Raw genomic sequence first — 120,155 nt, 5'->3', positions numbered from 1 at the left:
CGTTCGAAAAAATTCAAAGATACTGAACCCGGATGCCTATCATACCTTCCACAGCTCCCGAGACCATCTTCTAGCCCGTCATACATAAAATCTACACGAGGGTCCTGTTGTAACGCCGTGCCATATGCTGGTTTGGTCCAGAAACCACCCATACACCTTCTCTTTTGATGCTTCTTCAACCTGACGTCCGGCGGTTTCCTGGCTTAATGTACAGTTTGTTTCGTTGAAGGGTGGTGTTAAGTTGTAGTAAATTATCGCCGTTTGGTTTATTCGGGGAATTCGGGAGCTTCTTAGCCCTTGGACTTGGTGTTCAGGATAAGAGCGACAATGAGTCTACGCTGGTCAGCATCTATTCACCTGGCATCATCTATAACCATGTGACATACCCGTAAAGACCCAAGACTTCGCCGAAAATAAGAATCAGGACCATGCCGACGAAGATGCGCGATTGCTCCATGTACGAGCGCACGCCCTTGTCGCCGACGATACCAATCGTGTAACCAGCCGCAAGGCCAGTGAAGCCAACGGAGAGACCGCAGGCAAGGTGCATGAAGCCGCTATTCTCGAGTCAGCATACAGGATTTTGTTGTAATCATATGTCTTGTTGCGACTAACTTGAACAAACTGTAGTTGCTTCCAGCACCGGGAGGGACCAAATCTTGGGCGATGAGGACCGAGATAACCAAAGAGTAAACAGCAATGATACCGGACATGACGACGGGAATCAGACACTGCTGCAGTGTTAGCAGACGCTTTTCTACCGGGGTGTAATATTCTATTGGCATGCCTTCATAATGAGGTCGGGTCTGAAAGTTCCGACACCAGCAATACCGATTCCTGACTTGGCGGTACCATATGCGGCGCCGATGCCTGTCGAGGAGAGTCTGTTTAGTACATTGTCCATTTATCGTCGCGTCGGGTAAAAGCACAGATATGCTTGCAGAGTGAACGTACATCCGAAAATCATGGCAGCCGCAATGCCGGCCTAGATTGAAGACATGTCAGCACAGGCTCGAAGGTAAATGCCGTAGCTGTCCATAGCTTGCTGGAGTAACAGCTACTTGAGCAAGCAAAACGTCGGGGGGCGAGAGCTTACCATTCCGATGAACGGCGCGAACTTGGGGGCGAGGACAGAGTCTTCAGCCATGGTGGGCAAAATGGTGGTCGGACTCGATGCGGGGGATGCGTGTTGATGGCCGACGGAGGGGGGAGGGATATGCGTGTCGAGGATCCCGCGATGTTGGCTTCCTGGATCCAGGACCTTGGAGCTTGGTGACGGTGACGAGGCCCAATCAGGACTGCACTGTGGACAGGCTGAGAAACCCGTGACTCGGCGCCATACCGGCCCGACGCACCAGCCCCATTTCAATGGCATTGTGGCTGGTGTTGCATCTGAAGACTGGAAGTGTGGCTGAGCGGGGCTGGCAGGAATGGAAATCGTGCTCGAGTACGGCGCAGCGGCTGCAGCAGCGTTCTCCAGGTGGCCCGTGTCTGACGGGGGTCTGGAATCTCTGGTTTCCTCTTATCGATGCATACCTTAGCCTCATGGCGGCGCATCATCCGAGCAGCGGGTGGAATCCCTGGGCTTTTTGGCCAACTTTCACTTCCACCCCCTTCGACTGCAGGTCACAGCTCTATCTCATGTTTTTGGCGCATTTTGCGTTCTTCACTCATAGCCAAATGGGAGGGGCGGGACGTGCCTTGGCGTGATGAATACAATCAACCTTTTGTCGCGTCTCTTTAGCACTTACGGGGAAGTGACTCTTCCGGTTGGATAAAGAGGGTAGGAGAGCTTCGAGGGACGTTGTTGATTCGAAGCCACCCCGAATGCCGACCGCAAAAAAGTCAAGCTGACCTCGAAACATGGGCGCATTGCAAACAAGAGACAGGCCGGGGGGCCTCGTTGTTGGCGTGCGGTTCTTGCATGAGGAAGCTCCATTTCTTCCGGCAGTCACGCTGCCCACCTCACGCGGCGTTAAGACGGTCTCCAGTCTAGCCCCCCTGTTTCTAGCAAAGGTTCTTGAATAATGAAGAGTGCGCTATCACAAGTCAGACATTGTTATTCTTAGATTTTGACATCGCCAGACCGCATGTTAGAGGAATGCCCAGGCCAGGCGAATCGACGCCTTTTAATATTAGATGCAGAGAAGCAGGGCGCTGCGTCTAATTCACGGGCGGAAGGGAGACGGTGGATCGGGCCAAGTCTCTCCCAAGTCCCAAGTCCACCTGTGCTGGCGTCTCGGTGGATCGTCCAGATTGCACGTTTTGGCGGTCGGCCGTCCTTTTTGACATTGACTGGTTTGATTGATCTACTGTCCTAGCACATTCGCGAGTTGTTGGCGTGCACCAGGCACGCCTCTTGCTCTCTCTGCGTGTATGTATTTCATACCGGATGGATCTGGGTAGCAGCAGCAGCAGCAGCAGCAGCAGCATCAACAGCAGCGAATGGAAAGGGATGGGCGCAAGTCGATCGCACAGCAGTTGTTGCCTTTGTAAGCGTGACCTTTTGTGGCACTTTCCTGGCCAAGCAAAAGAAGGGAAAAGAGAGAAACCCGCAGGCAGGATGCATCACTGTCCAACAGGCATGCGCCGTCAGGTAGCATGACCGAAGGCAAGCAAGTAGGCAGGCAGAGAGTCAGGCCAGTAGAACCTGGAATTACCTACCTACTCCGTACCTAAGGCAAGATAGATGAAGAAAGTGAAAAAGGTACCTTACATGTGCACCTCCCGCAGGAGAAAACGGCGCATCCAAAAAAGTACTCGTCCCGACCCTGACTAAGGTAAGGCGCCCTCCACCGACGAATACTTACTGGAGAGTACGTACATAGTGAATGCTCTGGACACCAACAAGAGGTGGTTGGTCCCCTCCCAGCGGTATCCCGTCCATCTTCCATGCACCACCGTATCTATCCAGACGGTAGACCTTGGGCTGTCTGCCAGTTTTGGTGCCGTCCTATCAAACTATCCCCAGCTTTCGACGCCTGTCCCAACCAACCTGGAAGCAACCCCAGTCTCCAGTTCCCGACCCAGTTCTAGCCCAATGCCGATGACTTAGCACCAACGACGACCAGTGACCCAGCAGCACCCTCTTCCACCACTACCACCACCTCCTCCACCACGAACCACCACGGCCACCACCATCCTTCGACTTTTTGCCCGCAACATTTCCTAGCCGCCAGCAACAAGTTACTCAGCATTGCTATCGCCTGCCCGCAAGCACAACTGCGCTGCCTTACCTTACCCGACGCTCCTTTTCGCATCGTCTCGACATAAACAAAAGTTGCCAGATCTGCCGTGGCTCGGTTTCTTTTTCGTCGCCTTCCCTGTTTCCTTTCTTCTTCACCCCCCCTTCGACAATCGCCCGGGTCAGGGCCGTGTGTCAAGTCATAGGCCCATAACGTCACCCGGCCCATCCTGGAAAGGGGACGCAGAACACCTAGAACGAAGGGGAAACGAATAGCAACCACCAAAAAAATCCTCCCCCACGCTGGCCACCGCCTCTCCGCCAAAGTGACGACCGCAGCGTCGACATCTGCCTCTGTCTTCGCCAATTGTGCCCTTTGAGCGGTTTGCGTGGTCCTGTGTCTCTTCGCCATAGTCGGCGGCCGTTGAGGCCTCACGTTGTTAGTACCACTCACTACACCTCTCTTTCCATCCTCTTGTACCACATTTTTCTCCACCTTGGCACACTCGCCATCTCTCCCCTTTAACCCAACCAACGACCAAAAGCTGATAAGGGCATTGTCGCCGACTTCCAGTTTCCTCCATCGAACCCATCATGTCCGACTACCGCGGCGACCCGAGGGGTCACTCGTCCAACTACCAGCGCGAAGCCGCCTACTCTAACATTTTCGGCGCCAATCCCCCGCCGGGACGTTCGCAGACAATGACCTCTTCTTCGATGCCTCCCCAGATGATGCCACAACAGCAGGGAGGAAGGACGCAGACAATGTCATCTTCCATGTCGTCTATGCAGCGACAACCGCCCCCGAGGGTGCCTCCAGGCCAGTACATGGACCGCGACCCGGGCTCTCCGAGAGGTGCTCCTATGCAGCCAAATGGCTACCCGGCTCAACAACGCTCAGCGTCCGGCGGCTATCAAGTGCCCAACCCGCAAGCACAATACATGCAGCAACAACAGGCTCGCCGCCCTTACGGAGGACCTGCCGGGCCCATCCCTCAGCGTGATGGAAGGGGGCCGCCGCCGTCCCAAGGGCAGTACGGCCCACCAAGAACAGCAGCACAGCGATTTTACCAAGGAGCAGGAGGCGCGGCGCCAGCTATGAATAACGATTCATACCGCTCGCAGTCTCTTGCTTCCGCCCCGAGACCGAACATGTACCAGCCTTCCTCAAATGGATACGGCTCACAACCGAATCACCAGGCCCCGGCCAATGCTTTCCGCCATGCTCCGTACAATCCGAGCTCGTCTCGCACAACAGCACAAGGAAGGGTCGTTCCAGAACGCCAAGACGATCGAGCCATGTCAATGACTGGCTATCACCCGCAGGACCGCGATATGCACCAGTACCAGAATTCCCACCAGACTATGAGTGGCCGGGTCATTCCGAATAGAAGGGCGCCCGTGGAATTGCCGGCCACCAATGGAAGTTTCGGAGGAGGCTATACACCAGCGCCAGGGTCTCAGACCAGAACGATGAGCATGGCTTCTTCAATAACCGGTGACCCGAACAACCAGAGGACGATGTCGATGGCGTCTACGGTGGCACCAACGATCACGCCTTCAGAGAGCGACGCGACCCTGACGCATAGACCTTCTATGAGCAAGTCTATTGACGGTGAACGACCTCCAACTGGCAAAATTCGACCCCCCCTGGTTTATCCCGCACTGCTATCGCGAGTGGCCGACTGCTTCCGGCAAAAGATCATTACTGGCGACCGGACGAAGAACGAGCTCACGTATAAGAACGCCTTCAGTGGTGCCGAAGCTGTGGATGTCTTGTCGTACATTATTAGGACGACAGACAGGAATTTGGCGCTGCTGTTGGGACGAGCTCTGGATGCCCAAAAGTTCTTCCACGACGTCACCTACGAACATCGCTTGCGAGACTCCACGTCAGAAATGTACCAATTCCGAGAAACTCTGATGGAAGAAACGGAGGAGAGACCTGCGGTCGATGGTGTCTTTGTGCTCCTTTCCGAGTGTTACTCGCCGACTTGTACAAGAGATCAGCTCTGTTACTCCATTGCGTGCCCTCGCAGACTGGAGCAGGTATCTCGGCTGAACCTGAAGATCCAGCCTGGCCTGAAGAAGGAGTCTGAGAACGTCTCTAATGAAGATGATGTCGACCAGACCGATGAACAGAAGCTATGGATCAACTCCGTTCCGAAGGAAGTGGCCGACAGCATCGGCGACAGGGAGAAGAAGAGGCAGGAAGTCATTTCAGAAATCTGCTACACCGAGAGAGATTTCGTGAAGGACCTGGAATATCTGCGCGACTTCTGGATTCTGCCTCTGCGCTCCAAGGCTTCTCCGATTCCTGCTAACAAGAGGGAGAAGGTTGTTAAGGCCATTTTCAGCAATATTGTCGATCACCCAAGTTTGCATGCTGTGAGCGCAAAATTCGCCAAGATGTTGACAGAGCGGCAACAGAAGAACCCGGTTGTTGGTGCTATTGGCGACATTTTCCTCGAGTGTGTACCTCAGTTCGAGCCATTTATTTGGTATGGTTCCAAGCAATTGGAGGCCAAGTTCGAATTTGAGAATGAACGATCCGCCAACCCCTACTTTGCCAAGTTTGTTGATGAGATTGAACGGCGAAAAGAGTCACGCAAGCTGGAACTCAATGGTTACCTCACCAAGCCGACGACTCGTTTGGCTCGTTACCCACTTTTGCTGGAAAACGTGCTCAAGTACACAGAGGACGGTAGCTCTGACAAGGAAGACATCCCCAAGGTGCTCAAGTTGATTCGCGACCTCTTGACGAGAGTCAACGCCGAGTCAGGAAAGGCCGAGAACAGATTCAACCTGAGGCGACTCCATGAGCAACTGCGCTTCCGGCCAAACGAGAGGGTGGATCTACGATTGACGGAGGAAGGCAGAGAGTTGGTATTCAAGAGTCAGTTGAAGAAGACACCGCAAGACGCGTCTGAGATCACTGCTTTCTTGTTCGACCACGCAGTCCTTCTGGTGAGAATCAAGCAGGCTGGCAAGGGCGAAGAAATCAAGGCATACAGGCGGCCGATCCCCTTGGAGCTGCTCGCTATCCGTGAAATGGAAGAGGTCATCCCAGGTTCCGGTGCCATGAAGCGATCTTCATCAAGCTTGCTTCCCGCCCTTCGAGCCAACACAAACGACAATAAAAAGAGCGAAGGCTGGCCGATCACATTCAGGCACTTGGGCAAAGCCGGGTACGAACTGACGCTCTACGCGTCTAACCAGGCTGCACGTAAGAAGTGGCTCGAGTTTATTGATAGCGCCCAGCAACGTTTGAGAGCCCGCGCCGACTTCTTCAACACAAGTGTAATCTCCACAGGCTTCTTTGTGGGCACAAACCAAGTCAACTGCGTTACGCCGTACGATGGTGGCCGCAAGTTGCTGTACGGCACGGACAATGGCATCTACCTTTCTGATCGCAAGAGCAGAGATGCGATGCCCAAGCGTGTCATTGAGACAACGAGCGTCACCCAGCTTGATGTTCTCGAGGAATATGGCCTCCTTCTGGTTCTATCTAATAAGGCGCTTTATTCGTACCCGCTTGGAGCATTGGATCCAAACGAACCTGCTCTCTCGAAGCGACCCAAGAAAATCCAGAGTCACTGCAACTTCTTCAAGACAGGCATCTGCCTCGGCAGACATCTTGTGTGCTGCGTTAAGTCCTCAGCTCTCTCGACTACAATAAAGGTGTATGAACCCAACGATGCTATGTCGAAGGGCAAGAAGCAAAAGGGCTTCGGCAAGATGTTTGCTGGACAAGACGAGCTCAAGCCGTTCAAGGAGTTCTACATTCCCACGGAATCATCGTCGGTACACTTCCTCAAGTCCAAGTTGTGTGTGGCATGTGCCCGTGGATTTGAGGTGGTTTCACTTGAGACTCTTGAGACGCAATCATTGCTCGACCAGGCAGACACGAGTCTCGACTTCGTTGCAAGAAAGGAGAATGTCAAGCCGATTCACATTGAGCGCCTCAACGGCGAGTTCCTTCTCAACTACTCCGAATTCTCGTTCTTCGTCAATCGTAATGGATGGCGCGCGAGACCTGAATGGCGGATCGACTGGGAGGGTACACCGGGAAGCTTCGCTCTTAGCTACCCGTGGATTCTGGCGTTCGAGCAGAACTTTATCGAACTCAGGAACATTGAGAATGGTGCTGTGCATATTGTGCCGCACAAGAACATTCGGATGCTGCACAGCAGCACGCATGAGGTAATGCTTCCTATCTCCCGCTTATCACGCACCTCACTGACAAATTACAGATTATCTTTGCGTATGAAGATGAGAAGGGAGAGGACGTTGTCGAAGCCATCGATTTCTGGAAGAGCAACAGGAGATCCGAAATCCCTTGATTTCACTCCACGAGTGAGCTGTTTCTCATCCGTCTTCTGAGGGAAAACATGTTTTAAAGATCGATACCAGAGTGATTTGACTCAAGAAATTCTTTTTCAGCCGTATCCGTGGCAGCCTTTTGGCGATGGAGAGGGTTGCGCTCTCCCTGTTGGGCGCCAATCTCCGGGGCCGACGGTGTCGGGCGTGATGTTTCATGTAGAAGGGGTGAAGGCAATCCTGCTTCGCCATCGATACGTGGTTCTATTTGGCATGGTTGTTTCTACTTGGATGAGGATTCTTGTTCGACTGGGAAAGCAGTTCGTCCGCATGCAAAGGCTTGGATGTGGAAGGGCTTGCCAAGTGAGTAGGATAGGACTCGGGAGAGAAAGGATGAAGGGCGAGGACCTGAGGAGAGAAGGAGAGAGACAGGCGAGCGGCTGGCCGGAACAATTCGAAAGAAGTTGTTCCCATGCAAAAGTTGCTTATGTATCGCGTGAACGTGAGGAACGTGAGGCGACGACGATGAAGGGTAGGAATAGGGAGCCATGGCAAGGGGGATTATCTTACGCATTGTCGTTTGAGCTTTGGGTCTGCGTTGCATACGGTGGTGCGTGGGCGGTTGGCTTGATGTTCGAATCTTTGTAATTGCATGAGCGTGTTGGAGAATAAGATCCGGATGTTTACTGACATTGTATTTCTTCCTCCACTTGCGTGATGGGTAATGGTGTGTGTCCACATGCGATATCAAGTTTCGAGGAAGGAGAAGCCTCTTGTCCCGTCTGCCTTTGGAGAATCGAACATCATGCAGGAGGGATGTGATGTGAAAGTTACTCGATGGGAAGGAGAAAGGATGTATGGGCACCGCTCGACTGTTCTGAATTCTTATCTGAGGCAAGTGACAATATGGGAGGGCCTTCGAAGAGTCGGTGTATTTGGTGAGCTGCGCAGAGCCTCAGCCAAAGCTGGTTTGCAAATCATATTCTAGGGCGCTGGTATATAATGGGCGGTTGGAATCACTTGCTGAATGCTGGCAAGACGATCCAAAGGGGTCATACCGTCCGTCTTGAGGGCGGCTGATCATCCAGAGATTCGGTTTCGTCGCAAAAATCATTGCGGCAGTTGAAATATATCTAGTAAAGAAAGCTACGCCTCTTTTTATCGACCTCCTTCTTTGTCCAGTTCTCAGCTCTACTTACTGTCCGTGTATTAGGAGGAGAATAATATCGAGGTGTGAGAGGGCAGCTACTGGCCGTGATGCCTGTCATATTGGGTAGCATGGAAATGTATGCAAAGCAGAATGATATGCTACATGCACCAACCCAGAAGATACCTTCTCGGGGACGATGGGGCGAGCTACGAACGCTTCTACGACGAGACCAGCTAGATTTACCCATGGGTTGGTAGTGTCCACGGCGGTGCCTATAAAGCAGCTGCTAAGCTGATGGAGAACTACAAATTGGCCCAGCTGGCTGTGCAACGCATGTGGATCAAGCCTCATGATCCGATCAATCTAGATGCACCGATTAAGTCCCCCACCGCCGACCTTTATACACCGGCGCCGAAGACCATGACATGCAAAGAAGCCTTAGATTAGGCTTTGCGAAAGGCTGAATACAGCGGGACTTGAACCGAATGAGATAATAGTCGCTATTTGTCGCAGAAGAGCAGCGTGAACTAGTAGAGCTTCCGATGGGTAACCCAGAACTCGTCACAATGTAATAAATATGTGTACGGCATTCCTCTCGCATAGAATCTCCTTGTCTGTAGATCAAATGGAGAATGGCGAGAATTAAGAAGATCCTGCCTAGGAGTGGTGTTGTCAATCCGCAAAGCCAGACCTATTATTCATGACATGTCTGCGATCATGTAAGCCAACGGAGGTGCACTGCTTGCGATTGATATAACTTTTTCGCATTTATATATTGACAAACGTACTTTATTTCTCTAGATTCTGTTCATGATAAATAACCTGCAGTTTAACGAATCGTCAACAAAGTACCCGTCTGCAAAGCCTCCTCAATCGGGAAGTATCTGATCTCCATTCTCCCACGTTCCTTCCCTGCGAACTTCAAGAGTCGCACCTGCCTTCTCATCAGTAGCTCAGGCAACTTCAGCCCCCAGGCTTTCCTTCTCCACTTGGAAAACAATTGATCATTCCCTGCTTACTTTTCACCCTCTTCTTCTGCGGCAAAGCGTCCCCACATCTCACTCTCATTCTCATTCTCATTATGCCACTATCTCACACCTGCTTGCCACAGACCAACCTTTACTCAGAAAACCCAACCGGAAAGGCTTGCAACATGGCCGAAGAGGATCATCGATGGATGATTGAAACCGACAGGTTGTCGGATTTCAAACTCATCTGTCGGGGAGAAGTGATCAACGTTCACAAGATATTACTCGCCGGCCACTCCCGGCGCTTTGAAACTATTTTCAACGACGATTTCCAGGTTGCCCTATTCCAGTCATCTCTATATGAAGCAATCATAACTGACACGTCGGATAGCAGAACAAAGATGGCGTGATGGTTCTTGAAGACGTTGAACCGGAGCTTATGCGTCACCTCCTGGACTACTTCTACAAAGGCACCACTGAATGGAATGTCCCTAAAGCCGATTTGGAACTAAATGTCCGGCTCTGCATCCTCGCCTGTCGACTCCTGGCCAGAACAGTCATGTTCACTGTTGAGAAGCGGATTATGACTGCGCTGGAGTCCTACGAGAGCAAGGTCCGTGTTCTCGTTCTTATCGACAAGGCCTTCACGAACCCAATCTGTTCCATGTCTGCTCTGGGATACATCGCTGGCGAGGCTGCCTGGGCTCTATTCCTTGATAAGAAGCGTCCTAAAGCAGCAAACTCCGTGAGCTTGGCGTCAAGAAAATACCAAAGGCTGGCAAACATGATGCTCTGGTGGTCTTCTCAATACACCAACTTCACTCAGGACCGTGGCATAGTCCAGGTGGTCTCTACTGGCCAAGTAAGAGAAGCCATTCTCACCGGGAAACTCACACCAACGTCGAGGACTTGAGAAGCCCGATTAAGAAGAAACTCCATCTCACGGTTAGGTATCTGTTTCTCACTTTCTTCTCTTCTGATATATTTACTGACTTAGTGAAGCAACAAACCCTGAGGTGAATCATCACAGAGCTGCTCTGTTGCTCACTGGCTCATGCCAAGCACAAGATGCGCTATGATATGCTCGGAAGGAGGTTTATGGTCATTCACTAGGGAAGTTTTGGGGAAGGGAGACGAGGCAAGACGAAGAATGTGAAATGCCCATTATTTCTAGCGAGGCATACATTCTGCCTTCATCCTTCGTAATCGCAATTTGTCATCAGTTCAACAAGGCTCAGTGATAGAGGCAGGATAATGATGCGAGTAATCAATAAGAGAACAGCTTCATACAGTTTCACCGACCAGAGTGACTCGTGGTTTTTACCATGCTGTCCATGAATATCATGACATATGAACCCTAAATCGCGAAATTATACTTTTCATGTGAGTTATTAGATTCTAACGTGGTATCGAGCCAAAGTGAACACAAGCGCCGTCATGCAAACCATGAAATCATCATCCCCTGTCCCCAGTATCAAAAGAAAAGACACTGATTCCTACTTCATTTCTTGGTACCAGCCAGGTGCCACTCAAACACCTTTCTGAACCTCTCCTTTCCATCGCCTTGGATCGTATCTCCGTGGCAAGGGATGAGCGTATCAAAGTCCCACGCATCGATCCTCTGGATGCTCTCGTTGAAGCTCGGCCTGTTCTTGCTGCTCATCACGTACCACTGGAAGCGCTTCACCCACTTGACGTCGCCCTCGGTAGTCTGCAGGCCGCCAAACAGCTTGTTCCCGAAGCCGGAGGAAGTGTCGCGCTCGCCTTCGGGCGCCTTGGAGTACTGCTCCCGCGGGGGCAAGTTGAAGAGCAGATCCGCCTGGATGAGAACGCGCTCGGGCTTGAAGTAGAAGACGAGCTCCTTGTTGGCGTGGGCGTCGACGTACTCGTACTCGAAGTCGGCGTCAAACTCGGGGGTGATGGTGGTGCTGCGCTTCTCGGCACCGTCCTTGAAGACGACGAAGAACTCGTCCGACGTGTTGATCTTGGGGTCGCCCGTCTGCTTGGCGCGCTTCTGCGGCAGGCCGTCAGGGCCGATGATCTTGGCCTGCGGGTAGGCGGCCTTGTACTCGGAGATGAAGATGTGGTGCTCCATGTCGGGGGCGATGATGTAGGCGAGGTTGCCGCCCTTTTCGGCGATTTTGGCTTTTACGGCGTCGGTGAGGGCGACGGGGCTGAAGACGGCGAGGGAGCCCGAGGTGAGGCGGACTAGGGTTGCGCGGCCGCCGATTTTGAGGGTGCCGAAGCGGGAGAAGGGGACGGAGAAGGTTGTGACGTTTGGGGTCAGGTCGCGGATGACCATGACGTCTGCCGGGTTTTGGGGGATGAGTTTTGAAGACATTGTGAGGTTGTGAACTTTGTCTTTGGCGGATTTGAGGGGGTTGGTGTGGTTATCTTTGAGTTGCTGCTCTGGCGAGTCGAGGGTGTGTTGGCCCTGGGTTGGTGACTGCGAATTGGTGTTTGTGTTGTTGGTATGAGATGAGGTCCCTCCTGCGGATTCTTGCGCTTGGGAACGAGCTTGTGGGTTATGAGTTGCTGTGAATGCTCTGCGATGGATGCGTGAGGGGTTGAGGGTGCGGGCGTGGGCTGTTATAGCCGGGTATCTTGATAGTCTCTATATGAGGAACGTGATTAGAAATGCGAACGTGCGTGACGAGGTGTGAAATAGCAAATCTTGAAGCTCTTTATGAGTTGTGTGCTCAGTGAGGAGGGTGATCGACTACCTATATATGAGGTAATGGCGGGCGGCGGGCTGCTGGGATGAGGCAAGTTCACAAGCTAAAAAAGCACGTACCATTTCAAATTCGATGTATGTACCTTACGGTAAGGGTCCAAGTCCGAGGGAGACGACGTTCTAGAATTGGGGAGGTGGGAGGGCGCGGGAGTGGGGGATGCCGTCAGCAAATTGGGCTCGCCAGTTTTTTTCAAGAGGTGACCTGGGAACGGTTTGATAGGTGATTGGGATGAGTTCCGCGCAGGAGAGAGATCGTCCGGGTGTGGTCGGGAAATGGTGCTGAGTCGGGGGAGAAGACGTTTCATGGAATCCGATGGGGTGACCGGCGCATGGGAAATGAGATTCGAATGCCTTGTTCGGGTCGGCCGAGCTTTTTCTTTTCAGCTGTCCTATGAACTTCTTGGTAGGACCAGACCAAATCAGAACTCTCCTTCTATTCTTGTTTCGGCAAGCTTTGCCCTTTGTCTGCCAATCTTTGTTCCGCTTTCTGGTTGTGTCTTGCTGTATCCGTAGACCCTCAATCTCAATGTGTAATTGATGTCGACTGACGATCAGCCTCTGGCTGTAGCGAAAAGTCTTTGTACAAACAATTTGGATTGACATGCGAATGCGAATATATCAAATTGGTGTTCGATGGGTGGTCAGTTGGGTCTCCGGACCAGCCGCGGCGGGTGCTTCTGCAGGTTGCTGTCAGTCAGAACGTTGTTTCCCACCACAGCCCACTGACAGGAGCTGGGCGTGGCCCTCCCAAGTCATGACATCACTGGCCGGGTGGTGTGAGGTGGAACCGCATCAGAGTGACATCTTCCATTGCGCCCTACACTAACTAACACTGCCGCGCTGTTAGTAAGCCAGGCGCCAGCAGCCATCTGTAATAGCATAATAGTGTCTTTTGCTAACCCCAAGCTCAAATTCCAGAAAAGAGCTCGATATTACTCTGCTTGGTATCTCGCGGCCGAGGTAGAATCGGGGACGGCGGATCGTAGACGCCGTTCAAGGCCCCGAACGAATGGAGTTCGATGTGCTGGTCCGCTGATGCAGCAAGTGCCGGGCCGGGTGACGGGATCCTCCTTCCTAGTTCCTTCACTTAACTTGCTTGTCTTGGTAATCCAAAACGTTCTCCAGCTGCCAGCATGCAGGCGCGCTTGCGGTTCCGCGAAACAATTCCTCCGATTCCTTTCCTTTTTTATGGGAACCGGGGAGACGAGTCGTTCCGTTGCAGAGCAAGAGGTGCAAAACAGAACAGGTACGGGGCCGAGGCACAGACGCCGGACTAGACCGAAAGTGGGAATCTTCTGGAGAGCGGGGCGCCCGGGGCGCTAGGCCCTTTTCCGCCCCGTAAAGTGCGGCTTCTTTCCATCTTTTCTTCTCTCTTTTGCAGATAACATGGTGGCCCAGGGTCCCGGGACGGAACTGGAAATTGGACGTGAATGACACGACATGGGCCTGGTTCCCCGAATTCCAAATCATGCGTCGCAGAGCTGAGCGGAGGTCATCGTCAGTTTGTTCAATGGTCACTCACTGGTCGGTTCAGCTAGTCACGCAAAGCCCTTTCGTTCTCGTTTTCTGTCAAGACCTTGTCAAGAGCGGACACACGGATCGTCGACTGGTAAATGATGCCATGGTTCTCAAAATCTCTTTGCCTTTGCTATTTCCCAAAACAGTATTCATCCGTACAACCAGTGAACCAATACTCTCAATTCAATCATGAGGTAAGCAAATACAACAAGTCACAGAAAGTTCCCGACACCGTTGAACTCCGTGGAACCCTAAACCGACGATCCGAACAATTGCTCCATGCAGACTTCCCGGACATGCACACGCAACACCGTTTATCGTTTGCCCATCATCAGACGAAAAGCTTCTACCACACGCAACTTTGCTCACTGCCAAAAATCTCCGTCTACTGACAGATACCCCGCCAAGACGCTTCCGAGGGATACCCTCTCATCTGCCGTCCTCCGCCTCCCGCGCCTTCCACGGGCACAAACTTTCACGCATTTCTTTTCTCCTCCAAACCTCAAAGTCCCCTCCTGATGCCCGCCGCCCCATCGTCAGTAGTAACAGGCGCAGGAGGCTCTGTCGTAGAGAACCCAGAAAGCCGCATGTCGATCCCGTCGAGACCCCACCACCTGGACCGTTCCGGATGCAGAGCCCTCTCGACATAGTACGCCCTCGTGTACCCGTTGGCCATATCGTAGACCTGCTGCACGGCCCACGTCGCCATGAGCGCCTGGTACAAGTAGTAGAACCAGTATAAGGTGATCGCGTCCTTGATCGCCAGCGCCACGAGCTTGGGCGACGGAGTCGTTGGCGGACCCGGCCTCCAGCGCCTGCCGGGTAGGTAGTAGACGGCCGAGTAAAGGCTCCCGGCGACCAGCCAGTAAAGCGTCTGCTTCCACGCGACCCCGTGAATGCGTATGCAGCTCCAGAAGGCGAGGAGGAGGCGCGCGAGGTAGCTCAGGCGCGGGTTCTCGATTCGATTTCTCGTGTCGCTGTCCATGTGCAGGAGGCCGGCCAGTCGCACCAGGAGAAGGCCGTCGTCTTCGGGGACCTCCGCCGTCTCCGTTCCGGAGGCGGATTCGGCGGTCGTTTGGCTTGCGGCGCTCCTCATGTTGGCTTTACGACCACAGCAGCGTCTGTATTTGGCGTAAAACGTGACGAGGTCGTGGATGACTTCTTGTCTAGCCGCTATCGGCCTGCCTGCTGAATCGCAGGCCCCAAGGCAGGGACAGCCACACATCCTGCCGCTTCCTGTCCGCTTCTTGCCGGGTTCTCGAGGACCGCCGCTGGAACCTTCACCGTGGTTGTCATCATCATCGTCGCCGTCGTCGGGATCACCATTAGGACCACCGGGTGCGCCTGCGCGCTGTTTCCCCTTATCCTTCTTATCTTCCTCAGGCTCTTCTCCAGATGTCCCCTCTTCAGTAGCCTTCAAGTTATTCTCATCTTGGTCAATCATCAAATCCACGTTGACGCGAGCTTGCTCCTGCAGCTGCTTCTCCATCAGTGCCATCCTCTTCTTGGCATGTTGGAGCTGCATTCTCTCGGCCTCCAACTCCGTCTCGCACAACCTGAGCCGCTGCCTCTGAGAAGCCAAGATCTCTCTCAACTTGGACTGCTGAAGCTTCATAGAAGCGTCTCGTTTAGCCAGCCGGTCGTCAAAATCTCGCTTTTGCTGGCGGACTTGTCGGTCGTTGAGATCTCGCAGGTTCTTCGACTGCCTCTCGTACTCCTTCATTGCGTCAACGAACTCCTGCTCTCGCTCCGACACCGCCTCAAGTGGGAAATCTTCGATTTCTTGGTAGTCGGGGACGTCCAGATGTAGAGCGTTGGTGATGCGCTGTCGCATCCGGGCCAACTTCTGTGCGTCGGTTCCCGATGTACCCGCCGTGACGTCCAGAGCCCGTTCCATGTCGGTCGCCAACGTCCTGCCTCTGTCTACCAACTTTTCGTTGGCCCTCCGCAGCTGGCGGATTTCTTCTTGCAGGTCCTTAATGGTTTCGACGGTACCATCAAATACGGCGCTCTTCGTCGACTGCTCCTCGGCAAGCTTCTTCTCCAGCTTCGCGATATCGCGTTTCAACTTTTCAGTTTCCTTCTTTTGCTCTTCGTAGTAGTACACCGTCTCACGGATCTCCTTATCCACGCCGTCATCAATGGCCTGTTTCTTGTCTTTTTCTAGCTTGCTGATAGTCTCTTTCAGCTTTTCGTTCATATTCTCCAAAGTCGATGCGCGGGCATCTGCAGCAAACCGCTTGAGCCTCTCGTCGTTTTGTCGCTTCGCGGCTATCTGTTTAAAATCTTCGAGCTTCTCTTCCAAGCTTTTGTTCTCTTTCTTGAGTCGCTGCGCCTCTTCAGCGAGCTCATTGTCAGACCGGCCTACGAACTCGTTGACCTCCCTCGCCTTGAGGGCGGTAATTGTCGCGTTGGCCTTTTCGAGCATGATCTTGAGCTGTCGGGCTCTGCTGCGCAGGAACTCGTAGTTTTGAGAGTTGATGCCGTCGTGGATGAGGCCCTCGATGGCATAGTTGAGACGCTCAAGATTGCTTTGGACATTCTCACAACTCATGGACCAATCATTCAGGGGGTCCCAGATGCTTCTCGGAAGGTAGGAGGGTAGGATTCGATCCGTGGTGGGAAAATTGAAGAAATCACTTGATGCCTGCGAGGAAATTTCGGTTACGAGGTCGTCAAAGGCGTTGTGACTCTGGAATGCCCGCCGGGACTCGTCGTTTTGGCTGTCCGGGCTGGCTGGCTGCGCGGCAGTAGACGATGGTCCCGCCTGAGAAGATCCTGGGCCTCCTTGATCCGCGGGTGCGCTGGGGAGCGGATGTGCAGAAACGCCGGAAGGCGTCGGTCCTGGCTGGTTACGGACGGGATCATCGGCGACTTGCAGATTCAGCGTGGCCTCCATGATGGCATTTCGAGCGTACATGCAAGCACGTTGCTCCCGATATGTTTGTGTCAATATTTCTCGGATGGCATATACGCGTGCCTCCCAAGGAGTCCGCTTGGGTGACCCATACTGATCGATGTCTCCATCGACGGTGCTGTCGCCCGAACTTCCTGGATCGCCGTCGTCGGGGAATCTGTAAGCCTTCTTCTTCCCTCTCCACTTGTCCAGGTCCTCTGATGAACGATTCAATGAAGGGTCCGGGGGCAGTGGAGGTTCGGCGACGTTCGGCTGGGTGCCGGCGGCTGAGCTTGGCCCGGCGACGGTGGCCTCCGAGCCAGCCAGGTCTCTGACGGCTTGTCCCACGGCCCTCCGTTCTCGTTGGATCTGCCGGGCTGGCTCGCGCGGGTTGCCGAGATCTTGGTATAGCCGGTTGAAAATCCCTCCGTAATGAGCGATGTTCCTGCGCAATATCCTCCCCTCTTGCGCTAAGGTTGCATCGGCCTCATCCCTCATCCTCTCCAATGCGACAATGGCTTTGCGGAGTTTCTTTGGATCGTCACCGGGGTCCGGTCCGTCTATATCAAAATCATCATCGTCGCCGCTAGAAGGAGTTTCGCTACTGCTGGCAGTCACCCAGTCGCCAGCCTCGGACTGATGAGGTTGGCTGTCACCATCACTCCCGCCGGCCTTGTTTCCGCCGCTATTCTCGTTGGCTGTCGCGTTGGCTATCGTGTTGGCCGCCGTGGTGGCCGCCCTAACCTCGATCCGCTCGAGCCTCTCTTTGTACATGTGAATCTTCTGCGCGAATTCGTACAGCTCGTCCGGGTAGTTCTCAATGTTGGTCTCAAAAAAGTGCCTTTTCTGTAAGCCTAGTTCGTACATTTTAGTACGAGCTTCGTTGAAGGCGTCACGAAGCTCTACTAGGCGGTCAACCTCGTACTCGTCAGGATTTTCTGGTAGCTCTATTTTCCCAAGTGTGTCGCACAACCTCTTGAAGAAGGAATCAAGTTTGTCAGCGGTGGCCGACTGCTTTCGTATCAGGCTCTTGAATGCATCTTGGAACTGCTGGTGCATGGCTCTAAATTCAGGAGGGGGGCTTTGGGTGCCTGATGACGTCCCCAAAGTCCCCTCGATGGGCGGTTGATGATCGGGGTTCCGCGTCGAGCTCTCGACCGGCGGCGCGTAGTGAGTCTGCGTGCCCTGGTGAGAGATCATAATCCCGCTCGGCACGGCCGTGCCCGACAAGACCCGTGTCAAGCCTTCGTTCTCGCTCGTCAGAGAGAGGACTTGTCTTTCGAGTCCAGCCGACTCCCTCCGGTGGTCCTCTTCCAGATTCTGGATCTTGAGTTCGAGGGCATCCACCGTCTTCTGATGTTCATCTTTGATCTTAGCTAGATCAGCATTCTCGTCAGGCGCTTGGTTCCGACTCTCTAGATGTTGAACTCTGAGCTTGAGCTCCTCTATTGTTTTCTGTTGAGCTTCGATCTCTGTCGGATCAGCACCCTCGCCAGCAGCTGAATTGCGGCTCTCCAGGTCGCGGATCTTGGACTCGAGGCCATCCGCCACTTCCTGGTGCGTAGCTTTGGTCCTCTCCAGCTCAGTCTCGCCCACCTCGGCTCTCCTCTTCAAGGTCTGAATCTCGTTCTCCAACCTCTCGACGGTTTTGTTGTGTTCCGCCATCCACTCTTCTCGCAATTCCTTGTCTTTCTCAACTAGCTTGCCTTTGATCATGTTTTCGAGGTGGTCGACACCCTCTTGCTCCACTATGAGACGCCTCTTCAGCTCACTGTCGTATCTTTGATTTGCAAAGCTCCATTTATTCCGGAATTCGACAACCTTCTCTTCAACTGTGCGTACTTCCGCATTGAGGCGCTCGCCGTGTTCGTGGCATTCGTCGAGAGCCTTCTGCTTCGCCTTCAACTCCTCCTTTTTGTCCCTGAGCAAAAGATCATTTTCTCGTATTTTCCCATCCTTGTGTCGAATTTCTTCGTCCTTGCGTTTGATCTCCTCAATCTTCTTCCTCATCTCCTGCTCGATTTCTCGTAGTTGTTCCAGGAGCCTGAAGTTTTGCTCTGCAACTTCGTCTGCAGAATCCATGTACGTCTTGAGATCCTCCTTCAATGCGTCCCTCTGTTGGGATAGTTCCACCTTTTCTTCCTGGAGCCGATTCCTCTCAAGAGCCAGGCTGTTTCTTTCCTCCCGAAGATTCTTGGCATCCTCATGGAGGCCTGCGACCATCTGTTGGATCTCTTGCAGATCTCTGCGGCTCGCTGCCTGCTCGCTTTCCGCTTTGTCCACGCGGTCTATCAGGTCGGCCACCAGCTGGAGGTGTTCTCCCGGGTCGTCCAGTAAGCTCGCACCTGTGCTCGATCCGTCCGCTGTGGCAGCCTCTTGTGCCATCTTTTCTTGCGCCAACTTTTCTCGCGCGCAGGCGTACATAGCCTTGGCCTCAGCTTTGCCCAGTCTGTCGTGGACAGCGCTTAACTGCCCCTTGAGCTGCTCAGAGACCTGCGACATGAACTCTTCCCTCCTCTGGGACCTCTTGAGCTCCTTTGTTCGTTGCTGGAGCATAACTTCCAAGTCTTTGATATTCTCGTCGGCTTCCTTGCGATTGGTCTCGAAGTCTTGTTCGTCGCGCGCCTGGATAGCAGATGGTCTGTTGGCTTCTCCCTTCGTTCGTTCAGCATTAGATTCGTGCTCCTCGATGGTCTGCTCCAACACCCGAGCGCTTGCTTTGAGCTCCGCAATCTCATCAGCAAGCTTCTTGGCCTCATCTTTGAGGTCTTTTATCTCCTTGTCGGCTTCCTTACGATGATGCTGGCACTCATTCAATGCGACTTTGGTATTGCGTAGCTCAAGGGACACGTCCCCTTGGCCAACCTTGCTTCCCTGGGACCCCTGCGTACTGGTCAGTATCGCCTCAGGAATGGAGCTGCTTGAACTCACTGCCGAAGAAATTTTATCGAGTCTGCTGAGTTCATCCTCGATTGTCTGTAGTGTGCGATCGGGGCTACCCTGGTTCTCTTCCGGTTCCTATGAATCCAATTAGTAATTCCATCCAATCTTGCGAGGTTCGATTCAGCTTACCGCGGAGGACTGGCTGTTGAATTCTCCAAGCTCCTTCGCGAGATTAAGCCTCTCTTCAGGCTCGCTCTCGGTCTGCGATTCTTCACATTTCGAAGCCACCGCCCCAGAAGTCCGCTTGGGAGGCGAGAACAAATCATCAGAAAGTGACTGCGAAGGCTTTTCATCGGAAAGCACGACGGCATGAGGGTATCTGCGGAAGCCGTCGTTACCGCCGCACACCAAGTCCGCTAGCCTAGCTTCCCCTTCCCGCCAGTTGCTGTGCAGGTTGATGGCGGCATCGTCCATGGCGAGGCCGTAGAAACCGACAACTTCTCCGATGATGTCCCGCATATCGTCCATGGGAACGTCTTGCTTCAGTGCCTCGTCGCGTTCCGTCTCTGCCTGGGCTAGTCGCACCTCCAAGTCTGAAACCTCGCCCCTCGCATTGTCGACGAGCTTGCGATATTCGGCAAGGGGAACATTCTCGTGGTCGACGGTGAAAGTCATGTTTTCCACCTCGATTTGGGCTTGGGAGACTTTCCTGGTCTGCTCCACCAATTGTTTCCGAAGGCTCTCTACCGTGGCTAGCGCTTCCTTGACTTGCTTTTGGTGGTCCACCAACTGCTTTTCCATATAAGAAACGTCCTCTTCGTGCCGCTTCTCCTTCGCCTGCCACACGCCCTTCTCTTCTTCAAGTTTGCGCTCCGCTGTCGCCCTGGCTGACCTTTCGGCATTGAGCTGATCACGCAGCTTAGAGATGGTACTCTTAAGCTCTTCCTCGTTCACTGGAGGAGCCATTTGTTGGATGCGCAATTGAACTTCATTGAGCTCTGCTGTGCGGTGCTGGAGTGCAATCTCCTTCTCGTTGCACTCATTCTGAGCTGTCTTGAGCTGGTTTTGATTTGCTTCCAGGCTCGACTTGAGTTTGTCTCGCTCGTTGATACACTTCGTGAACTGCACCTCGAGATCTAATGCCTTTTGCTCAAGTGGGCCAAGTTCGCCAAGTTTGTCAGTTTGCGTTGCCACGATCTGTTGCAGTGCGGTCTTTTCCCCCTCAAGCTGCGCGTGTGCTTGCGTCGAGGCCTCAAGTTTTGAACTCTCGATCTGAAGCTTCTCTTGCCACGTACTGCATTCTTCGGAGACCTTTGAGGCAAAATTCTTCAAGAGTTGCTCGCATGTTATGGGCGCCGGCTCCTTGTTGACTAGATGAAAAATGCCGTGTGATTCCGCGAGGCCTCTTAAATAGTTTCTTACATCCTCGAGCCCTTTCGACTCAGTCGACTCAATTAGCTCCGCAGTTGGTGCTGGATTGCTCGATTGAGTTTCCTCGCCTTCTTGTTTGGCTAGCGGAGTCGACTCGGAGGTGGTTGGAGCCGGACTCTTCGGGCGGCTTGGCTGCCTTGCTTGCTGAACGGGAATAGTGCCCCTGGAAACGCCGGGGTTGCGACGCCTGCCCCTGGATACTGAACCATTGCGCCGGGAGACGCTTGAGCTTCCGGAAGCTGAATCTGACAGCAGTCCTTCGTCTAGACCTCGACTTACTGGAATCCCTGCTTCGCCTGCAGGACGACCAGAAGACACATCCTGTATGGCTGATACGGGCGTAGCTGGTATTGGGAGACCATCCCGCGAAGGGCTTGCCACGCTCCGCATATCCAACTTCGCTCCAGTGATACCCTTCCCAGCCAAAGCGGCCCAGGAGACTCTGGAAGGTTTTGCTGTGTTTGACGAGTCACCGCGAGGCGCTGATGATGTGGACGCCCTGCTTCCACTTCGCTGTTGCTCTCCATTTGCTGGAGGTTGTCCGGAGCCCTGGTCCGATGAAGCCCGCACATCTAGCTCATCTTTCGCAGATGTTGCTGTAGTTGGAGGTTCCTCCCGAGAAATCGTTCGACCTCGGGTCACCTCACTCTCGGGAACCTCATCGCCCATCTCCCCAGCCATCTCTCTCGGTGCCAAGTATGTCAGTTTTCAAGCAAGGTGTCCTTACAAATTCTCTCATATGATCTATGATGTAAAACAGCAAGGAAAACAAGATAGAGAAAGATAAGAAGAGGAATGAAAACAACAAAAGCTGCCCAAAGGTCTTTGATCTATGCGGGCACGCCGTACTTATGCCATAGGTTGTCTTTGGGATGGCGAACATTGAGTTGGCCTTGAGGAGTCCCGAAGTAGGAAGCATACTCGAAGTCATTCCATCGACATGATACAAGCATTCGACTTCTAGGGAGGAGCAGATTCTCCCAAATCGAGGGAGATGATAATGCGTCCGTTTGCGGATCAGACTGCCCTGGTCAGTGCAACTCCCATTCAACTCTCAACAAAGCTTACAAACCGGAATCTGGAAATAACAAGTCAAAGGCTCAATGTTGAATAAGGGAGCGTGGACCAACAATGAGTACTCTGGAGTTGGTCAAAGACTTGCGGACGTGCACATCCCTTGGAATCTTAGACTGTCTTTGTGGCCGGTTCCCCTACCTCGTCTTCGCCTCAATGACCTCTTGGTACCTTACCTTATGACATAACACAAGGTTAGCAAGCCCGTTCTGAAGTTTCGGCAAGTCGGGGACGGCCCAGAGCGTGATGCTGCGGAGGGCGTCAGCTGCCCCATTAATTCATTGCTAGGTAGGTCAAACAATTCCCCCATACTGGCGTCCTTGGGAATATTCCTCCAATCCTTCGTTCTGTAAAACCTCCCACAAAACTCCATTGCAACATTTTGACCTGGTATTCTATATCGTCCTGCACCAGTGAACGACGGAACTAAGATGCTATGCCGAAACGCCAGATACGCCGTTTTGTCTTTCTCTAATTGTACCATCCCCTGGCACCGGGACCTTGCGCTGTTGCTTCTTTCCGATGGGTGATCATCGGCTCCTTAATCTCAAATGTGTCAATGATATCTTGCCATGTTTGCATGTCCATGGAAAAGATTGCTTGCTGCTTCGCTGTCTCACGCTTGACTGTGCCGTCCTCGTTTGCGTCTCCATTGCTGATGGGATCTGAAGTCCAGTCAGTACAATCAATGTCACATGTTCAGATGATGACCGGCTTACTGAGAGAGGGGTACTCGTCGCTGTCAAACTCGATGCCAACCTTTCCATCACGAATGAGGAAACTGACGTAGAACATATTTTCCACCGTTTGGCCAAAGGACTTGGGGTTGACAACGAAACGAAGTAGGTCAACACCGCCTGTATCCCGTAGACCGTACTTCTGCATGAGTTGAATCTGCTCGGCGTCGTCCATTTCGGTGTTTTCGAATATTTCAGAGAGCTCCGTTTGAATGCTGCTTTGCACCTTGTCCAGCTGCTTCAGAATCTTACCGCAGATAGCGGTCAAATCATTCTCCTTCTTGGCAAGGTCCTCGACATTCAACACCTCGGGTCTCGTCTCTTCCAGGTTATTGGGTCTGAAGGGGGCGGTGCGCTTCGAGATCTTGCGTACTTTCTTCTCAACGGACAAGGGACCAAGGAGAAAGCCGGGCAAGGCTGGCCGACGAACATTTGGTAAGGAAGCGAAGCGTCCGAGATGGCTCCAGTTGAAGGCCTCGTCGTTCCCTTCATCCTCATCATCGCGTGTATTGTTATTGGTGCGGCGTCTCCGTCTTTGTGTACCGGATAGCTCTGGCGCCTCGTCGTCTGCGATTCCACCGGCTTGCCGCATGTAGGTGCAGCACTTGGAGACGAACTCATCCACATCGACACCCTCGGTGGAGCTTCCCTGCATCAACCTCACGGTTTTGCGGTACGACATATCGACGGCGCTGACAAGCAGGCGAGAGTCTATTGTCGCCTCCGTAGTTTGCTTCACACCCCTAGCAACGCGCTGAGCCATCATCAAGGTATCCTTCAGACCCGTTGAGCCTGGCAGCATGTACTCTTCCATGTTTTCGTTGATGCCCTTATGAAGGTCTCGGAGCTTTCGTTGGATTTCTCGACGTTCTTCCATTGGTTGGTCTGGGTCATAGATGTCCGAGTCGTATCCTTCTTCTTCTTCTTCTTCCTCTTCTTCTTCTTCTCTCTCAACGGAGCGCGTAGCTCGGCGACGTGCGGCATGACCCCCATTTTCCGTATCTGTACGTTTCCGCTTACCAATGGAGACATCGCGGCCTTTGCCTTTGTCTCTCGCGGCGAGATGACCGCGCGCAGGACGGGGCGCATCATCTTCGCTCGACTCGGGGGAGGACGAGCCTCCAACTCTCGCCGGCATTCTCGATGTTGACCGGTTTGCTTGTTGAGGAGTTGCTGTGTGTTCGGTGTTATGGTCGTCGAGGATTTTGGCTTGATATGAGGCAAGGCCTGGCGTAGAACCAAAGAGTGCGCCTTCTGCACGATGTTCGATGACGAGTTCGGGTGGTTGTGCAGGATCTCACGCGTGAATTTGCGACTGGACATGGAAGACGCGACAGGCACTTCCCAGGCGACCCTTCCACTCAACGCGCTCCAACAATCGTTATCGCACCCATACGTGCGTGGGGTGAATGTAGGTGGCTGAGGATGACGGGCTTATCGATAAGATATAGGTAGGTCTGGAGACATGTGGCTGAGGCGGGGGTCGCAGACGACAGAAATCCACAGCTTGCTAGCCCATGCTGGGATGTACTGCCTACCTAATGCACTCCACTGGAGCTTCCCACAGTCAGCTGCCGCCTACCAGTGCTTATCCAGTCTGGTGCAGTCAGTGACCTCAACCTGCGCTACCTACCCACAAACACATGCAACCGCTGTCTGTCGCATTCGCCGAACGACATTCTGCAACTTGCCTACTTCATTGCATGATGGACTCATAACCTCTTCGTACGAGCTCCTATCCTCACAATGGAGCCATTTTCATTTGCCAGCTCCGAGTCTCTAGACTATCCAGTCAGCATCCGCATGTATGCGCCCAGCTCCTGCGTCGTTCCCAACCCGGATAATGCGCGTGACTGACGCTACCGTGATAGTATTAATCTAGAGGGCGACGAAACACCATTTCTGCATTCCACTTTATTGGAAAAGGCCGAGCTGAGACATATCGGCTCTAACACAAGGTAATACCTTTCGTACGGCTGCTGGTCGCCATCGCTAACTTGCTAGCTCGCACTCCGATTTCTACGTCACCGTGCAAGTATGGGCCGGCTCGAAGCCGTTGACAGTACCTATCCAGACGGCATACAAATCGTTTCGCAATGAGAGGAGGTAAGTCGCGCCCCTTACGTCTGGTGGATGATCCTGGGAAAAGACCTCTGACGCGGAGCGCGCGTAGATGGAACGAATGGCTCACTCTGCCGATCAACTACAAAACCCTCCCTCTAAACTCCTGCTTAGCCATCACATTATGGGACTCATCACCAGCTGGTGGAAAACAAGCGAGAGGCCATGCGATCCCCTTCGGCGGCACAACGCTCCCACTGTTCGACCGAGACAATCAGGTGCAGAAGGGCCGGCAGAAATGCATGGTCCACCGACACAAGAACGCCGATGGGAATGACAATACCACTACGCCTGCGGTTCCGCGGAAGAAACGGGACGGCTCGAGGAAAGGAGCCACTCCAACGGTAGATAAGGATGCTGAAGAGCTGGAGCGCATGGAGAAGCTATTCAAGAAACACGAAATGGGCGAGATACCTAGAGTCGACTGGCTTGATCAGCTTGTCTTCCGTGGCTTTGAGAAGCGCGGACTACAATCGGCAAAAGCATCACTCAAGACTATGCAACGCCAGAGGACGACAAATGGAGATGCATCGACCGAAAAGGAGGGAACTTCAGACGACAAGGGTATCGTGAACACCGAATCCCATCCTGGGTTTTCCAAGTTCCAGCTCAACGTGGAGTTGCCGCGATTCGACTTCCCAGTTGTATTTGCGGACCTAGAATATGATCCTCCGCCGATTTCGGCGCTTCAGCATGTGTCTGCTTCTCAGTCTAACGTAATGTTGAAGCCGCCGCCCGAAGTGCAGTTTGGTCCTGGTATCGACGCGCTTGACGATTCAGCTGGGAGTCGATTGATGAAGGTTTATGACCCTGAGGTTGGTGCTCGCGACAATCCAGCCGAAAGCAAGCACAGAAGGCTTGTCAGAAGTCAGCATCGCCACGGGGTTCTCGATAAGGATCTCAAACCAAATGCCAAGGTCCGAGATGAGCTGAATCTCATCATGTCGTATTCGCCAACGCACACGTTAACCCCGGAGGAGAAGGATTTAATCTGGAAATTCCGCTATCATCTCACTCGAGACAAACGGGCTGTTACCAAGTTTGTGAAATCAGTCAACTGGCAGGATCAAAGCGAAGCCAAGCAGGCAGTGCAAGTCTTGGGACGCTGGACCGAAATCGACGTCGACGATGCTTTAGAGTTGCTTGGCCCCACCTTCGACAACCAAGCTGTTCGAGCGTATGCTGTGGAAAGACTACGTAAGGCGGATGACCATGAGCTGCTCCTTTATCTGCTGCAATTGGTGCAAGCCTTGAAATACGAGCATATCCAGGCCGACTCTTCCCAGGAGGCCATTCATGATTCGTCTCTGGCTCAATTCTTGATATCCCGAGCAGCCGGTAACTTCCTTCTTGGCAACTACTTCCATTGGTACCTGATGGTCGAATGCGACGATCACAGCCCAGAGCAGGGATTGGATAACCGCAACATCTACCGAAAGGTGGCCTACGACTTCATGACTGAACTAGTGAAGCAACCGGATGGAGTCGAATCGAGAAAAACACTCTTGAGACAGGCTGAGTTGATTGCCATCTTGTCCAAAATTTCTGGGGAAGTCAAAACGTCACACGAATCCATCGCCAAAAAGACTGACCGCGTCAAACACTTCTTGGCAGATCCAAAGAATGAAATTCTGACAATTGACCCGCCATTGCCTTTGCCGCTCGACCCTACTATGCTAGTGGTCGGGGTGGTACCTGACGAGACGACGGTCTTTAAGTCATCTCTTTGCCCAATCAAGGTCACCTTCAAAACCAGCACCGGCAAGAAGTATCCCATCATCTTCAAGACTGGTGACGACCTGCGCCAGGACCAGTTGGTCATTCAAATCATTACTCTCATGGACCAACTACTGCAGAAAGAAAACTTGGATTTGAAGCTGTCTCCCTACAAAATTCTGGCAACCAGCACAACAGCAGGCGCTTCTCAATTTGTTCCATCCGTCAGCTTCCAAAGCATTGCTTCGAAATTCAGAAACAACCCAGCACTGACCTACTTGAAATCCAACAACCCAGACGACCGGCAACCCCTAGGTCTACGTCAAGAAACTCTAGACACCTATATCAAGTCTTGCGCAGGATACTGCGTGATTACCTACATTCTAGGCGTCGGCGATCGGCATCTGGATAACCTTCTCCTCGCCCCGGACGGCCATTTCTTCCACGCCGACTTTGGATTTATTCTCGGCCGAGATCCAAAGCCATTTGCACCGGTCATGAAGCTCTCAAAGGAAATGGTCGACTGTATGGGCGGAGTCAACTCAGAGCACTTCAAACAGTTCAAGCAGTATTGCTTCCTGGCATACACTGCTTTGCGTAAATCCTCCAATCTTATTCTCAACTTGTTTAGCTTGATGGTGGACGCGAACATTCCTGACATTCGACTTGAGCCTGACAAGGCGGTGCTGAAGGTTCGTGAACGATTTCACCTGGAACTTACAGAGGAGGAGTCAATGCTATTCTTCGAGAGGATCATCGAAGACACTCTAGGAGCCATTGCTCCGGTTGTCATTGACAAGCTGCATGAGCTTGTGCAGGCTTTCCGAAACTGAGGGATGGTTGTCAGGCTTGGAGGTTCCGTATGCATTAGAGTTTGAGCTCATAATGGACAGCAACAACAACGTTGGCGAGTACCAAGAAACCACAGTAGTCTCATGGACACACCCGATTATTATCCTTTACTTTGGGGCCCAAGCCTGCTCATCGGAGATACCGGGTACCTCGCTGCTGATACCTTGACGGAGTCCTTGCCGCAATGAGCAGATTTGGAAACCCCGTGACCTTCCCACCAAGAAAAAGAAATGCTATGGAAGCCATCAGATTCCTAGCGGAATACATAGTGATGTATGTATGAGGCTCTATGCGCGATTTGCATATGTCGTATAAGGACCGTAGAGGCGCACGGCTTGATTCGCAACAGTCCAAATCTACCTCGCAACGGGTTGAGAACTATAGTGCCAGCCAAATGTACCTATCTCCGACACATATAACCATGTTGAGACCTTGAGAACTTAGAAAGATATATATAAAGGTCTTAGGCTCTCCATTACGATTCCATTCTTTCGGGCCAACATCTCAAAAGTCGACCATAGTCCCCTTCTCTTCAAAATTTCCAATTTTCTATTCTGTCTTGCCAACTCAGTTATATCAAAATGGACGCCAATAACCTTCCCACTTTTGAGGAGCGCCGTGAACGGCTTGAGGACATATTCGACTTCCTTGGAGACACCGATCCTGAGAGCGTGTCTCCTAGACTGCGTGAACCTCTCCTAGCACTGCAGCGTCGCGCTGTTGCATGCCAGGCCCCGTACGATGCAGACATCGAAGAAGAGCTCGCAGTGTGGCGGGACTTTCTCGAAGTCCAGGAGGACATCCACAGGTTCATGGGCTACCGCCGCTTCCTCTGGAGACTGAGAGAAGCGGATACAAAGAACTTTCTCACTACTTATCTCTCAGGTCGATCCTGGGCCCGAGAGTGGTTGCCGAACGGAGGTGTTCCTCACAACGCCTGCGAGCAATGCAGCTATTGGCTACCTAGTCGCCAGCAAGAATGTGAATGCCAGTTCATCTGCCAGCCTCTATGGTTGATTCTTGAGGATTACCACCATGAGCGAGATCAATTCAACGTGTGGCTTAGGAACGCCACGATAGCGATGGGTGTAGCAGATGAGCCTCAGCCTCCGTCCCCCGTCGACGACTTCTTTGCGAGGGTCGCCACCTACAGCCTGGAACACGACGCCCCTGGAGATTCATGGGGTGTCAGAAGCATTTACGAAGTCTTGTTACAGACGTATAGCCATACAAGGGGCGAGCAGGTCACTTGTCGCGACTTCCTCCAGATGGGGTTGGACTACACGCTGAACCGGATCAACTGGGACCAAATGTCCGTTCTCAATCGCGTCCGCGGCATTCTCAACGATGACGAGGCCCAAGAGCTTGTGGAGGCGATCCATTACGATGGTCTGATGTACTACGTCTCATCTTTCCATCTCGACGTCGACGGCAGATATGTCGACCAGCAGCCCCGCCAATGGGTCATCAATTACCTGGAAGAGAATCCTGTGCCGCGGGATATCTACAATGGCATCCCATTTGGTCGGATTCTGACCCCTAGTTACCTCTGGAACGAATATTTCATCGACGGCGATGGGAACGTCACGGTCTTCTGCCAATTCCAGGAGACTGGTCATGAGTGGGTCAAGTATTGGCTGGGAACTGGTAGGCCTTTTGAGCGGGAGGACGTTATCGCTCCACGAGAAGATGCTGCTATATCCCATGGACGCCATCATCATCAACCTCACCTCAATGCCGGTCATCACCAACCGCCGCTATATGATCCGGTGGGGGAGGACACCGGCCGGAATCGCGCGGGCCTCGGTTCTCTCGTCTCCGCTCTCGCTTCCGCTGCCAGCAGTGCTGCCCGTCGTGTTGCTGGGACATGGCCCTTCGTCGAAGTACACAGGCGAGTCCTCCGAGGGGCCAGTGATCTGGCTTCCGCTTTCCAGGGACCGGCGGAAGATCTTGGGGGCAGCGTGTATGAGGATCGACCGGCTGCGGAGGGTAAAGTTGAAAGTGGTAATGAGGAGGTGAAGGATGGATGGGATGCGGATGACATCTATGATGAGATGTTGGATGAACGGCCGGGGATGTGAGATGTGATGACGACGTAGCCCTTAAGGGCTAAGGGATCGGGGTGACGGACAAGATTTATGTAGTCTATTGTAATATATAGACTACATCAAGTTATTGTGTCTTTTGTGAAGTGACGTGAACGCAGGCTCCGCTTAAAACGTGAGACAGACCAGTACGACTACATGCAATAGATGCTAAATAGTAGCGGCTCTGCTTCGAGCTTGCCCGAGAGTGACGAAGTCAACAACAACCAAGTTTCATACATCAGATCTGTGAAAGCCAAGGTAATATGAGGCTGCGTGGCTCACCTAGCAGTGATACATGGGAGCTTATTGGTAGTATTCAACGTAACAGAGGCCATCCTCTCCACGAGGTAGTGTATATACATCAGGCAGCAAGAGCGTGGGTGGCTCCTTCCTCAATAGCAATGGAAACCATGACCTCGTGCCTTCCTCCAGCCTAGGTCTCGAAGGCCGCGCAAATTCAAATCTTATGAAAAATACACGGTGCGTGAGGAAATTGCCTACCACCAGATCTCCCTCTTCGGGCGCATCTCCTAGCCTTTCTTACCTTTCCTCACCTTTACACTTGCCTTCCCTCACTAACGTTTTCTCTCTCACCTTCTCACTCTCACCTTCTCACTCTCACCTTCTCACTCTCACCTTCTCACTCTTACCTTCTCACTCTCACCTTCTCACTCTTACCTTCTCACTCTCACCTTCTCACTCTCACACCTTCGACTCACATCACTACCCTCACCCCATCACTGTTTTGATCTCGCCCCGATCCCAACATCTCTGCCTTTCAATCGAATTCTTCGAATCATCGTACACAACTCTCTTGGGTCTCTTCAAGACTTCCTGACAAATTCCATCAAACGCCGGGCAGCGAGAAATCGCTCCGCGCCCTGCATGGACCCGCCATCACCACCACAGTCTCGAGAAGAGGCGGATGCTCAGCTACAGACCATCGTACACGATCGAGGCATAGAAAATGGGCAAGCTAATAAATTCACGGAGAAACAACTACGAAACGCCCTCCAGGTTCTCGCGAAAAATCTGTATTGCACGTCAACCCATTTCATCTTGGAGCTTCTTCAAAATGCCGACGACAACGATTACTCCAAAGCGATTCAACGAGACTCACGCCCAAGTTTTAGGCTGAGCATCGAGAGCTGTATTGACAACAGCGGCGAAATTGTTCACTACTTGGAAACGGGATGCAACGAAAATGGCTTTTCTCTTGAGCAAATCGACGCTCTCTGCGCGATCGGAGAGAGCACAAAGAGCTTATCGAAAGAGGTCCATTCGGGATATATTGGAGAGAAGGGCATAGGCTTCAAGTCTGTTTTCAATGTCGCAAATGTAGTCTATGTCTCAAGTGGGCTCTACAGCTTCAAACTCGACAAGACAAGGGACATGCTGGGGGTTCTCCTGCCCCTCCCCGCGGTATTTATTAAACCTCAGCGCGAGTCTGAAAATACAAGCATGGCTCTTCAACTACTTGGCAATAGCGAGTTGGAAAGGATTACCGTGGAGCTTACCAAGATCAAACCCGAAATACTGCTCTTTCTTCGCCGACTCAGACGCATCGTTGTCCAGACACCGGATGAGCAGGTTGATTACTTGGCTACATACACAGATCACGACACAGACTTCCACTGCGAAACGCGGACTATTACCATGCACACAAACAATTCGGAGCCAGCGACGGAAACTAAGTACGTCATTATCCGAAAGGCAGTGGAAGACATGCCAGAAGAATCTACAAGGAAAAACATCGGCGTCTCAGAGGTTACTCTTGCATTTCCGCTGGAGCAGGATGGTAGCCCAAAGGTTCAAGAGCAGCCAATCTTTGCATTCCTGCCAGTTGGCCACTATGGCTTCCAAGTAAGGACCAAAATCCCTCTGGTTTCTAGAAAACATCACTAATCGGACGCTCAGTTTCTTATTCAGAGCGACTTCATTCTACTCGCGGATCGGGAGCGCGTTCCCGCCGAAAACGCTTGGAACAACAAGATCAGAGAAGCAATTCCAATTGCATTCGAGGAGTCAGTCGAGAGATTCAACAAAGGTGGAGGTAAACTGCGTTACTCTTGGCCACGGTACTTGGTGCGATCTCCCTCTCACGATGACTTTTGGGACGGTCTGGAAGAATCCCTGATCAGACATCTTCAGTCTCGCCCAGTTCTTCAGAGTCGCGCGGGGATTGAGGATCTGCGAAAGCCGCAGGAACTCGTCTTCGTTTCTTCTGGATACTGTCTGGATGGAGTGCCTTTGATCGACTCACCGAAACAACGTCACCGCCATCTAGCATCCGAATACTCTCAAGAAGGAAATCTACCCAAAGGTTTCATGCGCCTGGGGGTAAGTACCATGGTTGCTGACGTGTTTGTGTCACATTTCTGTGAATGGGTTTCAGTAGAGAAACCCGACCTCACCACCAAGTCACAGAAATGGCACAGTAAAGTGGCTGCTATTCTCGTCCGCTCTGAGTCTTGGAAAGAGAGACTACGACGCTTGCCACTTGTGCCAACACTGGACGGGGATCTGCTTCCTGCGCGCACGGCAGACCTATACCTGGCGGCGAAGGCAGACATCCAAGGTGCTCCTCAAGGCCTTGGCCTCTTCTTCGTGCTCCCCGATGCGCGATCCGATGCCAAGAGAGACGCCCTCTTTGAATGGTTAGGGATCAAGAAGATCACATCGAACGATATTTGCAATCGAATTCTCCAAGACCATAACAAACGGAATCATGGTTGGGACCCCCGAGGAACCGAGCGTCTCATCGAAGACGCGTTCTACTTATTCCACAATCATCGTCCGCATTGGCTTCCAAAGATGAACCTCTGGGTTGCTACCTCCAACGGAAACGAGGTTTGCCGCGCCGATGCTGTCTACCTCATCGACCCAAAGATCCAACATAACCTCATTAGCAAGCACTCTTCTGAACCCAAGGCTTGCATGAACGTGCTGCATCCTGATTACTTCAGTCGAGGCGAGATCGCAGGTGAAGAACGTGCTGCCCAAAAAGGCGCCTTCATTGAGTGGTTGAAGAACAAACACGGAGTCGCAACATCGTTCAAGTTACTTGTCCGTGATCAGTCCTCTTCGGAAGTCGTCCTTAGTCGCGAAAGTCGATGGCTTCTCAAAAATGACTCCATGGGCTTCATACAACTCTTAAGAGACGAGTGGCTTCGAAACGGGCTGTTCTTCGAATACAGGGACTGCCTCTCAATTCTGCACCCACATGTCCAGGCCATGACAGTGCCTTGTCGAGACGGGGTCCAACGGAAACTCCAGGACACAGCGGTACCAACCAAAGCTCTGCTCCTCCACTGTCCACATCTTGCATTTGCAGATTTTCCTGACCCAGAGGACTTGATATGGCAGAAATTTGGAGCCTTTTCAGTCACTACTAAACCCAGTGTAGAGGCCTACGTCATGGAGCTCGAGATGATGAAAGGTTTGGCCATTGATGCGGATACTATGAAGGCTGCAAGTCACATTTATCTGTATCTGGCCAACAACAGCAAAGAGATCTCGGATGCTCAGCGGTAAGATTCTATTCAATTGATCCCGGGCGAGATAGCTAACCCGAGCAGTCAAGCCTTCGAGCACGCCAAGACGGTCTATCATCCAGTCCATGGTTGGCTCACCCCGAACGAATGCACTTGGAAGGCTCCTGCCTGCCTTGAGAACATCCGACCCCTTGCTGAGTTCTACCCTAAATGTGGGACTTTCTTTCAAGAGATACTCCAAATCCCGGATGCCGGTATTCCTGACGTTATCAGAGAGTTGGGGCGTTTGGGAGGCCTATCAGCGGACACTCGAAAGGCACAGTCGATAAAGACAGTGCTCCTCTTCTTGTGCAAGTATCTCTCAAGTATGAAGGATCCTGCAAAAATGCCTCAGTGCTTCGAGCAAAGAGCACTCCCATTTTTCAAGGTTTTCCCCATGCTACCTACCACGCACAACTCAGGAGGTCCAGACAGCGCAACGTTCTTGTCTCTCAATGATAGCTGGTTCATTGCCGACCGCACGGCATTACGGACCGCTTTTGAGGGGAAAGTTTCCCTCCTGGATTTCGACGTCAAAGATATTGACAAGATCATGCCATTGGTAGCATGGCGTCACCTCTCTCCTCGACTCCTCAGCAATGCGGTAGAAGAGCATATCACTTACGTGAGCGCGCCGATAGCCCATCCACTTTGGTCCGAAAACATACAGAAGAAAGCAAAGTACATTGCGCTGTAAGTCACGTTCACCTAAACGTCATTGCATCTCACTGACCTCGTATAGCCTCGGGACCAAAGCAACGCCGACGATTCCTACCTTCAAGGTTTCGCTAGCCTTGGGCATTTCAGTGCAAAGAGCAATCGGCGAAATAGTGGGCGAGTCTCGCAAAGGGCACATTTCTATCACGGAAGAGAAAGATGTCATTCATATCGTCGTCTTGCAGAACCCTTTCAAGGATACCAATCGACGGGTCGACATGGAGCTCGCTGACTTATTTAGCCGGCTATTTGCAATCCAGAACGTCGAGCGCGGCCTTCTCATCTCACACATCCTCAAAGGCAGCTTTGCCGACGTGCGAGACATGTTGGAAGGAGTCAACATTCGTGTTCTCTTCGACGACGACCTCGACGTCCCCACCGGCGTGTACAGCTCAATGACCAACTCGACGGAAGATCCCACCGTCGCTTACAGAGAGCTGACCAGTGCAGTCGGGATGGGGGATGTTGCCAGGCAGTCAACTCCCACAATGTCCTACGCTCAGGCCTATGATAGAAGTTTTGGGGACGATGATTCAGACTATGATCCCCAATCTTACAGGTTCGAGGAAGTTGGATTTGCGGCAGAAGATTTTGTATGCGACGACTCTATGGCACGAGGAAAACTCCGCTAACAAATTTGGTAGGTCAATTGCTACTTTTCCAAGGAAATACCCGACTGGGAGCCCGAGAAGCAAATGGACAAGCCATCTTCGGAAGAGATGTGGTTACTCGGACTTCCTTGGTGATGAGTCAGTCACAGCTGATTTCACGTACACGGACAAAGGAGGAGGATACATGCTCCCGCTACTTCATAACGTGGGCATCGTCGAGGAGACCTGGTTTCGCCGGACCATCACGTATCACATGGAAGTGAAGGGAACGGTTCGCGGACTCGAGGAGCCATTCTACCTCAGCCAGAAGCAGATGAATCTGGTGAGTTCTGCTTGCTCTCGTCATGGGGCCGTCCTTCCTGGGGAAACATACCAAGCTTACTAACTACTGTAGACTCAAAAGTATCGCTTGGACAAGAGCAAGATACCGACGGATGTCTTCATCATCGTGCGGGTCTACGAAATTGAGGGTGAGAAGCCAAGCTTCCGTTTCTACCTCGACCCGTGGGCCAAGATATTCAATGGAGAATTGGCCCTGACATCGGATCATGGATACTGTGTCGCGCCTTCGAGCGTTAGATGGACTTGAGACACGCGGATAAGAAGCCGAAAAGTGTTTCTGGTTGAATGGTACAAGCACGCGGGGCTGCTAAGTTGTAAGAATAGATGAAGACAATGTAGAAATAACCTTTCTCCCAGTTCACTTCGGCGCTCTTGATCTTCGATGAATGCTCGCCTCATCATCAGCTTCTTCGACCTTTGGCCGTCCAAGTGGTTATCGCATGCAGTTGAAGAATGCAAGCGCCACCCCCGGACAAAACGAACCCAATTCAACCCACCGGAGACTTTCCAGCCCCGACTTGCGGAGCGTTCACGATCGAGGGCTTCATCGAGACATGACCAGCCGGGCGGGGAGTGAGCATGGCAGCTAGATGCGACCTTAAACGGGACGAGCTTTCGCGTATGAGCAAAGAATATGAATAGTGGAGAAAGTCGGACATTGCTCAGAGTTACCGGAAGAAAAACAAAGAAACGCTTCATCGGTTGTTGATATTCGGGCCACAAGAGAATCGTTGCGGGGAGTTGCACGGCACAAACATGGGCACAATAAGACGGGGATCAGAGCTCGTGTCGAGTGGGTTTATTGCCAGCGGGGATCGGCATAGCAGCACAAGGAAGATTTCCAAGGTGTGAGTCGAGCAGCGACTAGGAGCAAGAGGTCCGAACGTTGGTACCGAAGCGAACTCCACGTTTTATTTGGTAGCCGAAGGTCGGGGAAGCTTCCAAGTCGTCGAGGAGTTGGCTTGCTGTTATTAATATCGTTCGTGTTTACTCCACGAGCTCGCTGCCGGGTTGCGTGTTGCAACACATGGCAAAGTTGGCGGTCAGGAGAAACGGCTACAGAATGTGCGTGGAGAGCGGCAGAGTGCCAGCATTCAGCAGCGCGGTATCGCGGCAGCGCCATCTTTCTTGATGAATGAACCAGCCGAGATGAGTTTGAGTGAGTAAAGAAAACCCCTCGCCTGATAAGGCAAGTCTAGAAGGTTCAATGTTTCTTTACCTTTCTAACTAACCTTTCTCTTTCCTTCTCAGTAAAATTAATCAGAAACTCTACAGTATGCATCCCAGTCTCTTCGGCCACAGAGTTACCAGAAGGCGCCTAGGCAACCTGCAGAATAGAGTAATTCATTGTTTCTTTGCTGCAAGGAACATATTGGCAGTGACAAACTCTAATGAAATTGGTCAAATCAGATGTTTACCGTGGGGCCCTTTCTCTCTTTTCCCTCCTTACCAAAGTCACCAGGACGGCAAAAACGGCCATTGGTCTCTCTGGTTTGGGTTTCCCCGTGTGGTAGGTATTCTGACTGACCCCTGGCCCCTGGTCTGCTGGTCCCGCATGTCACCTCGCACGATGTCATGCCAGCCCGGCACTCAGGTCGTAGAACCGGCCGGCCATCAACTCGCTCTTTTCGGGTGCTTTGTGCTACTACCAAGACGGCGACGCGTCAGGTTTGTCGGGCCTTGACAACTTAAGTCATCTCTGTGCGGATAGCTTGCCCGGCGGCCGATCAGCTAAAGAAAGTGAGAGCGGCAGACACACCGACTGACAGAATCTCCGAGGGGGCACCGGGGGCAAAGCAGGACTGATGGGAAGGAAAAGTACCGACGCCACAGAGCAGATAGATGATGGGCAAGTCGAGGCAGTTCGATTCAATCCGATGGTTGTCTCAGCACAGCCAGCCGGCTCAACGTGTTCTTGGTTGGGCTCAAGCCACCTGCCATCCAATCAAAACGCACAGATGCCCGTATTTCGTCCGTCTCGTAGTCGTCTTTCGGCTGTCACACTTTTCATGAGGCTGGACGCTAAGCCAAGGTCGACGGGCAATCGAGAGTCAGGACACGAGCTAGAGAGCTGAAGCGTGAGTTGGTTAGACGGACGGACGGACCGCGAGACAGCGTGGATCAGCTAGATAGCTAGACAGCAAGATAGCTGGATGGTGGACAACCTCGCGAAAGAATCCAGCTCCTTGCGCGCCAGCCCGTTGCTCGAATGAGCTCGAAAAAGGGATACCTACATCAAACAGCAATTCGCTGACGTTCCATTGGAGCCAGAAGAGTCAATTGGATGTCACCTCAATGACCGGCGCCACAAATCAGTTCACTCGCCCAGCTCGAGAATGATCACGCTGATTCCCCGTCTCTTCTGCCCCTGCCAACCCTTTTCCACCCGGAGCCAACTTGCCATTGACCAAAGAGATCATGGTTGCATGTTCCTGGCCAGAACCCGGTCCGTAGCCTAGGGTCTAGTTGTAGGTCGAATGGGTCCAGGTCCAGGATCCCAAGTCCCAGTGTGTGTTCTTCGCAGTAGCTCGACGGCCCCAAGGTTCACACCCCCTTGCTCGCCAGTCAAGGTCGCGTCGCCCCAGCAGAAAAGCGAAAAGCTAACGCCTCCCCAAGCGGAGCTAACGTAACCCTCCACCCTCCACGAGTCCACCCCAATGGATATTGGAGACGCCGCCGTCGCGCGCGCCCGCCGCTGCGTGGTGCGGATATTTGGGATAAGCTTTTTGCGAGCAGAGGGCAGAAGGGGAAAAGCTTCAGAGTCAGGGCCAGGGGTCCCTCTCACTCGCTCGCTCCTGTCTCTGTCTCCCCCGAAGGAACGTGGTGGCTTGCCGGCGCGCGTTGGACTCATATTTATGGCCCATCCCGTCTTCTCGGGTCGACGTTGATTGCCTCTTCTTGATTCCTGTCTTGCTCAACTTCACGTCCACTAATCTCAACGTCGTCCACCTCGTCACGTCCTATATCTTACCCGATATATCAACCTAATACCGTGTAATACTCAAAACAACCACACAACGTTCACAATGAAGTTCACTCTCGCCCTCGTTGCCGCCGGCCTTGTCGTCGCCCAGGACTTCTCTGGCCAGCCCTCCTGCGCTGTATGTTATAATCCTTGGGCCATCCCTATGACCCCGAGCTAACATTCCTTCCCCTCAGATTCCCTGCCTTACCGATGCCATCCCCAAGGTTGGCTGCGCCCTGACCGACACCGCCTGCCAGTGCACCAAGGAGAAGCAGGAGGCCCTCGTCCCCGTCGCCGCCTCCTGCCTGCTCGCCGCCTGCAACTCTGCCGACCTCGGCAAGGCCCAGTCTGCCGCCGCCGCCGCTTGCGCCGCCTACGCTGCCACCGCTGGCTCTGCCCAGCCCAGCGCTACCTCTGCTGCGGCTTCCGCCTCCGCCTCCGCTGCTGCTTCCTCGGCTGCCGCCTCTGTCTCTGCCTCCGTCTCCGGTGCCGTCTCCTCTGCTCTCGCTTCCGTCAGCGCCAGCGCGAGCGCCGCTCTGTCTTCCGCCTCTGCTTCCGCCTCTGCCATCGTCACCTCTGCCCGTAACGCCACTGCTTCCGTCAGCAGCGCTACTCTCTCTGTCTCCCGCACCGCTTCTACTGCTGTCACTGGCACCGGTACCGGCGCCAGCGCTACTGCCACTTCCACCGGCAACGCTGCTCCCCAGGGCGGCGTTGCCGTTGGCGGCCTTGCCCTTGCTGCCATTGCTGGTATCGTTGCTGCTCTGTAAAGGGGTTGACGTTTGACGATGGTCATGGGAAGGGACTGCCTCCTGGAAAGGGGTAGCATGTATGCGCATACTGTGTAGACGAAACTACGCCATAGGAATTGTATGTGTAGGATGAATTAAAATAACTGGACGTCTAGACTTAATGAGGATGGGCGGAAGAATTAGGAAGAAAAAGTTCATGATCATGGCCTGTTTTGTTGCTATTGGCGCAACTGTCTAGTAAGGACACAGGATAACATACTTTTTAATCAAATATACCAAATACACAAGATTAACAATCCGCTTACGCCCTCATAATTGCCTCTGTTTCGCTGCCATCGTTTCCGCTCAGCGTTCAGTACATGCTATCGGCAGCAGACAATCTAGACTTTATGACGAGAAAGGCCAATCAGATCTGAGATCGGATGGAATCAAGCGCTGCTTGAGCCACAGGCAAAAGCTTCGTTGGTGACACCATTACTGACTGACGTTATCCTTTTTGCCCCTCTCAAGAATGCTGTACGCTTTCGGTCTTCCGATCACTCTGAACAACAGCGGTAGGATGGCAAGAAAACATTTTGCCCGAGTGCGCCTCTACGAAATTGGGGGAAGAACCACACCTTTCAGCCATACGTCAGCCTTCGTGGAGATGCTCATCCCACAAATGCTCATTAGCGGCGGAGTTCTCGCAAGAGCTTTCAAACTCTCGACACGATTGTCAGAAAAAATGCACCAAATTCTCATAATTCCCTGCGCCAATCTTGTTCATCGTAGATTAGGATGGCTAGGAACTCTCTTGTTCCACCATAGCTATGCAACCGGTAAAACAACGATGATATTGGACTCCAAGTCATTTCGCTACAGCTTTATATTGAGGCCTGTTCTAGCCGCGGTTATACTATTCCGCACGCAAGCTGACCTGTTCAACTCCATGTTAGGAGAGGTAAGTCGCATACTCCACATGCCACCAGGGCAACTAACATAACTTCGATGATCAGATATTTTGGCTTTGGGTCATTCTACTCTGGGGCACCTCAAAGCTTTTCATTGCTGCCTTTCGAGCACGAGTATACAATGAATTATTGTCGGATAGCAGCCCTCAAAGCCCCCGTTGGCAGTTCGGTCAGGTGCTTCCAATGCTCCTCCTGTTGGCACCGCTTATTACTCTCTTCAGCTTGTTTTTGCGAACTCAACTTGTACGAACTGCAGGATAAACAACATGGAGATATTACAGGCTTCAACGCCTAGTACCGATCGAGGCCAGCGTACATATACACATGAGCCTTCATTGCCAATCGCGGCGGCACCAGTTACGGCAGCAAACTTTGGCAATACAATCGCCACGGACCGAAACGATAACGGGAGCCACATGAGTTTATTGCTTGCTGATTCCGAGATTGTATATCGCGAAATGCAGTGGGTGTTGCCTTATCTGACTTTAAGCCTAGGTGTGATTATGGCACATGGGTACTTTCTCTTTCGTTACGCGACCGCTACGTTCGAAGCTATATTTAGGTTGTTTAATGGTCTTGATTCGGAGCCTGAGTAGCATTGGCCATTTTGGAGTATATGTTCACGGAGACAGGCGTCGCCTATCTTGTTCCTTTGAGCTTTCCATTCGCAGGACACGCCACCATCCTGGTCGGGCTGACGGCCCTCGATTGGGCTAGTCATCCCTCTGCAGCATTCGGCTATCACTTGAGATCCGTTATGTTCTGGCTTCTGACTGCTGTGATATACGGCTTGTACACTTGGATCATCTGCTGGGACGTCATCGATTCAGACTGGAAGATCCGTGCAGTCATTCTCGTCACGGTGGTGTTGTATGGACTTTACATGATTGCGTGTCTGGTCAGTCGTCTTGAATGTTTTAGATAGAGACTGAGGGACGAAAACCAGGTCTACCGTTGAAACAGGATGAGATGACAGCTCCAGCCTGGTAAAAGGGTGTCCTATCAGCATGTGAGCCTTGCAAAGGGAATGCTACCGAGCTCGATGGGTGGATTTGAATGAGTTGCTGTAAGACAGAAACTGCTTCTGGTCAAATCTGACGAATGTTCTTGCCAGCAACCTGGACTTCTACCTGATTTAGGCCCTGGAAATTTACCAACTATCGTTGCCAAAATTCCGTGATGGTGACAAACTTCGGAAGACTTCAAGAGTCGGAGGATCCCGCCGTCAAATCAGAGGTTGCCGGACACCCCAGATTATTGACTTCAGAACCCTCCCCTCCCTTCTTCGAAATTCAGCTGGAACTCTACGGAAACTACAGAAGAAATAGTCTTGGCACACCATCTGTGAATCAGCTAAGGCTGACTTACAGGGCTTTGAGGTCAGATGTCACGGTCTGAGGGACGCCGTCAGCCCTACGCCAAGTGGGGCCGAAGGCCGGATCTGATCTTGACATCGGCGGGTGCGGTCCGTTTATTCGGCCCTACCCTGTTCTATTCGGCGCCGCTGAAGGAACTCGCAGCTAATGAAATAACTTAGTTTCTCTAGATATTTGATTCATTCGCCCGGCTGCGCTCAATATAGCCCCAACCGGATGGGGAGTCGCGCTTGCAGAACATCAGGCAGCTCACGGCATGCAGGGCGGCACATGCTGATGGTGATAGGTCAGCCTGATCTAAATCAGTGCGCTACGAGTGTCACCGAAGTGGCACAGAATGATTCCCTCAGCAATATTTCAATTCTTGACAAGCCCATGGATCATTCTAATTCGCTAGAAGGAAAGGGAAGCTGACCTCCTTGCGATTCGGGTGCACGATTATGCAGCATCATCATTAGGATTGCTACGTAATCATCGCATCCCACTATACAAGTGGCCATTTAAGAGAGATAGGAAGAACTGTTTCCGCTCATGGTTGTTCTCAGTCTCAGCAATCTCAATTAAGCATCTCCGTAGGTCGAAAACGACTACCCTGGATCCAGATTCTCGGCCGCAGAATAGTAGAGAAATGATAAACACAGTCTGAGGATGTCACAATCCGTGTGTCCAACCAGATTCAACTGCCAGTCAGCTGATGCTTGGGAGCCTAATAGCGATATAGCTGGCTTAGGTGTGAGTTTTTGATCCCGCTGTAGTTATAAGCACAAAAGTCTACAATGACCAGAATCCACGTGTAGATAACTCGCTAATAAGATCTACCTCAGGTCCTGATTGGTTTTATGGGGACAGGATATCTTGTTTTCGCCCTTCTTGTAGTTCATTACTTGGTGGCATACGAGCCAGAGCTTCCTCCACCGCGGCAGACACCGGACGACGAAAGGCCCAGCCAAGCAGCGAGTCTGGAGCACCTAAGGGCGAACCCGCCAGACGTTTCCGCTTCAAACATCGTCACTCATACGGATCCAGTTTACTGGGAGCCAAATCCTATCGACGTGAATCTCCTGTCTTGGGTCAGATCATGGACAGCAAAGCTTTTGGTCTTTCTAGGAGCATCGCTTCCGCTCGTCGGCCAGGCAACTTCTGGACATATCAGTCGTTGTTTCAACAAGGTAAGTAAAGAAACGACATTTTCCATTCATCATAAGTCGGGCTTATGGATTGATGTATTGCGTCCAGTGTATTATCGCCATGTGCGACGTTCAGATAGTCACGGGCATGAGCATTCTCATAGGCGGCTTTATGTGCTTGGGCGAAAACCTATCGGCTCTACATTGGCAGATCATCATATACCTTGCTTGGTTTTCCTGTGTCACGCACCTTTCTGGTTTGACGGTCCTGAGAAGATACTTTCAGACACACCCGTGGGAGAAGTCTCTGAGAATCACTCTCATGTTTGTCTTACTAGTGATCCTCATCGTCGCTATTGTCCCATCCGGCTTTTTCAACTGGACTTCGCCACGGGCTGACGCTTCCGAACCTCAGCCAACTGCAGCTTCAGCCAACACGTCCGCAGCATGTTTCTTTAACCTAAATTGCGCAAAGCAGCTCTACCGAGAACATCTTGCACTGAATTGCACATCAGTCTGTAGCGATTATTCACATAATTTGTATCCTTGTTCTCTCCGCCCGAACAGCAATTCTCTAGATGGATTCAGCTGCAGATGGTTGGCAGGATCATCAGCAATGCAGGAAATGATAATATCAACAGTTCTGCTCTTCTTCGGGTTTGTTTCCAGAACAATCAAGTTGTCGACTCGCGTTTCAAGCGCTTTTCATCGAAGGCTCACCCTGCCAGCGAGCAATTATACCGTTTATTGTCTTACTAAACTAGAAGACTTGGTGCCAGCCTCCGACATACATCTTACGACAAGGTGGCGAGTCCGCACACTTTCACACGAAGCATGGGGAATTTTGGTGGTGAGGCCTACGCTTGCTGTTGTGATGTTAGTGTCGACACACTTCAACCTTTTCAACTCCATGTTGGGCGAAGTAAGTCAGCGGCTCTCACTCCACAGTCACGAAAAAAAAAAACTGATTTTGAGCAGCTGAGCTGGCTGATGGCTATTCTTCTCTGGGGAACTTCAAAAGTCATGTCAGCACATTACGAAGAGAAATATTACGCGAAGAAAGATCAGGAACAACAGCCAGATAAAGGACACTCGCTAAAGTGGGAGTTCGGGCAAGTTTTACCCGTCTTGCTCCTCGCTGCTCCTCTTGTCGCAGTTATTGGAACGTTTGCCTCACCCGATGACTCTGGCGAAGCAAATCATCCGAGTCGTCGTCTAGAATCGACGGGCTTTGGCACAGTGGGAGATCGACGTCTCGGCCATCAACAATCTGATGGAAACTCTTGGGAATTGGCACGTTTCTCGGCACCAGAGACGAACTCGACGGCTCAAAGACGAGGTGGTAATGTCCCAAGCCGCGCTGAAACAGACAACGCTGAGTCCATGATCGCTCAGAACCAAAGGATCAGTGGTCGTAATGTCTTTGCGAAAGACCATTATCGTGAGACCCTGTGGATGTCACCCTACATTACCTTCAGCTTTGTGACAATCTGGGCCCATGTCTTCTTCCTCTTCTGGTTCGCGACAGATGCTTTCCTAGTTCCTGATTTTTTCAGCTCCGGACCATCGGGGAAACTTATCAATTCTTTGGACTACCTCTTCACATGGTCTAGTGGGGTATTCTACTTAGTACTTGCAGGTTATCCGGTTGCATGCCACTCAACAATCCTGTTTGGACTCACAATCGACCAAGGGACAAACGCGCGACTCACTATCACGCGCAATTCTAGCCGAAAGCCACTATTTTGGCTTTGGACACTGGGTGTCTACTCGGTCTATGCGATTTATACTTACCTTACGTTTGATGTGAAGAAGCAAGATTACGTTACGTTTGATGTGATGAAGCAAACTTTCAGCTTTCGCCTTGATAATGTAGGAAAATTCGCAATACTTGGACGTATCAGCGCTGGCTTGTACGCGCTGTATCTCTTGGGGTGCTTGGTTCAAATGGCAACGACTTGGAAAAACTTGAGAGCAAGTGAAAGACTCTGAACTGTCGTTCGATATTTTCCATTTCAGCTAGGCTCTCTTATCTTGCCATATATTGCTTAAGTAGGTAGGTACCTCACCTTAGGCTGGCTACTCGGTTACCTTCAAGTTCACTTGAGCAAGCGCAGCATGGGTTGGTACAATGATTGTTTTCTTCAAATTGCATCTGATATGGAAGAAACCCCGAAATGGACTGCAGTGACGACTATAACTTCGTTCATTAAAAGTTATCCAGCGAACCACCATTGCTGAGCAGTCTGTGACAAACTTGGGAAGGGTTCAAGAGTTGGAGAGAACCCCGCCGCCGCCGGCCCCGCGATTGCCGCCCACTGCAGTACCCCACCACCGCACCCATATAGCACGCCAACACGGGCCATGTGCAACCCAGATCCCGGGCAAGCGCTGACGGACGGGGATCAGGACCCCCCAAAAAGGACGTCTTGGCCGGCGCGCCGTCCACTGGGAGGGAAGGCGGTGGCCCGCTGGGTGGGAAAATGGTTGAAAATCGGCCGGTCCCGCCACGTTGGGCCGGTTGCGGTGCAGCTGTCGCAGTGGTTCTTGTAGGAGCCGGACCACTCAGGCGAGCGGGAGCGTCACATGAAGAAGGAAACTGGCGGGCCCTCCCACCCCCGTGGCCCCCTCAAGGCTCGTGGCGACTGCGATAGCTCCCCACTGCTGGATCCCGACCACCACCACCTTCCCTAGGGCGATAGTGCAGCTGAAGTTTTTTCTTCTTCTTTTTGGGCTATTGGTTCTATACCGACTGGGATGTTGCCGCGATAAAATTCCAACCCTCTTGTCGCATTCTTCCTCCTCATTCTCCTTCCACTTCCCTCTGTTGCGACAGCTCGAAGCAAAGTTTTGCGCCGATACCAAATCGACTACATCACGCGCTGCCTCACCAAAAGGCATCAGCAAACCGCTTCGAACCCCTCCGACGATCATCATATGTTGCGCGCCGCCTCGGCCAACTTCTTCGCATACCACTTCCCGGCGCATCGTCCATGTGCCGTGCTATCGTAAGATAGACAAAACAGCGAGCGACTTGAGTCTTTGCGCTTGCTGCCAGGGGACGAGAAAGACCAGAGCAGTTACTATCACTACAAATCCATACCAATAATCACATATCGCGAGAACGAAGCTCGACTGAGAGTTGAGATCGTTTCGCGCAGACGATACATCGTCTGAATACCCTCGTGTGCGCACCAAGGTATGTAGAATAGACCCAGCAAACAAGATGACCTTCAACCACATCAACGTGTGGCAAAGGCAACAGACGACTAACCTCGCCTCAGATCGCTGTATGCCTAGCATCGTATCCCGTCGCTTCGAGTCCATTCTGTCGCTACTGCGCCTACCCTTCACCAGGACCACAGAAACCAACACCGACCCCGGTCACGCCTACGCACCGTTGCCCACCATGGCCGCCGACGACGACACCACCAAGAACCTCAACACCGCCCCGGTGACGACAACACAAATCACCGCCGGCCACGACGAGTCCGAGCTCGTAGGCCAGGGTCTGCATGACATCGAAGCCAGGAAGGTGCACTGGTGGAGCTACTTCACCACTGTCGACTTCTGGATCGTCCTCATTATCGGCCAGATCCTCGCGCTATGCATCACCTCGACGAACACCTTCACCTCCTTCCTCGCTAATAACGGAGTCTCGATCCCGGCCTTCCAGACTGTCTTCAACTACATCTTGCTGTTCCTCATCTACTTCCCCGTCACCATCTACAAGTACGGCTTCAAGAAGTGGGGTAAGCTCCTCCTCCGCGACGGCTGGAAGTACTTCATCCTCTCTTTCCTCGATGTCGAGGGCAACTACTTCACCGTCCTGGCCTACCGCTACACCAACATCCTCTCGGCCCAGCTCCTCAACTTTTGGGCTATCGTCGTCGTCATCATCCTCTCGTTCTTCCTTCTCCGCGTTCGTTACAAGGTCTTCCAGATCGTCGGCATCATTGTCGCCATCGGCGGATGCGGCGTACTCCTGGCTAGCGATCACATTACCGGCTCCAATGGCGGTCCCGGAATCGACATGGTTAAGGGCGACCTATTCGCACTCCTCGGCGCGACCCTGTACGGTGTGACCAACGTCGCAGAGGAGTGGTTTGTCAGCCGCCGCCCTGTCTACGAGGTTCTCTCCTTCATGGGCATGTGGGGCATGTGCATCAACGGCGTCCAGGCCGCCATCTTTGACCGCGAGTCCTTCCGCGAGGCCACCTGGAACGGCCCCGCTATCGGCTACCTCCTCGGCTATACCTTTGCGCTCTGCCTCTTCTACAGCCTGGTGCCGCTGCTGCTGCGCATGGCCAGCGCCGCGTTCTACAACATTTCGCTGCTGACGGGCAACTTTTGGGGCATCATCATCGGCGTCAACGTCTTTGGCTACTCCATCCACTGGATGTACCCCATCGCCTTTGTGCTCATCATCCTCGGCCAGGTCGCGTACTTCCTCGCGGGCAGCATGCTGGGTGATTCCAAGAAGCCGTGGCTGGGTGACAACCAGGAGAACGGTGTTGCTGGTCTCGGCACGGCCAAGTTGAAGGCCATCAACGCGGCGCGCAAGAGGCAGATGGCCGCTGCTGAGCCTCCGGCGTATGCCTGAAAGGGCCGTGTAAGGTCAAGACTATTGAAAATATGCAGTTTTGGTCGAAGAGGCGGGAGGGGGGTTCATGGAAGATTCATGTTGACTTCTTGATCTGAGTGTTTAGCACAGAAGAGTCGTCCTCGTGGCTTGCTTCGCTTGTCAAAGCAAGCCCCCTTTTCTTCCCTCCTGGAAAACTCGCCATCTTTCTCTCATAAAAATATACACTAAAGTTAATATCAATACACTATTGGATACCAACACTCGTTAGTTCCCGCATAAGCTGCCGCTGCCGCGTCTCTGCCGCGTCATGATTGTGAAAACTAGTCAAACGCTGGGCTCTTGACCAGGTTTCCCCAAATGATGAGGACTTCTCTTGACGACGATGACTTGTTTGATGTCTCTCTTGGATGGAATCGGAACTTCTGGAAGCACAGGTCTGGGAGACAGAGAGAAAGGGAGAGGGAAAGAGAAGGCCGCACGGCCCCTTCACAACGACGTCAGGTCCGGTCTTACCGTCCTTATCGTCCCCGTTTACCGACGGGGCGGATGACACTGGTCGTCCGGTGGCCCTCTCAAATCATTGCGCCTCGCTTGAAGACCCAGCGGTCTGGACTCGGGAATTGTTCTCTTTCTGTGATGCGTTATGCGTGCGTGCGAAGCCGTCAAGATGCGACAAGCATTTGCCTTCGATTTGGAGGCTGGAGGGGGCTTCACACTTCCGCGGGCAAAGAGGACAAGTACTTTCTCGAACGCGGTATGGAGTTAACGTATCCCACTCCTCGCATCTGCTCGTCTGAATTCATCTCTCTTCGAGTCCCATAACCTCCAGATGCTATGTAGCATCACCGTGGGTATTTAACTTGAAGCAAGTGCCATGCTTCATGTCTACTACTACTAAGCTTGGAGACTTGAATAACTCTTGCAGCAATACGATGGCACACTCGGGATGCACAGAAAAGGAGGGGGGGGGGGGGAACCTCCCGAGAGCAGTGCGAAACCACGAACCTTCGGCTAACGAAGTATTCGTAGAAAAAAAAGCCCCAGTAGACCAACCAAGACTGCCGGCGGGAGCACGCCTCTTTCGGAGTACACGCTTGCGCGACGTCGTTCACGAAGAATCAAGGGTACGTGCGGCGCAGACAGGCGCCGCAGAAATGGAACCCAGCTACGTAGTAACCGTCGTGCGCAGGCGCCGCAGGGTGCAGTTCTGCATTTTGGCGTCGCATTCACGGCACTGCGACAGAGAGAAGAAAAAGATACCCGCGCACTTCCCGTCCCTCCCCTCCGTCCGCGTCCGCGTCCCAGGTCCAGGGCTCGAGAGTTTTTGATTCTGCGAAACTGACCCCTTACCTGGGCCCTGGGACTCCAGGAGCTTCCTTCTCCTACAAAGCCACGGCTGTCTCTTTACCTTAGCTACTGTATCGGCAATCTACCTTCGTTTGTCTCTCTTTTGCATTTTCAAGTTTTCAACTATAGTAACTTCAGCAAGGGACTGCGGCATGGAATCACATCTTCAGACAACCCCCCCCCCCCCCCCCCCCCCCCCAACACAAAAAAAAAACAAAACACCAAAACCAAAACCAACCAAAAACCAAAACTCGCCCACCACACCGCAACACGCGCACGATGCACCCACACCCACCCGCCCGACCCCCCCCCACCCCACCCGGAAAAAAAAAAACGCGCTTTTTCTCGGCACTAAACAATCGGTTCTCGGCCCGAGCAGAAAACCCCTCTATACGCGGGAGTTTTCTTATCCATCCCCCCTTACCCCCCTATCCCCGTATAGGTGTTCCAAGAAAGGGATCTCGGGCCAAAAAAAAAAAAAAAAAAAAAAAAAAAAAGAGGGTTTCTTGGCGGTCCCCCGTCTGCTTTGCCAAGATCTCTAATCTTGACGAGGCGGCCTACGGCGCTTCGTAGAAAGTTAGAAAGAGAAATAGAGCAGGAAGAGAAAGCGACAGAAGTGGCTCCCGTTTTTGATTACTGAAGTCGGGCAACATAACTAACCACCTTTGTCCCTCGTACTTTAAGTGATGGGTGTTGTGTCTACCTTAGGGTGTAAGCAGCGGTTACTCGCCTGGCAGCGGTTTTCCCATCCCGCTTGCTTCGTCGCCCGATAAGAGAAGAAACAACAACGCCAAGTAAGGGTGAAAAGCCAAGGCCAGGAGGCTCTTCTCGTTCGTGACAAAACGGGCGTACGTTTCGCTCTAAAAAAGACACGACGACCACAAAAAGTCGCGCGCCATTGGGAGACGGGGGCTAGAGAGTTGCGTCGTCGCCCTCTTGCGCCTCACTGAGTCCACGTCAAGGGTCAAAAGGCAGCCGCCCGATTGGCTGTGCCATCTTCCCAAGCTTTCGCCCGGCTCACGTATTACACGTGTATCCGTACGATTGTTACTCTAGACTCTCGATGCCTCGAGTTCATGTTCGACAACCTCGAAAGTGTTTGTGTATCCCCAAGCTCGCGCCCGTGTTGTGCTTCTGGCCCAAAATCTTACCCGCAGCCTCTCGCCATCCTTGCTTTCTCACTTGCGGCGATCAAATCTCCTTGGCCTTATCCAGAGACCTCAAATCTCTAGATGATTGGCGATATTGTCCTTCCAAAAGATGGATGCCTTGCTGAGCGGCCCTGTTGGCCCCCAGAGTAGTGGGCGTAATCAAATAACCTTTTTCTTTCCTTCTTCCGCCCACGCCGTCCACGCAAAATGTCCTAATTTACCGCCTAGTCCTGCCATCCCTACGCTGGGACGCCGAGCCTCGAAGATCATTTCAGTTCCAAAAGTTTGGTTGTCTCTGAGTTTGCTGCTCTGCTGGCAATCGCCGGGCTGTCCGGACCGCCAAGACTTTCCCGTACAATTCATACGCCAGAACCTCCCCCCTGACTTCGTCTCAGAATCGCTGCGTTGACCTTTGACGAGGGTTCTTAACTCTCTTCGTCCCGTCTCTGAGCTTTTTCTTCTCCACGATTTTTATGCTCCTGGCCTTGCCTAATCTTTTTGCCTCTTCTTCTGGACCGGGATTGGCTTGTGAGGAAAAAGAGTTGCAAAGCGGGCGATTCCATTACCGACCAAAAGAAGTGCCCGCCCTCTGCCGCCTCAGCCACCGTCCGCTGGGCTGCTCTGGCGAGAAAAGGCAGCTTACGAGTCGTCGCAACAAAACACAAAGTCTATTTTCGTTCTCGCCCAACCCACTTGTGTCCACAGATCGCAGGAGTTGTTTACTCACCCTGCCAAAAAGCAGGAGGTCTGAGCTCAACGGCCGGTTCGAGCGTCATCTGATATAGCGCGGGGTGTTCGCTCAAGTTCCTGCAGAGGGACCCAGATCGGATCCCTTCACCTGTACTCATACCGAAAGGGCCGTTGAAGGATTTTCGAAATTACACCTTTTCCCCTTCTTGTCAACTCATTTCCTTCACAACATCAACACGAGGAGCAAGCGGGAACAGCAGTAAGAGGGCGGAAACTCAACAGAAGCCATAGGACCATGGGTCCGACTCACGACCACACCATGATCGCAAACCAATCTCGATGGACAATACTGAGGAATGGCTCCTCTCGCCGGTCAAAAGTACTCGTTGGCGCCTTCTTCATCTTCTTACTGTCCGCGATCTTTGTACTGCAGCCACACTGGCACGTCGCCAGCTCCGGACTACCAGTGCCTAGCTTACACCGACCTACGCCAGAGTCTACACCCAAGGGGCCGGCCGGGAGCGATGGTGGCGATAACGGCGCTGGCTCACGTACAGCTGTTCTAACGCCGGACGCTGACGGGGTCCTCTTGTCCGCGGGAACGCCTATTTTCACATCGCCTAGCGGTCGTCACGCTCTCGTTCTGCAGGATGACGGCGACCTGGTACTCAACAGTGTTGATGATGACGGCAGCTCTCATGCCGTATGGTGGACCGCGACAGGTGATTTGCACAAGGGCGGGCGCACAGTCATTCTTGAGAATCAACAAGGCCACGTTCGTATCGTATTAAATGCCATGTTGAAGAATACGTGGACGACGGTTTGGCATAGCGACCTCGAGCCGGCCTGCAAGAAGACACAGGGAGGCATTATGGGACGGAGCGAGGACGGCGGGTCGCAAACAATCGCCAAGCCGAAGAGAAGCTCTGGTCAACTCGAGCTGTCGGATACGGGGAGACTATCGATTCCTGGGCTATGCGATTTGTACGTGCCACCGAGTGAGCGCGAAAAGGAGCGCAGTCTGGCTGTCATCATTGCCGGCCTGTACAGGACCAACCACGTTACCTGCAAGACGCACATGTCGGAGCTCATCGCCGACCACCCGGCTTTCTCGAGGATCGACGTCTTCGCCTACATGCTCTACGAGCCTGGTGACGTAGATGTGTTCAACCGAACCAAGGAGTCCATTGAAGCGAACCTGAGGGAGTGCTATGGCACACACTTGCGATCGGTCGACGTTTTGCCTGTGAGCGAGACGGAGGTGGAATATCCCGGCGGCACGGAGGCGATGGCGGCGACACCGTGTGGCGAAAGACTGGGAAGATTGAACAATCAGCTGAGAACCGTATCGTTGGCGGCGGAGAGGTGGTGGGCTTGGAGTGTCACCAACGGCTACACCCATGACACAGTACTGCGGATTCGGCCGGACACGTCGTTATGGGCGAGACCACAATTCAAGACGCTGGAGGAGCTGGGCCCAAACACGCTCATTCTGCCACACCCTCGAGGTGAACACTACTTCTACTGTGCGCGTATGAGCGGACGCGTCGGTGTCGGTATGTGAATATCTGCGAGATGCCTGACATAATGTAACATGACAGCTGACCTGATACTCGAATAGGACCAACCGATCAAATCGCGTACGGAAGCGCGGCGGCCATGGGCCACTGGCTCTACATGTACGACCGGTTCCAACAGATGGTCGACCTTGCAGCAACTCCCTCTCGACCGGCGCTCCGTGACTTCTCGGGATGCGAGGTTATGCCGTCAGGTCCCCTGGCAAGCGATTGCCCGACGCCGGCGCCTTGCTCAATAGAGTGTCTCGTGGCATGGTTTCTTGAGGCCCGCGGTGTGGACTTCCACATCGAGTGGGGATGGGAGCAGAACCCATTGAGATGGAAAGATATCGGCCAACTTGGCGCAGAGGAAGAGAGACTGGCCGATCACGACGACGAGGACGATGGGATGACGTGGGGGTGAAGTTGGTCGAGGCGAGGTTGTAGGAGAGGTGGCGCATCTTTCTTTTGTCTCCTTGATTTCTGGAAAGCGTGGTGTTTGGGTGATTTAAGAAGGTCTTGAGATTCGAGTGCCTGAAGAGAGATGTGTAAGTGAAGGAGGGAGCGACTGATGGGTACTTACCCTATGCATTTGACTTGAAGGTTACCTGGCGTCAACAATTGGAAAGAACAACCTAGAAGCGGGAGGAACCGCGATAGCATACTACCTTACGGCAGGGCTCTTCAAGAGTAAGGTACAGCTCAACTTCAAAATGAAACAAGTTGAAAACAAAAGTTGAACAGTTGACATCGATCCGTTGAACATGTTTGTATCCCGAGTGAGCGGTCTAAGTCGATGATCTTGTGGGCTACCTTACGACGCTCATGAGCCGGAGCAATTGCGGCAGAGGCGCAACAATTCATATTGCTCTGTGTTGCCAACGGCACTTGCCGGTCCCAGCTCTCTGGTGTAAATCCTGCAAACATCGATTTGAGGGTCGTGAGATGAAGATGAGGGAGCAAGTGAGATCTGTCGACAGGGATTGAAGACATCCAGGTGATTCGGTTACCTCGAGGATCGGGCGGGGTAGGTGGAATGTGGGTCGCTCCTGTCTCTTCCTCCCGTCTTCCTCTTGCCCTTTTCGGACAACACCGAAGCCAACTTCAGTTACGACGACCTCGCGATTTCCATCTTCATCCAATTAGGCACCTCCATGTTCTTAACCGCAGCAGTAGGTCAAGTCTTTAACCATTGACCATTCAACATCCATGTAATCATCAAATCCTTACTGAACTTTAGAAACAGAAAGGTTGAGAGTTGGGTTTCAGTCGTAATGGTTCAGAGTAGATGCCCAAAAGCACACCTAAGTATCATACCCTTTACATATTTGGCACGTGAAGTATTGTACAGGGAATGAAATGTGCCTAGGGAAAGAACTCTTTGGGTGTCCCTAGGCATTGAAACTCTTGCTTAATCGCATCGAGTGAATCGGACCGTGGCCTTGGCCGCTCGCAGGGATTTGCATCCGTCTTCTACACAGCAAAGGGCCGACCCAATTACATGGGGACGGAATCTGTCTCCGACTGCCACCCGTTGATGAGCGGTGTCATTGAGCAACTAGTCCTCTTGACGTTCTTGGCGCGTGAAACAGCAGATACTCGACGCCTCAGAAACACCACGATGGCGCGACACGTGCAAGCATTGTATCCTTAGAATAGTAAGAGGGAGGCAGCCAACTGCCTGCAGTACTACCGTGCGTCATTGACAGATGTATTCCAAGCTCAGCCAACAAGAATCAGCAAGAGCACGTTTGATGAGAGGTGTGGTGAAAGTTGGCCTGGGAGGGTGTGAAAAGAACTTTGGTGCTGTTAGTTTACCAAAGTCCCAAAATATTCTGGACGGTGTGCCACCTCGCTGCAGCCACCAATTTCCCATCTTCCACCGTTCGGCCGGTAAGGCGCGAGCCACGGTCCACCAAGACGGACAACGCGTGATTCCACGGGGAAACTCGAGCTACCTCACATTAGTCTAGCTGAGGTACGGCTGAATTTACGCGTAGCTTCCCCCCTTTCCTGGACCCAAAAGTCAGTGTTCGTTGGGACCAAGAAGATCTCATTCTTATCACGTGTGGGTGACTTCATGTAAGTGATCTCGCCCAATCCTTTCACATCCAAATCAGAATCTTCACAGCCTGTCGCGCCTTCTTCGGGGAAATCCACAGATGTGTCCGTATAGATACTATCTTTGGAAGCTTGGTCTCAACTCGACTGGATTCTCTGAAGTAATTAGTGTGCCAGACTGGAGTGGCCGAGTGCTCGCAGGAAACAGGCTGCAAGTCTACCATAGCATCTCCATCATAGAGACCCAGTTTAGCGGGATATTTCTCTCACCATCTCTCCACCAACTGGGCTGAGGATATAGCTAGGGAGAAGATGGCTTCAAGACCGGGACGACGGCCAGCTTCTGTCGTCGATGCAACCAAAGGCCAACGCCAATGGCCCAGAGCTGTGGGTTGCAGGTCCAACCGTGGTTGAAGCGTGCTTGAAGTCTGCATTGGCGCCGCTGACAGGCAGTAGTTCCACCTAATTCAGGGGACACGGCGAATCAAGCACGAGAAACGACCCCTATTCACACGTCGCTTGGGTGACGCTAGTCCTGTTCCTGTCCCTTCAGCAGCTTCATTGGAACCGGCCGCCTTTGTCGTGCGCCGGGCAGTGAGAGCCACCACGCCTAGACCACCGCCCAAGAAGATGACCACTGTAGAAACGCTTGCCTGTTTGGGAAGTGGTGCGTCTGGTGTGTGCCCACAGCCGCCCACTTTTTTGGACCTCGTCTCTTCCATCGTCACAACTTCAACTCCGCTCACCACCACGCCGTCGCCCGCATTGCCTGCACACCCACCCGCTAACACATCAATGCATACGCATCCCACATCGTCGCCGTTGCGGTCTGCGCCGCTTGTGGGCGTCAATGCCTATTCGTGCTTCTCGAGTAGTCCTCACGAGGGGGGAGATTGGTCCCCTGCACCCCTCGCCATGATGGCTTACACCCACAACTCAATTTGCCTCTAGGCAATTTTTCTTTACCCGTCCCTCAATGTAGTTAGTCACTACATCGTTGCGCCGCTTCGTGGAGAGCGGCAATGGTTCACTTATGAATGGGAGTCTTCTCCTGACGTTCCATGTAATTTCTCTTTTCTCTCTTCCTTGATTTCCTCACTCCATCTCTGTTCCTGTTGAGATCTAGAGACGACGGTGCGTCTTCACCATCTTGCAAACATTCGTGTTTGCGTCCTTTCTTTGATCTTAGATCACATCTACACTCTTTCTACGGCCTCGGCCACCTTACAATCGTTGCGAACAACGTACAACCACTTAATTGTCTAATACTACTACGTCAAACATGCTCTTCAGCAAGTCATTCGTTGCCGCCGCCGCGGTCATCAGCCCGGCCCTGGCCCATTCTTCTTCACAGATAGCCACAAGTGCCTCGCCACTTCTCGGACTCAACCTGTACTGGGGACAGTATGGCCAGACTACCGACCGCCTTTCAAGCTATTGTGATGCTCCGGGCGTCACTTCCGTCTCTCTATCCTTCGTCACATACTCTCCCAAGAACAGCGCTGGATACCCCGGCACCAATTTCGCCGGCCACTGCGGCGGCGAGGTTTACTACAAGAACCCCAAGACTGGCGAAGACACCAAGTTGATTATGAACTGTGACTACATCAAGAAGGATATCCAGTACTGCCAGGCCAAGGGCATCAAGGTTCTCCTGGCTATTGGTGGTTACTGCCCAACCGGAGGCCCCTGCAGCTACGACATTGACAGTGAGCAGGATGGCCATGAATTTGGTGATTTGTTGCACAAGACTTTTGGTCCTTACGATCAGGCATGGAACGGCCCTCGTCCCTTTGATATCAGCGAGACTGAGCACATTGCTGTTGACGGTTTCGACTTTGACCTAGAGTTCAAGTATCGTATGTTGATAAGGTTGCCCCTTTTTATGATGAATTATGATACTAACTTCAACAATAGCCGACCAAAAGCCCTGGATCAAGATGGTTGAGAAGCTTCGCAGCTGTGGTATCTACCACATTTCTGCTGCTCCCCAGTGCCCAACGTCAGACACCTGGTTCCAGCTCAAGGAGCTCATCTACAACGCCCAATTCGACTCCCTCTTCATCCAGTTCTACAACAACCCCGGCTGCCAAATCACCGATACTCCCAACTACGACGACTGGGAGACGGTCATTTCTCAGACCTCCAAGAGCAAGGACGCGAAGCTCTACATTGGTGTCCTCGCCAGCGTCGAGTCTGGATGGAACGGTTATGCTCCTCCTTCCACGATCAAGGACTTGATCTGCAAGTACCAGAGCAAGCCGCACTTTGGAGGTGTTTCTATCTGGGATGCCACCCGTGGCGCCATCAACCAGATCAACGGCCAGTCGTTCCACGAGGCCATTGCCGATGCTCTCAAGTACGGTTGCAACCCCATCCCTGCCAAGACCTCCACCATCAGCATCTCGACTTCGACATCGTCCGTGATCTCTTCCACCAGCACCTCGTCTGCCATTGTTTCCACCACTTCGGCAAGCTCTAGCTCTAGCTCCAGCTCCGCGACCTCGAGCTCCAGCCAGTCCGCCTCGGCGTCCGTTTCTGCTTCAGCCTCCGCCTCTGCTTCTATCTCGACTTCCGTCTCTGTCTCTGCTTCGGCCTCTGCTTCCGTGTCGGCCACTGGCTCAGCATCAGTGTCTGGCTCAGCATCTGGCTCAGCATCGGCATCTGGCTCGGGATCTGCTTCGGCATCCGCTTCTGTGTCCGCCTCAGCGTCTGCTTCTGTGTCCGCATCATCCTCGGCCTCGGCCTCTGCTTCACTCACCTTCTTTGGCAACTCTTCGGCGTCTGCCACCGGATCTGCTTCGTCGCGAATCATCACATCGTTGAGCTCCAACGCCACTGCCACTGCCAGCGCTTCTGCGACCAAGTCTGCGACTGTTTCGGACACTTGCGATGAGGACGACGAGGACTTCCCAACCACCACGGCGGGTAACTCCCACACGGCCACTGCTACTGCCACCGGCTCAGCAGACGCAACAAAGACTGCCTCTGGCGGCGTCACCGACAAGGCCACCGGCTCTGCTACTGGTTCTGCTACGAGACCTGCCCAGAACTCCTTGACGGTGTCCATCTCGGACAAGCCCACCGGCACCAAATCAGCTACCGAGTCGGCCAAGAACACACTCAGTGTCCCCGAACAGCTGACCACAAGCACGATTTTCACCACCAAGATCACCACCGTCACCTCTTGCAAGCCCGATGTACCCTGCACCAAGGGTCAGGTTGTCACCGAGACTGTTCCTTGGTACACCACTGTCTGCCCTATCACGGCAACGTCGTCCGCCGTCGCCGTGCCTACAATTAGCCCTCCTCCCCAATGGGTTACCAGCACAGTCTTCACCACAAAGACGTACACCATCACATCTTGCGCTCCTGATGTACCAAACTGCCCTGTTGGCCAAGTCACGACCAAGGTCGTCCCTGCATACACCACCGTCTGCCCGTACACCGAGACGACACCCGGCAGCACTAAGCCTTCAGGCGACGTCCCCAACCCTCCCAAGCCCTCTGGCGACGTGCCTCAACCCCCTAAGCCCACCGGGGATGTTCCCAAGCCTACCGGTGGCCAAGGAGGAAACAAGCCCTCTGGCGACATTCCTCAGCCTCCCAAGCCCACTGGTGATGCTCCCAAACCTACTGGCAGCCAAGGAGGGAACAAGCCTTCTGGCGATGTGCCCCAACCCCCTAAGCCTACTGGCGATGCTCCCAAGCCCACTGGCAGCCAAGGTGGCAGCAAGCCTTCTGGGAGCCTTTCTCCGCCCAAGCCTACCGTAACACCCGTTGTTCCCGGCAAAGAGGATGACTCGACGACTTTCATCTACAAGACCCTGACTGTCCCCGTCACGATTGGCAAATACAACTCCACACTCGCGGGTACCGGCTCCAACTACAAGCCCACCTCCACGGGCGGGTTTCCCAGCTACACAACGGCTGCTCCCGTTCCCAGCAAGCCTGTCCAGGCTGGAGCTGCCAAGATCGGAGCTTTCGGAGTCGGTGGCTTCGCCGCCCTTGCCGTTGCTCTTCTGCTCTAATGTGTGTGAGGGATTGATGATTGGTTACTACGGATATGGCATTTATTTCTTTAATTCTGTTCACGAGATGTATAAACATGACTAATATTTCCTTTGTATACCTATGGTGCTGCAATCGAGGCATGTAAAAGCAAGCCTTGGGGTATAGAACCTCGTGATAAAACGTTTGGCGCATTGCGTGCTAGAGCATACAGTTGAGAAAACATTCTGCATGTAAATGCAAACAATGCAATCAGTCCGTTGCTGGGATTTGTTATTTGTTCCTTGAACAACCTGATGTTTGACTTTTGGGTGTAGCCTATGCGCTTTAGGCCCCAAGGTTTCTTTCTTAGTCGTTCGGCCGAATCGGCGTGTCTGGGCTGAACGAACCGATCTCGGGAGCGACAAGGGAAATTTCTCAATGGGCTTGCTTACTGGGTTCCAGCCCGGTTTGCAATGAGCCGCTCGGCAGAGATTGCGCGCGCCGTTTCCAGGAAATATCTCAGAAAGGACACAGAGGAGCAATCATGGTCAATCAGTCCCCGATGCGGTTGGTGTACGGAGATGGACTAAAGGTAGTTTCTAACTTTCTTCAGCTCTTGTGTGTGGCTCAAACAACGGACGCCACAGGTACCCGGCGACCGTTTGCGCTGCTCATATGTACTCCCTTAGATACTCTCCACGGGCACGACACGGGTAGTAAGCTGAAAAACACGATACACGTTATTTTACCTTGGTAACCTCACCACCTTACTAACCCTACAGCTTTACCCCTCTGCATCCCACCGTATGCTCCCCCCAAAAATGACCAAAAGGGGTGTCATCATCGGGTGGCATGAAAAGGGTATCAGGGTGTGTCGCCTAAATAAGTCCGTTTCCATGGAAAGACTAGACACGCTGGGGGAGAAATGATGATGTGATTGGCTGGGAGCTCACGGGTGGGATGAGGGGGCCGCAAGCTTGTGGTTTCGTCACCCCCCATCTCCAAGGACGGGAACGTCATTTCTGGATTTCTGGATTTCTGCAGGGAACCTGGCACATCTGGAAAGGGAGAGAGGTACAATCTGAGCAGTGAGAGGGGAGGGGGAAGCAGAATGAGGGGCGCACCACAGCAGGCCAAGGGTTGATTTGCGATGACCTTGTTGCACAAAATCACACTAGGCGCTAATCTGGACAGTCGTCGAGGTTCTATCGTGTTCATCAATGGGGCTATGCTGGAATAGCGTCGGTACCTTGGTTGTTTGAGTCCTTTATTACAACCTGAGCTGGTGACCTTGCCTTATGTGATTCAGGCGCAGACTCGGGACGAGGAGTGGGAGAGATAGAGAGAGATACCTTAGGTTCTATGTATCCCGAACAGTCGAGAAAAAAGAAAGAAAGAAAGAAAGAAAGAAAGAAGGAAGACCATCATCTACCCATCCATCCCGTCCAACCATCCATCCCACCTTGCTTCTACACCACACTACCTCACTCCGTACACTACATGCTCAGCTCGCTTTCGTTCTCGTGCGACTTGCAGGAAACTTGGCAGCAGCAACAACAGCACCATCATCCTCGCCCACGAACGACAGCGGGATTCCAACGTTGGAATCTTCTCTTTCGTGGGATAATTCGCACCCCATTGGTTCCAGCCACGCCGCTCACCTCGATGCCTACCTGTCTCTAGGTATCATCGGATATTCATCACAACATCCACAGCTTTGCTGTACGCATTATCCAACCCACCCCACCATTGTCTGTGGTTTGTCTGTTGTCGCCGACCAAAGCGTCTCACATTCCCCCAACCGAACCGACTTCCAGTCAGTCCCTCATTCAGCAGCAGCATCCTCCACCAATTCTCCTCCTCATCCAACCCCTCCGCCGACCTATCAACAGGTCCGAGTACCCAGTATTCCTGCGAGCATAAGCCATAAACTGCCTTACCTTTCTTTACCCATTCTTTTCCTTTTGCTACGGAGTGCGGCATACGGATAACAAGCCCGTCCCTTGTGCTTGACCACCGGCTGCTCCATTCTTTACCTTACATTACCTCCCCACGAGAGACGGAGTACGGGATCCAGGACACGCTCATATAAACTCAGACTATCTTACGAGGAAGTGGGGAACCCAAGCAACCTTGCCTGGCCCGCGTTCCAGAGGTGTCCATAATAGCATCCTTTTACGGATACTGTTGCTCCAGCTAGGTTCATGTGTGTGAGTGAAGCCGAGCTTCCTTACTGCTCTGCAACATGTCGGACGCTGGCGATAGGTACGTGATGATCCACCTCAATCTGCTCCCGTCTTCTCCACGCCTGTGGCATTCCAGCTGCTATGCACACATCCACAATCTCCCATCCCTTCTGGCACCATCCTCCCATTCCCACTGCACCTGTCATCGGGACCGACATAAACCTCAGCAGCAAGGCGTCTGCCCATACACTCTCTCCGGGGCGGCCTGCAGCAGCAGCAGCAGCAGCAAGAAACAGAAGCACTATCAGCACCGGCAACAGCACCTTCCGCATCCCAATCTTGGCAGCAGCAAAGCTAACCCTCTCCTGATTCTCCAGCACCCACAAGCGGTCAAAGTCGGCCGCTGCCCTCTCACTCCTACGACGAAACCACTCCCGCAGCGAAGAAGATCCATCCACCACGGATGACGGTGCGCCGCTGACGTCGCCACCTTCTACAGCGGCTTCCGCGACAAACATATCCATGGCTCAAAACGTCCCCCGCGGCAACGGGGCCAACAGGCTCTCCATCTCCCCTTCCATGGGCCGAACCCCTTCCCACAACAGCCCCCCCTCCGCAACCGCATCTACATCCGCATCCAAGATGAGCGTCGCAGGTAGCGAAAAGGGCGTCTCCCTCGAGCAATCTGTTCGCAAGTTCCGCATCGTCGAGGCCCTGCGAAGCGGCGACACTGCCTCCATTTCCAAGGCCATCAGGGATACCGCCGAGGGCGGGCCCCGCACGAGCATCTCCTCCATCAATACCCTCAGCGGCACCGGCCTCGACGACACCACCGTGCTTCACCTTGCGATCCAATGCGCCGAATACCCCGTTGTCGAGTACGTCCTGTCTGACGGCGCTGGGACCATCGATATCAACGCTAGAGACAAGGATGGAAATACCCCGCTGCACGTAGCTGCCGTCCAGGGCCGAACCCAGGTTGTCAAGCTCTTGCTGGACCAGAAGGAGATCAACGATGCCATCGCCAACTACCAGGGCCGATTGCCCATCGACGTCGCTCGAAACCCCGATATTTTCCAGCTTCTCCAGCTGTCGCGATCCATCTTTGCCGAGAACAAGGTTAGACAGATCCAGGGTCTGATTGCGCAGAACGATTACAAGGCTCTCGAGACTGTATTGGAGGAGTCACGCCTCAAGCAGATTCTCGACATCAACAGCACAGAATTCGTTACCGAACCCACAACCCTCCAGGCCGGCGGAAACCTTCTCCACGAGGCCGCCCGCAAGAAGAATACCCAACTCATCCAGGTCCTCCTGCTCCACGGAGCTGATCCCTTCCGTCGGGACCGCAAGGGCAAGCTTCCGCAGGATGTGACAAAGGACGATACCACACGCGCCATGCTTAAGCGATCCCCCGCTGCCGTTGCGGCTCAGAGAGGTATCCAGGAGAAAGCCGTTCTCGGCCAGGCGGCTTCACAGGGCGCTGGAGCCGCGGCCTCTGCCGATCCTGTGGCCGGAAAGGAGGCGCGAGAGATGAAGGGCTACCTGAAGAAGTGGACCAACTACCGCAAGGGATACCAGCTTCGATGGTTCGTTCTCGAGGACGGCGTTCTGAGCTACTACAAGCACCAGGACGATGCCGGCTCCGCTTGCCGTGGCGCCATCAACACGCGCATCGCCAAGCTGCATATGAGCGCCGACGAGAAGACCAAATTCGAGATTATCGGCAAGTCTTCAGTCAAGTACACCCTCAAGGCCAACCACGAGGTCGAGGCGAAGCGTTGGTTCTGGGCCCTTAACAACTCCATTCAGTGGACAAAGGACCAGGCAAAGGAGGAAGAGCGCCAGCGCGCTCGCGGCGCCGAGCTGCTGAGGCAGGCAAAGGCAGAGCAGTCTGGAAAGTCGCCAGAGCTGTCCATCAACGAGGCTCAGAGCGAGAGCGCCAGCGTGGCCGATGGAAGAAGCAGTGTGCAGATCCCCAGGACTATGTCGCACAGCAAGATGTCCGTCCCCAGAAGCGACTTTGCTGGCGCAAGCACCGTCGCTAGCAACGATGACGACTTTGCCGATGCCGCGACAGATGCGGGTCAATCTCGCGTAACAAGAGGGCACCATGGACCAGACGATGACGATGACGATGACGACTTTGAGGATGTCAGTAGCCGTGAAGAGCCCTCCGTCAGCAAGGACGCCTTCAGCATCACAGCTCAGTCGGCCAAGCTGCAGCTCGATACCATTTCAGCTGTCAATGCTGCGATGCTCTCCGAGGCCTCTAAGAACCCGAATACGATTGTTTCCGACACCAAGGTCACTCAGGCTCTCACAACCTACGATGCTGCTGTCAGGAGTCTGACGGGACTTATCGGAGACCTGATGCGGATTTCAAAGGATCGCGATGCCTACTGGCAGTACCGGCTGGACCGCGAAATCGACATGCGCCGCATGTGGGAGGAGAGCATGGCCAAGGTTGCCAAGGAGCAGGAGATCCTGGAGGAGCGTGTCGACCAGGCTGAGCAGAAGCGCAAAGCCGCCAAGCGTGCGCTCCGCGAAGTTATGAACGAGCAGCCAACGGCCACTAGCCAGGACCTCGAGGGTGACAGAAAGGTGGATGGTACTGCGACCGTTGAGGCCGCCATCGGTGCCGATGACGCGAATATCGCAGCCCCGCCAGCGGCGCCCGAGAGGACCTTGACAAGGAAGAAGACGGTCCTTGATTCGCTTGAGCTATCTGACTCTGAGTCGGATGACGAGGATGAGTTCTTTGATGCAGTTGATGCTGGAGAGGTTGAGGTCAGCCACTTGCCGCATGCCGATGCGGTGCCTACTCCTCACGAGGAGAAGGAGGAACAGCAACTTGTTGTTTCTGGTGGCACAGATCTCAGCAGCTCCTTCAAGGGTTACGAGAATGGCATCAGAAGTCGTCTCAAGATGGATGCTGATGATCGGCCCAAGATCTCACTTTGGGTAAGCTACGCCATTTCAAGCGCTATGTATGTCCGGTTTGCTAATCTGTCTGCAGGGCATTCTCAAGTCCATGATTGGCAAGGATATGACCAAGATGACTTTGCCTGTGTCATTCAACGAGCCTACCTCTCTGTTATACCGCGCTGGTGAGGACATGGAATACGTCGACCTTCTGGACCAAGCTGTGGAGAGATCTGACTCGATTGAACGTCTCATCTATGTGGCTGCCTTTGCTGCTAGTGAATACGCTTCCACTGTCGGTCGTGTGGCGAAACCCTTCAATCCGCTTCTTGGAGAGACTTTTGAATACGTCCGGCCTGACAAGAACTACCGCTTCTTTATTGAGCAGGTTTCTCACCATCCTCCAGTGGGTGCCGCCTGGGCTGAATCACCCCACTGGACCTACTGGGGTGAATCGGCCGTCAAGACAAAGTTCTACGGCAAGTCCTTTGACGCCAACCCTCTTGGAACGTGGTTCTTGAAGCTTCGACCCAAGTCTGGAGGCAAAGAAGACCTTTACACCTGGAGAAAGGTCACCACATCCGTCATTGGCATCATCACTGGTAACCCTACTGTTGACAACTATGGACCCATGGAGGTCAAGAACTGGACAACTGGCGAGGTGTGCCAGATCGAGTTCCAGCCGCGTGGCTGGAAGGCGTCTAGCGCATACAAGATTTCCGGCAAGGTCCTCGACTCTGATGGAAGAGTCCGATACAGCATGGGCGGCCGATGGAACTCGAAGCTTTACGCTCGTCTCACGCCTGGATATGAAGCTACGGTCGAGGATCCTGGTGACTCGGCTTCGCTCCACAAGGGCAGCATCACCGACCCTAACAAAGCTTTCCTCATCTGGCAGGCCAACCCCCGCCCGCCCGGCATTCCCTTCAACCTCACCCCCTTCGTGCTCACCTTCAACCACATCGACGACAAGCTCAAGCCTTGGCTGCCGCCCACGGACTCTCGCCTTCGTCCCGATCAGCGCGCCATGGAGGATGGAGAGTACGACTTTGCCGCAGAGGAGAAGAACCGTCTGGAGGAGGCGCAGCGCGCGAGAAGAAAGCAGCGCGAGGAGAAGGGCATCGAGTTCCGGCCCGCGTGGTTCGAGAAGACGACGTGCGAGATTACGGGTGAGGAGTACTGGAAGTTCAACGGCAAGTACTGGCAGCAGAGAGAAAAGGCCGGTCCCGAAGGGAACCCGCAGCAGGCCTGGGAGGGTCTGGAGCCCATCTACGAGGACGCGAAATAGGAGGATCGCGTCGTTCTAGGAGGTGTTCGTTCTGTCAGTGGAGGCGGGATCGGTGGGGCCAGCAGCGGGTACCAAGTTGTGCCGGACAAGAAGCCGCAGCAGCAGGTAGTGCGTCTTGCGGACGGGCCGAGCGGCTTTCGGTGGACTGTTGCCGGGAAAAGGTAGTTCCCGCCTGCACTGCATGTCGGAGAGCCAGGATGCAAATGATGTAACATAGATGATATTGAAATAAGCAATCGCTCGTTCTCGGCATGTCCGTGTGTGTGGTCCTTGTTATTGCGAAGTCTGGAAGGGCGTCTAGCTCATGCTAGATGAGGCTATGGTGTGATGTAAGTGTGTCTTAACGAGTCCGATCGTGAGACGGTCTGGCTTAGGAAAGATGAGGCTAGCGATAACGGATACGGCTTGTTGAAGAGGAAGCTGAGAGAGGTCTGGGTACGGTGGAGGTAGGTAAGGTAGGGTGAATGCGCGAAGAGTCAAGTACCTTGGGGAAAAGGATCTAGTTGTTTGAACGGCCGCGGCTGGAGATTTTGCTTAATGGGTTCATGGAATTTGTTGTCCCTCAAGGTACACAACTAAGGTCACGGAAGGCGCGACTGGGTAGGACGCTCTTACCCACCATCTTCTGTAGCAAAGGAACGTATGTAGGCACCCGAATGATCACGCTTGATAAGTCTTGTTCAGGCGATTCTTTTTCGCTTCTGAGGCATGCTTCTCCATGAACTGGTGCATTTCAGGCCGGCTAGAGGAGCAGCATCTCTTCCATTGTGGCTACCCTCTTCACCATCATCTACTGCCTAGGAAACAAGTACTTGTAGCTGATAGGCCTGTCTCTCTTTGACGTATTTGGCCTGTAATATGAGCGAAAGGGTGAGATGCGGCTATCAGAGGTGTCTAACTTTCACTAGGACCTGTAATTACCCTCTACAGCTAGGGTTCAACTATCGACACTCAGCCTTCAAACTGAGATACAAAGCTCTTTGACTCGGGTACTTTACTGAAACGCCCAGTCAGAGAGGTGTAACTTGGCTAGTGTGATACTGCAATAGCTTTTGTAGCCTACGTCTTTCACATACGGATACATGGTGCGCTGTGGAACGTGGTGTCCAGATATAAAACATCCTACCTAGAGCCCGCTGACGAACTCCTTTCTCCAGCTCAATTGAGCGGCGTGAATGGGACTAACAGTAGCTTGTCTCGAGCTATGGTATGTTCTCGTTCGCGTGCTGAATCGCCTTCGTGATCTGAAGGGTAGCAGTCTGGTATACGAAACCACGCAGTGTAGCCAAGTGAGAAAAGCACATCTCACATCGTTCGGTCAACCCTTTTACTCGTAGTAATTGATTATGAATACGTGGGAAGTGAGAACGGAGCAGAACATGTGGTAGTCATCTTTCTATCTGGGTATAGTGACGGGGGAGGGGGGGTAACGGCTGGCTAAATGATCATCTTGACAAGATGAAGAGAAGAAGTAAAAGGAAAGAAGATCATCTGCGTTCGCTATCGTCAGAAATAGGGTCGAACAAAGCATTCCATCGCGAACAGTTGCGGTTGTGGAGGTAGACGTTAGGTTGTTTAGTGGGTGTTAAATACCCCCTTTCGATAATAGTGGCATGTAAACGTCTCGTCGGCTGGAGGTCACGTCTCAAGAGCCCTGTTCATAGATCTTGCCTCCGATATATGAAGATGAAATCAATGTGAACATGCAGGTCACAATTTTAGTACGCATGGGCACGGTCAACGAGTTCGTCTCACTTCTTGAAGTACCTTGCTAATCGTTTAAGATGGCGTGCCGATATTGCTATTGGATAACATGGTCAAGATGGTAACGCTGGGGTAAAATGCAGACATAGGACGAATTCCTTATACTCCCCCGATGACTTGCTTGCAATAGGCAGCTTGAAGTTCTAGAGCCGAGGCAAGCGGCGGCACGGGACGATTAGTGAACCTGGAGAGACACCGGAAGCGCTCCCGCAGATACTCTCCGTTTGGACCGATTAATCAAACTACCGTCCAACTGTCTGGTCTTCAAACCGTGAGGAACGCGTCGCATCAGAATGGTAGACCGTACAATTGCAATGTGTAAAGTAATATGTGAGGGAGTCTATCTACGGCCATCGGGGGAGGACATCGTACGTCGCGGAGCTACCATTTCTGGTATTTATTTGCACATGACCCCTGCGATCTTCTCTACCTCTCCTCAATGGCAGTATCTACTCCGTACAGACTGTAGCCCGGTCCTGAGTTGATTCTTCCCCTTGACGACAGGTGCAGTCGAGCCTTGTTGGGCACCTGCCCCGCCAAGAAGCTTGTGATACCGGTCGGAGCTTGGAGTGGAGGGCGGCGTGTGCACCCGGCGCCCGTGGGAGGTGGGGGACTTTGGGGAGCCACTCACCGAGTCCCGGGAGCACCTCGGTGAGCTCGGGTGGAGAGCGGCACGTTTCCTGCAGCAGGTGCAGGCGCTGGAGACTCACAGCTGCCCACGACTCGCCACGGTCCGTGATCCCCTGAGCGCAGCAGTGACATCCAATCAAAACGCTCCGCTTTTGGACCTCGGCACTTTCCCCCCCTTGCCTTGCCCAGTGGCCACGACCCCAATTGATGTCACATTTAGGGGACCTGGTCGCGCATCTCAATCCGGGCTCCTGGGTTCATTCACAAGCGAATCCTTTTCTCATCCCCATTGTGTCGTTCATCTTCGTCTTTCAGACCTTCCTTTTCTTCATTTAGTTCACAGACACTTCGAGGGATAGATTGAAAGGCGCAGCGCACAGAAGCGGACGTGTTCGACCTTGCGAAACGCCAAGACTTGGTGTTTGGAGGAGAGAGATTTCTTCGGGGCGTAAGGGCGAGCTCACCAACAACATCATCGAAGACTGTAGACGGCAATCGATTTAGAGCCAAATCTTTGCACAGAAGAATACACCGGCACAATGGCATCAGGTAGATCAACAATCATCCGGCCCCCGCCGGATGACCCGAACAAGAGTCCGATGGAGAACGTATTAGAGGTGACGGAGCTCGGCGTGCTTGGTCCGGTGAGTGAATCCCACCCGATGTCGTCGGCGGCTACGTGTCTGCCAATGACACAAGCGTACATGTCAGAGAGTGAACATGAATTGACATCGTAAACAGGACATCTTCACGAACACGCGCACGCCGTGGCACCCGCCCGGCGCCCGCGGCATCTTTGGCGGCGCTGTCATCGCGCAGTGCCTCGCCTCCGCGCAGAAGACGGTGCCCAACGACTTCTTTCTCCATTCGTGCCACTGCTACTTTCTCCTCGCGGGCTCCTCCGAGATCCCCATCCTCTTCCACGTGGAGCGCGTCCGCGACGGCCGCTCCTTCGCCACGCGGACCGTGCAGGCCCGCCAGCGCGGGCGCTGCATCTTCACGACGACAGTCTCGTTCGTCAAGGAGGGCAGCGGCGGCGAGAAGCAGGTCCGTCACGCGGCACCGCTGCCCGACGGTGTGAAGCCGCCCCCGGACAACTGGAAGGGCGAGCCCGAGTGGAGCACGCACTCGCCCTTCCAGACGCACCGCATCTCCATCGTCGGGGCCAGGGACAAGGGCAAGAGGCTCGACGAGCTGAAATCGCGCAACTGGGTCCGCGCGCGGGGACGCATCTCGGTGAGCGGCGGCCACCAGGCGCACCTGAACGCGCTGGCGTACATGTCGGACAGCTACTTCATCGGCACCGTCGGGCGGATCCACAGGCTGTGGCGGTTCCCCTTCAAGCCCGAGGAGTTTGACGACCTGCCGCCCGAGCTGCGGGAGCAGGTCGAGCGGCTCAACGAGTTTGAGGGCAACACCGAGGCCGGCGGGATCGAGTACTGGAAGACGAGGCCGCACCTGGGCATGATGGTCAGCTTGGACCACTCCATCTACTTCCACGAGCCGAGGCGGGTGAGGGCGGACGAGTGGATGTTTACCGAGATGGAGAGCCCCTGGAGCGGCGACGGACGGGGCGTAGTGCTGCAGAAGATTTTCGCGAGTGATGGGACGCTTTTGGCGACTTGTGTTCAGGAGGTGAGTTGCCCCTTCATTGCCGCTGTTTTAGTTCTTTTCTTCTCACCCTTGATGTGTGATGCGTGCTGACTTCTTTTGATATAGGGTGTCGTTCGATTGAAACAACAGGAGGACGATGACGAAAAGGAGCCAAAGTCCAAGTTGTAGAGCGCAATTACGGCGTGTATGAGAATGTAGAGGTAGTGTACCAGCTCTGAGTCTGTTTCAACAATCTGCTTGTTATACAACAAGAGCGTTTGTCATTTCAATGATTTCATCACGAAGTCTTGTCCTGCATATGGAACCGTCGGGATATTGCAGCACCCGTGATGAAATCACTCAAATAATAAAACCCGGTTCTTCGACGTTGAAGGGGATCTCATATGGAAGTTCATTCACGACGCCAGTGACCAAGAAGCCTAAGGAACTACCATGTGTGATGATGGAAATGCCAGGGAGACCTTCACAGTCGGCCGTTCCCCGTCGTGACTAGCAGAGTTCACAGAGTTCTGTCGCAGATCGCGAAACTCGTTGAGGAAACCTGTCACCCGGTCGCCTCTATCGCGAATACGCGTCGGACCGCTGATCAACCGACGTCACGTACAATGCTTCTCTAGCCGTCCGTGAGGGTGATGCGGGAAGTCGATCAAGTGGGTGTCGAGGGGGGGCGTGTGGTGTGGTCGCTAGTCGCCTTGGGGAAGTCCTGAAAACCCAAACCGTACTCTCAAACTTGAAAAGCCTGAATAGCCGTGAAACGTATGGGTGTGTGAGAACAAGCTCAAACTTCAGATCCAGCCTTCATTGCCAAGCTCAAGCTTGAGCTTCAGCTCCCAGGACCACAAGACAAAACGCAAAAAGTTGAAATTGCAAATTGAACAGGCTTCATTGGTAGGAAAGTGCCGACTCTCAAAGCTTCTCTTCGCAACGGACCATCTCGATAGATCACTCATCACACCAACAGAACCTGTAGCACAAAACGTACATACATTAAGCTCAAGCTTACATCCTGGAGCTGTCCGCAGGCTGGGAGGTTTGCTCCAGAAGAGAAGAGAAGAGAAACAGCAAGCTTTCCCCGCGCGTCCGCCCACCCAAGCCGTCCCTTTTGCATATCGCAGCTCGGTTTGTGACGCACGCACATACCCATGCCTGCTTGTCAGATGCCATCCGGGCCACCCGGGCAGAAAACTCGTCTGATCAATATTCGCAGCCGTGGCTCTTGCCACGCCATCTACAGGAGTCCGATGGGGATTGTCTACGCGTGCGCGCGCTGCCTCTTCTTTGATGGAATATTCGCTGTCCGTGAAACTTATTCGTATCACAAAACGTAACTCTGTGTGACAATTCTGAGGAGACCAAGGCATGGAACAATATGCTCTTGCCGTCGACGTCTCACAGGAAGAAAAGGGCATCATTGATCTTTAGTCACTGCGTCATCCATCAGACGGCTCGGATCGGTGATGCTCTTGATGTGTGATATAATAACAATCTCACACCTCCAGGAGCTAGCTGATGACAAGACAAAGGCCACCCAGGCTTTCATGTTGTAGCCTCAAATTTACATAAGCATTCTATACTTCGTTCTCGTCAACTTTCAGCAGAGCAAGCTCTCACATCATGTCCGGCCCTCCTCCTAACCTTGGTCCCACGCGAGTGGTCCTCCACGTGAAGGGAGACGTGCCAGACTGGAAGGAGGAGTTCAAGCAGTTCCTCTTAACTGTCAAGGATTCGGAAGGATACTTCCGCTACCGATGGGGCCCTTGGGAGGAGGACCACAGCAAGCTGGAGATTCTAGCGAGTATGTTTCTAGCCCCTGACTTACAATCGCAACTTCGTCCCACTACCAGACCGAAACTGACGATGACTTCCCCGTTACCACAGCCTGGGCCCCAGTCGAGCACCGCCAAGCCTTCGGCCGCTGCCCCCACCACCAAAAGGCCATCGACGCCCTCATGCCCGTTCTCAAAGCCGTCCCCTCCAAGTGCCCGCGCGTCGACTTCGACGTCAGCACCATTGTTCCGCCGCCGCCGCAGCTCATCAATAGTCCCATTTGCGAAATCATCACCATTACGCACTTCACAGGCGACAAGGACGCCGCGGCGGCCATAATTAAAAAGGTCGAGGCGAATGCCGGGTGCTTGGCGTCCCACTCGGGCATCACGGCGACGGACACGCCTGATAACGGGACTGTGTGGTTGGGGTTTGTGGGGTGGCAGGATTATGCTTCGAGTAAGGCGGCGGATAAGAGTGTGTATATACCGTCTGGGGTGGGCAAGGTTGAGTCGCATCACATCAACTTCAATTTCCCAATCAAGGGGTTCTCTGTTACCAATCCTGGTAGATAAGGTAGACTTCAGTTGAATGAATGGGAACAAAGCGGTTTTGATTCGAAACTTGATTTCTTCGCGCTGTAACCCGTGATGGTAGCCTGCCGTGTCGTACCTCGGACTGAATGCATGAAGGCAATCTTAGTCCTGCGATGAAACATGAATGTCTTTGAGTTTGTACGCCACTGAGCTGGTCGATCTCAATGTTGATGAGACCTTCTCGTGTAAGTTCGGCCACAGAGGCAACCTCCAGACTTACTGAGAAAGTAGATTGTGGAGGTTTACTACGTGCAGAAATCAAGACTTGTCAGCTGACCTCTTCTAACTCCCAAATCGGAAAGTCTGCATAGGATTTTGACTACAAAAGAATATCTGCTCTGAATCTCGGATGCTAGACTCATGGGGGTTGTCCGTTTCGATGCTCACATCAGGCCCCAAAGGCTTCAATACGCCTGATTTGAGAAGTCCAATCTGAAGCCCTGCGATCATCAATTACAAATCTCAACAAGGCTGATGAAATGAAACGATATGCTGCCGTGGCTCCTTCTCTGTTTGTTTCAACGATGGTTCCGACTTTAAAGAACACATTGGTTGCCACGGCATGGACCGACGGGATGTGTCAACCAAAGAAAACTTAGAGTCCGAGTTGCCCACTCAGAGAGTTGGAACCTGATAAGTACAACCAGAGCCGCGGTTAGCCACCTTTATCGCGTGATTGGTGATCTAGTAGATCGGATGACAGCTGAAGAGAGAGTGTGTGCGAACGGCTTTCCAGAAATAGTTAGACGATGAACCTGGCTCATGACTAGTGACAGCAGGGCTGGAGCAGTGAAGGTCCGCAATCTCAAGTCACAACTTACATGATGTATACGAACCGGATGGGAGGCCCGAAATGGTAGCGTAAAGAAGTGGACAATTGGAAGTCCATGTGATGGTCCAGCGAGGGGAGTTCCGTATAGATTGAATAGGGGAAATAGTACCCATATCGAGTAAAGAGCTTATTGTTTCAGCTATCCGTAGCTACGGATGATGGGACTATGCACTTAGGCTTCTAAGTTCTAGCATGAAGCGCAGCGCTGGTAGTTGTCAATTCATCCACGCTCTTCCATTCACAGTAACTATCGTCCCGTTTCACTCCGTCGATCAGGTAAATCTTATGAAAACTCATGCAGACTCGAATTCGTATCTTTGAGTATTTACCAGGCTCATCTCACCCAATGTACTTCTTTCCCATCATCCAAGCATCCTTATCGTAGCACTTTGGCCAGACACCGCCTCTTCCGGGAGCTAGAATGCCATTGGGATCCAGGGTGTCGTGAATCTCCTCATGCATCTTCCACAGGGCACCATTGTTGAAGTCATAAGCATCCGCAACTTGGTCCATGAGACCCACGTGAGTCCTGAAGACGCTCCAGCCGCGAGCCTTCCACTCCTTGACCAGGGTCCGGCCCAACCACTGCGCGCGGCCACGCATGTCCTTGTCTTTTCTGTCATACGGAATGATGCATACATTGTCTGAGAGTGCGATGTCAGTTCATGTGAACTAAGTAGTGACTTCGATGATCCGATCAAGGGAGGACTTACGCATAGTCCGGAAGTCTGCGACGTAGTGGCTGATGTAGTCGATGCCCGCCTTGGCAAACAGCTCCTTTGCCAAGGAATATTGCTCCCAAACAGCCTTGCCTTCAAGTCTGGAAATAGCCGCGACCATGATGACGGAGCAGTTGGGCAGCCACTGCTTCATCCAAGCAAACTCTCCCATGGACGAGATACCTTAAAGGTACGTGGCTCTGACACGAACCAGGTTCTGCTCACCGGGACACTCGTCGAGCGTGGCCCACTTGCTACCGGGGACCTTGGTCAGCTCGTTTTTGATATCCTCGATGAGAGCCGCGCGGACTTTGTCGGAGCCGAATACGGCGCCAATGTAGCGCCACCGGCCCGTGTTGAGCTTTTTGGCCATCTTCTCAAAGTCCTCTTCGGGGATGACTTTCTTGTGAGAGGCATTGGTATAGCTGGACCTCGGGCCATAATGAGCAGCCTCCAATGTGAGGTTGCGCAAACTGACTGAACTCTGAAGCGTGCCGTTCTGTAGAGAGTCAGCTGGACCAGATTTACCTTCCAAACCTGGAAAGAAGTCTTACCAGATCAAGGGGCTGAATGCAGTCGACTAGGGCGGCCAGATCGGCTTCCTTCTCAAAAGTAACAGAAAACGGCGTCATGCCCTGCGGAGCGGGCATCAGCTATGGTCAAAGTTGTTAGTTCTCCCTTTTCGACGTTGTGATCGTACTAGGCCAGATTTCATTGGATGAGGCATCTCACCCAGAATCCCATCTTGGTGACAATGCCAGCATTGCCCTGCGAGAATAGACCGTCGTTCATTGGGCCCCAGCCGTACGGGAACAGAGCGAAACACTCATTGAGCTTCTGATCGGCCGGGTGAACGCCCTGCTCCGCCTGTTTACGGCCCTCCGGGTCCTGGATCGCTCCCATTCCCATCCTGGCGACCTCGCCGTTGGGCAGGACCACCTCCATTCCGCTGTGTTTTCCCCATCTATCACCGTACAAGGAAGCACCACCTCCGCGGTCCAGGGCATTTCCAATCATGGATCCCCAGCCGAGGCCTGACGAGTCTACTCTGATCTTGTCCAAGAGGCCGCGGTCACGCAGATAACTTTTTTTGCGGGAAGCTTGTCAGTCTCTCAGTTTCTGAGATTCTTTGATGGGATGATCGACGACTTACTCGCTCATTTGCATGAAAGTGACACCCGGCTCAACGATGCAGACGCACGCTGTCTCATCTAAGTGCAAGATGCGGTTCATATGCGTGCTGAGAATCATCACCAGCGATCCAGGAACCTTGACACAACCTGTCAGTCTTTCATGGTGGGATATAGGGGTGAGGTGCCGATTGTAGTGCTTACCCTTGGTGCCGAGCCACCGTACGCGAGGTTTCGTCCGGTGCTGATGGGCCATACGGGAACCTTTGACTCGTTGCACGCAGCAAGAACAGCCTGAATATCCTGCACGCTGCGCGGGTGACACAGAGCTGAGCCCACCAGCTCGCACTCATCGTCAAAGGAACGGTAGTAGTCGTGGGTGCGGCAGTTGCGTCCAAAATCATCATCTTCGTAGCCCTCAAAGTCACAGCCAGCCGTGATGACAGTGAAGTTCTCGCCTCCAACCGCGTGGATCACTCGGCGGGCGAATTTGGTGAATCCAGCCTGCGTGACTCCGGGAGGGAGAATCTTGGGGACCTCCACGTCTTGTTGCTGTTGTTGTTGCGTCGGCGCTCCGTTCTTGGCTCCGTTGCCGGCACCGAGCCAGAAGTGGCCACTGCTAAGATTAGGTGGAACAGCGGCAGTGGTCATGTTGGCGATGTGAGTTAAAACGTATGTTGAAAATTCTGAGAAACACAATGGGAGGTTAAAAAATTGAAGGCAGTGGTGGCGGCAATGGTAATAACAATATTCTTGGTGATAGCCAAAGCATATTAGTCGATGAAGGAGCTAACTTAAACATGTTTTGTTTTATATCTTCCCTCTCTCGAGATGCAGATGCGTTCAAAGCCGGTCCCTAACCGTATCACTGTTCACAATCAGTCCACGCCCCCTCTTTGACATCACGAACTTCAGGCAAATGCCTTTATGGGAAATAATTGCTCGTGAGTCTCCCTCGAAGAAGGCCAGGGACGGGAACCTAAATTCCGTCCCCCCCCGTTAAGTATCCTTTCCATGGGTGAAGGAGACTCTGATGGGGGCAAAGATACAAGGTGTCAACTTTTCAATGCGTAGGAAGATACTGCCGTCTTTGCCCAGCACGGAGCTCGATTCCGCCTACAGTCTAAGCGCTTGAGTGACATCTGCGCGCATGTCAATCTCGGACGTGCTCGTGGGCCGAAGTGTAGTCACTTTCGTCTGTAATTATTGGCCACTATCTTTTGGATTAGTTTTGGTCCAATGTTTCCGCACCTTACACGCGCTCCGCCATGCCGCTTGCGACCTCCTCGTACTGTGTAGGTATTGTGAGTAGCAATGCCCCTACGTTGCTTTTTCTACTGAAACGACGTTGAAAATACAAACACTACTACAACTGGAGTAAACCTTGTGAGTTCTGGTGTGCACGGCCTTTGTGGTTAAGCTCCCGGAAATCAAGACGGCCAACCTACATCGTCCCGGTCCCGGCCCCGAGAAGGTTGCAAGTGGAGTACTCCAGGTCGGCGTAGCCTGCAATGGAAGATGATCAGCAGGCATGGTGGACATACCCGCGGACAACGTAAATCCTCAGTTCTGTGACTTTAAACTACCTTACTATTCCCAGGTCCGGAAGCTGCGAAGAAGTTACTTAGTCTATACAGAGACCCACCACATGGTTTTACTTCAAAACCTTGGCAGCAGTCAGCCAGTCTCACGGTCGACGATATGCTCGCCAGATTGGACCATCAGCACAAGTGTTTTGAGCTTTCAAACATGTATCTTGCCTGTAACAACACGTACAGCGCCCAACGTTCTTTCGAATTCAACGCGGAAACGGAAAATAAGCAAGGCGAAAACTCCAGTCTACGCCACGGACTCGCAGTGTTAGCCTAATGCATCCTAATAGCAGCATGTACTTCAAGCGCTCCAGGGCGGTTTGAGAGTGCGATTTGATGTCGTACCGGGCTCGGCCCGGTGCCCCCGTAATAGGGATCCTATCAATAGCCCTCGCAGTGGAGAAACAAAAGTTCCTTGCAGGCTGTTGGCTGGTGTGTTCGTATTTATACTATCCAACTTGTGGGAGACATAAGTAAGCAACTGGACCTGTCCCCTTTTCACGGCATCATAGATATGCTACATGCGCCGACCTTTCCTATATTTCTTTTCTCACGAACCATCACTTAAAGCTTACGTCTAAGATGTCTCATTCTTCAGTTGCCGCAGCGCCCTTCTCACTTCACCCTGCTCTTTCATCTACTCCAAGAGGACATCAAACTCGTGACAATGATTCGCTGCCGCAAAGGACCCATGGAGTTCGCGAGAAAATGCTTTTGCAGCTCCATGGCCAGAAGATTCGCATTCCCGACCTGGGACGGCTGATGGAAGATTGGCCGAGAGACCAGAACCCACACCTCGATGCTGTAGACAGCAAAATTCTCCAGATCATCGAGAGGTAAGAGGACTTTATAGCGATGATCGGGATGTCACTGACCAAGCAATAGTCACGCAGTCAATGATGCCGTATGTGGTCGTCTAACTAAGGCCATGCTATCGAAGCAACTGACGGGCTGGTACCCATATGCTTCGTGCGATAGAATCGAAGCTCTCACTTCCTTCCAGGCCTGGATGTTCATCGTCGATGACATGCTCGACCAGTACTCGCTCATACATAAGTTCGACTTCGCCTCGCTGCATGTTCTTCTGGCCGATTGCCGGGACTTCATTAACCGTAGCCTCGGACTCCTCACTATATGTACCTCTGAAACCGGTCAACCACAGTATCGGGATTATGACGCCGTTGTATCATTTGCTGAGTATGCTGAAGCTGTCATGAAGGCCAACGGGGACAATTACAGCTATCGACAACGCATCGCCAAAGAAGCTACTGCCACCCTTGACGGCTATCGACAAGAAGCCGTGAACCGGTATGCTGGTCGAGCCACATCGCTCCAAGAATACCTCGGATACCGCGAGGCATCATCATGCATCATGCAGGTGGCCGTTAACCTCGAGTTCGCCAACGGCATCAGCCTCCCCGAGGAGGTCATGGCATCCCCAGAAATGCGCGAGCTGTACCGAGCTGCTGTTGCCATCGTCTGGATCGTCAACGACATTGTGAGTCTGCGCAAGGAACTCAAGGAAGGTTTCGTCGAGAACCTTGTTGTCTTGCTAGCCAATGGCGATGCGCAAAAGGGGCTAGATGGTGCTGTGACTCGATTGGAGCACGAAGTCTTTGCGCTCAACGACGCCGTCAAGGCTTCTGCTCGCTGCTTCGATGATACGCCATATAAGAATCACGTCACTCTGCTGGCGAAAAATTGCAAAAATATGTGTATGGCGAATTGGTTATGGAGGTAAGCAAAACTCAAGTCATCAATCCATGTGCTCGAATTTGACCGCGACGCGAAACAGTATGAAGACCCCCCGGTACTGTCTTTCGGACATCAAGCCCGATGCTGAAGGCGGGTACACGTTCACGGTTGATTCCACGTCGGAGGAGAGCTGATCTCTGTATTTAGTCGCGATGATGAACATGAGCAAGCATATCATGCATGGGTGTTGAGGTTCTGCAATTTGAGTAGAATTCTGGGCTGGTTGACGATTCTTGACTGAGAGCCCGGTCACTCTGTATGATAGAATTTCATCTTCGCCAAACCCCCTCAAATCAAATCCAAACACGCACTATCAGTATGAGTAATCATTGAAGCTGCACGCCAATCCTCGCACATTCATCCACGCATGGCGTGATTCATGGCCATCCAATTACCAACCTTTGCAGAATCGTGGGGCTCTCCTGTGATACTTCTGACTGTCGTCGATCAAGGTTTGAACGTCGGTATCGGTAAGTTATCTCAGCATAAGCTTTAATATCTCCAACGTGACGTACAATGGTTCGGTATTTCTTGCATATTTCACACTTTGTCTTTCATCGGTCGATCGATGGTTCGCTTTCGCTTAGGACACGCCTTAGAGCGTTCACCATCCACTAGAGAAGCGGCTTCACATGCTGTATCATTGTAAGTTCTACCTCACCGGAGCTGACTTGTCCGCGGACCTCCTTTCAAAAATTCCGACGGCCCGCCCGGAGCGTCCGGTGGTCCCGGTGTTCCACTCACGGCCTGCCAGCTTGACCAGCTGGCTTAATACGGAGTAGAGACGTGTGGGTAGCTCTCACACAATTAGGTTAGCCTTTGGCTGATTTCTTCAATTGTAACTATAGTCGGTCTTCATAGGGCGAGTGTGCTCAGCGACAGGGATTCGGGATCGTACCTCCTGCCCAGTGGGGTGTTGCCTGTCGGGACAGGTTCGAAGTGTAATGAATTAACCTTCATACCAGAAAACTCGCTGTTAATCTCAGTTCTCAAGTAGTCATTTCGATGTCAGAATGCCTACTCAATTACTCGAAAAAGCGGGTTGATGCCGCTCTTCGTCAGGGAAAGCTTCCCCTTTTACCTTACCTTGGGTATAGAAGCCAACACTAAGGCAGCACTTTTAGCAACTAGCTCGAGATGCTTCACTAGGGTTGCTCTTGGATGCCAAGAAAAAGGCACTTCCACCCACCCTGAAAATTACACATGCTCTCAGAACCGGATGGTGCGGCAAGCATCACTTCTCATTTCACGAGGAGTTCCGTATCGATTTCATACAGTTTCCACAGTTCGCTGCTTCACATCTGCTTCCGCTTATAGGTAGCGCCGATGCGTAAGTTCTTGTAGATAGGCAAAGTAATCTGTCACAATTCCATGCCCAGAGAGTAACAAAAGCTCTAAGGCAGGACACAAAAGCTATGCACAAGAATGGCTGCAAAGCAGCACCACGAACAGCGCTGACTATGAAAGTGACTCACGGCGACGCCTATGGCCCAATTGCTCAATAGAACTGCAGTCACCTAAGCACCTTATTATGATGGAATGTTGAGCAATGGGAAAACAAACTCTATCTAGGTCAAACAATTACCGACACAGAATAGACCCATCAGGATACCCGAACTTGGTTTCACAATTAAAGCAAGTCGCATCATTCGCAGTTGTTGTAGAACTGCTTTCCATCAATTTGGCCACCAATCGCTTTGAGCTGTTTTCATAAGTCAGTCGTACCGTTTCCCTGGGTACTGATCTAGCTGGACGTGAACTCACGAATCGTCTTTGGAACCTTGGTCCCGAACCAGATGATCGACCAATCCAGAATTGCCCCGAGTTTTGGCCTATAAAGCTTTTAGCTGCGCGACTCTGGTTGGCAAGAAACGCAAGACCTACCATAGGTGTAACCGAACCTGCAGTCACCGGCTAGCAGATCAGTGGCAGCATAGTCAACTGCTGAGTCGGTTTTGTATTGGCATGCGCAGTAGTCGTGCATGTCAGCCATGGGAAAAACCCCTCGCGAGCGTTAGCGACCTTAAGTTACGAGTTTTCAAAGGTGAATCTTAAGAACATACAGGAAAAGGGCCACGGCAGGAAGAACGGAGAAACGCATGTTGAAAATTGACTGTGATCGATAAAATGCGATAGACTGAACCAAGGCAGGTAGTGAAAATGCTTGATCGTCATGAAACGTACTTGATAGTTGCATTGGAATGACTGAAGAGATGCATCAAATGCTGCAGTGCATCAAATGTTGCAGGTTAGAATTCCGGCAAAAAGCGGCTGGGGACTTATATGCTCTATGGAATAGCGAAGTTGCGAACCCCGCGAGTTCCGTTCGCAAGCAATCATTATATTAGGCGTAAGTTTGATTGCATTCTCATGATAACTTGCAAGAGTCAGTGCCTTCGCTCAAAGTTCTGAACTAAGAGTTGGAAATATTCCACTAACAGAAGCTGCCACTCCAGTTCGGGAAGGCGTGCCGGAATCGCAAACGTTCTGGAATCAATCAGCTGACGTAAAAATATACTGGCTCGAACCCATACCCGAGCCTCAGTACCTTCAGCATGGCTCTCGGTACCATTCATCGGAACATCAACTATAACCTTGTCGGAAACTAGAGTAAGTACACCATTAAGAAGGTTCCCAGACTTAGAATATTGCTGACCTTTTCCAGGACTCTGACTGTGCTCCTTCAATGAGATGTCCAGGAGTTGAGGCCCATATGTTGAGTACCCAGGCTCCAATCGTGAACGCTTAGCTTCCCCGCACGCCTACAAGGTTGTTCAAATTGTTAGCAAATTTTAATGTAGTGTAGAAGCATCGCAATGCGTCTGGCTGTCAATAAGACGCACTTTGAGAGTTTATGGAGACAAGAAAGGAACAAACGTGCTTACGAATCTTATCAACTACTACATAGCGTCAATATGTATATACGTGCTTTTTGGGTAAGAACGAACTGCAAATCTATCCGACCCTGTCCTTTTCATCCACCTACTTTATGAATGGATTTGAGATAAAGTTGGAGTCGGCAAAAGACTGGAGACGGCTGAGACATCCTGGCAGTTGATGGGATAGATTGTCATCACCAGAGCTTAGAAGCTTGAGCTCATATGCGTGCTGATGGCAAGTCGCGATGACAATTGCAGATCAGTCAGTTATGTACTTTCCAAAGATATTATGTGTCGACGAAATGAAACCCATGTGATGCCTAGAGCAACACAACTCTCCATAAGTCGACGGCTTAGGCCACGGACAGTTGGTGCATCAACAAGAACCACACCAGAGCAAACAAAATGCGCAACACTGCTTGGGTTGGTACTTGTTAAAGCACGAAGACGGATCTAGGCACGAAGCCAGGCCACTGAACTGGAAGCACTGCTAAGACATTTATTGCAAAGGTCTCATGAGACTACCCATGAAAGATTTTAAGAAAGGAAATCGGGGATTCACTGGCTATGTTCGAGGAAATTACAACCAGGCCATATCTTACGGATTGTTTGCTTCAGATCCCATCTGCAACGAATGATATGAGCCTCACCAATCTAGATATCATGAGTTGCAATGGAAATTTGAGTCAATAATAATCTATGTTGTATTTTCACGCTGTTGGAGTGTTAAATGGATGCGGGACCCGAGTTGAGGCAAGTCAGAGAGACCCGAGTTCGTGCATTCAACGTGCCCTCGATGAGTCCTTCTGCGGGCCTGGCACCCTTGCAACTCGGTTGAGACATTATGATTGGTTCCAGATATCTCAAGTCGTCTTGGAGGCACAATTGCACATGCAAACCGATGGACGATGAATTACTTCCGGATTCGGAGTTCTTAGAAAATGAGTTATTTGAGATGGCCTTGTGCCCACATTGAAGAAACTCCAGTTCTCCAAACGTCAACCGGCACCTTCAACTTTCTTTAACTCCTTTTAACAAGGAACTATAAATCACACCCTACAATGTCTACCACTAGCACAGACAGCCTCCTCACGGAGGACATGCCACCCAACGCCATTGCTGTCGTCGGCGTGGGTTGCAAATTTCCCGGCGCCGACTCAGTTGAGGATTTCTGGCGCATGCTAGACGCGGGAGAGTCGAAACTAAGCGAACCACCCAGCGGACGCTTCCCTGCTCATGAACACCAACGTGACACGGACAAGACGGTATACTTCGGAAACTACCTTGACGACATTGCCAGCTTTGACCATCGTTTCTTCAAGAAGTCAGGTCGCGAAGCAGCGTCCTTAGACCCTCAGCAACGACTCCTGCTAGAGGTTTCCTACCAAGCTCTTGAGTCGGCCGGCTTCTTCGGCCCCCGCAAGCCCGACTTAGACGTCGGCTGCTTTATCGGCGTATGTGCGTCAGACTACAATGACAACGTAGCCAGCCATCCGGCCAACGCCTTTTCTGCTCTGGGGACTCTGAGAGCTTTCGTCCCCGGCAGGATCAGCCACTTCTTCGGGTTGTCTGGACCTTCAATTGCCCTGGACACGGCCTGCTCATCATCAGCAGTCGCCATCGACGCTGCCTGCAAAGCAATCCTGCACGGCGACTGCAAGAGCGCCATCGCCGGCGGTGTCTCCATTTTCACAAGCCCATTCTTCTACCAGAACCTGGCTGCCGCCTCATTTCTTAGCCCCACTGGCGCGAGCAAGTCCTTTGACGCCAGTGCTGACGGGTACTGCCGTGGCGAGGGAGTCGGCCTTGTCGTTTTGAAGCGACTTTCTGATGCGGTTGCCGACGGCGATAATGTGCTTGGTACGATACTCGCTACCGCTGTTAGGCAGAGCAGCAGCAAAGTGCCCATCACCGTTCCGTATAGCCCGTCACAAACGGAACTCTACCGCAAGCTTTTGACTACGGCTGGTATCGCGGCTGAAGACGTTACTTACGTTGAAGCTCACGGTACGGGGACGCCCGTTGGCGACCCCCTCGAGTTCGGCGCCATCAAGGAGGTCTTTGCCGGCGGGGAGAGAGATGTCCCTCTTCATTTTGCGTCTGTAAAAGGAAACATCGGTCATACTGAAGGGGCTTCTGGAGTCGCTGGTCTCATCAAGACTCTTTTGATGATGCAGTATCGCGCCATTCCCAGACAGGCGCATTTTCAATCTCCTCATCCCAAGATTAGCCTGGTTCCCGGGCGAATGTCGATCCCGACAGAAACCATCCCTTGGATTGCCGACACACTCATTGCTTGTGTGAACAATTACGGGGCAGCTGGTAGTATAGCCGCCATGCTCGTCAGGGAGCCGCCTTCGAAGACCGCCCTGGCACGGAGCTACCAAGACACCGCATCAAGTAACGTCGATAAATTCCCCGTAATCATTACTGCCAACAGTGTCAAGAGCCTCCATGAGAACGCCGCCAAGCTGTTAGACTATATCTCCTCTCTCCGCAGGGGCTCAGCTTCAGAGGTCGAAATACTGGCTGATATCGGGTTCAACTTGAGCGAGAGGCAGAATCGGACTCTCCCAAACATGCTTGCGACAACAGCCTCGAGCCTTTCAGAGTTGGAAAATCAACTTCAGGTTGTGGCTTTCAATCCCGAGTCACCTCTCTGCCAGATCAACCCCAAGCCCAATCCAGTTGTCATCATCTTCGGCGGCCAAACCTCCCGCTCTGTGGGCCTCAGCAAGCACGTCTATGACAGTTCGGCACTCCTTCGCAAGTATCTTGACGAATGCAACGGTATAATACAAGGCTTCGCACACCCGGGAATCTATCCGGGTATATTTGCGACCCAGCCAGTTGATGATGTGGTTTCGCTGCAGACGATACAGTTTGCCCTTCACTATGCCTGCGCTCAGTCCTGGATCGCTTGCGGCTTACAAATTGATTGCGTTTTGGGTCATTCCTTCGGTCAGCTCGTCGCTATGGTCGTTGCTGGCGTTCTGTCTCTTGCGGACGGCCTCAAATTGGTGTATGGGCGAGCCCTTTTGATGCGCCAGAAATGGGGCTCGGAAAGGGGCTCCATGATTGCTCTAGAGGCTGATTACGAGACCACAAAGGACCTAATCTCAACAGTGCAGAGACTGGACGTCTCTTCTGACTACCGTCTCGAGATAGCTTGCTTCAACGGGCCTTCAAGTCATGTTCTCGTGGGGTCTTCTGCTGCAGTCGATGCTGCTCACGTTCAATTCATGAGCAGAAGTCCTAAGGGCAGGGCCAAGGTCTTGAATGTCACGCACGGGTTCCACTCGAGGTTCAGCGACCCGATTCTTGCGGACTTGGAGAAGCTCGTCGAGAATTTGTCTTTTAACAAGCCCGTGATTCACTTCGAGACCTGCTCGATGGGAGAGACCTTGTTCGACATCACGGCCAAGCAAGTCGCCGATCACACTCGCTCACCCGTCTACTTCGAAGATGCCGTGAAACGTATTGAGGCCCGCTTCGGCGCATGCACATGGCTGGAAGCTGGGTCTAACTCAGCGGTTACTAGCATCGCTAGACGCGCTCTTTCTACCAGCAACACCGATGACCACCTGTTCTGTCCCATTAACTTGACTCGGGATGACGCGTTGAATTCGGTAGCAGACACAACCGTCAATCTCTGGAGGCATGGCCACCATGTTCAGTTCTGGCATTTCCACCATTTCCAGAAGCAAAGCTATCAAGCCCTGAATCTTCCTCCCTACCAGTTCGAGAAGACGCGACACTGGCTGGACTTCGACCTTAAGGCGGGGATCTCATCTGAGCTGTCCCAAGTGCCGGCGAAAGCGCCCGAGTCTCTTGTCGTCGAGCCAGAGCCAGAGCCGGTGCTCATTACGCTATCCGGGTTTCAAGATGGGGCATCCCGTGGCCCCAGAAATGCGACTTTTACCATCGATCCTCGTTCCGAATGCTGGAGGGTGCTCGTCAGTGGCCATGCTGTGCTGAACAAGGCACTTTGTCCAGCGACTATGTATATCGAGCTAGTCATGCAGGCCGCCAAGCAGCTCGCGGCCGTTGAGAACATCGCTTGTGCGCCTTTTGCACGTGTAGATGATCTGGAGATTTCCACGCCCCTCGGAATGGGGGAGGATAGGATCGTTCAGCTTGTTTTGAGTCCGTTGGATCAGATTGGTTGCAAGTTCGACTTTGCCTTCGTCTCACAAGAGCGTTCAAGTAGACAATCGCAGGTCACTACTACGCATGCTACCGGAAAGTGCGAAATAGTACCGTCAACCGACAAGAGCATCACGACTGAACTAGAACGGACCAGCAAGCTCCTTCATCGCATGCAAAAGAACCAAGATATGGGTCAGATGTTTACCGAGATGGCTACGCAGCCTGGAGGCGAAGCTGTCCAAGGCAAGCTTGTGTACAAGGTGTTCTCCAGGGTCGTTCAATACGGCGACATTTACCAAGGCGTCCGCAGAGTTGCCGGCAACAGCGACGGTGCCGTCGTTGCCGATGTTGTCTTGCCCAAGGCACAGCCTACCTGCACACAAGATCTCGTCTCTACACCCGTCGCTATCGACAACTTCTTCCAGGTCCCCGGTCTATACGCCAACTGCCTTGCTCCTTGTCCGCCAGATGATGTGCTCGTCTCTACATACGTCGACCGCATTCAATTGTCGCCTGATTTTGGCAAGGCACAGGCCGAAGGGAGCAGCCCTGGCTGGGATGTTTTTGCGATATCCACCGCTACGAGCGACAGGGAGAGCAGCAACGACATTTTTGTCACAGATAAGATCACTGGACAGCTCGTTTTCGTTGCTTCCGGAGCCAAGTTCAGCAGAGTTAGGATGGCATCTCTCGCCAAGATTCTGTCCCGGGCGAACCCTTCCGATAATTCTGAGGTTGTGTGTTCCAAAACATCCCAACGAAGTTCGGCGATTGCTATCAAGCCCGCCACAACTGAGGCAACGCCTTTAAAGGCTCCATCGCCAGCTTCCATTTCTCTTCCAAGCATCGCGGCTGCAGTCAATAGCATACTGCCATCTTCACCGCCGGTCCGCCTAGCGATTGCTCCGAGTGTGGCAAATGAGCTGCGTGACTTGCTGAGCAAGATGACAGACGTTCCAGCAGATCAATTCCATGATGAAACCACGCTTGAGGAGTTAGGCATTGACTCTCTGATGGCTACGGAAATCGTATCTGAGGTCAACGAGGTGTTCAAGATCTTGATCCCGCAGGATCAACTTCAGGATATGCAGACCTTCTCAGCCCTTTGCGCCTACCTCGATGGCTATGGAGCTCAACAAGCATCTCAGAGATATCAGGGGACCCCTCAGGTTTTGAAGAATCCCGTTGTAGCTGTTCCCTTCGACCAACCCACGAATCTGGCGGATCGAAACATCATCTCTGACTCTGAATTCCAGCCTCACGCGTCAGTGGCAGGGCCAGCCGTCTTACAAGAGCGAAACGAGCGCAGTGATTTGATACCACGACTAGCAGAACTGCTAGGAAACCATCTCGAGTGCCCGGCTACTGATTTTGATCGCTTGACGAATCTTATCGATCGCGGCCTGGATTCTCTTCTCTGCATGGAACTTATGAGCGACATGGAGGAGATGTTCGGAGTTTCCATCGACGCATCCTCTTTCACAGACACCTGCACCTTCGGGAACCTCACCGACATTCTCGTTAGCGCCGCCGCACCCGTTGACAATGCGGCAACGACGGAGCCCAGCACGGCCGACTCGTCCCCAACGCCGTCCTCTGGCTACTCGACAGACGGCACTGACTCTAGCGTCATCATCGACAACACTCGTATCCCGCTCAAGACAGAGCAGCTGCTCTCATATCCGGCCAGCCCAGCCCTTGCCAGTGCAGCTCAGGAGTTTGAGGGCATCAAGGATGATTTCGACAAGTTCGCCGCAATGTACGGCTTCAGTAACTTCTATACCAAAGTAGCCGACAAGCAAGCAGACTTGGTTCTCGCCTACGTCGTAGAGGCCTTCTCGGACCTCGGCGTTGACCTCAGTGCACTGAGGCCCGGCGACAAAATTCCTAAGATTCCAGTGATAGCGAGACATGACCGTATGCTGGGTGTTTTCCACCAAATCCTCCAACGCGGCAAGCTGGCCGACTACGATGGCAGGCAGTACGTCCGCTCAGAGACAATTGTCGACACCACGCCCTCTAGCAGCCGTTTCAAGGACATCCTTGCGGAGTTCCCCCAGCATGCCAAGGAGCATAACCTCCTGAATATCTGTGGTTCAAAGATGGCTGCGATTCTAAGTGGCAAGATGGATCCGCTATCGATTCTGTTCGGCACCAAGGCGAACCGCAGCGTGCTTGACGACGTGTACGCGACGGCCCCCATGTTCATCATCAATTCCCAACTTCTCACATCCTTCCTCGAGAAGGCATTGTCCAAGTCCACCCCTGGACCTGACGGGAAGTATCGCATTGTTGAACTGGGAGCGGGAACAGGCGCAACAACGCAATGGGTAGTGGACAGGCTTGTGCAGAAGGGGATACCTATCGAGTACACCTTCACCGACATCTCCTCCGCACTGGTTTCGGGGGCCAAGCGAAAGTTTGCCGGGCTCGATTGCATGAAGTATGGCACTATCGACATCGAGAAGCCGCCCGCGGCACAGCATCTTGGGCAGTACGACATCGTGCTAGCCACGAACTGCATCCACGCCACTACCAACCTGCACAACTCTCTGAGCAACATCAACAAGCTCCTGCGGCCTCATGGCTTCGTGTCGCTCGTTGAACTTACGACGCGAAACTACTGGCTGGACATGGTGTTCGGTCTCCTGGACGGTTGGTGGTTATACGACGACGGCCGCCCCTACGTGCTGGCGACTCCAGAATTTTGGGATGATACAATGAGGCAGGTCGGGTTCCAACACGTCTCTTGGACGGGCGGCCACAAACGCGAGTCTGAGGTCTGCAGGGTCATCACGGGTTTCAAGCAGCCTGTTCAGGATGCATCTCAACACCGCAGCATACCCCAGGAGAAGGCTGGCGGCGTTGAAACAGTCGTATTCACGCACACAGATAAGCGATTGCCGCTTCGAGCAGACGTTCACTACCCTTCACCATCTCAGGCGTCAGCGCATAGGAATTGGGTTACCGGTATGGTTTAAATCAAGAAGCTCGCATTTTGTACATAGACACTGGAGCTGACGATGCTCCGCTACAGGTCTCATAGTTCACGGAGGAGGGCATGTGATGCTGTCACGTCAGGACGTGCGGCTGCGTCAAATCCAACTTCTATTAGACAATGGTGTCTTACCCGTGAGCGTGGATTACAGGCTTTGCCCGGAGACGACCATTCTCAGTGGGCCGCTTGTTGATGTTGTCACAGCATATGCTTGGGCAAGAAACACCCTGCCAGACCTGAAGCTAACTCAAACGAAAACTAACAACCTTCTCGACCGCAACCGAGCTGTGGTAGTCGGCTGGTCTACCGGGGGCACCTTGGCCATGTCCTTGGCCTGGACCTCGGTACCGCGTGGCATCCCAGCTCCAGATGCGATCCTTGCTTTCTATTGCCCGACTGATTATGAGGACGAATTCTGGCGGAAGCCAAATGTCCCAGACCACTCGAGTGGGTTCGCAAACGAGACCTACAATGTCATTGACGGGGTCTCTCCTGCCCCCATCACCGCATACAACGTGCCTCCAAAGATGATGGCAGCAGCAGGCTGGATAGCACCAAAAGACCCTCGCAGCCGTGTCGTGCTGCACATGAACTGGCACGGACAGACACTACCCGTTCTTTTCCGTGGCTTGCCTTCGGGCTCGGACGTGCCATCACACGCCGCGACCGCATATAACAAACTGGAGCAACCCGCATTAGATGAGGTAGTGCGCGCAAGCCCTTATGCCCAGGTTGTCAAGGGCAACTACAAGTCACCGACGCACATTGTTTTCGGCACTGGAGATGATCTGATTCCATGGGAGCAGGCCCAGCGTACAGTCGATGCGATGAGAGATGCGGGCATTCAGTCGGGGCTTACTCTTGCCCCTGGTCAACCTCATCTGTTTGATCTCTTTCGGGATCCTGATGGGAGCCGTTGGGGCTATGTCATGGAGGGCTACAGATTTTTGCTTGAGAGAATCGGGAGAGATATTAAGTAAGACTATGGCAAACGAAGCTTCTTAGCTTTGGCGCCATTTTCTTCTTTTGTACAAGAAACATACTTTCACAACCATATCTTTACGACTAATCAATTTGCTGAAATCTCGCTTCGGACATGCTGAGAAGAAAACAATAACTCTCGAAGCAGGACTTTGGGAGAAAAGACTGTTTCCGCCGTCTCGCCCCTGTTCTGATTTCTACCAGCCTTGGTAGAAGTGGCAAATCTCTCCTTCTGGTGTCATCTCAGGAACGTGATCCCTGACACACCTTGTCTCTCGTCAGGTACAGCCGAGCTGATCTGGTCGGACCCGAGTTGTTCGATGAGCCGGCCAGGAAAGGCGCAGCCAATAACCCGAGTGATGCAATCTACGCCTGGTATCTAGCTACCACATTTAAGTCTCCATCGCGTAAGAATTGACCACCAGTATCATACGTCGCGAGAGCGAAAGGGGATACCAAGCTGACGATCATCAGCCATCCATCCACACATCCGTTACCACCGCCGCAATGTTTTCGGAAGGGCTCTTTGAGAAATTCGATGACAGAGCCTGTCGTATAGTTGGATTCCTGGCGGTCGTAGGCATATTCATCTTCGTTCTGGACAATGCGCGTTCCTACATCCGGTTGAGACACATCCCCGGACCACCTGCGGCAGCTCTCACGAACTTCATCCGTCGATCGTGGGTCAACACTGGCAACGCTCACGAAATTCACACCAATTTGCACAGCAAGTATGGCACCGTTGTACGGTTTGGTCCCAATGCCGTCATGGTCTCCCAGCCCGATGCAATTGAGAAGATATACGGTTTCAAAAGAAGATTTGAGAAGGTACGCGACGCTGGCATTGGAGCCCGACGTCCTTAGAACTCTCCGATGTTCATATCGTTGCAACACTAACCTCCAGTGCAGTCCGAGTTCTACGACTCAATAATGCCGAGGATTAAGGGCGGCAAGATTCCAGATGTCTTCGCTACTCGAGACGAGGATATACATCGGCGAATGAGGCGTCCCGTCGCCAATCTGTACTCGCTCACAAATCTGATGGCGTTTGAGCCGGTCGTGAACTCTACTATGCAACATCTGTTCGAGCGGTTAGACGAGCTGTTCCTAGACACGAACGTTGAAGTCGGCCTATTCAATTGGATGCAATATTTCATGTTCGACGTTCTTGGGGAAGTCACGTTCTCAAAGGAACTTGGATGTCTCGATAAAGGTGGCGATGTTGAAGGCGTCATTGAGAACAACTGGCGCTATTTCAACATGATTGCTGCAGTACGTGAGAATCTATGATCCCCAGTATGATTATAATGGAACGCTATGCTAATCGTTTGGCATACAACAGAATACGCAAATGCCTTGGCTTGACTACTTGTGGAGAGACAACCCTCTGATTCCCGTCTCGGCGAAAAGAAACCCGCTCGTAGAATTCGGTGCCGCTAGAATCAGGGAGCGAATGAATCTGCTCCAGAGCGGCAAAGGTGACCTCGGCCAAAAAGACTTCCTTTCCAGCTTCATCTCTGAGAATGCCAAAGATCATACTCTACCAGCAATGTATGTGCCTACATGTAGCATTTTGAGCCTCGCATGTAGTAATGAAAAAGTCTGGACTGACACAACTCGCAATAGGTTCCTCCCCACCTGGGTCAATTCTAATATCGTGGCAGGTTCAGACACGACAAGTATTCTATCTGGCGCCTTAATATACCATCTCCTCAAAAACCCAGCGTCGCTCGCAAAGCTTCAAAAGGAGATCGACGATGCCACCGCCGCGGGGCGACTCTCCAAATTCGCGACTTGGAAAGAATCCAAATCTCTTACTTATTTTGACGCCTGTGTCAAAGAGGCCACCAGGATGCATCCACCATTTGCCCTCCCGTTCGAGCGCGTGGTTCCTGATTGTGGACTGGAGATCGACGGGTACCACATTCCCCCGGGAACAAGAATCGGGATTGTAAGGCGACAATTCTTTTCGTCTTCTTTTTATGGCTTGAGTTTAAAGACACTCCGATGCTGACAATTTACCCCAAATCCCCAGAACCCGTGGTCGCTGCACCGCGAAGTGTCACTCTATGGCGCCGAACCGGACCTCTGGCGACCCGAGAGATGGTTGTGTGATGAAGAGAAGCACGCCTCCATGTACAATTCACTTCTGACTGTAAGTCTGACGAACAAGAAAGATCTCAATTGGAATTCGCGTTGACGTTATTGGCTTCACAAGTTTGGCGCTGGCCACAGAAGCTGCCTCGGGAAACATCTCGCCTATTTTGAGATATATAAGCTCATTCCCTCGTTGTTGCAACGCTACAACGTGAGTAGACTAGCATTGCCACTCATTTGAGAATGGAAATTAATCAAACCCCCGCACTAGATACAATTGGTAAACCAAAATGAGGAGTGGACTGTTGAGAACAAGTGGCTTGCCAAGCCTTCGGGATTCCGCGTCAAGCTTTCGACTCGTAGCTAGGGTCATGTAAACAGTTTACGAGAACTTTGCAGTGAAATCATGAATCAATTAGGTTTTAAAGCAAGTAAAATGAATTACCTGAACAGACATTGTTCGTTATTCTCCCACAGTTTCTCTCAAACATAACTTATCACTGATGCAGTTTGCCAACCCTATTCAACTGGACGTGCGTGTGGTCTGGACTGGAGAACTATTTTCTCATCACATGATTCTGAAAAAGAAATTTCCGTTGGCTTCAATTGTCTAATTGTAGCTAATCTGACCGTGCGCCATCCCTCGTTCGTGAAGCAGCTGTGTAGACTGGGGCGGTGCAGGTTGTCGGGTCCGGGGCCGAGTTGACTTGGACTAAGCCCTCAGTGTATTTGCATTGGTGTTATTAGTTGGCTTACACAGTATGTGCTGACAGGCCTCGCATCCTACTTGGCATGTCCCAACACTAGCTGGGGCACTTGCCTCAGAACAACTCTTCCGGTTCATAATTGCCCAATGTGGTCCTTATACTAACTCGGGTCCCGTCAACCCAGTTAGACCGGTCGCAAATCGGCCAACATCAGCTCATCTCCACCACCATACATTGCGCTGGAAAGTATTTGTACAGTAAACGCCTTCGTGCCTCTCTGAGTTGAATGATTACTCTTTAGTCCGTGTTCATTTGTCCTAGCCCATGATGCCTGGACTTACAACCCAAACCTTAGTCCAATCTGAGAAGCCTGAGAAGCCACTCGTGGTTTGGCAGTCACTCAAGAAATGTCTTCCGCCAGCGGAAAACAAGGATGTTGAATTCTGGTGGAATCTCACTGGGTATCATCTCGCAGTTATGATCGACGCGGCAGGTTACTCTACCCAGCTACAATATGAGACCCTTCTCTTCCACTACCACTGGATTGTAAGCAGCTTGCTTCGTGCTCTTTCGCATCTTTTGTTACGGGTTGGACACTAACTCGACAACTATCCAGGTCCCTAGACTGGGCCCAGCGCCTCACCCTGATGGCACTGCGGTCTTCAAGTCTCTGGTCGCTTACGACGGCTCGCCATTTGAGTACTCGTGGAAATGGAACACCACGTCCAGCGAACCCGACATCCGCTACTCCTGGGAGGCGATCAACAACTCCTCAGGAACCGCCGCTGACCCTCTGAACCATGATCCCACGCTCGACTATATGGAGAAAGTGCCAAGCGCCCTCTCGGGCGTCGACTTCTCATGGTACCGCCACTTCCTGGCAGAGCTGTACAACCCAGACAGGTCCGTCTATGCCAAGGAGCTGGAGGACGGCGAGCCGCCAGCGACGACTCTGATGCACGCCGTTGAGTACAATAAGAAAGCCAGCTTCGGGCTCAAGTCGTACTTCCTCCCGCGGAAGCTCTTCCAGGGCGGTGACCCCGCGACGCTAGGGGAATGGGACGCCGCGATCAAGAAGTTAAATCCGGATGGCAAGCACCCGGGCAGAGACGCCCTGATGCACTTCCTGGCCAACAGCCCTGAGGGCCGCCTCATGAAGCCCAACGTCATGGGCATGGATAACGTAACGCCGTCCAAATCGCGCCTCAAGATGTACTTCACTTCGCGCCACACCTGCTTCAACTCGGTCCGGGAGGTCATTACCATGGGTGGACTCCGCGACGTCTCCGAGGCCAGCCTGCAGGACCTGCGCTCCCTCATCCTCGCCATCCTCGGCCTGCCCGAGGACTACCCTGAGGACGCCGAGTTCGCTCCGGCGTCCGCGAGCGGCGACAACAAGTGGGACGACTTTGATGCGCTGTGTGAGGGCTTCACATACTTCTTCGACATTGCACCCTCGAGCGGCACGCCCGACGTAAAGTTCTACCTGCCCACGCGTAAATACGGCCCCGACGACCTGACGATTGCGAGGAACCTGGTCGCGTGGCTCCGGGAGCGTGGCCGTGGAGCCTACTGCAACGAGTATCTCGCCATGCTAGAGAAGCTTGCCGTCCACCGCGGGCTGGAGAACGGTAAGGGCATGCACGCGTACATCAGCTACCAGTGCACCGACAAGGGTGAGCCGGATATCAAGTCTTATATTTCTCCCGAGTTGTATCATAAAGCGAGGTACCTCTCCGCCTAGGAATGTCTAGCTAGGTTCCGAATGACGAATAATTAGTTTTCAAAGCCCGCGTTGAGTCGATTTTGCGGGTGGTGAAAGAGCGGTGCCGCGATCCTCTAACTTCACTTCACGAACTTCCTCCCATAGACACCGCGCGGTATTATCATGCAGTGTGTATATCCACGGAAATCCACTGAGATGGTGGTGAACGTTCGCCCAGTCGCGCAAGTCAGAACGGTCGCAAGTCTCCGCGATTGCAAATAGCAGCCAGCTGTGGTCATTGACTTTCAGAACCGAGATAGCGCTCATGAAAAGGATCCACAGCAGCAGTGAAAAATGGCCAGTTTGCGCGTCTTTGTGCGTCGAATAGAGCTCTCGAACGGCGTTCACTAGACGAGTGCATAGAAGCGACGAACTGAAGTTATCACGGCAGTAGTTGGGAAGCAAGCCGGTCATGAAAGCCAGCATAGCGAGACGTGCTGCGTCGTCGTAGAGGCCTTCCGAAGCAAGCAGGGGCTGACTGAAAGGTTCACCTTCCAAGAGACGGTATAGGAGTGATATGAGCGTTTCTGTGTAGTCTAAAGGGTTGAGCTTGGATCGTCCGTTCTTCACTCTGTCATTGAGGATGCCAGCGAAAACGATGAGATCTAGCATAATGCGGGGCAGTCCAGGAGGACAGGCAGAAAGCTGCTCTTTGACGGTGCTAGAGTTGCACAAGACAGTTGTCACCGGTACTTCCGGACTATCAAACATCGTAGGTGACCCGTTTTGCATAGACAATTCGATATCGAGCCTGCTGTTTGTGAGTATTCTGTGCGTCGAAGATTGGATGTCAGATTGTGAAGAAGCTGCTTACCTGAGTGGCTTGAGGGCCAATGGACGGTTCTCCTTCATCAATCTGGCGATACCCCCGCGTAACTCAATCATTCGATGAAGCCCTCTGAGATGCACGAGGCCGGTGGAGTGTTGCTGGTGTATCTGTTGGTAGATGGCGAGGGTGACGACAGCAGCAATGGCGCTATCCGATATGGCTTGGGGGCCTGAAAGTTTGAGGTTGACCAGCGAATATGCCTGACATATGTGATGCAAAGTCTTTGACGACGTGGTAGGCTTTCGTTCAAAGAAGTCAACGTAGGATGCCGACACAGCTAAGGTCGAGTGAAAGTCTAGGGCGGCGGTGAGTTCAGTGTAAAATGGGAATTCGTCCGCCATGAGTTACTCACAAGCTTCATCTACCAGTATGCAGTTGACCCAGATCGATTTCAATATATCGAACTTGTAGCAGAACTGGGGAGGAAATAGCGCGTCACTGATGTCTAGGAACCCTGGAAGAAACAAGCAAGTTAGAGAAGCTTCATGATAAAGGCTAGGGTGGTTGCAAGGGGTTGGGTGAGCCGTACACCGATGCATGAGCCTAGTGGAGTCAGGATCGAGCTCTTGCGGGAACGATGTTAGACAGAAGTCATTCCAGAAAACCCGTCGCGGTATCTTCAGCTGACGCTTGATGGGGGCATTGTTCGTTTGTTTTCGTGTCGAGGGCCGTGGTCTGCCGGCATTCTTGCCCCTCATGACATGAGACCGAAGGGCGCGACGGTCAGACTTGCCTATCCCGGCCGCACTCTGTTCAATGAAGACCAACGCAGGGCTCATCGTGGTCGCTCAAACGGTCTGTTCGATGTCGGTAGTGAAGATTACGGCAGGCGGGGTACTCTCCCTTGGCGGTCCATGAACTCAGCTGTTGCCTGTCTCCAACGGGGTGGGCTATTTTTAGACTACGCTAACCTGATGTCGGATTTCTTACATGTTAATCCAACCTTGCTCCAATCACAAAGGGCGAAACCTCACATTACATCTTTATGGTGATACGAGTTTAAGCCTGTTGTCCTGCTCAATCAAAGAGCCTCATGCAGTCCAAATCTAGTCATTCTTCAAGATCGACGCTATACTAAAAGTAGGCGCTAGCAGGGCACAGTGTATAATGGAGATCTTGAAGAAAGTTTAGGAGGAATATTTAGATGATGGCTTCACTTATATCATGTGGCTAGTTCGCGATTTTCTAACACGCTTTGATGGGATTTGATACAAGCCATTACTCAATTTCTAGCAGTAGCGAATACAACAATCTCAGTAACCAACAAAAAGTCTATGCATCCCTCGAAAATGTTCTCGATAGATCATGGCCACTCTAGCTCCAGCCCGCAACGTTAGAAGGAACTGGGTGGTATCCGTTGAAGAAGCCACGAGGATCGAACTTGTTCTTCAAGCTCGTCAAACGCTCATGACGCCACTCATTGTATCCGTACAGAGCTGACAGAGGCTCGTCCTCGTTGGCATAGTTCTGGTAGACGTAGAGCTTGTCGTAGCCCGAAGAGCTAGGCTCGGCAAACTTATCGCGCCACTCCGCGAAGAAGTTGTTCACAGCGTCGGCAACAGAGTCGTCCGTGTACGAGCCAATAGACTCAATCACGTTCTCAAAGTGGTCGCGATGGGGGAAAGCCGAGTAGTCATCGGCAAGCGCCTTGACTCCCTGCACGGGGAAGGTCTCGATCATCATGGCCGAGCCGGCAGCGAGAGGGTTCGCTACTAGGAACGTCTCAAATGCGTCGGTGAAGCTGACCCAGGTAGCCGGGTTGAGGACCTTGGTGTTGAGGGCGCGCAGGTTGTATCGCGGTCCAGTCGCGCAAGATTGAGGGATGAGACCATGGACCGTCTTCGTGGGCAGCTCTTCCCAGCCCAGCATGTTCTCTTGGAGATCGACGCTGAAGGAAGAGAAGCGTTCGGTATACTTTCTGCCCTCTTCCTCCGGTCCAGAGTAGACCAGGTTGACTATGACGGTGATCTTTGGAGAGGTAAGCAAGGAACAATAGTGATAAGCTTGATAATGACACCCCGACGTACCTGAGATGTCGTAGCATCCAATGCGAAGAACATGAGGACGGCCAACTTTTCATCCAGACCTCCCGCGGTCAATTCATTGGTGATCTCCATTACACGTTGCACGGAGTCCTTGGTGAAGACGAGGTCCGCACTGTAGTGCTTTCCTCCATTCGTCGCCGGCCAGGTCTCGTACGTCGACTCAATGACGATGCCGTAGTTTTGGCCAGACCCCCTGATTCCCCAGAAAAGATCGGGGTTGACGTTGTTGGAAGCCTCAATGATGGTTCCGTTCCACAGAGCCAAGCGGACCTTGCGGAGGGCATCGCTAGTCAAGCCGTGCAGGCCCTGAAGGCGACCGAGGCCACCGCCCAACATGGCGCCTGTTGAACCCACACATGGGCATGATCCCACAGCTATTATCTCACGAGTTAGAAAATACAAGCATTTCATTCTCATCTTGGTGTGGCTTACTTAGTTCTCGCCCAGCGGCCGCTACGGTGTCGATGAGATCGCTGAAACGGACACCAGTCCCCACGACCGCTGTGTTGTCGTCTTGCAGCTTGACGTAATTGAAGTTCTCCAAATTTATCAAGACGGCGTCTTGGATGGCGTGGAGAGACGGAGCATATCCGTGACCTCCAGACTTGGCCAGCCAGGTCATGTTGTTACCGGACATGTACTCAAGCTATATTCACGGAATCCTATCAGTCAAAGCTTCTTGCTGTCCAAATAGTTCCAGCCAAATGGAACAATACTATGTGTGCCAACTTACAGCAAGGGAGAGCTGTTCCTCAGTTTCGGGAAGGAAAACCTCATCAAAGGTAGGAGCCTTGTAGGACGACCAACGCGTCGTCTTTTCGCCGAAGCTAGCCCAGGACTTATCGTGTACCAGGCTAGAAACTTCCGTCGGCCATACGATTTGAGAATCGTTGCGAGGATAGAATGTTGAGAAAGTCAGGGGCGTGCTTGATGCCGTCTGGATGAAGGCCAAAAGAGCCGGTAGGGCTTGAAAGATCGCGTGGCGGGCCATTTCAACTACTATGGGAACGAATGTGCGTGAGTCTTCTTGCTGTTCAGGTTTCTTGGATAACACATCAAAAAGATTAGATTTTGAAACGAGGTCCTTGAACTTTTATATCCTTCCCACTCGTAACTGTTCACGATGGTGGCTTGCTGTGCCTCAGCCGCCAGGCCCCCCATCATCAGATATGAACCTATTGTAGGGCCATCGTGGATAGATTGTTTTGCTCCTGAGACGGGGCGCAGCGCTTTCAAGCGATGTCAGGCTCTTCTGTGTGCCCCGAAGTGGTGATAGTTTGGATGAGAACATTGTAGGATTCTTCAGTCAGGGTTCAGCCGCTATCCTTCCCAACCCGATTGGGAATGGTTTCTCGTTTGGGGGCCTCGGCAAGCTGAAGAATAGGGCCCAGTCTCAATCCAGAAGCCGTACTTTGCGAGATGTAATTTATTTTGGTCGAATCGAGGCCCCGAGGCGCAATCCAGAGGCATTGTATACGTCCCTGAGGGATCACTAGTTCGAGGCAGCCGCATTCACCGATCCTTCCGTCCCGATAAGCGGATATACTAAGACCATATGAAGCTTGTAACACAGGGCTGTGAGTGCTTGAGCGCTTAAGGCGAAGCCGTGACAGCCGTTCGGGACTGAGGAGCCAAACGCATCAGCCGGAGGCGTTTTCCGATGGGTGCCTGCCTAGAGCGGATAGCCCTTGTGTGAGACTGACCGGGACGAGAGGGAACTTCAGTTGATTCTGCAAGGGCGGCGTAGCCAGCATCGATGATCCGGAGGACGAGGGGCGACAAAGATGGGCGTTCGTCCCAAGATTCTCACCCCCCTCACCCCCCTCCTGCTCCGCCCGAAGTAGCGAATCGCTTCGCATGGCCTCTAAAAGGTGGGACCGGTCTGGAACGAAGAGCGAAGAACATGATAACAATAGTATCACTTGTTCCTAGTTCGAGTTCTCACAGATTTGTGGCTTACTGGGCTTCTTGATCGTTGACTCGGGTCCGCAGGGCTGACAACTCGGGCCCGAGACCCACAAATCTAACTCGGGTCCCGGGCCGCGGGGCACTAGTTTCCGGCAAAGCATACTCCGCACTAGACCGGAACCTGTCGAATGCCTAGTCGGACGTCAAGTGAAGCCTAATTTGCGCAATCAAACCCATCGTTATTTGGTAAATCAAGCTGTTCGAGAGGTGACATCGAAATTCCGAACACAATTCTTACCACCCTCACATTCCCCAACTTTGACGTTGATAGAATTCCTACCTTAGCAAGCCATGGGTTCAGCCACAGAGATTCCAGCATACACTAGAAAGACCGTCTTGGTCACTGGAGCAGCTGGGACACTCGGCCAAGCGACCGCAATCTCGTTTGCTGCCGCAGGAATTGCCCGTCTTGCCCTCGTTGACCACGTCAACGTTTCGGATACCCACGAAAAGGTGGTCCAGGCAGCCATCGACGTCGGTAAACCGGCACCCGATGTGCTTGCTTTGACCATCGATGTCTGTGATGCCGCGAGCGTCGAAGCAGGCGTGCGAGAGGTGAGCTCGATGTGGGGTCATGTCGACACTTTTGTCAACATCGCAGCTTCTTCGCCTAAACCCGTCATCCCTCAGGGCGATGTAACTGGATTGAGAGACGTGGATACCTGGTGGAAGGTCTGGGAGGCCAACGTCAAGGGTATCAGCCTCATGGCTCGGGCCCTGGTGCCCCTTCTTTCGCGCAGCTGTGAAAGGACGATCGTGAATGCGGTTCCTGTGTTCTCCGTCAATCCCGCGGCGCCTCCAAGCGACAATCAATTGTCCATGTTGGCCTCTACGCGGCTTTCTGAGAGTTTGATGCTCGACTTCGCGCATGAGGGCGTCCTTGTTTACTCTGTGAACCCAGAAATCAATCTGGAGGGAAGAATGCCAGAGGCCACGAGACAAGGTAAGTAAAGCTAGTGACGATCCAGGTTCCAAAGTATAAGAATGTTCTGGGTTAATGCTGATACTTGCCAGTAATCAATACTGAATGCGGCGATGTCATTGTCCATTTGGCCGGCAAGCGGCGCGAATGGCTTGCAGGGAGACATATTGGGAGCGTGGAGGACTTGCTTGAGCTGCAGGTCCGTGACGAAGACTTGGATGGCAATCCTCTTCCAAAGATGCAGCCTCCAACTGAGATAGTTCCTTTCAAAAGTGAAACTTTTGTGCCGTCCTGGACATCCAGGAGGGGAAGAGTGCCTCGTAGTAGTTACTGAGAAATTTAGTATATCGTTTCTACCGAGGACTGATGGTCTTTCTTGGTTAAGGCATGCACGACTTAATGGGCAATGTCAGGGGAACTCAGAATGAACTGTAACCGGCGTTTTATCTACAAATGTAGGCTGTTTCTTTGGTGTTTTTATTTCTTATTGACGTTGTATTTAAGGCTTATAACCGGGGACTTTGATAACAATGTGATCGTTCCCACTCTATAAACGTTTTTTTGCAAAGTTAGTAGACTTGATATATTCTGAAACACATCATAGGATACAGCCAGCTCCTATGGTCTACTTACCTAAGGTACATAGCATTGAGTAGTCTTATTTGAAAGCAGCCAACATCTATAAACGAGCATCAGCATTTGTCAGATTAGAAGTCTAATTTAACCGCGGCGTACGGCCGACTACGCAATAGCCAATTAGGGGCCCTATTTACGATTATCATAGCCAGCCTAGGTAACCTACAGTTAGAACCTCCTTTTTACACCTACGCAAAAATTCATATAGTTCAATTGATCTCTTCGTCAACCTACGGTTCGAACCAACTACCCTGTAATAGGGATACCAACAGCATTCAAGATTTAGGATTGATGTAAAGTATTTGCCAGAAGAGAATGCATTCGAGTACAAGTAAATTAATCAGGGTATCTTATATCCCCTACAGCCTAACTTCCTAAAAGTCAATATCACGTCTACGAAATCTGAGAAATACATCCAGGCTGCACCTGCTCCAGCTTGGCAACGAGTTCCTTCCATGTCGCCTTCTGCAAGCGCTGGCCCTCATCGTTACTAACCCAGTCTGGCACCCAGAACTCCTTGATCTTGCAGCCTGAAAGAAGCTTTCCATGACCCTCCGCGCCAACTACCAGGCCGTGCAGGATGGTGCGACTGCCCACTTCCGCTGTGCGGGCCATCATAGCCCGGACCGCCTCATGCATGATCTTGGTAAATGTCCTCGCATCACGTCCCAATCCGGTGGTGCAGAGACCAGGGGCAACCATAGTAATGACCACGCCCGTGCGGTTTACGGGAAACTGGGCCGCAAATTGACGAACAGCAAATTCCTCGACGAGCTTTGTGAGAGCGTACCTGGTAATTTTGCGTCAGTCCCGCAACATGCCGCCTTTTCTTTCTTGGACCTTCCTCTGACGTACCTTGAGTCCATGTTTGCGCGTTTTTCGTCGTTGAGTCCGTCAAAGACGCTCCCATTGCGACTCTTGTCCATCTCCGCCTTGACGGTGTATCCCAACACGCTGACAATGAAGACGAGCGTTGGCTCGATACTGAACTTGCGAGCGCTTTCGCTCAGCTTGGGCATCATCAAGGCTCCAAGGAACAACGTGTTGACGACATTGACGAAGATACTGCTCTCGACGCCTTCGAAAGTCTCCCACTGGTCGATCATGATGCCGGCATTGCAGACGAAGCCGTCAATCCTGTCCAACTCCTGTGAGATCTGCTTGGCAAAGGTTTGAACGGCAGCATAGGTTGATAAATCCAGATGCCGCACCTTTTGCCACCAGGGTTCTAATATTAGTCTATCTTTCTCGGCCGTCAGTGGTTGGGGAAAATCGAGGTTACCTGTACGACGCCCTTGCGTCCTGTCGACTTCTCGATATCTGCCTTAGCTGTTTCTCCAGCGCTAAGATTCCTCACTGCCAGGACAACTGTCGCGGCGGACGAAGCGACGAGGTATCGCGCAGTCTCCAGGCCCAAGCCGGAGTTGCCTCCGGTGATGACATAGGTTTTTCCCACGCAGGAGGACTCGTCCACCAGGATGGGGAGCTTCCTGTACTGCTCTGCAGTCAACCGTAGCATCACCATCTTTGCAACTATTATTCAACAAACGAATCGAAATTTAAAGATTTCTCGGAACGACAGAGAAAGTAGACTTTGGGGCGAATTCAAGAAGGGCGATGTGCACGGAGTCTTGGGTATGCCGGAAGACACGATACCGGCGTGTTCACGACACGGCTGTCATCTTTTATATCCAAAGCAGGCAGCATCTTACGAAGTCTTCCAGAGACGAAGGTAGTGTCAAGGCTACGGCATGGTCTCGGAACCACAATGGATCCAAAGCACATGGCATCATTTTGTTCAGTCAGGATGTGAGTTCAAGGTAGAAGTGGCCAATCACAGGAACAGATCTAGATCTATCCAATGTGTGGGTCTCTCAGCAGCCAATTAGATATTGCTTTCTACTCTAAGACTAGCGTCTACGGACCGGTCCCTCCTGCCGACCTGTAACCCGAGCCAATCAGATATTGATTGCCTCTTCGGGGGGCGGACAGGGAAATACAAAGATCAAGTTCCTCCATCCTCGGACTTTTGTCCAATGAAATATGCTCAGATAAGACGATAGTATCCACCCTTCGGATACTTAGCTTGCGGCTCCACTGTCAGCTTATATGTATCCGTAGACTTGCACATGAAGGGGTATTGAATCCTTCCACGTCGTAGAACCCTTGAAATGATACTTTAAGCTACCTAAACAAGGTAGTCTGTGTTGCGTGATCCCGCCAGCCTCAACCGAAGTACTTCGTACGGGCGATTGCAGGCCCAGCCCGCCCGATGTATTAACAGGGAGCAGGGTCCTATCGCCCTACCCGTCCGCCACCCATTGGCGGCTTGGCCCAAGGCTCCTCCGTGCCTGCATGTGCACATTGAAGACTTCCAAGCCTTGATAGCGTGACTACCTCTGTGTAAACAATGATTCATTGAGTGCCTTACATTTTCTCTGACCTGCGGCGCAGTCTACCCTCGTACTGCGTGTGGTCCGTAAGACCATCCTCCCTCCACGCATCCGAAGGGGTCCCTGTCTATCTAGCTCTAGACCCTTGTCATAATATCCTCGAGAGCGCCAAGAACCAACACATTTCTCAGACAGAATTTCCAACAAATTAGATCTCTTCTGCCTCCATGTAGCTATCAGATTCAACTTCGTCCCTTGTCGTTCCGAGATGTCACCTGCGCCAGCCAGCTCGCCCGGAGGCGACGGCTGAGTAAGGGAGAGCTGGCCTGTACGTGGATCTGACATACAGCTAGCGCGGCAGGGCGTGCATACCGTACCTTACCGGTCGGGAACCTTCGTCTGATTTATCCGTCATCCCCCGGAGGAATTGGACCCTTGATCCGGAAACGTGTCGCAAACTTGCGGGGTGGGTTGAGGTGACGACGAAACGGGGAAAGCAACATCCACATCACCCAAGCATGCACGAAATCCGATGGCGAAATCTATGGTCTGACAGGATCTGGATCAAATTGGGCATATTCTAAGCGGCTCTTCTGCGCTTGCTTGAGCTGCCTAATGTGACGCTACCTTCTTGGGTTCCCGTATAGGGCTAGCCGTCTGGCGCCCGTTGCGGTATCAAATCATACGACAGGATGGTTCATCTAGAATGCTGCAGATACAACCGATTCGAGGAAGGTGAAGGATTGCATAGTGTCACACCAAGCAAATTTACTACATACTAAAAAGAAACCCCCTTTGCCTAGGAGCCTGTAGAAATGGTCTCGGTAGGATTAGGTGATGACTGGCGCATACATGTAGCATTGGCTTTCATCTCCTCTGCCCGGAAAAGGCGACCCCTGCTTATTGTCGCTACCGCTGTTGCAGAATACACCGAGCTCCAGCCTCTGAACCGAAGTTCTGCATGCAGAACTGCGCTCATTTGATTCCTTCGCTTACGAGCCAGGGCGCGGCACAGTGGAGGTCCTCGAAAGTAGGCTGCGCTGGGAAACGATGGAGGCGCGTTCTAATCATCGCCCCCGTTCATCATATATCTATCTAGATACCAGCTCACATGCGGTACGTCTTTCTCCATAAGAGCGAATCAGACAGTGAACCTTTGTAGACCACTTCAAGCTTCAGGCTGTCTTCATAGAACACTACTGGCATCTGCTTATCTTGTCCTCGCTTTTACATAAAATCCGGAAAACAACATGGCTCCTACCAGAGAAAGAAGATGGTGGACGAGCCAAGAAGATGACATACTCAAACGAGAGGTGCAGGGAAAAAGTACCAACCCCATCTGCCCCCTTGTTACGCGTGCTGCCAAATCTAACAAAGATCTCCATCTCCCAGTGCGCCAAGGCGGGAACGTCCAAAACTGGAACGACATCGCCATGTCATTACCGGGCCGTACCAACAAGGACTGCCGCAAGCGGTGGGCAAAGATCCAAGTCGATATTCGAAAAGGTGCTTGGACACAAGAAGAAGACGAGAGGTTGCAGAAGGCCGTGGCGCAACTCGGGTGCAAGTTGGTTCACCCCACGCTTCCCTATTACCCATTTCTCGGGTCTCATCAATGCTAACCTCCACCCTTGTCATAGATGGTCACAAGTAGGGGCCATGGTTCAAAGTAGAAATGCCGACCGTAAGTAGAAATCAGCGTCGTTAATATCCCACCATTGTTTCCCCTTCAGTGCTGAGGTGCATCCTTGCTGCAGAATGCGCGAAACGTTGGCAACATGTATTGGGACCCGACGTTAAGCATTGTTCATGGACCCCCGAGGAGGACAAGAAGTTGTTGGACGCGATGGGTAAGTTTGGAAACAACTGGAAGCAGATTGGTCTTACCGAGCTGCCGGATCGTTCCACCCACGATCTACGCAACAGGCAAGTCGAAAAGTCTGAGCCATCTGCATGGATTTACGGCTGACCATGGCTCACAGGAGTCTCATTCTCGGCCGCAGGAGTCGACATGCACAAGCTAATGACTCGAATTCCTCTTCACGGTCATTACCGGAGACCCATGACGAGGAAATGGCCAGCAGTAGTCCTGACGTTAATGATGAGGACGAGAGTTGCGAGGGTGACGGTTACGACGTATTTGATGAAGGTTCCGAGTGTGAAATGACCGACTCAAGCGAAAATCAGAAGCATCAGCTCGTGATGGACATGAGTCTCCTGTCCGATGAACCAGTGGAGGCAACAGAACTCGGGCCCACGTCTACGATCATACCAGACTACCGTCACTCAGACACATTCTTGCCAGTACCCGCTCTGGAGTTGCCAGGTACTACTTTCGACATGTTCGACCCGAGCTGCATAGGCACCTCAGATCACTCATCGGGGAATTCGGCTATTCAAACTCCGGATAGCGATTGGATGTCTTGGCTCAATTCGCTTGAGAATGACACCTCAGTTTCGCTGGATTCCCGGCCCTCATGGTGGGATGAAGGTCCCACTGATCAAAGTTACTTTCATGACTCCAGCTATGGAAGTTTTGATGTCAACACGGCTGGTATTTCGGATACTATTCATATCTCAAGAGCAAGGAAACGTGTCAAAGGCGAGGCTTCTCCAAGAGCTTCTCTCAGGTCAGTGACTCGCGCTGAGAACCCATCGAAGGACAATGGACAGATGGGTCTTGTCACTTTGTCTCTGGACCAAGTAGACCCGATAATCGCCAACGAGATAATAGGAAGCGTCATGAAGCACAGCGCTGGTCTCAAGATCAACTGTACCGTCAATAATCACCCATAAGTCTCGAGTAGTGTATAATACGCATGCATATATATTTGTACCGCGCATACGCGACCATATTGAATGGATGAACTCATGACAACTCCTCATAGAAGGCAAATTGATGGCGTGACACATATTTTTTGTCTCTCCATACTGCTGAAATTATGTGCCAAATCTTTGCACACATGATCCTCGACAGACATCGTCATAATTCTGGTCCAGGAATTTCAGCAAGGACCCGAGTTCTGCTACTTCTGCGCCCAGCGCAGTAACCCGACTTGGGTCCAAGTACATCTAATTGGTTCAATCAAATGTCCTATTGTTTGTAGTGAGTGTGACAACAAATATCGAGTTGTTCTTGATGGTGCCACTGGCATACCACTTCAGAATACACGCGGTGGCTGCCACAATCCAAGTTATCCTATCCTACCATCTTCCCCTGTCATCCGGATACCTATGCGCCAATGTCGTCTTTCAGAACGCCCAAGGTGAGCCTAGAGCCCGCTTCAACGTCCGGCCTGCGAACGCTTCCCGAATTGGTCGACTTCCACGCCCAAAGCAACCCCAAGCACCTATTTTGTCTCCAAGCCGACACAAATGCGGCTGGAAACGGCCACAATTTTGTGCCCTTGAGCTATGAGACGCTACAGCGCGCCATCATCCGCTGCCAGGCATGGCTCAAGGAACAGGCAACCAGTCTTCATGCACCGAAGACTGAAGCCGATGGTAGCGTGAATAAATGCGCCCCCGTCGCGGTGCTCATGGAGAGCCATGTTGGCTTGGTCATCTGTGTGCTCGCCTGTATGGGCATGGGCGTGCCAGTTGTCCTCCTGTCGGCGCGTCTGAGTGCGCCGTCCGCACGACATCTTATCCGCGAAACGGGCGTGAAACTTGCTCTTGTGTCTCCGCGCCTATTGCCCCTTGCTTTCGAGGCAGTTGGTGCTGAAATTCAAGATGGAAAAGAGATCCCTGATGAGAGCACGATCATGATCCGCTCTGTATCCGGCTACGAGTCGTTCCTTGCAGATGAGCCCGCAGAAGACCAGAGTCACACCTTTCGCGCTGCCGATGCGGATCACTACGTTTCGGAAGATGATCGCCAGGTTCTCATCCTACATTCCTCAGGGACTTCGGGTCTCCCAAAGCCGATACCTTGCTCTCATCGATACTTTCTGAGCTACGCCACATGCCACAACTTCGAATCGACCAAAGAAGCTCATGGACTGACGGTCTCTACACTACCGTTCTTTCACGTAAGTTAACAGAAGAAACGAATCTATTTCCAGTGTCGCATCTGACCACAGATGCAGGGTTTTGGCTTCGTATCCGTCTGCCTGTCCCTCAATATCGGCAAGACATTTTGCGCCCCTGTACCTTCCACCATCCCCAACGGTGCCAGCATCGCAGCCCTCATAGAGGACTCGCAAGCGAAGGCGTTATTGACAGTTCCGTCTATCTTGGAGGAAATTGAGGGCTTGCCAGATGGCAGAGGACATGATATCCTTCGCAAGCTAGATTACGCGGGCTTCGGTGGCGGCAGACCCAAAACCTCGGTCGGTGAGAGACTTGAACGTTCGGGCGTGAGACTCGTCGGCCAGTACGGTGCGACAGAGACTGGTCCAATGACACCTTTTTTCGTGCCCGGCAAGGAACACGACTGGCGTCGACTGCGAATGCGTGCTGATATACTCGGACCGCTTCAAGTGAAGCTTGACCTCATCGATGCAGATGCAGAAGAGAGTGCGCAGACCGAATCCGAAGCAGAACGATCTTACAGCTACAAGCTGAGCATGAAGCCGTTTGGGTGGCAGGAGCGCTTCGAACTGCAGGATATAATCGTAGCACGCACGGAATGCGCCTCGGCCGATGACGTGGGACAGCTGGATTTTGTGATTACGGGCCGCAAAGACGACCTGATCTGTCTTGCCACCGGAGAGAAGGTGAGGCCAACGATACTGGAATCCCTGCTCAGACAGCATGAGGACGTGAGAGACGCAACTGCTTTCGGTGAAGGACAGTTCGAACTCGGTGTCATTATAGAGCCTGTCAGGCCCGTCGAACCCAGCGAGATGGTCAACTTCAAGGCGTCGATCTGGCCGGCAATTGAGGAAGCAGGCCGTCAAATGGATGCTCATGCAAGAATTACATCGTCTACCGCGATTCTCGTCGTCGCTCCCGAAGCGCTCCCGAGATCAGACAAGGGCACTGTTCTCCGGAGCGCAGTGTCAAGGAAGTTTGCCGATGAGATGGCGGCAGTCTACCGTGATCTTGAGGCAAGCATGGTTGCACCACCAATCGACCTATCTTCGCCTGCGTCCAGTATCAGAAATCTCGTTACCCAGGACGTTCTGGGGTTAGACAACGGCCGTGATTGGGAGGACGACGATGATTTCTTTTCAGGCGGCATGGATAGCCTTCAAGCGACGAGACTACGAAGACTGCTGACGGCTTCACTGCGCGCAACGTATGCCGCCTCTAAGCCTGGGACAGCCAACCTCCTCTCCACGGACATGATTAAAGATGACATCGTCTACCGCAACCCTTCTGTGAATAAGCTGGTTGAGGCACTGATTCCCGGTTCGTCCAAGACAAATGGAGTCATTACCGAAACAAAGCTTATCGAACAGCTGGTGGACAAGTACTCCAGCAGAGGCAACCACCGAGAGCAGCGAAAATCCGTGGTATTGCTCACGGGCGGCACTGGCAGTCTCGGGTCTTTCTTCGTTGGTCGGCTCCTTGCGGATGATAACGTGAGCAATGTCATTTGCTTGAATAGACCTAGAAAAGGAAACCCTACAGAAGCTCAGAAACATGCGGTAACGTTACGAAAAGTCTCTGTCGATGAGAACGCTTGGAGAAAGTTGGAAGTCCACGAAACAAATACTGCAGATCAGTGGCTCGGCTTGCCAGAGGCCGAGTACCTGCGTCTCGCGGCTAGGGTAACTCACATCGTACATATTGCGTGGCCCATGAACTTCAAAATGGGTCTGCAGTCGTTCGAGGCTTCATTCTCAAGCTTGCTGAACCTCATCCAGCTAGCGCGCCAAGCGAGCATTCACCGGGCACAGAAGCCAAAGCTGTTACTGGTATCCTCCATTTCTACGGTGGGGAACTATCCGTCAATCAAGGGACAGACTTTGATTCCCGAGACGTCTGTCGAGGATCAAAGCTGGACGCTAGATCTCGGCTATGCCAAAGCCAAGCTTGTCTGCGAGAAAATCATCGAACGCGCGGCACAGGACCATCCTGAGATAGAAGCGGCGGTGGTCAGAGTCGGCCAGATTGCCGGCTCTACCACCGGCTACTGGAACGCTTCTGAGCACTTTGTAGCCCTTTGTGCTTCTTCTCAAAAGCTGGGGAAATTTCCCGACCTGCGTGGGGTAAGTCAAGATGTCAAAGAAAAGGCTGTTCTGCTAGCTTGAACATTGGGGCAATTCCATTTTGCTAATAAACTTTGCTAGACCTTGTCGTGGCTGCCGGTCGATATAGCTGCCGAAGCCCTCAGCGAGATTCTCTTCCATCAAGAACCACTCAGTGCAGTCTACCATCTAGAGAACCCAGCCCGGCAGAGCTGGGAGGAAGTTGTCAGACTGATGTCTGAGGAACTACGGATAAGCAGGTCGTCCATCATCCCGCTCGAGGCCTGGCTCGACTTGGTCGATACTATACCGGAACCAGGCAACCCTGCTGCAGGTCTCACACGATTCCTTCGAGAGGATTTCGCCAAAATGTCGTGTGGATTTGTTGTCCTAGATACCAGCAATTCTCGCAATGTGAGTTCGACCTTGGCCAATATGACGTCGGTGGGGGAAAATTTGATCAGGGCATATGTCTCCTACTGGAAGAGTATCAAAACGTTGGCGTAGATACCTGACGGACCATTAGCTCTGGACTTATTGATATTTGGTGTTCTAAATGAGACCAAAAGCTTTATCATGTCTCGATCTCAGAATGCAGAACAGTACTATAGCTCGACTTGGTCATCTTGTTTTGGGCACTAGGTGTTTGCATGTTCAGTCTGATGAAATTAGACCATTAGCAGACAATCCGGCTACCATATCACGTTCTGTCTCAAGTTTCTGCTCGGCGACCTCGACATGCTATTTGCCGCTGTACTTTTGGGGCACAACGACATCACAGAGATAGCGTCGTAGGTAGTCAGAGCAAGAGGAGGAAGAGGTCGCAATCCTGAGTGAACCAAATATTTATATTAGGTTTAGCCTGAGTTCCTTATACATAATTCCATACCGCAAATATTTCTAGCCCTACGTGTCAGCCGATTTCAATCATTTCAAATGTAGTTTAGGGAACCGTACCTTGCGGCTGTTAAGGTGTAAGCGTGCAACCCAAGTCCTTATTGCATGTGTTCAAACACTTCTCAAAGACGGCATTGCTTCCTTTCCCAAAGAAGCAATCTTTGCGGCAAAGATCGCACTATAACATGTTGGTCAGCGTTTGCGTTAGAAAGGCAGGGGGCATAGCTAACGTACAGCTGTATTGGTTGTCTGGCGAATCTCGAGACTAGCAGGGCTGGCGAAGGCAACGCCTGCAAAGAGAGCAAAAATAATGGTAGACAGTTGCATTTTGTAATGGTATAATATCTTCGGTCAACGAAAGATTTCGCAGCTTGGCAATAGTGAAGGAGAATAAAAGAGAGAGTTGCTAACAACTTTGTTTAGAGAGTGAACAGATATACAGTGTTCCTTGAAGCTTGAGAGAGATTGAATGCGTAACTCATCTTGACTAGGTATCCTGAGAGAACAATCCGGAAGTATTTAACTGAATACCTACATGGAGTTTTTGGCAGGGGCTCTTTCGACGTTTGTCTAGGTCTGGGTGGCCTGGCTAGATGTTCTGGACAGCTGACACAAACCTGACACAAGGCACGGTTGCGTCTCGGAAAGTGCCTGCCAAGGATCCAGCGAAATAATAGCATAAAAGAGATGTTCTGGTGATCAAGTGGCCTACTCAGTACGCTGTAGTCCTGTTCTGTACGTGAAAACCCCCTTGTTTTCACGTTCCGGCACTATTGTCAAGACGAACTCTCGGCCATCACTGGTGGGCCAGCACACTGGGTCACTGAGTCAGGTAGTTCATCCGGACAACGCGACAATCAGCAGGGCAAGAATAGAGTTTTTGTCAAGCATTTCAATAGCTCGGTTATCAAATTTGTGAGACAAAGAAGGAAGGCCTTGATGAAGAAATTCGGTCTGCCCCATCTCTCTTTAGTTATTACTCGTAGGCTCAGGCCGTCCTTAGTCGAAATAACTTCGCATAGCAACATCATATTGATGTTGCATAGGTCCATAATCTCAACAATGCTCGTTTTCTTTTTCATTCGATTTTAAGACCTCTCACTTCAACCCAGCCTCTTGCAATAAGGAGGCTAGGTAGTTGACGTGATAGTCAAGAGCCCTCATGTATGAAGTACGTCAGTTTTCGTGATATCAAAGGAGCACGGCTTTTTTGCTCTCTTCAAAGGAACCCTTATTTCGGGCTGTAATGATAGCTCTCGAGATTCAATAAGGATTCGACCGGCAACTAATTACGCAATTGAATGTCTATCAACGCTGTATCTGCAATCATTCTTGATTACTCTCATACCGCATGACTCATAACTCACTTAAACCGTGCGGAATCTTAGTTTTCAAGACTCGGTCTCGCAGTTTCCTCAGCGTGAATGGCGACTATGCTTGAGCAATACGAATTGAATAGTCAATAGGTCCTAGGAACAATGCAGTGAGGAGGATTGCACGTCATGACATTACTCGTACACCCACTAATTACACCGCCACAACAAGACAGAGTTTGACCTCAAACGTCAAGAAATGTTCAGTTCCGCCTGAAACCTTCCCCGGAAGCAATCAATTATCCGCCAAATATCGGAGACACCGGCAGCCCACCGGTAACCCACTAGCACCTTTGCTATAATCCCACTATTCTGAGCAGACATCAGCATCCAGAGAAGAAAAGTTGCCTGCGTGTCCCAAGTACCCGTACGGTCAAGATCGACATATAACATCTATCACGGAACAAGGATGGTTTCAGCACTCGTCAGGCAAGCTTTCACGCGCTTCAACACGTGAATTCCATTCGCTTAGTACATAAACTATCATCTTTTCTTCGTTCTGATTGGATTAATACCAGCTGCTTTCAATACCTCTATATACTCATTGCTGCGTGTCATCACCTGCCACAACATTTTGCCAGGTTCCACTTGCTGGCCAGTTACGAAGACAACAGCGGTAATGCTTCCTTGGTCAACACTCAACGGCGAGGCAGCCTAAGAGCTTTTCACTGACTGCCTACAACGCTACTGGCGACTACATGATGTCTTGCCTCGACGAGAGAGGGATCCCGAGGATCCAAGGCGAATTGAGCAATGACGATAGCAGATAAAGGAACTTGAGAGCCTTCTTCCCTAAGCTTAGCTCAAGGAAGAAAAGATGCATGTTTCCACATGCTATGTCTTACATATTGATGTGCTTGAGTAGCACGTTTCAGTCATAAATTATCGCACATTAAATACGGCGCTTTGTGTTCGGCGATGTTGAAAGTCAAACATTGAAGCGAAGTCGTAGTAATGGCCGTAAACAATTACTCCTTGGGGTATGTATACCAGATTTCTTTCCAATGCTGACACTACACGGTCTTGGAACACATGCTTATATGCTAACTGAGATCGGTGTTACTGTCCCTGATATATCACACAGGTTCCTGGGAGCTTCTCTGAAACATCTCATCAGGCTATCCCATTAAATACTAAATGGCATATAAATATAGGTACTCTCATAGAGGTCGATACCTAATTGCTGATTAATTCAATCTATTTTGTGAGTAACTTCGAAATATAATAGGGCTACCAGGAGAAACAGTAGTGCCGGACATGATGACGCTATTGTTTCTGGCAGTCGATGAGCTGAATTTGGGCCTCATCATATGATGCTTTCCATCAGATATGGCCCGTGGAGGGTACTTCTCGTGACGGCAGACCAGAAATGACTGCAATTCTGCGAACGCTGGTTACGAGGTGTGCCAGGCTGTGTGGCATGCAACCAGGAGCTCATTGGAAGAGCAATCAATCCAAAATCTTGAGCTAGGCATTCTTCTCCAAAGGTCAGGCGTATTTCTGATTTGCGGTTTAGTCGTTGCAAATTCCGACGTCCTTCTGCTGGGCCTCATTCGTGCACGTCACTTGCCCACCGTCCAGGTCGTCTCAAGATCAGGCTGTAAGAGCTTGCGGCTTATCCCTATAAAGCCAGCTACTTTCGCCGTGAATGTCACTTCGAGACCATAGGCAGTCGGATGGTTGCGACTTGAGACCGCCCACTTGAGGGCAGGAGCATCATCAATTGGAAAGCCTATCGTCCGGGTCCCGAAATTAGACGACGACATTATCGCACCAAGTCCGTCAAGGGGCCGCACTTTCCATCTCAGTGGCCTCAACATGGAGTCCGATAGACGGTTCCTCTCACGGTCACAGCATGTCGCCGATACCTCTTCGCCCATATGGCACAGAAGAACATGACATGCTTGACCGCGACGTATCGCGGAATCTTTTGCATAGAAGCAGCAGTCACGGCAGACCTGGCATCACGCCCACAGGGTCCTGTACACGCCTCAGTCAGCTTTCTGAGATCTTCCACTGCTTGGCGAACCAACGATGAAGAAGAGATTCTACTATTCGGGCCCAGGGATGGCTATACTGTCCTTCATCTACCTCGCCTTAGGAATATTGGTAGTTCCCCATGAATCCATCTCTTGGTATCTCGGTGTCGGTAACAACCAGCTCATTGTCGTCGGATTCCTGCTCAGCATCACGAGTTTATGCTTAGGCAGCGTCGCGCCGAACCTGTTCATTCTCATAGAGGCCAGATTTGGCGAGTCCACTATCCAGAACTACGACGGGCTTCTGCGCAACAAGCCTACCGCCTCGAGACTTGGTATGTCTTGGAGAGTGGCACTCATCCTCATGTTGGCTCTTCCAATTGCTCTCAGCGTCGCGTACAAGACCTTCACTGGTGGCGAGAGTCATATGGAGATCGACAGCTTTGACTACATCTCCAACAAGACCTATTATGGCATGTTCCAGCCGCCTGGCATACTTTCGTTCAACGGCGTCTCTGGGTTTTTCAACGCAACCACGGATTTTCGGGAAGCCACAAAACTCAGCTCAAATGGGTCTGAGCCACCTTTCCCAACACTGCCGAGCACATATGACTACAATATCTTACTGTTGAATGAAACAAGCGCCGCGGCGCTTGATACTATCCAGGCATTTTATGTGATCGCAACACAGGAGCGTCTCGCAATAGGTGAATTATGGACCATCGCTGCAACGGTGACAGGGACAGTAGCCACCTTCAATAAGATGATGGACTCGGATCGACAGACATTCGAAAGCGACTTAGTGTCTCATTGTCTGAACAGAAACGCCTGGGACTTCGATACCAAAGACATGTTCAACGGGTGGTCACTCACACTCACGAACCGGAAATCTGACTCGGATCAATCGATACAGTATATTGGGCTGGAACCAACCAACCCGGAATGTGAGTCCATTTCCAAACATGTCTATCTGTACAACACCTACCGGCAACAATGCAATGGAACTTGATCAGTCACACAAGGCCGTTTTCAGCTGCTGAGCGGCCGTTGCGACGATGAAATCTTGGCTTGACCTCAGCAACTTCCATTTACATTCACATATCTCGCACTGGGGTCTTGGTACATGCTTCCCTTAATAGAAATGCTAGGCCCATTCTGCGGAAACAACAAAACATGTAACATAGGCATTCAGTCCCGTTGGATGCAGCCATGTATGGCCACATCGGTCGCTGCGATGCTGTGGTCAAGGAACGCAGTCATGAAAGGCTCGGGGGCCTTCAACTCGGAAGAGTTCAATGTGAGTTCTATGCCCTGGGAGTCGAAAAATGAGACCAAGGTACCTTACGAAGACGTCCGAGTCAAGTTCAGAGTCCCTCAAGCCGAGCAGATCATATTCTATAACAGACCAACGTTACGGAAATCACCTGGGCTATATCTGGTGCTTGCCATCCAGCCATTCTTGATAGTCATCATCCTGGGACTATCTTCCATGCGCCACTCGGAGCCCCTGAGCAAGGGATCCGGCCTCGTCTCGACCTTTTCGGGCATCGACAGTCAGAGCCTGAGCAGCTTGGCGGGAGCATCCTTTTTAGGGGAGCTTTCGCGGCTTGTCAAGCTTACAACGTCTCCCGTTCAAAATGGCGGCACAAACATGATACAGTGTCGTGCAAGAACATCTTCAGAAGGGCGTAAGCGAAATGAGAAGCTATCTAGGAACGTTGTTAATCACTAAGGTGAGCATAACAAGTATCGGTAAGCAAATATATGCATCTTTTAGCATTATCCCATCAACCAGGAGTGTAGATTGCATTGATAAACCAGTTTTAAGCCTTCAGTCTTTTTCTAAATCTGCTCAATTTGCATCTTTTTCACAGGTAGATATGCGGTGGTCTTTTTCCGGCTTGACAGGCGCAAGAGATCGATCTCAGTGGGATGAGGCTCACATGTGAGTATAAGAGAAGGTTAGGTTGATGTATGATTTATGATTCCCTCTTACAAAGTATCTACATGTATGTATATGTGGATCAATCCTACATAGTATTTGATGGGATAAAGCCATTAGCTTTCCTCAGTTTTTCCAGAACTTGGACACATCACAACGGACATGACAGTCATGTGTATTGCGGAAATTGGCACCTCAAATCGTTCAAGTCAATAACAACATTGATTGTAGAGCGCCTGCGAAAAGAAGTCTGAGGGCCAGGTATCCGGGGTATCGAAGGAGGACGCAATTAAGAAGGCAATAGACGCCGGGCTGGGGCTCATCGCAAAAAAGACTGACTGGTAAGTCTCTGGTCATAATATCAGAAGCAAGCGCAAAGGTAACGCAACAGAAACAACCAGGCATGCCGCTGACTACAAGACCTCCCTCCCTTCTTTGATGTCTGACCTCAACCTACAAGGGGCACTGAGATCCTACCTGGCCAGAAAGTAAGGCCACATGTAGCCAAAAACAAGGCTTTCTCACAGCAGTCTTCGACGAAATTCCATCCACGCCAAGCCTCAAGACGAGTTCACAAAGGCAGGCATCCGCAAAGACTCGGTCGTCTGACTTATCTTCCTTTCATACGGCAGACAAGACCGGGTTCTCGACTCTGCACCTTCCCGGGATAGCACCACGCCAAGAGTTCCCAAAGAGCAATTCACCCGTTCAAGAAGACATCTTAATTCAGGTCCCAACACAAGAATTCGTCGGCTGTTCGCATTCAAGCACGGCACAGAAGTAGCTGGCCGTAGGCAGTCGAATCGGAGGATTTGATCCTGGGCCCTACAAACCCTGAAGCTGAAGGAGAGCGGCCGTAGCTCTGGTCCGGCACTTTGCTGTTAGTATCTCATTGGCGGGTATGATGTACCGGCGGCCAAGTGAGGTGCCTGAGATGCGGGCGTGGCAAGTTCAGGGCCTCGTTCTCTTGGACCAACATCGGGCGTTCCACGGTACGTGGGATCGTCAACTTGGTCCTGGCAATTTCACATCAGCGTATTCGGATTGATGTCGGTGTGGAGGAGCAGATGGTGCTTCACTGCATGCTTGGAGTACGAGGCGGCAAAGTTGCAGATGAGAAGGCTGCTGCTATAAGTCTCTCGGTCCAACCAGCAGACATCAAAGTGCCATACCGCCAGTAGTCGAATCTTGAGCCGCAGGTCTCGCGACAAACGACAGCCAATGAAGCCAATATCGCAACGAGCCGGATCAGTGGACATCCGTGACCTTGCTGAATGATCTTCGTTGCAGTTGGGATGCAGTAGGCAAAAGTCTGGGGGTGGCCGCGTTGGAGGGACCGAGCTCATTTGAACGTCCCAAGAATCGCAAAAAAGGGAAAGTGTGTGCATCAAAAGATAGAGAGCAGGGTTTGGACGACGACCCGTCGTTTGAGCGTGGTCCCGAAATTGGTTCTTTCGCGTAACGGCAGGGCGGTACTGCAACGTCGACAATAACCCCCAGTTCACAGCAAGGTCCCCGCCAGGACCGGAGAATTTGGACCGCCCTTCGGTCTGGGATCTGGACCGTCTCATTGGAAACCACAGATTGACGACAATACTTCTGTCACAAGTCGAAGGATTTCACGGGACGCGTTTCGTTCTTACCCCAGAAAAGCCATAGACATTTGAGAGGTGTTCGCCACACCAGTAGCTCCTGAACCGAAAGCCAGATTGCCATATGAGGAAGCGAGCTGATGCCGTCGCCAACTTTGGAGGGTTCGGCATGCAGGCACAACACAGCCACGATACGTTAGTGAAAGGAGAACGATAGGCAAGCATTTTTGACAGGTCAAAGTCACCTCACTAATAAAGACAGCCCGAGCAGGGATGCCATGCGCCATTCGGTGGCTTGTTGACTGGTATCCGCAGGCACAACGGTTGTGCCATTTGCTGATCCACATCGAAGATCTCCTTTCTTACATCCAGTCAAGCCGACGATTCGGGCACTACTTGGTTCTACTGAGTCTTTGGGTACTAGGCTTGAGTTATTCGCCGGCACTTGTGTAGTCTCCTCCCGATCCGAGCGAATGGCCAGTGTGTCGGCGCTCGAGGGAATACAGAGCGCATACGGTCTTGTAACTGGGTCAAGATTGATGTGTAGGAGGTTGGAGATGAGGAGCGAGAGTTAAGTTAGAAAGCGCCGGCCAAAATATTCATGTCAACGCGGTACCAAAGTTGATTCCATAATGCTTGCCGGGTTTACTCGCTGCAGGCGCCGTATGCCAACCCAAACGATGCAAGTATGCGCTGTTGAGGGCAAGCCTGGTGTTCCGTTCGGCGCAAGCGGTGGTCGATCAGTGTCCCGCCAATTTTGTGACAAGGGTTGTTAATTGAGGCGACAAGTAGCCAATAACGACGAGTCAACGCTCATCTCTGGCCTGTCTGCCTCTAATCATTGACTCTCAACATGTAATGATCGATCCATAGAAATCTCAGCTGAGCAGCACACTCGACTTGAGGCCGTGGTGCAGATGGTTTTGTCCAGTATTGCAATGATGAAGTGCGTTGTGAGAGGGACGGAACGCTGCCGCCAGGGAATCCAAGCGCGTACTCGTATTGCCGAAATGTGTGAACGGCTGGCTGCAGACAAAATGCTGACTCTCAGCCTCAATTTCCTTTCGCGATGTCTTGCTTTTTCTTTGCCGTTGCCGCTCCTGCGAACTGAGGAACGGCCCTGGGCATTAAAGGCATCCAACGACCAGCGCTGGCGGATTTGATAATGGCTGTCGGTTGCATTGAACGCGCGAGACCGTGTCTTGGCTAGGCAGCTCGTGGCGTTGTCCCCGAAAAAGCCGCCCGTTTCTGGGTCTTTGGGATGAGCGTTAGGAGGGCAGCTAATATAGACGGGGATCCATGATTGTGGCGCGGCCTGTCGCCCTAAGAGGTTACGTCCAGTGTCCGTGAGTAGCATTCGGTGCGTCATCCATCAACAAGGTCAACTTTTTGATAGAGATTGGCCAGGGGGCAAGGTAGCTCTCAGCAAAACGAGTTCGCGTGCCCTTGGGAGCGGGTTTCTCCCGGAAGAAGTGGGGGAAACAACGGTGTTCTGGGCTTCGAGGCTTGAGATATGAGTCGGCCGCACTGCCAGCTCCAAAGCATCAAGGATAAGACGATTGGTCTGCCAAAGATTTCGAGAGCAATCGAAAAAACAAGTCGGGGTGCGGTGCGGCGTTGAAAAAGTTTGCAAGGGCCGAGACAGCTGAAGAGTATACACTCCGAGAGAAAAATTGGCCCCCTGAGTATTTCCGTCGCGGAGCTCATGAACGACTAGCCCTGGCTAGCGTCCTGTCTGTCTCTCCAAAAATCGAGCCGCCCGAGTCAAGAAGGAGAGGGAGGTGGCACAGACGATGATTTGACGGCTGCCAATATGACGAATTGCTGATGACAAGACCAGGACAGCTGAAGGATTGCTGCTAAAAGCCTGGGACCACGGAGGGCTTTCCCTAGCCTAGCGGCGAAGCCAGGTGCCAGTGGAGAGCAGGCCAGGATGGCGACCAGCAGTCCCGGGGGGCATATCAAGCTGTGTCTAACTTTGATGCTAAGGCGACTCGGGTGCAGGGATGCGCGGCACACCTTTTCAAGCACTGCACCACAACTTGGCATCTTGGATGGTCTCTTGCTAATTTCCCTTCCAAGGTTGAGATGCAGCAGCACACATGGCCGGGAAAACAACCGAATTCTGATGTTGCTTTGGGGCCGCAGAATGCCTGCATGTCAGCCTGCTCTCCTTTCCGAGGTGTCCTTGGGCCTTTTGGTCGCGAGGTATCCGTATATTGTATCTATGACAATTGCCATCCTATTGATGACCCCCCTGAAAGAGGAAACGGGCAAAGGCCATCTTCACAAATTCGTCAGGCCTGGGAAGTCGTCCGGAGCGCATGCAGGGGAGCTTCAAAAGACATTTGATTTGCAATCCCGCGGCCGGGCTCGCCAGGCACGCCGACAGCCAGGGGTATGATTGACAAATGGGGCAGCCTAGTTCATGTTTTGCCGGGGCTCCGGATCGCCTTTCTTTGGTATCTTGAGTTATTTGCTGTCGCCGACAACCTGTATCCGTACATGGTGGTGCGGTTGCTACCCGAAGGACGCAGCGAGCAGCCATAAACACGCGTATATCGATATTCGTGGAAACGCCTCACCCTTGCTTGGCAGTCTTTCCAGCCTCTAGACTCCGATGCGACTTCTGCTGTGCCTCCGTTCTCCGAGCGTGTTCTGTTGATATGCGATCGCAAGGCCCGAAGATACATAGATAACAGTGGGGGCGCCATGGGACATTATTGCTGCTGCATTGCAACATGGTCCGTATCAAGGCAGAGCGACAACGGGATGCATGGTACCTTGTACGACTCCTATTGCGCCCTGATGGTGTTTACCAGGTCTTGGCGGCATCGACACGAGAGAAGCGCATGCGGAGCCTACAGAGACAAGTCATAATTGTTAGCACTGAGGCTGGTGATGTAGTTTGTGCTCATCATGTTCGAAATAAACAGCGGTTGTGGGAATGTGGGAGAGCCTAGGGGATCGTTGATGGAGTATCTTTTTGCTTGGGGTGCGGCATACCGATTTGGGGCGCCACTTTTGACTTGCAAGTGGAGCGGAGCCTAAGTGCAATGGGCCATGGGCATTGCAATTGGGATGGAACGATGGGCGATCGAAGATCCAACAATGCTGGTGCAACCGAATTCTGATTATGGGCCGGAGCAGCAGTAGGATGCAAATCTGTTAAGCGATCCTTCGCTTGGAAGTCTGCTTTGTAATAATTTGTATTGTGTCTGCCCAAAACTCATAGCCGGTACGCGCCGCAGGATGATGAAGCTGCTTCTCTGATATCTGTATCCGGTTCTCCTGTCGCATGGCTCATAATTAGCACCTCAGGCGGAGGCAAGCGGATCTAAATTCTTCATCCATAACTTCGGGTCTGGTATCCGAGCAACGGCATGGCCTCCGGGTGTATTAAGTTGGCGTTGATGGCGTTTGGAATGTAAGTGGACGAGAAAGGCCGGTGTCGAATGTTGATAGATCGTCATGTGCTCGACAATAATACTGGACTGTCCACTCTGGGATGTGTCTTCATCTCGATTGTATTCCTGGCGTTATGGCGTTGTGTAACTGTGGTCTGCCAACCGGGATAAATGCCGTCGAAGGCCTTTGGCGGTGTTTCCAGGACCTATGATATCCACCTTTGTTGTGCATCCCGTTGGTAGTCTTGGCGGTCGAGTGGGACTGTGCAAGGAATGGGACGCCAACAACAGGCACCGCCAGGCAGGATGGGGAATTGGAGTCTTTGGAGATGGGGATTTCGGTCCACCAGTCTATGCCGGTAGGGTCGCAAGCAGGCGGGCATCTGTGGTCCTCCTGGCTGGCTTCGGCCGTCGTCTCATGCAAAAGAGGGAAAACCATGGCAGAGGCGATCGAAAGAGTGGGACAGGTCGTGCTTGCGGCTTGCCAACCAGGTTAGAAAGGCACTCCCGTCGATAGATCATGGCAGCGCGTCCGAAGGTCCGGCCGATGGGCAGAAAGAAGGAGTTGGGGAGGAAACACCTGTTTCGTGCTTGACCCAATTGAGCCATGATGCGAACAGATTCGAGCATTCGTGCCATAATTACCGAGCTAGCTACGCATCAGCGGTCTCTGCTATTCTTGCTGAATCATATGTGTTGACATTGGTAAGTTGTTGCCGTGAGGAATCCGAGCTGGCCATTGACTGGCATGTGGATGACCGATGATGAGCTGCCTGGGGGCACTAGGGGATGGGATAGGATTGTGAATGTTGGAACGGTAGGCGTTGGACCGTGCACAAGATGACGGATAGCCCATACACAGTAGACGTTGGATGGCACCGTTTTGGTCGCAGTGCTGTTCGTCCGTACCTAACCCCGTACACAGGGAGATGAAGGAGGTTCGTCGGTCCGTTTTTAATGTCCTTGAGTAAGGTAAGGAAGGAACACTGCTTCAGCCTACCTACCTTACTGTACCGTAAGGCAATAGGTGCGAGGAAGCCCCAATGACTGGAACACTCGTCGCAACTGCCCGGTAGTGTGGATTTGGTCAGAGGGAAGGAGACACGAAACAAGACGATTCATTGGCAACGTCTTGCCATGGTTCGGACGGAAAGAGCCACCTCCATCATGTTCGTTGGACTTCTGACTTGCTTCCTCGTCCAAGGTACCATGAAACCTTGGGGTGCACCTGACCGAACAGCTGCCTTCCCAGTTCATCTGTTCTCTCAGACACTTCAGGTAGATTGAGGAGTGGATTCGTCTTCCATTCTGGAAGGAACAGATCTGAGCAAGTGTCTTCACGCAAGGTATTCGTACCTAGGTACCTTTCTCGAGGCGGGGATATTCCATTTGATACAGTAGGCACTTCCAATGCCTTCTATTGTTCTTCTGCAAGCATAGAAGTTGGGCACAAGCTCAACCATCATCTAGATTCCTATCACCTTATTTCAATCTGTTCGGGGTCTTCTGTCCACTGTACGCAGCTCTCTCTTGTTCTCTGTCGCTGCCTGATTGACCGTCCCACACAGGAACACGAAATTCCTCTTGCCAAGCGAACTCAATTCGCAAAGCAGAAGAAAACCAAGAGAAAGGTGGTCCGAGACACCGTTCTTCCGTCTGTGAAATTGACACAAGCTTAGGCATTCAGGGTTGCCCTTTGGCTTTTCCACCTTGGTGCTGTCTTTCCCGATGTATCGGTTTCCCACGGAGACCCGGATCCCGCCGGGCCCGCCAGGCCTTCTCAACGGTTCCGTCCCGCCCGCCGATTGACGCGGGAAGTATCTGCGTCAAGAAAACTTGCAAGCCGCCAGCAAAGTACTCGCCCGAGACTTTGAGCTTGGCTGCCTTCTGGGGATACGTTATCCCCTTCAACACGTTAACCTATAATCTCCCACATGGGATAGGCCCAAACTGTCTGGCCTGTCAATCCATCTGTCATCTGTCTATGTATGTACTTGCTTACGGAGATCAACAGTTTGCCAAGTCCGTAAGTCAACATACCCACTTCCTGGCACCCCCCTGTTTCTGGCACCCACAAAAACGCGAAAATCCACCACAACCCAATGCCCACCCCCAACCTCCTTTTATCACAACATTTTCAATTCGCGTCCAAATGGGCTCATCTTTTGCACATGTCTTCTTCTATATATAATGCCTCAATATACCGAAGATCAGCTTCGTCAGGCTCTCGAGGA

The 120,155-nt window shown here is 52.3% G+C and overlaps 36 protein-coding genes across 36 annotated transcripts; 24 read left to right on the top strand and 12 right to left on the bottom strand.

The window, feature by feature from the left end:
* Positions 1–290: 290 nt before the first annotated feature.
* On the bottom strand, positions 291–1,147 carry CTAM01_06853 (V-type proton ATPase proteolipid subunit 2; the record flags this gene model as incomplete). The annotated part of the gene is made up of 6 exons (XM_060522879.1): positions 291–333; positions 387–557; positions 616–731; positions 821–870; positions 955–985; positions 1,097–1,147. 6 exons carry the CDS (start codon positions 1,145–1,147, stop codon positions 291–293), a joined length of 462 nt encoding a protein of 153 aa, XP_060382381.1.
* Positions 1,148–3,778: 2,631 nt separating this feature from the next.
* CTAM01_06852 (CNH domain-containing protein) lies at positions 3,779–7,527 on the top strand (the record flags this gene model as incomplete). Its single annotated transcript, XM_060522878.1, has 2 exons — positions 3,779–7,387; positions 7,438–7,527. 2 exons carry the CDS (start codon positions 3,779–3,781, stop codon positions 7,525–7,527), a joined length of 3,699 nt encoding a protein of 1,232 aa, XP_060382380.1.
* Positions 7,528–9,807: 2,280 nt separating this feature from the next.
* CTAM01_06851 (uncharacterized protein) lies at positions 9,808–10,535 on the top strand (the record flags this gene model as incomplete). The annotated part of the gene is made up of 2 exons (XM_060522877.1): positions 9,808–9,957; positions 10,014–10,535. The coding sequence occupies 2 exons, from the start codon at positions 9,808–9,810 to the stop codon at positions 10,533–10,535; spliced, it is 672 nt and encodes a 223-aa protein (XP_060382379.1).
* Positions 10,536–11,123: 588 nt separating this feature from the next.
* CTAM01_06850 (uncharacterized protein) lies at positions 11,124–11,963 on the bottom strand (the record flags this gene model as incomplete). Its single annotated transcript, XM_060522876.1, has 1 exon — positions 11,124–11,963. One exon carries the CDS (start codon positions 11,961–11,963, stop codon positions 11,124–11,126), a length of 840 nt encoding a protein of 279 aa, XP_060382378.1.
* Positions 11,964–14,376: 2,413 nt separating this feature from the next.
* Positions 14,377–21,765, bottom strand: CTAM01_06849 (uncharacterized protein; the record flags this gene model as incomplete). The annotated part of the gene is made up of 3 exons (XM_060522875.1): positions 14,377–19,653; positions 19,702–19,788; positions 19,843–21,765. The coding sequence occupies 3 exons, from the start codon at positions 21,763–21,765 to the stop codon at positions 14,377–14,379; spliced, it is 7,287 nt and encodes a 2,428-aa protein (XP_060382377.1).
* An 864-nt stretch (positions 21,766–22,629) lies between these two features.
* CTAM01_06848 (uncharacterized protein) lies at positions 22,630–24,033 on the bottom strand (the record flags this gene model as incomplete). Its single annotated transcript, XM_060522874.1, has 2 exons — positions 22,630–22,823; positions 22,878–24,033. The coding sequence occupies 2 exons, from the start codon at positions 24,031–24,033 to the stop codon at positions 22,630–22,632; spliced, it is 1,350 nt and encodes a 449-aa protein (XP_060382376.1).
* Positions 24,034–24,641: 608 nt separating this feature from the next.
* Positions 24,642–27,565, top strand: CTAM01_06847 (phosphatidylinositol 3; the record flags this gene model as incomplete). The annotated part of the gene is made up of 4 exons (XM_060522873.1): positions 24,642–24,700; positions 24,767–24,853; positions 24,900–25,001; positions 25,069–27,565. The coding sequence occupies 4 exons, from the start codon at positions 24,642–24,644 to the stop codon at positions 27,563–27,565; spliced, it is 2,745 nt and encodes a 914-aa protein (XP_060382375.1).
* A 600-nt stretch (positions 27,566–28,165) lies between these two features.
* CTAM01_06846 (uncharacterized protein) lies at positions 28,166–29,665 on the top strand (the record flags this gene model as incomplete). Its single annotated transcript, XM_060522872.1, has 1 exon — positions 28,166–29,665. One exon carries the CDS (start codon positions 28,166–28,168, stop codon positions 29,663–29,665), a length of 1,500 nt encoding a protein of 499 aa, XP_060382374.1.
* A 591-nt stretch (positions 29,666–30,256) lies between these two features.
* On the top strand, positions 30,257–35,121 carry CTAM01_06845 (uncharacterized protein; the record flags this gene model as incomplete). The annotated part of the gene is made up of 6 exons (XM_060522871.1): positions 30,257–31,534; positions 31,589–33,201; positions 33,250–33,897; positions 33,947–34,514; positions 34,639–34,854; positions 34,927–35,121. Coding segments are annotated over 6 exons (4,518 nt in total), but the record flags the coding sequence as incomplete, so codon positions are not given.
* Positions 35,122–35,260: 139 nt separating this feature from the next.
* Positions 35,261–35,464, top strand: CTAM01_06844 (uncharacterized protein; the record flags this gene model as incomplete). The annotated part of the gene is made up of 1 exon (XM_060522870.1): positions 35,261–35,464. One exon carries the CDS (start codon positions 35,261–35,263, stop codon positions 35,462–35,464), a length of 204 nt encoding a protein of 67 aa, XP_060382372.1.
* A 2,436-nt stretch (positions 35,465–37,900) lies between these two features.
* CTAM01_06843 (uncharacterized protein) lies at positions 37,901–38,609 on the top strand (the record flags this gene model as incomplete). The annotated part of the gene is made up of 2 exons (XM_060522869.1): positions 37,901–37,975; positions 38,034–38,609. The coding sequence occupies 2 exons, from the start codon at positions 37,901–37,903 to the stop codon at positions 38,607–38,609; spliced, it is 651 nt and encodes a 216-aa protein (XP_060382371.1).
* Positions 38,610–39,237: 628 nt separating this feature from the next.
* CTAM01_06842 (uncharacterized protein) lies at positions 39,238–39,573 on the top strand (the record flags this gene model as incomplete). The annotated part of the gene is made up of 1 exon (XM_060522868.1): positions 39,238–39,573. One exon carries the CDS (start codon positions 39,238–39,240, stop codon positions 39,571–39,573), a length of 336 nt encoding a protein of 111 aa, XP_060382370.1.
* A 1,992-nt stretch (positions 39,574–41,565) lies between these two features.
* CTAM01_06841 (uncharacterized protein) lies at positions 41,566–42,385 on the top strand (the record flags this gene model as incomplete). Its single annotated transcript, XM_060522867.1, has 3 exons — positions 41,566–41,653; positions 41,731–42,086; positions 42,383–42,385. 3 exons carry the CDS (start codon positions 41,566–41,568, stop codon positions 42,383–42,385), a joined length of 447 nt encoding a protein of 148 aa, XP_060382369.1.
* A 275-nt stretch (positions 42,386–42,660) lies between these two features.
* CTAM01_06840 (uncharacterized protein) lies at positions 42,661–44,036 on the top strand (the record flags this gene model as incomplete). The annotated part of the gene is made up of 3 exons (XM_060522866.1): positions 42,661–42,701; positions 42,804–42,966; positions 43,023–44,036. 3 exons carry the CDS (start codon positions 42,661–42,663, stop codon positions 44,034–44,036), a joined length of 1,218 nt encoding a protein of 405 aa, XP_060382368.1.
* A 1,234-nt stretch (positions 44,037–45,270) lies between these two features.
* CTAM01_06839 (uncharacterized protein) lies at positions 45,271–46,647 on the top strand (the record flags this gene model as incomplete). The annotated part of the gene is made up of 1 exon (XM_060522865.1): positions 45,271–46,647. One exon carries the CDS (start codon positions 45,271–45,273, stop codon positions 46,645–46,647), a length of 1,377 nt encoding a protein of 458 aa, XP_060382367.1.
* Positions 46,648–50,112: 3,465 nt separating this feature from the next.
* CTAM01_06838 (uncharacterized protein) lies at positions 50,113–51,797 on the top strand (the record flags this gene model as incomplete). Its single annotated transcript, XM_060522864.1, has 2 exons — positions 50,113–51,373; positions 51,439–51,797. The coding sequence occupies 2 exons, from the start codon at positions 50,113–50,115 to the stop codon at positions 51,795–51,797; spliced, it is 1,620 nt and encodes a 539-aa protein (XP_060382366.1).
* Positions 51,798–54,716: 2,919 nt separating this feature from the next.
* Positions 54,717–57,465, top strand: CTAM01_06837 (endochitinase; the record flags this gene model as incomplete). The annotated part of the gene is made up of 2 exons (XM_060522863.1): positions 54,717–55,293; positions 55,352–57,465. The coding sequence occupies 2 exons, from the start codon at positions 54,717–54,719 to the stop codon at positions 57,463–57,465; spliced, it is 2,691 nt and encodes an 896-aa protein (XP_060382365.1).
* Positions 57,466–59,672: 2,207 nt separating this feature from the next.
* Positions 59,673–63,826, top strand: CTAM01_06836 (oxysterol-binding protein; the record flags this gene model as incomplete). Its single annotated transcript, XM_060522862.1, has 3 exons — positions 59,673–59,692; positions 59,991–62,577; positions 62,633–63,826. The coding sequence occupies 3 exons, from the start codon at positions 59,673–59,675 to the stop codon at positions 63,824–63,826; spliced, it is 3,801 nt and encodes a 1,266-aa protein (XP_060382364.1).
* Positions 63,827–66,759: 2,933 nt separating this feature from the next.
* CTAM01_06835 (acyl-CoA thioesterase II) lies at positions 66,760–68,002 on the top strand (the record flags this gene model as incomplete). The annotated part of the gene is made up of 3 exons (XM_060522861.1): positions 66,760–66,864; positions 66,962–67,855; positions 67,940–68,002. 3 exons carry the CDS (start codon positions 66,760–66,762, stop codon positions 68,000–68,002), a joined length of 1,062 nt encoding a protein of 353 aa, XP_060382363.1.
* Positions 68,003–69,448: 1,446 nt separating this feature from the next.
* Positions 69,449–70,176, top strand: CTAM01_06834 (uncharacterized protein; the record flags this gene model as incomplete). Its single annotated transcript, XM_060522860.1, has 2 exons — positions 69,449–69,629; positions 69,713–70,176. 2 exons carry the CDS (start codon positions 69,449–69,451, stop codon positions 70,174–70,176), a joined length of 645 nt encoding a protein of 214 aa, XP_060382362.1.
* Positions 70,177–71,368: 1,192 nt separating this feature from the next.
* CTAM01_06833 (FAD binding domain-containing protein) lies at positions 71,369–73,529 on the bottom strand (the record flags this gene model as incomplete). The annotated part of the gene is made up of 7 exons (XM_060522859.1): positions 71,369–71,673; positions 71,743–71,893; positions 71,960–72,247; positions 72,303–72,401; positions 72,481–72,832; positions 72,902–73,017; positions 73,083–73,529. The coding sequence occupies 7 exons, from the start codon at positions 73,527–73,529 to the stop codon at positions 71,369–71,371; spliced, it is 1,758 nt and encodes a 585-aa protein (XP_060382361.1).
* A 1,523-nt stretch (positions 73,530–75,052) lies between these two features.
* On the top strand, positions 75,053–76,359 carry CTAM01_06832 (terpene synthase family protein; the record flags this gene model as incomplete). The annotated part of the gene is made up of 3 exons (XM_060522858.1): positions 75,053–75,306; positions 75,356–76,207; positions 76,266–76,359. The coding sequence occupies 3 exons, from the start codon at positions 75,053–75,055 to the stop codon at positions 76,357–76,359; spliced, it is 1,200 nt and encodes a 399-aa protein (XP_060382360.1).
* Positions 76,360–77,870: 1,511 nt separating this feature from the next.
* On the bottom strand, positions 77,871–78,218 carry CTAM01_06831 (uncharacterized protein; the record flags this gene model as incomplete). Its single annotated transcript, XM_060522857.1, has 3 exons — positions 77,871–77,927; positions 77,990–78,057; positions 78,110–78,218. 3 exons carry the CDS (start codon positions 78,216–78,218, stop codon positions 77,871–77,873), a joined length of 234 nt encoding a protein of 77 aa, XP_060382359.1.
* Positions 78,219–80,165: 1,947 nt separating this feature from the next.
* On the top strand, positions 80,166–87,231 carry CTAM01_06830 (beta-ketoacyl synthase domain-containing protein; the record flags this gene model as incomplete). Its single annotated transcript, XM_060522856.1, has 2 exons — positions 80,166–86,223; positions 86,291–87,231. The coding sequence occupies 2 exons, from the start codon at positions 80,166–80,168 to the stop codon at positions 87,229–87,231; spliced, it is 6,999 nt and encodes a 2,332-aa protein (XP_060382358.1).
* A 508-nt stretch (positions 87,232–87,739) lies between these two features.
* On the top strand, positions 87,740–89,696 carry CTAM01_06829 (uncharacterized protein; the record flags this gene model as incomplete). The annotated part of the gene is made up of 7 exons (XM_060522855.1): positions 87,740–88,060; positions 88,142–88,504; positions 88,575–88,783; positions 88,859–89,183; positions 89,268–89,387; positions 89,451–89,540; positions 89,601–89,696. The coding sequence occupies 7 exons, from the start codon at positions 87,740–87,742 to the stop codon at positions 89,694–89,696; spliced, it is 1,524 nt and encodes a 507-aa protein (XP_060382357.1).
* Positions 89,697–90,363: 667 nt separating this feature from the next.
* CTAM01_06828 (aromatic prenyltransferase) lies at positions 90,364–91,780 on the top strand (the record flags this gene model as incomplete). Its single annotated transcript, XM_060522854.1, has 2 exons — positions 90,364–90,582; positions 90,653–91,780. 2 exons carry the CDS (start codon positions 90,364–90,366, stop codon positions 91,778–91,780), a joined length of 1,347 nt encoding a protein of 448 aa, XP_060382356.1.
* A 39-nt stretch (positions 91,781–91,819) lies between these two features.
* CTAM01_06827 (uncharacterized protein) lies at positions 91,820–93,409 on the bottom strand (the record flags this gene model as incomplete). The annotated part of the gene is made up of 4 exons (XM_060522853.1): positions 91,820–92,552; positions 92,616–92,925; positions 92,983–93,084; positions 93,160–93,409. The coding sequence occupies 4 exons, from the start codon at positions 93,407–93,409 to the stop codon at positions 91,820–91,822; spliced, it is 1,395 nt and encodes a 464-aa protein (XP_060382355.1).
* Positions 93,410–93,944: 535 nt separating this feature from the next.
* CTAM01_06826 (uncharacterized protein) lies at positions 93,945–95,666 on the bottom strand (the record flags this gene model as incomplete). Its single annotated transcript, XM_060522852.1, has 4 exons — positions 93,945–94,598; positions 94,658–95,049; positions 95,108–95,321; positions 95,409–95,666. The coding sequence occupies 4 exons, from the start codon at positions 95,664–95,666 to the stop codon at positions 93,945–93,947; spliced, it is 1,518 nt and encodes a 505-aa protein (XP_060382354.1).
* Positions 95,667–96,934: 1,268 nt separating this feature from the next.
* CTAM01_06825 (uncharacterized protein) lies at positions 96,935–97,899 on the top strand (the record flags this gene model as incomplete). Its single annotated transcript, XM_060522851.1, has 2 exons — positions 96,935–97,586; positions 97,658–97,899. The coding sequence occupies 2 exons, from the start codon at positions 96,935–96,937 to the stop codon at positions 97,897–97,899; spliced, it is 894 nt and encodes a 297-aa protein (XP_060382353.1).
* A 695-nt stretch (positions 97,900–98,594) lies between these two features.
* On the bottom strand, positions 98,595–99,726 carry CTAM01_06824 (short-chain dehydrogenase; the record flags this gene model as incomplete). The annotated part of the gene is made up of 3 exons (XM_060522850.1): positions 98,595–98,991; positions 99,057–99,412; positions 99,484–99,726. The coding sequence occupies 3 exons, from the start codon at positions 99,724–99,726 to the stop codon at positions 98,595–98,597; spliced, it is 996 nt and encodes a 331-aa protein (XP_060382352.1).
* An 868-nt stretch (positions 99,727–100,594) lies between these two features.
* CTAM01_06823 (uncharacterized protein) lies at positions 100,595–100,939 on the bottom strand (the record flags this gene model as incomplete). The annotated part of the gene is made up of 1 exon (XM_060522849.1): positions 100,595–100,939. One exon carries the CDS (start codon positions 100,937–100,939, stop codon positions 100,595–100,597), a length of 345 nt encoding a protein of 114 aa, XP_060382351.1.
* Positions 100,940–101,844: 905 nt separating this feature from the next.
* On the top strand, positions 101,845–103,390 carry CTAM01_06822 (myb family transcription factor; the record flags this gene model as incomplete). Its single annotated transcript, XM_060522848.1, has 4 exons — positions 101,845–102,161; positions 102,235–102,278; positions 102,352–102,532; positions 102,577–103,390. The coding sequence occupies 4 exons, from the start codon at positions 101,845–101,847 to the stop codon at positions 103,388–103,390; spliced, it is 1,356 nt and encodes a 451-aa protein (XP_060382350.1).
* A 446-nt stretch (positions 103,391–103,836) lies between these two features.
* On the top strand, positions 103,837–107,526 carry CTAM01_06821 (uncharacterized protein; the record flags this gene model as incomplete). The annotated part of the gene is made up of 4 exons (XM_060522847.1): positions 103,837–104,625; positions 104,683–106,752; positions 106,834–107,145; positions 107,404–107,526. 4 exons carry the CDS (start codon positions 103,837–103,839, stop codon positions 107,524–107,526), a joined length of 3,294 nt encoding a protein of 1,097 aa, XP_060382349.1.
* Positions 107,527–107,698: 172 nt separating this feature from the next.
* CTAM01_06820 (uncharacterized protein) lies at positions 107,699–107,955 on the bottom strand (the record flags this gene model as incomplete). The annotated part of the gene is made up of 2 exons (XM_060522846.1): positions 107,699–107,806; positions 107,863–107,955. 2 exons carry the CDS (start codon positions 107,953–107,955, stop codon positions 107,699–107,701), a joined length of 201 nt encoding a protein of 66 aa, XP_060382348.1.
* A 3,080-nt stretch (positions 107,956–111,035) lies between these two features.
* CTAM01_06819 (uncharacterized protein) lies at positions 111,036–113,531 on the top strand (the record flags this gene model as incomplete). The annotated part of the gene is made up of 4 exons (XM_060522845.1): positions 111,036–111,924; positions 112,165–112,700; positions 113,154–113,263; positions 113,453–113,531. The coding sequence occupies 4 exons, from the start codon at positions 111,036–111,038 to the stop codon at positions 113,529–113,531; spliced, it is 1,614 nt and encodes a 537-aa protein (XP_060382347.1).
* Positions 113,532–117,265: 3,734 nt separating this feature from the next.
* Positions 117,266–118,360, bottom strand: CTAM01_06818 (uncharacterized protein; the record flags this gene model as incomplete). Its single annotated transcript, XM_060522844.1, has 3 exons — positions 117,266–117,375; positions 117,521–117,706; positions 118,141–118,360. The coding sequence occupies 3 exons, from the start codon at positions 118,358–118,360 to the stop codon at positions 117,266–117,268; spliced, it is 516 nt and encodes a 171-aa protein (XP_060382346.1).
* Between the last annotated feature and the right edge of the window lie 1,795 nt (positions 118,361–120,155).

The sequence above is a fragment of the Colletotrichum tamarilloi genome, assembly GCF_030869305.1.
Source record: "Colletotrichum tamarilloi strain Tom-12 chromosome Unknown Scaffold_20.1, whole genome shotgun sequence".
Lineage (NCBI taxonomy): Eukaryota > Fungi > Ascomycota > Sordariomycetes > Glomerellales > Glomerellaceae > Colletotrichum > Colletotrichum tamarilloi.
The sequence above is the reverse complement of the archived record's forward strand: the minus strand, read 5'-3'. Positions and strand labels throughout refer to the sequence as shown.